The sequence below is a fragment of the Miniopterus natalensis genome, chromosome 21, assembly GCF_054644295.1.
Source record: "Miniopterus natalensis isolate mMinNat1 chromosome 21, mMinNat1.hap1, whole genome shotgun sequence".
In the NCBI taxonomy this organism is placed as follows: Eukaryota; Metazoa; Chordata; class Mammalia; order Chiroptera; family Miniopteridae; genus Miniopterus; species Miniopterus natalensis.
This window is the reverse complement of record NC_142101.1, coordinates 18,525,257-18,666,365: the sequence shown is the minus strand read 5'-3', so window position 1 is coordinate 18,666,365 and position 141,109 is coordinate 18,525,257. Positions and strand designations below refer to the sequence as shown.

The 141,109-nt window shown below is 50.6% G+C and overlaps 3 protein-coding genes across 7 annotated transcripts; 1 reads left to right on the top strand and 2 right to left on the bottom strand.

Annotated features, from left to right (window-relative positions):
- Positions 1-4,614: 4,614 nt before the first annotated feature.
- LHX9 (LIM homeobox 9) lies at positions 4,615-26,274 on the bottom strand. 5 transcript variants are annotated; one of them, XM_087828928.1, is made up of 8 exons: positions 26,132-26,274; positions 25,310-25,413; positions 25,019-25,095; positions 20,212-20,330; positions 18,203-18,405; positions 16,883-17,238; positions 10,410-10,612; positions 6,451-9,094 (listed from the first exon to the last, which is right to left on the bottom strand). In XM_087828928.1, exons 3-8 carry the CDS (start codon positions 25,044-25,046, stop codon positions 8,828-8,830), a joined length of 1,176 nt encoding a protein of 391 aa, XP_087685054.1. In that variant the 5' UTR covers positions 25,047-25,095; positions 25,310-25,413; positions 26,132-26,274; the 3' UTR covers positions 6,451-8,827. The 5 variants fall into 5 exon arrangements, with proteins under 5 accessions (XP_087685057.1, XP_087685054.1, XP_087685055.1 ...); XM_087828929.1 differs by lacking the exon at positions 26,132-26,274 and having other exon boundaries at positions 16,883-17,235; positions 25,310-25,580; XM_087828930.1 differs by lacking the exons at positions 25,019-25,095; positions 25,310-25,413; positions 26,132-26,274 and adding an exon at positions 20,656-21,016.
- A 3,645-nt stretch (positions 26,275-29,919) lies between these two features.
- C21H1orf53 (chromosome 21 C1orf53 homolog) lies at positions 29,920-34,248 on the bottom strand. Its single transcript, XM_087828963.1, has 3 exons — positions 33,985-34,248; positions 31,470-31,571; positions 29,920-30,301 (listed from the first exon to the last, which is right to left on the bottom strand). Exons 1-3 carry the CDS (start codon positions 34,246-34,248, stop codon positions 30,230-30,232), a joined length of 438 nt encoding a protein of 145 aa, XP_087685089.1. The 3' UTR covers positions 29,920-30,229.
- A 20,463-nt stretch (positions 34,249-54,711) lies between these two features.
- On the top strand, positions 54,712-140,887 carry DENND1B (DENN domain containing 1B). The gene is made up of 22 exons (XM_087828964.1): positions 54,712-54,793; positions 56,833-56,897; positions 75,301-75,344; positions 84,387-84,436; positions 85,634-85,753; positions 89,071-89,140; positions 89,663-89,743; positions 92,730-92,783; positions 94,522-94,632; positions 100,825-100,925; positions 102,749-102,794; positions 105,093-105,194; positions 112,999-113,124; positions 114,380-114,481; positions 120,584-120,674; positions 126,260-126,300; positions 126,997-127,065; positions 127,755-127,811; positions 128,647-128,754; positions 136,695-136,774; positions 137,881-138,097; positions 138,189-140,887. Exons 1-22 carry the CDS (start codon positions 54,777-54,779, stop codon positions 138,684-138,686), a joined length of 2,250 nt encoding a protein of 749 aa, XP_087685090.1. The 5' UTR covers positions 54,712-54,776; the 3' UTR covers positions 138,687-140,887.
- Positions 140,888-141,109: the final 222 nt, after the last annotated feature.

Sequence of the window (141,109 nt, the reverse complement as noted above, 5' to 3'; positions counted from 1 at the left end):
CTGCTTGCCCTCATTGCTCAAAGTCTCCCTCTCTTCTCTCCACTTCCTACCTAATTTACATTCTTTCTTTGCCTGAATCCTGGCCTCCAGTGAAATTAGTCTCTTCTTTTACCTCCAGTTGTGTGGTTGGCTTCCTCCCTCCTTTGCACAATTGCTCTCAGGGTCCCTTTTTCCTATATTCTTTCATCTTCCTCCCTGATCATTCAACCCCTCAATCCTTCTTAAATTTCCTTTAAGGATCCCTTTCGATCCTCTGAACTCTTTTTATAATCATTTCACCCTAAAATGACCTTTCTTCTCCATAAACACCAATAGCAACCATTGGCTATAAAATGGGAGTACCAATCATTCCACGTACCCATAACAGACCAAATCATGGCATATTTTTCTATGTCTGGCTTCTGGAATTTTTAAATACTATATATTTTTTACTACAATGTCTCTTACCTGCTATTTTCCCCTGAATGAAATGGTAAGTTTCTTGACCATAGTGACCCATGCATTTAATTTCCTGAAGCAGTGGGCCCCCCAACTGTGGTCCCTGGCCCTGCAACCTCAGCATTACCTTGGAATGTGTTAGGGATGTAAATTCTTGCATGACCCCCAAGACCCACTGAATGAGAAATTCCAGAGTCGAGGCCCTGGGATTGGTGCTCGAACAAGCCTCAGGTTATTTGGATGCTAAGGTTGAAGAACCAGCGCCTCGGAGCATCTAAGTCAATGCCCGGAACATCCTGTTATTTATTCAATAAATATTTATGGGGCCCCTACTACATGCTCAGGATGCAGGGCCAGAGCAGAGCCGGCTCTGCGGAGGCGAGGGAGGGAGACAGATGTTAATGAAGTTATCACCCCGATAAATATAAACTGGCAGCTGTCATGAGTTGTGTAAAAGGAGGTGGTGTGACACCTGAGAGGGAGAAATGATCTTGTCACAGGTGTGCTTCTGAGGCGGTGTCAACTGAGCCGGAAACCGGGGCTGAGCATGTGCTGTGAGCGGGTGCACATGGAACAGCGCATGCAAAGGCCTGTGTGGAGAGGCAGCGAGACCAGGGGGGTGCAGCACTGGGGTCGGGAGGAGCCCAGCGAACCAGGGACCTTCCACCCCACGTTAAAAGCTGGGCTCTTGTTTTCTAAATCGGCGGGAAGCGATGTAAGGAAAGCTTAGAGCGGGAGGGCCGGGCTGGGACTGGCCCGGCGAGGGGACGGAGCGCCCCGTATGGAAAAGGAACTGAACTTGGCAGGACGGGTGAAAAGCTTGCCCGGTCGTCCACAGGCGGGAAGATGCAAACTCGGACCCCGGGAGGGGCAGAGCGGGAGGTGGGTTTGAAAAATGGTCTGGGAGGTAAAAATTGCCAGAATGTGATGACGGATTTATATTAAAAAAGATAATTAAGTGTCTGCCCAGCCGGGGTGGCTCAGTGGTTGAGCGTCGACCTAGGAACCAGGAGTCTCGGTTCCGTGCCTGGTCGGGGCCCAGGCCCGGGTTGCGGGCTCCATCCCCAGTCGGGGGGGGGAAGGGGAGGTGCAGGAGGCGGCCGGACCATTTCTCTCTTGACATTGATGTTTTTCTCTCTCCCTCTCCCTTCCTCTCTCTGAAGTCAGTAAAAACATATCTAAAAAAAAAAAAAAAAAGGAACCATAACCAGGCCACATTACACGTGCTCTTGGGTCACAGCAACCCTACGTTCTAACCTTGCCTGAAGGCAGCTGTCGCCTAACTCCTCCAGCATCCGCTCAGGGTTTCGGCTGTCGCCTCCCCTCTTCCGACGGTCCCTCTGATGGGCCCAGATGGCAGTGAGCTTGACTCTACCGTCAGGGGCGACCCTGGGGAAAGGCCCCAGGATCTCGTTACTGGTGACCCGATTGGGAATGAAAGGGGCTGAGTCACGCCAAGGGCATCACAAAAGCCACCGCCTGGTGCCTGCATTCCAGCAGGGGGTGGGCCCAGCCTCTCCTGGGCGATGCACATCCTCACGGTGAGTAAGGGAAGGACAGGGACGTGGCCCTGGCAAAAAAGTTTAAAAAATATATATATATAGTGGGAAGGGGCAGGATGGGGACCTCCACAGGCCAGGGATCATCTGAAAGTGCACCCGGGAGTTAGTTACACGAAAGTACCTTGCAGGACATTTGGTCCTGTCCAAGATTGACATGAAAAAATCCAGAAATCCTGCTTTCCTGGAAGGAAAGTGGTGTTGGTCGATCGTGTGATGGGAACAGCACTGAGAGTTTTCACTATATTTTCCTTCTGGAAAAAAAAATGCTCTTTCTGTGGAATCCAGGTGCTTCATGTTTCAGAAAGGGCCCTTATTCTACAGGGTTGAAGTTCACTGAATGATAAATATAACTTTAAGGGATGCCACAGTGCAGGCGGGGAGCCCTTAGCGATGCTGCTTTGCAAACGGGAGAGGGAGAGGCCGGTTAAGTCACACCAGCCTCACCTTTGGGTTTCTTCATCTTTGTGTATTTGTCACAAATCACCGTTTAAATACCCCTTGAGGTTCGCATTTTCTGGCTCCCGGGAAAAAGTACAGAAAACAATATATTCATACATAATACGAGGCCATGGAGACTTGAGCGTCTTGTTTGTAGCAAATTTTATTTTCACATTAGCACAGAATTTACCCAGTCGCTCTTCAGATTAATTTATAAGATCATGCAAGATGTAAACACGAAGCTCCACAGGGGGGAAAAATGTTCCTGGCGATCCTAAACGCGAGGGGAAAGTGCGCAGAAACGCACGTCCGGAACTTTCCACATGATGGCAGATACCTGGACCTTTATTCTTGCCCAATGTCTGTTATTTCGGCACAAGATAAATGTAGTGCAAAGAAGCCAGAATGAATTCTCCCAGGGAAGAAAATGTGTGGCTGTGATGCAGGAGAAGGGGGGGATTTACTATGTTAATATTCACAAAGAAATGTTGGAAGGAGGGAGTGATGTTAGATAAAAATATCCATCTTTCATACAGTTAAAAAAGAAATTCAATTGTGGTTACCTTGCTCCTTGCATCATATATCATCGATGTTTCCTTGACTACCATGCACAGGTCTGAGCCTGTGTGGTTTTTGCTATGCAAACAGTTGGGGGGGGAGGAAATGTCCCCACAGGGCCCCTATTCAAAATAGTATAGTGACTTAGAATTAGAATTTATTTTGAAAATTAGGTCTGTAGTAATATTCTGAGAAACAGCACTCTAAGGGCAGAATAGGTAGGTGAAAAATGTTTCCAAGTCAATGGCACCCCCCCCAAAAAATAAGTAAATAACTTCCTATTTTGACTTTGGCCGTCGAGCCAAGAACTGTGGTTTTTGCATCGGAGGGTTTTTATTTACTTAAATATTCAGAGTCGGTTCCCAATTACTAAAAATATAAACTGGATCCAAAAGGCCAATCCAGAGTTTATCCAGACGTGTGGTTTCAAGGAAAATACCTCGTTTCTTCAATTGGGACTAAGTCCCAGTGTCCTCATTTAACCCCGGGCGTCTGGGACCAGGGAAAGTTCACAAACTCTGCATATAGAGCTTCCTCTGTTCCCAGCATAGTGACAATTAAATAAGCAAACTCCGCACACAGTGAGGTGTTTATATGGATCTTTCATAATAGCGGGATCACCCACAGGCGTTTCCTTCAGAGCCCAGGATGCCCGACGGCTCGTTTCCATCCCAGGGTGTCCCCCTCTGACACCTCCCACGGGACACCCTGCCAGCCACCGGGACCGGGAGCGAGATGGCACTTCCATGTGGCTTGGGGACGGCTGGGACCCCAAGGAGAGGCTATGGCGAAGGCTCCCCGGGGTGTTGTCACGGAAAGCCACCTTTCCCTGGGTGACCAAGAACCACCGCGGTCTTAGAAGCGTTTGCTTTGGGCGCTTTATTGGGGAGTTTTATGCCTGTTTGGGGTCCGAGAAAACCCGCCTGCTCTGTACGTTGGTGTGAAGGTGGCTACGAAACCAAAGCGATTTCTTTTATTTTTTTGCCCAAGATCAATTTGCCAGAAGTTAGACTAAGCCGGGCCTCCGGGAGGCAGGAGCTGTGAAAACGCGGCGCCCCAATTTCTACCAAGGAGCCCCCCAGCCTTGGCCCGGGGACAAGGCCGAAGCAGGCAGCCTTGGGCTCTGCCACCTGCTCTGAGCTCTTGACACGCACACGATGAGCGCTGGGTCCTTTCGCTTTTTAAAAATGTGCCCATTTCGAATTCATATTTTTTTTTCAGGTGTCCACTTTTCAGGGAGGTCCTTTCCCTTCGGTCGCTTCCCGCATGTCACACACCAGACAAATACCCGACGGTCTGTGGGACCAAGCGAGGTTCCAAAATATGTCTAAACAAAACTGCCACCGGCGACAGAAGCCCGGGGAGTCCAACCCGCTGGCTGGGAACGTGCTGGAAAATCTATTTGAGTTGCTAACACCACGGCCGGACTTCCGATGAGGCATAAACTTTGGGGTAACCGGCAGAGCGGCACGCTTCGGGGTCACTCAGAGCAGCCAGCTTGCCGTGGCGTGTTTCCCGTGGCTGTTGTTTTGTTATCAGTGACTTGCTCTCTCATTTTTTTTCTTCTTGGGTTTTTTGACTATTCGGGAAGTGAAAGCATTTAAGAAAACATTCCAAGTTCTGAGAGTACATGTCAGTGAAATATTTAATGTCTGTCATTCATAAAAGTTACATCATTTACATAGGGTTCATTTGTATATAATAAAAATTCATCATCATGAAAAACCTTCTGGCAAGTTATATGCTAACTCGTGTAACATCTGCTTTGGATACACAGCTAAATAGGAATCGTTAAAAAATCCTTTCTTGAAATATTCCCTTTAACAATTAAAAACACAAAACACCTCGTTCCTAAAGACGTGTTTCTCTTTCCACTTGCTCTTTTATTCGTAAAGTCATCGGTCATTGGAACCCGGCAAAGCGCGGGCCTTGGCAGAGTTCAGGATATATTTGTGTCCTTGGGTCAATTTGCTCATTGCATAGCGAACGTGTAAACTTACAGAGGGTCTGTGACTTTCCCCCTAATCATCTAAAAAAAGTTGCATAACTTTTACGCGGTTTATTCTAAGTTTATTTTTGTTGTAATTAGGGTTCTCCTTGTTTTTATTACTTTTATTTTTATTTGTAATACATTTCAACGGATACAATAAGAAGTCGTGAAAAGTTCAAAACCAAGGAAGCAACTGTATCCCGGAATCCAACCTCCTACGGCCAACAAGCCGGAAAAGCATCGCGCTGGCCCTCAAGGCCGCGTCCAAAATCAACTTCAACGGTGTGTCTTTAACATAAAGTTAACTATGCTTGCATCGAACGAAATGTTTATTCATGAAAGCTATTTATCATACAAGGAACAGCAAAGAGGAGTCGTCACACAGAGATGCACACTGGGAGTGACAGGCGCGGAGGTGCATGCAGAGTCCTGTTGCGAAAGGAAGGAAGAAAACATGATACTAAAATCACGGGGGTCTGATCCCTATGCTCTCCGGGGGGCCGCGGCTTGGCTCTGAATTTACAACTGGAAGATGCCACGAACGGGGAGGACCAATAATACACATTAGCAAGCAGGTGAGATGAAGGTTTGGGACGTAACGACTACTGTGCTTGATAAATGTGTGGGCTTCGTTTTTTTTTCCAGTAATAATTTTGCTTTGAATGTGGGGTGGGCACATTGCGGCCCGGTTGCTCTGTCTAGACACGGTTTATCTCGTTTGGTTTTAAGCCACATAATGTTAAGCCTCCGTTTGTGTGAGACGCCATAAAGAACAGAGTTGTTGCCAACGATCAGTAAATGACATTTAAGTCTCTCTCGCTCGCTCTTTTTTTGTGTCTTTTTTGGCTCAATGGATTTTAAGATTGTGTGGTTATCATGACCTAATATTGTCTTTGTCTTCACTGCTGTGGATATCCGATCAAACTTTCCCCTTCTTTTAATACTTTAGGGAATTTTCAAACGTCGGGATGTTTGGCTGTAATGCCCCAAGATTTGTTCTCCCTGAAAAAAATCATAGTGACAATTTATTAACTACAGAGCAACTCGGCTTGCAGGGGTCTGCAATCTCTATTTAGGTTTACAAATATCCACTGGTGCTCAAGAGACCTCACATTAAATCTTAATCATACTTAAGGTTTCTTTTCATGCAAATACTTTATCTGTTCTCTCTCTCTCTTTTTTTTTTTTTTTAAATTCTAAAATTTGGGCTGAGTCAAATCCATGGGGCATTACTTTTATTCTAAGAAAATAGACCTAAAGGCAACTCTAGGTTGAATTACATAGCCTAGGCGATGGTGTGGACATTTCAAATGAATCAGAAGTTTGGAAATCTCAAAGCTATCTGTATGTTTGAATATTTAAAAATTTTTTTGTATTACCCTTTTAATAGCTTTTACATATAGATAATTGGAAGCACACTGGTCCAGTTAAACCTTAAATAAAACTGCTGGGAAATAAAACTCCTTAGATTCAAAATGGTTTATTCACACAAATTTAATAGGATAAATCACAATTGTTTGGTCCATAAATATTTAGGGGGAAATAGTTTCTATACAATGCATTTATCAATAAACAAAGAAACATGGACAGTTTTGCTAGACCACTTACTGTACTATAATCACGAAGCTCAATATATAAGATTATTGAATTTATCAACTATATTTGAAAGAGTGCACACCGCTTTCTATGACAGGTTCGTCCCTCTAACAGGATACACCATAAAAAGAGTTTCAGAAATAAGAGGTAAAACAGTACAAAACTAGTGAGGTGTCAAAGGGCTTAAAACAGTTAATTTAACAAACAACACGTATTATATCCTGATTTTTTCACAAACTTACTTCCAAGTTAGATCATAAGGCACGTAGGAGAACTGAGTTATAATCCGTCTACTTAATAAAGTAGATCTATATAGTACCATATATTGTTCTGTCAAAGAACAAAATTTATAAGTATCAATATTTTACCTGTATAAGTGTATTAGTAAGATCTCAGCCTTATCAAGGTTTGGTCTGGTTAGTGGTAAATGCCCAAAATGTAAGAGAAATATGAAAAGTCGAGATTGGAGCTCCATAGAAGATGATAACTACACTTGCTAAATATATAATGTCGATCACACTTTTCTTCTGTTACAGTGTTAACTTCTCTTCCATCATCATTTCTTTATTTTTTTAAAAAATAAGCTACTTTCTGTGCTAATTTTCTAAAGACCCTGAGCAAAAAGTTACAATAATGCACTTTAATATGGGCAGTGAACCGTTAATACGCAACCACACGTCTATACAGCCAGAAGGACACCTTGAAAATCGATTAAATAGCCACTTTGACCACCAGCGGAGATCTTAGGGGTCCGGAGAGTAAAGAATATGTGCAAAGTTATTCTTAACCATCCACTAAAGCAAGACATAGATCTTGACTTCTTTATTTTATTTTTGTTAGGAAATCCACGTTCTAATTGGTAGTTAACTACAAACGGAAGCATAGGGATGAACATTCACCACTGCCCAGACCGTTACGATTTCAGCTTAAATTAAAAGGGGGAGAAAAATGCTACTGTAAACTAGGAAATATATTCAGATCAGCATCCACGAGGCCTCTGAGTTTATCTACGTGAAGACGAATGACTTTGAATCTCTAATGTCAGAAAAGGGGTTTTTTCTGATAAATAAATCAACCTGTGCCAAAGCAAAAAAAAAAAATTAAAAAAAAAAGGCAAACCCAAACCAAAAGAATTCTCATTGTTGGTATTTGTCCACTAAGTTGTTTTGTGGGTTTTTAAAAAACATTATTGATGTAAAATGCCAGACACAACATCATGGTACTGCGGAAGCCAATCAATAAATTATGCTGATTTTTTCAACTTCTTAAAAAATTACATTTTGCTTACTTCCACATTCCCTGGGGGGGGAAAAATAATTTAGAAAGAATGGTTTTACAAGTACCATTTTGAAGGTTAAATGTGTAGGATTTCAAATCCTATCTGGAGTTTCCTGGCTGCGCGGGGGGTTAAGCATTGCTCAAATGCGGAGAAGCCAGCGATGCGGGTTCCGCGGGGACGTCCATCCCTAAGAATGGAGGATGACAGTCCTGGGACAGACGGCTGACCTCATAAATAGTCAATCTTCCGTGTTGGAGCTGCTACAGTGAGTGCGTCTGTTTAATCATATTTCTCATTTGTAAAAAAAAAAAAAAAAAAAAGGGAACCACCAAAACATTTTTTCAGTTAAAAAATTTTTTAAATATGAAGTTTCCAAATTCCATACGCATACATACAGTTGCAAGATTGAATAACGAGCTTTACTTGACTCTCTGGTCCTTTACTAACCTCATCATTTAAGTGGGACTATGATTATTTGCCCATCAGAAAACCACTCTCTTCCCCCCCCTTTTCGAGATTCCGGAAATAAGTAACATACAATTTTAAGAGGCACTTAGATGAGTCAAAAACTCCCCTTGACCGACTGAAATCTCTAATTTTTTCCCAAAAAAATAAAAATAATAATAATAATAAAAATCCAAATGCACTTTGTAGACCAAAAAAAAATAATAGTAATAAAAAAAAAACCACACTTTGTAAAGGAGACCATACTGTAAACCCATTCGCCAAGTGGCTGCAGATGCTACACACCAAGCTGTTTTTATTTCCCAAATATCTTGCAGGTTAGGAGGGGACGGTAAAAAAAAAAAAAAAAAAACACAAAAAAAAACAAAAACAAAAAACCACACAAAAAAAAAACAAAAAACAGGGGGAGGGGGGTGTCTTGTAAATAATAAAATAATAATAATTAGAGTAGGAGGAAGCATTCATTGTGTATATAAAAAAAAAAAAAACACCCCACCAATGTTAGAAAAGGTTCGTTAAGGTCGTTTGCGAGGGGCTCGCGGGCTCGCGGCTGTCCACGTTAGCGGCCACGGCGGCCACGGCGGCCACCACGGCCCCCGAGGGGTTGGTCAGGTCTGTGAGGGTGGTCGGCGCGCCGGGCGGGGAGCGTGCGCCGCTGTCCGCCGAGGGCGCGGCTGCGAGCGACGGGCCTTCAGCTTTATCCATACCCCCCGTCTCCTGCCGCAAAAGGTTCCTTCTGAATTTGGCTCGTGCGTTTTGGAACCAAACCTGCAAACCAATCCCAATGGATCTCTTTACCGATGCTTAGTGGGGTGCATACGTCCCTCTTTTCTAAATACGGGGCGTCTCCAAAAACAATGTACGCGCACACTCGCGCCGGCAGCCGGCCAGCTCCCCGCGGGCAGCGAAAGGCGTTGGCAGAAACTCTGCCTTTCTTGAGAGTGTGTGCGTACATGTGGGGGGACACCCTATATAATTAGGATTAGATCATTATAATTATAGAATTTTTCGTGGGAGAGAAGGGCCTTTCCTTTTTTGCTGTTTGGTTGTATGTGGGGTTTTGTTTGTTTGTTTGTTTGCTTTTTTTAACAGACTCGTTCAAGCAATACTATAGGTATTCTATCAACTGCACATATTCCCCCCCCCCCCCAATAAACAGGAGCCAACCAGGACACATGACACCATGGAGACCAAGGCACGGCGAGAAAGGCCGGAAAATACACCCTGATTCATCAACCCCCGTCTTTTGAGAATGAGAAGAGGGGGCCCCTGAAAGTCTCTCTACTCACGCCTACGAAATGAGCATCATTCGTACAGATTTCAGGCCGTTCCTGAGTCTGACCCATGGTAGGTGCACTCTTGGCGCAGGAAATACGTCCCTGGGCCACCAGACCCCACACAGCCCAGCGCTGGTCGGTGGGATTTCAAACGCCTGCCCTTTGTCCCTGAGGAGCGCAGGAGGGCCGCAGGGCAGTCCCCTCAGCCCCGTCCTTGCACTAGGTGGACGGTCTCACCAGGCTGAGTTCGGGGAAGCAGCTGGACAAGCCAGCCGGCCTGAGCCCCCCAGTGCTGGGTTTCTAAATGGGGTGGCTTCAGATGGGAAAAGACCTGCTCCAGCTGGTTGCTGAGACCCTCGCCATACTGGGGGTGTTGGGAAAAAAAAAAAAAAAGGGTGGCCCTGAACCTGGAAGGTCACAGCAGGTGAGTGAGCTGCCAAGAGTTTGCTGCCAAGACAGCCGGGCAGGTCTCCCACAGGACTGTGCAGGGCGCCCGACGGGAAAGGAGCCCCCGAAAGGCACAGCTGGTGCAGAAAACGCCCCGAAGGCCTGCAGACCAGGGAGGCAGCTGCGCTCCCCGGCTCGGAGGACCCCTCTCCCCGTCTCTGGGGAGAGGGGTGGCTGCATTTTTTTTAAAAGATCCTGGCTGTCTCTTGGGGCCCCTTCCCGGGAGCATCACCAAGGTGAGCCCCTGAGCGGCCCAGGAGCCGTGGGCATCGTGGGCATGGCCCCAGCAGGGGAGAGAGCTCCTTTCCCTGGCGAGGGGGAGGGAGGCGTGTGCGCGGCGACCGGCGGAACCTTCTTACCTGCAAGACTCTCTTGGTGAGGCCGGTCTTCTGAGCGAGCTGCTTGAGGTCCTTGGCGTCGGGGTTGTGGTTGATGGCGAAGTAGGACTTCATGGTCCGCAGCTGGTGGTGCTTGAAGGAGGTGCGCATGCGCTTGGTCTTCTGGGAGGGCGGGTAGGGCTGCTGGTCGCGGTCCAGGTGGTCCGCCTCGTTCTCGTTGCAACCTGGAGGGGGGACAGGCCGAGGGCCAGGCTCAGTGGGGACCCCCGAGCGGGCCGGGGGGCGCTGCTGATCGGCAGCTGCACTGGGCGGGGCTGGCTACCCTCCAGGCCACAGGAGGGGGGTCCCTCGCCAAAGTCAGCCCGAGTGGCCGGTTAAGGTGGGCGCAACCGAAGTTTCCGTCCCAGGAAAATATCACGTGCGTCTCCCCTCTTGCTCAGCGGTTGCTAGGAAAGCGAGAGGAGTAGCAGCCAGTATGGAAGAGAGAGAAATCTCCAAAAGAGAAATGTGTTTTCTAATGTGTTTACGTGCATCAGCAACCACCCCTCCCCACGTTTTGTCTGTATTTGTGCCATGAGACCCACTCTCAGAAGCGATCTTTTTGTCACGAGGGCTCAGCAAGCCGCTCCTTTCAACTCTCTCCAGTCTGAGGGCTTCCGAGAGCTCACCAGCTAAGTCCTGTTCCACTTGCAGCCTTTTCTGAACTTCCTACAACCATCTCCATCAGGGCAAAGTTAGAAAGTGCCCGGAGAAGGGGGGGGGGGGGGAGTTACACAATAAAAATGCGTAGGTCTCTTATGTAATCAGAAGAATATTATTTTTGACGCCTTCTTGCTATAAGTGGTTAACATACAGAGCTATGCCAGGCAGCGAACAGTTTTTTCCTTGGAGTTGTTTTAAGAGGTATTTCTGGGAGGGAATGAGCCCAGGCTTGTCTCCTCTGGGCCCATGCCTGCAGGCAGCAAAGCTCACAGCCATGGAGGGCGCTCATTTCTAGACTCAGATCTTGGCCCCCGTTGCTCTGGATGGTGTGAGAGGGACTTGAGCTGTGCCCCGACTGGCCTGGCACCAAGTGGGTGGCATCTCCCCTCTCCTGGCAAAGCCCTCCTGAGGGCCAAACAGCCCAGCCTCTGAAACCAGCCTGAAAGCCATTACCTCTGGGATATAAAGCCGTGGATTTAAAAGATCATTTCCAATAACCTACTAGCTCCACACAGTAAATATGATTACAGAACGCAAATATCTTGCTAAATATTTACTGGTTCGGCCAACTTTGCAACTTAAAGGGCATGGCAACTGTTTTTTCTGTAAACCTTATTTCAGATATTTGTCTGATGTATATTCTGATCAGCCCGAATTTTAGTGCATTCTAATAGAATATTTAAAATCAACCCAATCGCCCAGGCGGGTGTGGCTCAGCGGTTGAGTATCGGCCTAGGATCCAGGAGATTGAGGTTCGATTCCAGGTCAGGGCACATACCCGGGTTACAGGCTCGATCCCCAGTCGGGGGCGTGCAGGAGGCAGCCGATCAGTGACGACTCTCTCATCGTGGATGTTTCTCTCTCCCTCTCCCTTCCTCTCTCTGAAATCAATAAAGATATTTTTTTTTAAAAAAATAAAATCAACCTGATATGTCACTGGGGGTTGAGGGGAGGGAAGAAACTTGAATGTTGAAGGAAGTGAGGCATCTCTTAATATTAACCCTTCCATTCTGCTCGGTAAAATATTATTGCCTTCTATGCTCTGGTTAGAATTACTTTGTAAAAAATATTTTCAGTAAATCTGCATATATAGGGTGTCGAAAAAAACGTATACATACTTTGAAGAAATATTAATTCCAATGGTTACATCTGAAAAGAAAGAAACATCAATTGAGCTATCAGTGTTTAGGCGTGTACACATTTTTTTGGTTCACCTGCGTACAGAAACACAGTAGTTTAGTAGAATCCCATCAAAGGGTCAGTCACATCACGAAATGCATTTAACAAGAAATTCTTCCTGATGCAACAAGACTGGGCCTGACCTAATGTCTCCTTTGTTTATATTTCCATAAGAAACATAAATAGGAGGGTACTCCTGGCTCACTGACCTTTGAAAGGTGAGTTCACCTTTGAGGCTCCAGAGCAGGTGAATTCATTGACCTTTGAAAGGTGAGTTCACCTTTGAGGCTCCAGAGCAGGTGAATTCATTGCCCTTTGACAGGTGAATTCACCGTTGAGGCTCCAGAGCAGGTGAATTCACTGACCTTTGAAAGGTGAGTTCACCCTTGAGGCGCCTAAGTCAAGCACACCACCACCAGGAGCTCAACAAGCCTGCAATGAAGACTTTGCATGTTTAATCGTCAATAAAACTATCTGTGACTATTAATGCAAAACCAAGTCAACCTGAAATGCAATCTTAGATACGTACATCCAAATGTTGAGCACAGGCCCTTTAAGCCCCACCAACAAGGGTAACGTACGCCCAGAGAGAAGACAGAGAAGATACTTTGAATTTTACCCTATTTCAGCCCAGTGGGGATATGTCAAGTTCAAATATCCAACCGAATTGCACTTTTATACCCTCCAGTGGATGAAACAGCATCTTATGACCCACCATAAAGCCGTGCTTATCTCCAGTTAACTGAGCTATATTTCACAGCCAGATTATAAATGTACCCACAGCGAAATGGCCAAAGAGGCACACCTTGCTCACTGCAGGCTTCTTCCAGTAAGATCTCCTCCCCAGCACAGACACCGCGTCTCTTTTCCTGAACAGCACGTTAAATGGAATATCACGCTTGGGATAGTAGACTTGTGTTTAACGATCCCCTCAGCCATCCCCCTCCCCAAAGTCCTATTTCTTAGAAATGAGTTTGATTCCTAACCTAGCTGCACGCTCATTAGCCTTTAAAATGAAGTCTGTGAGAAAAAAAAAAAATAATTATAGGAAGTTTTGATAAAATTGCTCCCCCGAATATGCATTCTATTTCCATTATCGGTGAGTTTTTAATCGGCCGGGAATTTCAGTGCATTGAACAAAGCGGCAGGGCTTGTCTGCACGCAGAATACAATCCCGCGTGTAAGGGGACGGTGGGCACGTCGCTGAACAGATAGGACCGTACGTGATTCTCCGCAGCTGCGCTGTCACTTGCGTTGCTCAGCTTAATAGAGCGATCTAGTTCACCCGCGGAGCAACGCGCCCCGTCACCCTAAATGACTAGTGTGTAACTGCAGACGCATTATGTAAACTTGCCGGTGATTGTGTGTCCCCTGGGTCCCCTTCTAAAGCCGCAGGGCTTCCCCCCTCTGATTTATGAGATGAAATGATAACTCTCTTAAAACTGTCTTAACCGTACGCCTCCAAGTACGCGTCCGGCGCCACGCCGTTCATGGGAAGATCGAACCATTTCATTTTGCAGGCGCTTAGGAAACGGTCACCGAGACTTGCAGCGAGTTTTGAAGGAACCTCTCTGAGACGTAACCGATCCCTGAGAGGCCACTAGGGGTCAGTGCCCGGCTGAGCGAACAGCTACCAGGAGCTTCCGAAACTGGGAAGCAAAGAAAGAACCTAAAGAAAGGAGATTTTTTCAGAGGTGGCAACAATTTCGTCTCTCGGTTAACGCTAAAGTACCCAAACAAGGGCTGCCTGACCACATCGTTTCACCCCTGGGTGTTTTTTTTTTATTTCAATCCGGCATTCCAAATACATTGTCCGTTTCTCTTTCTAAAACACCTTTCTATTTGCACAGAAACAGAACTAAATTGGGAACGTTCTCGCTAAAAGGCACTTGCCCTATGTCAAGCTCTGACTGATCTTTGCCGAGTTCCACATCTTCCCTGGAAGTCCTCGGGTCATAAACATATTTCGGGCACATGTTTTTGAAAATGGGTCAACGCACAGATTATATTCGTTTGGTATCGACGTTACCCTTCCCAAGACTAGCTCGCGTTGAAGCGGAGGGGGCAACGGAAGGCCCGAGGAAAACCAAAGAAAATGAGCTCAGACCGCGGGGCCATTTTATGTCCTGCCTTTTAACGTTTTTTTTTTAATTGGCCGAAGCCATTTCTTTTGTGAGTTTTATAACAAACAGACATTAGGCTCACAAACATTGTTTTATCGGTGGGTTGATTTTAAGTCAGGCATCTCTTGATAATTTTCACCTGATATTAAAGAAATATGTACTATTCGCTCGTATCTCTGGGGAAAGTCCGGGAAGGAGGGGACGGGTGAGTCAGGAGGCGTCTGGTCTAGTGATGTACCGACTCCTGGGGGTCAGGGAGGCCTCAGCAACTCCTTCCTCCTCACTGGCAAGGAAGCATCGGCTCTCCCAATAGTCTCCTAGCAGCACCAGTTTGCAAACTAAAGACCAACATGAAAGGAAATCGTCATTCTTTTAAAGAAATAAATTTGTACTCGCCGGTTCTCCTCGGAGCAGTAGGAGAAACAAAATTCCACTGTTCTTGGAGCTCCTCGGATATTTCTAACATAAAGTCAGATCCAAAGCAAAATCAGATTTAGCTAATTAGGTTATAATGAACAAGCGGAACGCCAGGCTCGCCTCCGCTTGGCAAGAAATACCCTTCACCCCTCTGGACTGTCCGGGAGCTCAGGGATTCCCTCCCTCCAAAGGGCTGTGGGTGACGCCTCTCCCCCTCTCCCTGTCTCTCCGTCTCCGTCTCCGTGTCTCTCTCTCTCTCTCTCTAATTAGGGCACTAGAGCCTCGGTGAGTGGCTCTGGATTCCGATGTCATCTTCTATTAAAGAACAGTTACTGCCCAGCCGGCCTTGCCCCGGAACTACGCATCTAAGGAGACCAAGTGAGCGCGCTGGGCAAAGTGGCCCCGAACCGGAGCCCTGGCCATAGCGCAGCGGGAAGGGCGCGAGGGCCCCGACCCTCCGGCGGGGGGTTGCAAAACCGGGGGCACCGGCCGCCCCGACACAAACCCGTGGGGGAGGGGGGGGCCTTGGCAAGCCGGGCGGCCCTTTTCCCTTCGCCCAGTGACCCTGGCGTGAAACCCCAGGGGCAACTGCAACTGCGCTGGGCTCCCCGATCCCCGCTCTCCTTGGAACGCGGCGCGCGGCCCAAATGGATGGGTTCCCTTCGGTTAAGTCAGAGAAGAGCCCGGAGAGAGTCGAGCAGGGGGCTGGGGGGAACCCCGTGCTCAGCGGGTCGAGCCCTGAAAACTCTGGGCTCCTCGGAGCAGGACTCTCGTCCCCACTCGCTCACTCTGCCGCGTGACCTTGAACGAACCACTTCTCTGGCCTGACACTGCTGGGCCAGAACTAAGATCAGGTGCCCCACCAGGCGCTCGGGGACTGCGAGAGAAAACGAGCGGGATCTGCCTGTGCCCTGGGATGTCCAAGCTCCCGCTGGCAGCTGGGTGCTCATGGGAACAGAGCAGGGTTGCCACAGTGAGGTCCCCAAGGTCCCTTCCAATAGAGTGGACCCCCCTAGCCTGAGTGTCCCTCGGCTGAGGTTCTGGGCAGGGAAGTCACATCCACAGGGCCAGTCCTTAGGTTCCCCCAAAGTCGTCTGGAACCCCTCTTCCCGGTGGCCGGGACTCACAAGAAGAGCTCCCATCCTTCTCAGAGTTAAGACTCTGGTCCTCCGGCCTGTCACCAACCTCACCTGGGGGTGGAGGGTGCGGCTGGCTACCAACAATAGGAGGTGGGTCAGGGAGAGAGGCTGATTCGGAGAGGTGTGTCCCTGAACAGCAGGAAAGAGAGAGGCTCTGTGACCCGGGCCTACGTTTTGTTTGTAATTAAAAGAGAAGGTTGGTACAGGATCCAAGGGCACCCTCGGGCACCACTAGGCCTCCTGAGTGGGCCTGAGCTGCAGGCTCGGTCCACCTCCCGGGGCCTGGACGTCTGTCCGGCTGGCGTATCACAAGGGAATGGGCTGGAAGGCCAGTGCCCTGACTCACAGAGGGGCAGCCCAGCCCGGCTCAACTGCAGACACCCATCGCCACCCCTCCCGCGGCTTTTCACCAACACCGGGGATTGGGTTTTTCAACACTCTTGCCAACTGTTTCCCTGATTAACTCTGGGCTGGTGACCACAGCCTCTGCCCCTCCAGGCAGACTGGGGTTAGGCCCTGAAGATTTTTTTTTTTTCCCCCTCTGTATTTAGAAAAACCGTCTCTCCGGGATCTATAATGTGGCCTCCACACAGTAATCGCCCTGGGGCTGTTTGGCTCCGAGTGGGAGCCAGAAACTAATGGGCTCGTTAACTAATGGGCAACCAGAGCTCGTGGACTTCGCCTGCTGGGGGACGTCACTGCAGCCCCCTGGTTATGAGTGTGTTTTTTGCCACAACCTCAATAAAGGTTCCTCTCCCCCCTCCCTCTCCCTCTAACGCCCCCTCCTCTCCCACTCTCCTTCCTTCTGTCCATCCGAGTGAGAGGAACCAGCAGCGAGAAGGGCCTCTTGCAACCAGACCTTGGACTGGACAGAGCCTGCCGATCCTCCCAGGGCGGCGGGGCCTGGGGGTGAAGGGTGGCCGTGGGGACCCACCTGAGCTGTAATTGACGATGTCCACTCCCAGCGCCGGGCTCTTTCGCTTCCGGGGCCGCCCCTTCTGCACGGTGCCGGTGCCGTTGAAATAAGGCAGGGCCAGGCCGCCGCCCTTGGCCGCCAGCTCCGTGTAGCTCAGCGGCGCTGGGTACTCTCCTTGCAAGAGCGTCTCGAAGTGGGCCCGACAGTACACCAGGCTGTCCTTCATGCCGAAATGGTCGCCCGTGGTCAGGGTCTTGTTGCAGGTGGAGCAGGTGAAGCAGCTCAGGTGGTAGACGGAGTCCCGCGCGCGCATGACCATCTCGGAGGCGGAGATGCCAAGGTGGCAGCGGGCACATCTCTGCACAGAGAACCTTCTGGAAGGAAACAGTGGAGTCAGGGCGCTGGCATCTCCCACGCGCGGGACACCCGGGGCTTGGTCGGCAGTGGCCCTGGCCTGAGATGGGAGGGCTCCGGGCGGAGAGGACGGGGCCCATTGGGCCATTAATCCTATTTGCTATTTGTCCTGTTCTGATGAACAGGTCGGAGAACCCTTACTTTAAAATCAGAAGAATCGGGCAACCGATCCCCGGCTTTCTTCTCTGTAAAATGGAAATATCTTTAGAAAATAATAACAAAAACCTCTGCTCTGGCTAACTCACAGCGTATGGAAAGAATATTAAATTGCAACGCGAGTCAAAACGTTTCGTCGATTGCAAAGCGGGTTCTTTTCTAACGGCCTCTCCGGCTGGGCTGGCCGAGCGGGGGTCCCCCTGCCCACCGCCTAGCTTCCCAGTCCGTGCGACGAGCCCCAAAAACTCGCCCGCCCGGCCGTCTGGAGCCTGGCGGCGGGTCCCCCCCAGCGGGGAACGGAACAGGGGACCGAGTGGCCTGGCTTTCGCCAAGGCAGTCCCTCCTTTTCGTGGTCATTTACACGGTCTCCCGCGCGCCCCTCGCCAAAACGCAACACCCCGCGGTCGCTGTCGGGGCCGCCCGTTCAGGTCTGAGGCACGGACCTGGCCCAGTTCGTAGCACACGGAAAAAAATCCGCCTTCGCCTCGAAGGACGGCGTCGCCTTCATTTCCTCTCCCGGATTTCCCCGGCTCCCTCCCCGGGCTGCGAGGCGCACGCTGGGGGTCCCCGAGGCTGCCGCAGACCCCGGGGTCCCCACCCACCCACCCTCACTGTCCGTCTCTGGGGGCTGCAGATTGAAGGCGTCCGCCGCGGACTTCCCTGGTCTCGGACCCATAACCGTTCCCCGAAGGGGCGAAGGTGGGGAGCCGAGCGGGCGCTCCCGGGTCGCCAGGTGTGCCGAGGCGCAGGGGACAGGGCCAGGAGTACCTGTAGTAATCCTCCTTGCAGTAAATGCTGCCGTCCTTGGCGAAGCAGGTGAGCTCGGACTCCAGGGCCAGTTTACATTCACAGCATTTCAGGCACCTCAGGTGCCACTGCTTGTCCACGGCCAGCAGGTAGTACCTGTCGGAGATCTTGCCCCCGCAGCCGGCGCACAGGGCGGGCTTCTCGGGGCTCAGCGGGGGCATGCCCTGCAAAGCAAGCAGGAGCGCGCTGACCAGGGCGCGGGCCACGGGACGCGGGATCCGGGCGGCCCAAGCCCCGCGCGCTCGGGGCGCAAGGCCAAGGGCGGAGGCCGCCCCGCCCGGCCGACGTCGCGGGGAGCCTTGGCTAAGGTCCCTTTGCGGGTCGCTCCCTTTCTGCGCTGCTCGCCTGAACTCCCCGGCGTCCTCCCGGGACTGGCCGGGCACCTCGAGCCTCGCTCATTTAAAAGGCCTAAAAGCGCCTGGGTTACAGTTCGGTGCCTGTTTCCAAACCCGAGCAATCACAGGATTAAACGTGTGGCTTTCAACCCACACAAGATAAAGCCACGGGAATTGTTAGTGGGGAGCGGAGAGGAGGTCTGAGTCAGCACCAGTTGTTTTTAAACGACCCTTACGACTCTGTTTCTCTAAATTCCTGTAAGCATGACTCGGAGCCGAGAGGCTTTTATACCTGAGCTCACAGTTCGGTCGACACTGTTCTGATGGAGGTATTTTGGGCAGAACTCGCTCCCCTGACAGGGTCCGGTTCCTGGTCAGGGTGGAAAGTGCCTGTTCCCGGGGAGGGCCCTGGGCCTGGTCCCCTCTGCACAGTCCGCCTGGCACACACGGACCCAGGACCGGAGACCTTTTGTCCTGAGAATCAATCCGTTTAGTGCCCAAAGCCAGCTTCCCGCCTGCGTCCCCGCTGAGGCCGGGGAAGCGGCCGCCGGATGAACCCAGCTCAGGGAAATTCGCGGGGCTGCTTTTGGTTTTGAAACAGGGTGACCGTTAACATTGGGGAGCAAAGGCTAACCTCTGGGCATATCCTTCAAGACCAGCAGAAACGGGTGGGGCTTTTCCGCGAAACCTGAGCGGGCCTGGAAAAGCAAAGTTTCGCCTTCCACTCGGACCAGGGGCGGGTGCTGAGTTCGTGTTTTCCGCATAGAAACACCCACCCACTCGGCTCCTCGGTGGACCCCAAAGAGGCTGCCCGGCCCAGGGCCCCTCTAAGCTACAGCGCTCAGCGGTTCGGTGCCTGAGGACCTAGCAGCTGGGCCGGCCAGTGGTCATTCCCTGACTTTGGTAGTTTTCTCCCCTCCGGTTCCTAAGCGGGAAGGAGCAGCTCAGAGATTATTTAACCGGTTTTCTTTAGGGAGCAGAGGAGCCTGCTGGTGTTATGAATGGTAGTGACCCTGACGCTGGGTCCCCCCGTTTCAGGTTAGCAGGTTCTCGCTGGGGCTAAGGGCCCGCTCCCCCCGGCTTTTTATTAGGTTTCCCTGAACACCCCAAGCGTCTGGCCGGGGAGCCCAGCGCAGCCCTGGCTCGCTTGAGCCGCCAGAGACCCCGAAAATCGCTGGGTTTGAGGGTGCGGGGCTCCGAGTGTCCAGGGAAGCAGAGGCGGCCCAGTCATCTCTAACGCGCCCCAAGGTCCCGTCCGCAGACCCGAGACCAGGGCTCCCCGGCTCCGCGTGGCCCTGGCGCGTGGGCCGCGCGCGCGGTCAGCCCACCGGCCACGGTCCTGTCCGGGGAGGCGCCCGGGGCCAGCGGGCACCCGAGCCTGCGGTCTGCAGCCCGGGACGTGCCCATCCTCTCGCGCCCCGAGCCCCTGCGCTCCCGGGGACAGCGGCGGCCGGCCGAGGGCGGCGGGCGCGCGGTAGAAGCATCTCAAGGCGGAGAAAGGCGGGCGCCGGGCCCCCCGACAGGCTGACCGCAGAAAGCCCACCCGCCAGCCGGGGCGGTCTCCGCACGACCCGCCGCGCTTCCCGGGCCGCGGGCACCGGGCTCCGGAGCGCGCAGGGCGCGGGGCCTCCTTACCGCGTCGCGGCCGTTGAGCTGCGCGCCTTTGGCCAGGCGGGCCTCGGTCTTGGATCTGCGCTCCATCTCCTCCATGATGCCTTGGATGTGGCCTCCGGAGATCCCGTGGAAGAGCATGGCTGGGGGGCGGAAGGGACACGCGTTGTCTTCTGCTCGGCACCCCACTATTTCCATATACGCGCGCCCGGGGCTCTCCGCTCATCCGAGGGAAGGCGCGGCGGGGACCGCGGAGGCTGCGGGCGCAGGAGCGCAGAGCCGCTCGGGGACCCAGGGCAGGAGGGACGGAGGGACGGAAGAGGCGGACGGAGCGGAAAGGGGGCTGCTCGGTGAGGAAAGCGGGGGTGGGGGGGAGAGGAAAGGAAAAGCCGCGGCGGCCCCCCCTCGAAGATGTGCTGAAAACAAACACACTCGGGCGGAGGGGAGGGAGGCGGAGGCGATTCTTACGGCTCCGAGAGATCGAGTTACTGATGAGAAACAACTGCGAGCGAGGAAAACAAAGTCTGGTGCGGAAAGAAAACAGTTTTGAGCCGAGGGAAAGAAGCGCTCCGTTCAGCGGGCCCTGGCGGCCCGCGCGCGCCCGGTGCCGGTGGGTCGGGTTGGGGACTGCGCCCGCCTGACGGTGTCCAATTTGTTAAGAGACTAAAGCCAGCCCATTTCTGATAATTTAGTAGGAGGAGTTCTCTCCCCGGAGCTGCCACGGATTTTTATTCAGACAACAAAGACCTGTCATACTCCTCTCAACCCCCTGGTGATGGGCGAGCGGGGACAAACACGACCGAGGGGGGCCTGGGGGAGGCCGTGGGAGGGGGCAGTTACCTCCCCAGCGCGCGCGCGCGCCCTCACCCCCCCCCCCCACACACACCCCCTCCCAAGAGTTCCCGGCAATCGCGCTTTTAAGGAGCCCTCATGGCCCCTGCCCGGGCGCAGGGCGCAGGGCGCAGGGCGCAGAGCCGGCCTCCGCGGTCCAAGTCCGGGATCAGACCTCGGCTCAGGGCAAACAGAACACGGGCTCCAAACTTTGGGTTCCCTCCCGTGGACTTTCTGGTCCTCAGCTTTCTGGTCCCCAAAGAAGTAAAACATTGGAGAGCTAACCCTGTCCTCTGCGCCCCCCTTCCTCCTCTCACCCTTTTTAAGCAGGTCGCCTTACCTCCCAGAGGGGACCCTACAGCTACCGGGCGCTGGAGGGGCTGCCCCCTCACCCCCCAAGTGAGGAGTGGGATAGGAGAGGCTATGTTTCTAGAATTTACTTTTGGCAGAAAGATTTTCTGGGACAAATTAGCGTGGAAGATGGGAGCCGATCTGAGGGCAGGAGTGTGCGACTGGCCGCGTCCACGGAGTGGCTGGCGTCCCATCTCTTACCCAGCTCGGGTCTGAGGGACTACGGCTGGGGACTCTATAGTGTCCCCTTTGGAACTTGTCAATGTGGACAGCCACTCGGGACCCCCCTGAGCTGGGCGCAGGCCCTGCTGCTCGCCGTCCCCGCAGCCCTGGCCGGACAGGGGACCTGGGAAACCAGACACCTGGGCATTTAGGAGGGTGTGAAGGGGGGTCCTCGCTGTGGAGGAGGGGGAGGTGAGAGCTGACCGGGGGATCCAGGCCTGCTCCCCACAAGGGGCCCCACTGTTCTGTCTCCCCCTGGTCCCGGTAGTGGGGGCCCCTCCTCGGCCCTATTAAAAAGTGTCCACGGTCCTGGGAGACTGTCAATTCATCCAAACCAGCAGAAGTCCCCTGGCGGCTGGAAACTGGAGCAGCAGCGGGAACCAGCCCAGCCTGACCCAGAGAGGAGGGAGCGGGGGGCTCCCTGGCCCCCGCCTCCCTCTCGCCTGCCTGCGTCCCACTGGTCCCCACAGCCATCCTGGGAGCAAAGGGCTGTGCCCTCACACATCCTGGGCACCTCGGGGAGTCCCCTGATGGCAGACTCGCTTCCCTCTGCGGGAACAGCAGGGAACTGTGGCCAAATGTAGGAAATTGGGGGGACACAGAGGGAGGGAGGGAGGGAGGGAGGGAGGGAAGGAAGGAAGGAAGGAAGGAAGGAAGGAAGGAAGGAAGGAAGGAAGGAAGGAAGGAAGGAAGGAAGGAAGGAAGGAAGGAAGGGAGGGAGGAAGGGAGGAAGGGAGGAAGGGAGGAAGGGAGAAAGGAAGGAGGGAACCTTTGGTGCCGACAGAGCCTGACTTCCCATGGTAAACCATCACACTGGAGTCACCTCGACCATGACACCCAAGACCCCACGCTCCCCCTCGGTCTTTTCTCAGGGTCAGAAATCATGTCACATGCAGACTGGATGCTGTTGGGGTCCTGGGGGTGCCAGAATGCAGCTTATAAAACACAATTTCACACAAAAATGAAGCCAATTAAGGGGACCAGGCTGGAGACGGCCCCCCTTACTCACCCTGGCAGCTAAGGGACAGCAGGGCTGCTACCTGCTGTAAGTAATGTAATTAACCCCTTTGGACAGAAATCAATGCACTTTGCAAAGCCCCCTGCACCCGCCAAGGGCCCTGAGGAGGGGCCGGGGCAGCCCCCCTTTCAGGGACAGCAGGTCCCCTCCCAGAGGGGCCACCACCTCCCACAAGTCAGCGGCCAGATGGACTCAGGCCAAAGAGAGGAAAGTGGAAGGGTCTTGGAGAAGAGCATCGGTCCCTTCACCCGGGGCTCCAAGGACAGTCAGTGTGGGAGCTCAATCCAGGGCCCGCTTTCCCCCGTGTCTGGGCTGAACTCTTGCCCCGGCCTGGGCCAAATGGGGGTTTGGAATTCGGTTGGGCTGTTCTTGGATTTGGGGTTCTGCTCAGCAAACATAACCAAGATCCCCAAGAACACCGCTCTCCTCGGGTAGGAGATGAAAGCCTGGGGAGCCCGGGAAGGGCAAGTTTAACAAACAACTCCAGAGCGGGGGAGGGAAAAAAAGACTCCTTCAGGGATTCCTGGTTCCACACCTATTTGGAAATCCTCTATAGGGGTCTGGGCAGGGCAGGGCGCCTCCTGCACAGTCTCCGGCTTGATCCCAGCCACGCCAGCTTCTCCTCGTAAAAGTCGGTCATAATTTCCTGCCCCCCGTGGGGGTTGCTACTTCCCGTAAGGCAGCGGGGGGCCCGGGCCCCCGCAGCCGGCGCGGGAAGTGCGCCCAGGGCGAGGGGTGGGGCAGGGGCTGCGGGACCCTGGGAGGCCCTGGCGAGGTCTGCGGACATTGCGCCCCGATTCCTCCTCGCGCCCCCGGTTTAGAGGACGCCTCGAGCACCGTTGCGCGGCCTGGGCCGTCCTGACCTTCCGCCTGGGAGCCCCGGGACCTTCCCCAAGGGGGCTCCTCCCGCCGCCCCGCGCGCTAGTCTTCGTGGGGCTGCCTTCTCTCGCCTTTCACGCAATGGCCCCGAGTGCGCCCTAAAAGTCGTCTGCCCCGCCCGCGGCCCAGAAGATGAGCTCGAGTCCCCTCTCGGAACCCCAAACTCCATTCAGAGCAAAGGGGCCGACCCCTGGCCGAGCGCTGCGCTCCGCGCTGCTGGGCACACGCAACCCGCCCTTCGTTCGACTCCACCGGCCACGCACCCGGCTGCCGTGCGCGCGGCGGGACGGACTCCGCCGGGGCCCAGGAGCTGGACTGTGGGTTCAAGGCCCTCGATTCTCCGCCAGGACGACGGCGGCAACCTTGTCCCAGACTCGGCCCGAACCCCCCACAGGGAAGGAGAGGGGACGCGTGGCTTTACCCAGGGGCAGCGACCTGCATCTCTGGAGAGCGTACGCGGCTCAGGGTCTCCTGAGATCTGAGTTTTGGAGGCCAAGATCCTGGGCCTACGGGTTTGCCCTTAAAGGGCAGAGGTCACCTTTCCTCCTGACCCTATTAAGCTGGTCGAGAAGCCCCCTTGGTCTGTAAGGTTCAGTGTCCGGCTTTGGGCACTGTGGAGAGCGCCCCAGGGCTCAAGGACTCAGCGTCTTCCTGGGGGTGGGGGCGGCGCTCGGAGCGCGGCACCACCCAGCCCTGAGCTTGGGGCTGCGTTGGGCGGGTGACGGGGGCTGGGGGTGCGGGGGTGTCGTCGGGCCTTTTTCCAGTCTGTGGACAGAAGGATCTCTCTGTGCCCAACCTTCCCCACCAGGGAGGGTGGCACGTCCAGACTGGCGCGCCTCTGCCAGTCCCACGAGGAGGGACTCTCTCAGGACCGGATGGGATTAGGCCGGGGGCTCGGCTGTGGGGAGGGGAGCCCGGGCCACTAGCTCCGTGCGCCGCTGTCCACGCACCCTCTCTAGGGCCACAAAGCCCCGCCGGCCACCTGCTCCCTTCACACCACTTCCCTCTAGGGCCCCGGGTTCTGCTGCAAGGGCGCGGCCGCCAAGTCCAGGACAGCGCTTCTGACATCTGCGCCCCTGTACCTGACACCTCCGGCCGCTCCGGGAATAACGGGGCGGCCCGGCTGCGCGGGGACGCAGTGGACAAAAGTGATGCGGGGGAAGCCGGCTTCCACGGAGGCCCTGCTCCGGGGGAGAGCCTTCCTCCCGTCCCCCCACCCTTTTCCCGGACGACCCAGACGCAGCCCTCGCGCCACCCTGTGCGCTGCGCGCCGAGACCTCCGCGCGCACCTCCATCCCGCGGAGAGCCGGGCGTTCCGGAGAAAGGCCGAAGCGGGGAGAGTCCAGCCGAGGCTGTTTTAGAGCGTGCGCAGCGCCGGGTAATCTCTAAGACAAACACACACCCCTCTCCCCGCCACCCAGAGAAAGCGCGCACACGCGCCTGCCCACATGCACACTCACACACACGGTGTGCACGCCGGCCCGTCGAAAAGGACATTGGAAGCGAGCAGGACCCTGGCACGTCGCTCACCTGCCTCCAGAGCAGCGCCGTTCAGCATCCTGGAGCCAAAGGCGCGGATCGGCCGGGATGGAGGGACGGAGGCTGCCCTGCCGGGAAGAGCCGGGCGTCAGCGGGGCGCTGCGCTGGGTGGGGCGCGCGGCGGGCGCCTCCTCCCACCCGAGGTCGTTTGAACCTCTGCCCAGGGGGGACCTCAGGTGCCCAGCGGTCTGGCGTAGAGATGGGAGATGCCCGAGACCCCACCGTGCGTCCGGCCCTCCGCGCAAGCCCAGGGAAGGAAACTGCACCCCCACCGGGTCTCACCTTGGGGTCCAGACGTTCTCCCGAGCACCCGGTCCTCGGCGAGGGAGGGCGGGAGGCGGCGGCTGGAGGTGCTGGCCGGTCCCCAGGTCTCGCCGAGCGTCCCTCTGTTAATCCAAATAAATAAACCGTTGGATGGGAACCCCCCCCCCCCTCTCGCCTCACCTCCGGCCGCAGCTCCTCCACCTGTCTTTTATTTTCTGTTTATGCGTCCAGCTCGGGCGGGGGAGGAAGGGGGGTGGGCAGAGAGTCCCCCGGGCGGGCGCCCGGAGCCGCACTCCGAGGCTGCGTCCCGCCCTTCCAGCCTCTCGGCGATCCCGGGAGGTGTTAATGGGGGGCTCGCCGCTGCGGAACCTCATAAAACCCCAGCATCTTGAGGCTTGGGCGCCGCGGGGGGCCGGAGTCGGGCGGCGCGCCCTGGGCTCGCGTCCCCGGCCGGCCTCGGCCTTCAGCGAGCCTCCGCCCAGCAGATGCGCCCGGCGGGCGGCGCGGCCGGCGAGGGGCGGTGGCCGGAGCGCGGAGCTGGGCCGAGCCCCCGATCGCTCACCGCCATCCCCCGCCCCTCGGGCCCTTCCCTGCTCTCGGCGCTCCGGGCGGGGCGCGGGGACCCAGCACTTGGGGGTGCGCTCTGGGCTCTAGGGGGGCGTAGTCGGCGGGTCAGCTCGAGGACCGGAGTCTCTCTCCAGCGCGCCCTGGCCAGGAGGTGGGGATGGGTGCAGCCGACTCAAACTCTGGGAGACGAGCCTTGGGCGCGGCGGGGCGTGGGGAGGGAAGGGGGGCGGCGCAGACAGACTTACAGACCCAGGACCGGCGGGCTCCTGTTACCTGATCTCAGGTCCCCGAGGGGCCGCGTCGCCCCAGCAGCCCCGCGCGCAGTCGGGCCGCAGGGAAGCGGTCGGAACGCCGGGAAGCTGGGCCTCTGGCTGACGATTGAACTCACTCCGCAACCCGGAGCGCCCCGCGCGGCGGGAGATGTGGGGCGAGGGGTGGCCGGGAGGCCCCCGCGCCGCCGGGGCAGGGGGTGCGCGCGGCGAGATTGGCCGCTCCTGGACGCGGGCCCCGTGACGATGCCACACGCCCTTCCCGCCCCTCCCGGTGTCCCCACAGCCGCTCCTCCAGGGAGCCGTGGACTGGGGGCGCCTGCGAGCCGCGCGCGAAAACAGCGTGGGATGCGGGCCACGTGGGGCTGAGCGGCTCAGCAACACGGTTTAGGGGCGGGAGGGGACCCCGCAGGAGCCCCGAAGCCGAGCCTTCAGGCGCACTCTTCCCGCTTCCAATCCCCAGCGTAGCTCGAGGCACCCGGCCGGAGCGCTTCTCCCTCCCCTAGTTCACCTTCCAAGGCGCCCTCACCCCGACTTTCCCTTCCCACCCCGGCCTCTTGAGCTCTTTCTCTTCTCGGGAAGCCGCCACCCCCCCCCCCCCCCCCCATCTCTCTCCGCCTCGCGCCCAGGGAGGGAACAGCCCGGCTGCTCAGTTTCTGCGCTGCCTGGAGAGGCCATCGGGTGGACGGATGGGAGGGATGGACGCACCCACCCACCCGAAAGCGCTTAGCTGCTCTCGCTGGTCCCTGCCCAAAGCAGCACTTCTTATCCACTTTTGGGAGACGCATCATTTGAGGGATTTGGTAAATCCAGGCATTCTGCGCGAACACGCACGGACGCCGGCGCAGAGGCGCTCGCCCTGAGCCGCACGCCGCGCGCACGTGGGAACACACATCGCGGGTGAGAGGCTGAGGGGCCGGAACCTCCCGGTGCCCCTGGAGCCAGGATTCCGGGCTGACACCCCGAGTCTCGGAAGGGTGCTCCGGCAGTCTGGCAGTTTTGGGGTCTTGAGCCCTAACCCTTGAAACCCTTAGTGGGTCTAGGGGTCTGCGCTCCCGCAGGAGCAGGGCATCCAGAGGGCACCCCAGGGACCACCCCACCCCTAACTAAGACAGCCGCGGGTTCTCCCACAGCCTTTTCTAGAAATCAGGCGATCCACGGAGGAGTTGGGGTGCTGACCGCCCCTACTCACCCCCCCACACTGAAACACGCCTCCCCCCCCCCCCCCCAGCAGAGGGTTTTGGGTAGAAGTACCTTTTAATTGTTGCGGGGAAGTGAAAAAAATTGCACCGAGTTTTAGGTCCCCCACGCGGGCAGGCGTCCAGGCCCCACAGAAGATGGCGTGGCAGGTGCTGGCATGGAGTGGGGATGGAGGGGGAGCGCTGGGCTAGGCAGGGGCGGGAGGTCTCCAAGGGCTCACAGGAGCGCGTGGGAAATGCTGCCAGCCTGGGGGAGCCCCTGCCCTAGCCTGGCTGCCGCCTGCCCTGGAACCGCGTGTGCTGGACAGACCTCGGAGCGCCTTAGGATCAGGGACACTGAGGTGGAACAAAGGCCGCCCGGGCCCATGGGGCATGTGCCCTTCTCCAGGCCCCTTGTGTTCCAGACGCACCGGGTTTGGAGCCCAAAGTTTCACTGCGGGGCGGTGGGGGAGTGGGGATTTAAAAGAAAGTCCTTCCTTTCCTGGCTCCCAAAAGAGAGGCGGCCAGTGTGGCTTCTAGGGGAGGGGGTGCCTGTCATCCACCTGCTGGGAGGCCTGCGGAGGGCAGCCCCTTCCCCAGGAAGGGAAGAGCCAGCGCTGGGAATGCATCCACACCCTCCACCCCGTAAACCCCACAGCAAGGTCCCCCAGCTCCCTCTTGGTCCTTCCTGTTGGAAACAGTCTAGACATCAATCCCCCTGATTTATGGCGCCTGGCGGCGGGCGTCTCCAGGAACCTTGAAAGTGTAGCGGCCGGGAGTCCGTGTAGGCGGGGAAGTCTGTCTCTCCCCGCATCCACATGTGTTTGCAGACACACACACACACCCAGTAAGCAGCCTGCGTTTTTTACTTTACAACGTGCGAATACAATATAGCTCACCCTCTGCGGGCGAGGCCCGTTCATGCCGCCGAATTGTGTTTACTGTGGGAGCCCCCACCCGCGCCACCCCCGGCCTGCGGTTCACAGGCATCTCCCCAGAACCACAGAGAACTTCAGACCTTGGCTCCTGGCTGGTTGCAGGAGCTGGAAAGAGTCAGGTCGCCCCCCACCCCCACCCCCATCACCCCCAGCAGCCTAGGAGGCTCCTTGCTGCGTTGCCGGGAAGGCTCTGCCAGGAAGAGCCACAAGCATCCCACATAAGGGTCGTCCTTGATGGACATCCACACTGCCTGCGCCTTGGGCCGGTCCCGCTGCAGGAAGTGCCCTGGGAGAGACCTCTCTAGGAGGGAGGCATCCTTCTAAGTTACTTCCATCTGCCAAGGGGCTTTCCCAAGACTCTTAGGTAGGGGCTCCTTTTCAAAATGCATGCCCTTTCCTCCTTCTCGTTTCTCCATAAAAATGCCCCTTTTGGACTCTGTTTCTCTCTCTTCCCGGTCTTGGGACTGAGGAAGGAAGCGCCAACCACCCTGACCGGACAGTGGTTGCTCCTTGACCCAGGAATGGGAACGAGACAGGCTCCCAGGAGTTTACAAACCTTTCTGGAGAGACAGCTGCTGCCTCCATCAGGATGCTGACCCCCTTCTCCTGTTCTCCTCACCATAATTTCTGGAGAGGGTGACGCCTGGCCACGGAGACCTCACAGGGCATCAGGGTTACAGCACCAGCAGACTCTGGGGCACTGAGACGCCGACAAGTTTGGGAAACAATTTCATATTTGACATGAAGTGAACCACAGAAGTCACGATGGGTGGGAATAGTAGGACCTCACTGGGCTTCTTTGCACTTATTTTACAGCTTAGCGGGGCTTTTCTTTTGAGCTGAACACGAGAGAAGGCACAAACCCTTTCTGGTTCCTTCACGTCTGTAAAACGCTTACTGGGGCCACGGGCAGAGACCAAGGTGGACCCCTGGATGCTCGAGGACCTTTCAGATTCTGCTGGGAGAAAAGGCTGAGGGTCTGCTCTGGGTGACTTCAGCCTTCCAGAGACAAGAAAGGGCTCCCTGGGGGCCAGGTCCTCAGAGGGAGGCAGAGGAGGTGTGCGGAGAATAGTCCTGTGAGCTCCTAACCCAGGTTGGAGACATGCCCAGGGGCTTCCCAGCAGTGGGTGGAATGGGTGTAAAGAGAGATTCACCTAGAAAGGGAAACGCATGAGAAATAGGAGTCGGCCCGGCAGGTGTGGCTCAGTGCTTGAGCCTTGTCTTGTGCACCAGGAGGTCGCTGGTTCAATTCCAGGTCAGGGCACAGGCCCGGGTTGCGGGCTCCATCCCCAGCAGGGGGCGTGCAGGAGGCAGCCGATCAATGACTCTCATCATTGATGTTTCTCTCTCTCTCCCTCTCCTGTTCTCTCTCTCTCAAAAAAAAATTAATAAAAACATATTTAAAAAACCCCAAAAACAGAGGAGTGAAATGTGGGGGACAGAAGGAAGAATGGTTTAATCAAGGCATCTAAAGTGGCCTGACCCCCAAGTCAGAGCGATTTAAAATCATCGTGGAGACGACAAATGGAAGACGAGAGCCTTCTCCTGGCGGATGGCACTTCTTGGCCACTCAGATGCTGCGCACACAGCCCTGTGTCAGCCCCCGCGCAGCTCGAGATATAAATAAAATGACGAATGTCGTGAAGCCCTCCCTTTGCCAGCCCCCTCCACTGGGCTGCCGACCCCGAGGAGGAAACTGGGGAGTATGGAGGCTACAAGAAACCTCAAGAGGTACCGATGTCACCCAATCGCTGCCATTTATTTAATGGAACAGTCATTATTTTCTTTCTTCAGCACATGCATCTGATAATGAGGGAGGCAAAGAGACAAACCACTGTCGATGGGCCACCAGAAACACACCAACAGCCACTAGCTTTTCTCATTTTATTGATGTTCTTCTGTATTTACGATGAGTCAAGTCTGGGTTGAGGTGCTGTTTTTTTTAAATAACTTCTGATTAAACGGAGAACAGAGATGAAACTGTCGTCAAACATAGAAATAGGAATTGAATCGCTTCTTTTTAGCTGGATCTTTAACACCGACTTGACCATATGGACACTGCAGAAGTAGAAGGAACAGATGCTTAATGAATTGCTCGGCACCCACCTTGACAATGTACCGCGCTTCTCGTGGAAAACGGGGACCGCCCACCACGTTAGAGATCCTCTGACCTACCGGGTCCTGCAGACCAAGGGGAACGTAGTGGCAACTCTGACCAATAATCGTAATCAGGGCCCAAGAACCACGTCCTGAAAGCTTCCTTCGGGTTTTAAGGTTTTAGTGTCAAAAACTCACCCTTAGAAAATCCTCGGGCTTCAATTTATGCAGAGCCCCGATGCACCTCATTAGAAACCGATATAAACACACACCAAAGTGAAGGCTTAATTTCCCAGTGTTGGCCGCAGTCAAAACATGGGCTTGGTGTCTACTCCTTAGTTACAAAGCGGGCCAGTTAAAGGAAATAATACCTTCTTGCTCTAAAACACAGAGTGGTCTGTGGACAGAGGTTCATAGTCCTATCCCTGCAATAATTTACCCGACTAGCATGCTTTTGAAAGGCTATGGTGGAGAGCCCACCCCCACTTATTTTTTGCTCAAAATAGGGATGGAGTCGTTAGTTCATCTGAATCCGGGCACATAAAGAGAGAGAGATTCACTGAAATAGACGTTTTAGGAAATGTGCGGTTTTGGGGCAGCTAGTTTCATGGTTAAAGACAGTAGAAAACTGCCACAGAAAGAGAGAGAGAGAGGAGGGGGGGAGGGAGGGAGAAAAAGGAACATACAGAAAATCATCATTTAAAGAAAACCCACCTCTCAGTGCTGGCAAGTTTCTATTTATTCAGCTAATAATGGGGGGAAAAAAAAGCTTTCTGGGGCCTAGTCTGCAATATTCTAGCTCCCCTTTCCTGCCCCCTTTGTACTTACCTAGTGAACATGGCTTGTTTAAAACCTCGTGAAAAGTTTCCTGGTAATAAAGAGCTCCCACGGATTTCCAATCGCGGCCTTTCAAGGGCCCGATGGCCACGGTGACATGTTACCAAATTCCATTAAGTTTAAAGGCCCTCCGTTGGTCCTCAGGACGTCACTGTCCTTGGCTGAAGGAGCTTGTGAAAAGCGCGCTCCAGGTCTAGTGAGCGTTTTTATTTGACTTGTTTAAATAATAGGTATTTATGAACTTACAGGGGCCCCGCGAGCGGCTGCTGTAAGGCGAGAATTTGCTACTCACGTGCCTGCAGGCCGAGCCGCAGCACTGGCCCCTCTGCCAGTGGGCGAGCTGGGTGAGCACCACGTAGCCCGTGGCCGGGTCCGAGTAGCTCAGCTGGCCGGCCTGCAGAGCCCGGGAGCAGAGCGACCCGTTAGCCTCAGTACCCGTCCTGTCTCCTCGCCCCAAGCTCTACGCACAGGATACTGCCCAATGTCCTTGAAAACAGCATGAACCGTCTCCTGGAAATTTCGGCCGCCCCTTGCCATCAAAGAGCGAACGCATTCCAGCAGGACACGCAGCCCCACTTCACGTGGCAGGAGGGGGAAATGTACAGCTTGAGAGAACCGGGGAGCCGATGGGAAAACAAGAAGCCCTCTATGCCCCCTAACGAAGCAGCCACCGGCAGGTATTTTTCATCCAGTTCCTAGGTAACGAGTTTAATAGCAGGTGCTCTCGACGACTTGAAGGGCTTAAGAGGCTGAGAACGAACTTTCACTCAGAAGTCGCGCTTGTGAGTTCAGTGCTTAAAATATGTGGACGGTGATTTAAACTTACGGGAAAGGCGCTAATGGAAACCAACAGTCCACAGAAAAGGGCCGCCTTCGCCGTGATTGAACACGGCTGTACCCCCGCGACGTGGGGCCGAGTTGAATATTTTACACTGTTTTCTTTTCTTTTTAAAGAGTGTTGTTAGTTCTGTTTTTACGCACAAAAAATCAAGTATTGTTTTACCATATTAACACTCACTGCTTTCATGAGTTTTGACCAAAAGCAACTTTTACAGCGGCCCTTCGGAAGTTGAATGCACTCTACCTACATTCGAACAGGGTTTTCAAAACCGTCCCCTGCACTGGGGCAAAGGCGATGTTGACACTTCGACCCCCTCCTTGGGCCTTGACCATGTGGCTGATGTCCTTTAGCCTGAGGTCTTGCAGAGGAACTTGCTCCTGTTCTCAGAGAGAGTGGGAGGAAGAGAGGCTCTGAGAGAGACACATGGATCGGTTGCCTCCCGCACGTGCCCCAGTCGGGGTCACGGATTGAGCCTGCAACCGAGGTGTGTGCCCTTGGCTGGAATCGAACCCAGAACCCTCCAGCCTGCAGGGCCATGCTCTAACCACTGAGCCACACCAGCCAGGGCCCTGCTGAGACTGTATGTAGAAGTTTCAACATTTGCATGAGTCAGGCAGGATTCTCAGGGCCTCCTACCAGCAGTTAGGGGATGAAAGTCAACGTTAGGCAACTACCCAGGTTTCTGTCCACTCCTGTGGCTCAGGCCACACCAGACATCAGCCCTGTCAAGCACGGGCCACACACACACGGGGTATTAAAAAGACTGTGTCTCTATCGTAGACTTGCTCTCTCGTGATGAAAAGCATGTATATAAACACGCTACCTTTAGACTCATGTAGCCTGAGGAGTCAGGAAGCCGAGGGAGATGCTAAGTTTAGGTGTCAGCACCCACAGGCGACTGTCCGGTCCCCCAACAGAAGAAAATAGAAGAAAACAGCTCAAGGTGGTCCAGTAGGAACCGATGGGCCCAGTGAGTTCCCTTGAAACTGTGCCCCGCGGGGGTGGAGGGAGGGACGGAAGGACGCCAGCAAAGCGTAGAACAGATCAAAAATAAGCTCAGGTTTTATTTTTCATTATCAAAATCACGGGATGGCAGGGTGTTCAGCTGACCGTGCGGATGAAACGCACGGCTTTTCCCCGGGACTTCTCAGCAACTCTGCCCCATCCATCAGTGCCTTCACCCGTGTCCCCAACACACGCAGAAACACAGACACGGAAACACAGACACGGAAACACAGACACAGAAACACACAGACAGACACGGAAACACAGACATGGAAACACAGACACAGAAACACAGACAGACACGGAAACACAGACACAGAAACACAGACACGGAAACACAGACAGACACGGAAACACAGAAACAGAAAAGCACACACACAGAGACACACACACAGACACACACAGACACAGACACACACAGACACACAGACACACACAGACACAGACACACACACACACAGACACAGACACACACAGACACACAGACACACAGACACACACACACAGACACACACACACAGACACACACACACACAGACACACAGACACACACAGACACACACACACACAGACACACACAGACACACACACACACAGACACACACACAGACACACAGACACACACACACACACACACACGCAGGAGCGACGGCCCCGCCCCGCCCGCGGTCAGCTGTCAGCGGTCAGACGCGGGTCGCGCTCGTGCTCAGGGCAGACGCGCGTGGGCGCCCCACCGGGAGCGGCGTGGGCAGCGCGAGCGGTCAGCGGCCGCAGGCTGGACACCCCGGGTCCCCCCTCCCCGCGCCGGGACGCGCAGGCGCATGGACGCCGGGGTCCCGAGGGCCACACCGGAGAGCTCTCACCGCGCAGGCGCCCGGACGCCCGGGGGGGGGGGGGGGGAGCGGGCAGAAGGGGCCTCACTGCGCAGGCGCACGAGGCGGCGCAGGGGGCGGGGCCTCACCGCGCATGCGGCCGCGTGCAGGTCGGCGATCCGTCGCTCCGCCGCCGTTAGCGCGTCGCTCTCCGGGCGCCCGTCTGTCCCCACCGGCCCGTCCTGCGAGCGGAGCCCGGCGCCGCCGCGCTGTCCCTCCGAAGCGGAGCAGAGGGTGGCGCGGGGGGGCCGGCGGGACCCTGGTGCGACCCCGAGGGGCCGTGGCGGCCGGGCGGCGGGGGGCCGGGCCCCGAACGCGGCGGCCACCAGTGTCCGGACGCGCTCGGCCACCATGGCCGCGGGGCCGTCCTGCCCCGCCCCGCGCTCGCCCCGCCCGTCTGCAGCATATGCCCCGCCCATGTCGAGCTCGCCCCGCCCCGCCCGCAGCATATGCCCCGCCCCCGAGCCAGCCCCGCCCACCAGCAGCATGTGCCCCGCCCACGTCGAGCTCGCCCCGCCCACACCTGCAACGTTGCCCCGCCCCCGAGCTCGCCCCGCCCACGCCCCGCCCGTCGAGGAGGACTCGGGGACCCCGAGCGCGCGCACCTTCCGCCCCCTGATCCTCAGGCTCCTGCTCTCCCCGCGAGGCACAGCCGCCAGGGTCCCAGGAAGCGAGGGAGTGGCCCGGGCTTGCTGGCGTCCAGAAGGGCCTGGGAGGCGCAGGGGCAGGGCCGAGGGACCGCGGGGGACCCAGCGTGCCATCAGCCACCAAAAAGGGGGGTGACTTGTGCCCGAAAGGGGAGAGCTAGCGATCCCGACACCCCCGCAAATTGAATTTGAGGGAATTAGCAGGAGCCCAGGAGGTAGTCCCAGGTGCGAGAATTAAATTAACACCCCTCTGCGGCCCCGCACCCCCACCCTCAGCCAGGGCTTCAGGGAAAGGGGGGTTGAAGAGCAGCCTTTTATAGGGGTTTGGTTGGCAAGAACCGAGAACAAGGGTAGGTTTTCGAGGGGTGCAGGAGGACGGCTGCGCCACCCGCCCTCTGGGCATCCGCGCGCACCGCGCGACCCTCACCGCACCGGGGCGTCGTCGTGGGTGCTGACCGACGCCACCCTGTTGGTCCCTGATGAACCTCGTGGTGAGTTCATAAGCTGGAGGCCTATTTTGCAAATCTGTTTCCTTAGTGTTGGAATAACAGGAGAGTTTGGAACCTGGAAGGCTTGAGGAGGGACCCTGGGGGGGGGGGCATGGAAAGGTGGGACCGAACTTGAGGTCACCCCAAGCAGGAAACTGCCATTAGAAAAGGGAATTCACCAAGGGGGGGGGTGTCTCCCCAAACCAAAATCTCAAACAAAGGAGCTGCATCTGGAAGTTCAGGTGGAGCGCACTGCTTTTAAAATCGAGGATGGGAACCTGTTAATAGATCATGAAATTGATTCCAGGGGTGGGGACACTTTTACAGAAATGCCACTAGGCCAGGTTCCCACAGAAAATAAAAAGTCATCTCATCCGGGAGGAGTATTTCTAAGTGAAACTTGTATGGGTGGGCGAGGGGTGGGCGTGAACGTAAAGTATTAATATTTAATCGCTTATCGTTTCAGACATTTTCGCTGATGTCCTTCCTCTAACCTCCCACAAGCATTTGCCCCATGTTACCTTTTTCTATGTGTGTAATAATTTTTTTTGCAGGGTTTTCCCCAACGGATCCTAAACAAGACCATAGGGAACATGTCATTTTCATCTTGGTATCTCCACAGCCCATCTTGTATTTTTATGCCTAGAACTGTGACTCTTAGTAATAAATAATGAATTTTAATGGGCAGACGACTCAGCGAGTCTCCATTCTCGTTACGTATTAACTACATTCCATATGAAAATTTAAACTTAACATTCTGTACATAATCATGCAGATTTGAAAGTATTTACTATATATTAATTGTTGCGAATGAATACTTTTTAAAAAGTAGGTGATAAAATATACCAACTCTGAAATCCTATTACATTTTATCTATGAAATCACATTGGGCCCTTTAACTGATAAACTGGATGCAGACATTATCAAATTATTGGGTCCACGCCCCTGAAATCCGCCTCTAATTGACTTTCAGCGTCGTCTCCTAATGAATCGAGAATGGACTGCACTGTCAGTGGACAGATGGGTGCCGGAAGCTCAGAGCCACACCCAGGTTCTTGTCCGCAGGCCACCCGCCCGGCCCAGTCCTTGTGGACACTGATCTATGTATCCGACGTTTTTTGAATCGCCAGATGCTGAGCTACGACATGTCACGCTCCACCCAGTGCCCTTTCACTCTCCATTCTTATGATTGAGAGCAAGTGATAACACGCCCCTGGGGTTGCCTGTAGGGAATCTTTGTTGCATTTCATGGGACACCCAGTGGCACACTCTGTTTCACCGAGCTGGTCTTAGGAAATCCTCGCGGGAACCATCAACTGGAGAGCCCAGCGAATCCCGGCCGCCTCCTCGGGGGAGCCTAACCCGCTGACGCTGCAGCCCAGGGCCTAGGCCCCGGCTCTCGGCTCTCGTCTTTCCCTTTGCTTCTGGTTCCCTCGGGGGGCCTAGGGACCGGCTGCACGCATGGCGTTACCTCGCTGCTTCATCTCCTCTCCAGCCCTCTCAATCACTGACCAGTACTGTGTTTTGGAAACGAGGCCTGCAGCCACCGCCTTGTAGGGCTTCTCCTGTCCCGACACGGTTGTACAGAGATCTCGGTCAAGGCCATACACACCACAAGCAAATGAGAGTGTTGTTCTTGGCAATCTCGCCGCCTGAGGGAGAAGGCATGGCCACTGTTCCATGACCGGAATGAAAGGCACACTCAGCTTCGGGTCAAGGATCCATGACACTGACGCGTCTGCCGTGTCTGCCGAGTGCGATACATGTTAATATCTTCCCCGTGGCTGGCGCGAGCGATGCGCCTCAGTGATCGGCGCAGCTCACCCTGCCCACGAGCTTTGCTGCAGGTGCAGCGCCGGGGCCCCTTTCAAATCCCGTGCCGCACGCACCTGCCACGAGCGTGGCCACACTGATACAGGTCTGAGAGGACGTCCTCAACACCGGTTGCCCCGTCCGACATCTGCCGACGGCACGTTTTGGATAGCATGGTGTGTTCTACCTGCCACTTTATCCCACAGTTAGGAACAGCGCCTGCCCCGTAGTTCAGCGAGTGAATAAATCCTAACGGTTGTGGGTCAGGTGGAAAGATCATTGTCCCCGAAGCCACACGGGCCTGGACGTGCACCTTCGCCCACCCACCCTCTCATTCTGCGCCTCTGGGGTGACGTCTCCCCTAAGCCTGGCATTCACAGTTGCACCGGCCTGCCTCTGGGGGGCAGTAGGGTGCAGGGCTTGAGGGTGGCTTCCCATTGACCTAAGTCAACCACCTCCACCTGCTGAATGAGTCATCCCTGCCCCAGTTCATCCTGTGAGATAGGCGTAATGGTAACGCCTCCCCCATGGGGTGTTTGTAGGATTAAATGAGATGCTTCCTGCCAGGCACTTTGACTCGTGTCTGGCACAGATTAAATGTCGAATAATAAAGTTAGCTTTGTTATTATCGAACTGGCTGCCTGGTTCTGTAGGTTCCCCGTCATTATTTGAGGAATTTAAGCAGAGGCGGAATAAATTGGTAGCAGTTTCACAGGTAAGATGTAAGCATTGGCCAGCCCCTCCAACCCTGGGATGTTCTGTTTCTATCACGTTGTTTCCAACAAATATCAAGGTATCTTTCATTTGCCACAATGGTGGCGCTAACCCGTGTATCGTGCTTTTTTTCCTGGTAGCACAATAGTCTCCTGGACAGTCTATGACCACAGGGTGGGGCCAAGACCACCACCACTTAAGTCCAGTCTACGTGTCCAGCTCATGGAGCAAACCAACTATAGACCCCAGAGACCTAGACAGACCATCGACTCGGTTCAGGGAAAACACTAAGGAGCGGTTCTTTTGATAAGCGTCTTCCATATCGGTTAACGCATTGTTTTACATATTAATTTCAGAATAAAAGAAACTAAAAAGAAACTGTTCTAAAAGAAGAGCTTAATAACTGCAAAAATGTACCTACTGTTGGCACAATGCACATTTCTCGAGAAAAATACTGCTCTCCCTCCCTGCCCTTATTTTTTATTCCTGCCTCCTTCTGTCTACCCCCTCCCCCCACTTCTTCCTACTCCCTTTTCCACGTTCCATTTCCCCTCAAAAAACAAAGGTGTTTTTGTGGAAATGGGAACATATTACAAGTCAAGTGTTTAGACTAGAAGCATATAAAGAAACAGTTCATTTTTTTCCCCCCCTTTTCATCTCAAGCACAAAACATATATTGTAAAAATTATTTTTAAGCAGAATAATAGAGCGCCCCCCCATGGTGGGGCCCGGCCATTTCCAGTGAAATGAAACTTCCTAAGCCAGTCTGGTCAGAGAGAGAACACAAAAACAATATGCCCCCCCTTTTTTTTTCTTTTTATAAATACGAAGACCGGCAGCTGCACTTTTTCTTACGGTCGGCAAGCATGGCTCTCAAAAAAAAAAAAAAAACACAAATGTTTTCACTCTGACTTTATGCAGACAAGAGCGAAAAAGAATGAACTAGCTGAACGAGTCAAAATACAGGGGCAAATCAAGGAAAATTACTACATTTTTCTCAGGTAGGAGTAACAATGAGCTATTAATAAACGCTTGTGCTCATAAACTATTTGAAATTTCTCTTCCTAAAATGGTATCTCTTTAAAGTTTGCAGTGAGTTATGTGAGCTATGTGGTTGGACAAAGTTTATCTCTATTTGTGAAGGACCAGAGCCCTGGCTGAACGCCTCCTAGGGTCGCTGTGGTCCAGCGTCAACTTTCCTTAGAGTTCTAGTTTTATCTTTTTTTAAAAAATTATTATTATTACCTTAAAATCTTTATGGCAGAAGACATGAAACAAGTACAAAAAATAGAGAAAAAGCGTGATGGGTGCCCATGCCCCCCTCACCCAGCTTCAGCACTCACGTGCCCACGGCAACGATAATTTGGCCTACGGCTCCTCTAATCACACTGTTTTATAACAAACGACAGCTACCGTGAATATTTTAATACCTATGTCCAAGGGATGTAATCGCTTTCAAATGTAACCACAATACTATTAACACACCAGAAAGAAGAGGGATGTTTTCTTACTCTCAGCAAATACAGAGTGACGGTTAGGATTTCTAATTGTCTCTTACAGGGGACGCTTTCGTCGTTTTTCATCTCTAGGTTCTTCCCCAGTATATTTTTCCCCCTTTGAAATGTATTTGCTGAAGTGGGTTGTTTTTACTTCTTACACATGGGGCATTGGATTTAGAGACTTGATCAGATTTAGGTGTGTGTGGTTTTTCTTGCCGAGACACCTTCTAGGAACGGCTGTGTTCAATTAGGAGGCACAGAAGGTTTGATTATATTTCTTTTGGTGAGGTTAGTGTTGGTAATGCTTAGTATCTAGCTCCACTCATGTATTAGAAGCTGCAAAATGGTGATATTCTAATAGAATATCATTCCTTCTTTATTTGCTGGAATATTTCTCTAAATGGAAAATTCCACTTACCCATCCTTTTAGTGACCTGGCATTGCGGTTCCTCCCGAGAATGCCGCCTGGGCTACCACCGGGCCTTGGGAGGGAACCGCCGCCTTTCCGAGGCTCCTGCAGACTTTGAATGTCAGAGGTATTTAATGCAAATTGGTGTTTTATACCCAGGTGGGGGGAGGGGCAGGCACCAATCAAACAAAAGACGCTGTTCTACCTCCCCAAGGCCAGGCCTCTCGCCTTCCCGGTGCTTAACTGAACGGATTACTCAAACAGAGGTGTGACGTCAGCTCCCAGGCAGCTTTTCTGGGCCTATATTACAGGTGCTTTAATGAGCAAACTTCAGCTGCTTCTTTCCGTCTGGAAAAGGGACGGATAGAAGGGAGGGGGGGTGGAGAAAAGAAAGAAAGGAACGGTCTTGAGTGAGTGAGTGTGTGCTGCGAGGACACACTCAGCATGGGGAATGCTTCCATCACTGTCAAGACTTTGAGAGGGTTCAGCAACCATCATGTGGCCCGAGAACACCCTCAAGAACCTGGAAATCCGGTCTTCACCGCCCAGAAGGAGGCCTGTGGTGCTGGAGGCCTCAAACGCCCTCTTGGCTGAACTCATCTTGTGACTCACACATTCCCCAGGGAGCAGAGGCTGAGCGAGCGAAGGACCGTCAACAGCGGGGCCCTCGGGCCTGCTTGGGTACGGGCCGGGAAGGGTTAACGTGGGGCCCCCGCCCTAGAGGAGTGTGGTCCGCTATCTGCAGAGGGGCCCGCGGGTGGGAGGGCGGCTCAGGAGCGTCTGGCAGTCCCGGCAGCCCAGGAGCCGCAGTCTCGCGGCTGATAAGGTATCTCTCCCCTCCCACTGCAGCGGGATCCTCGTGTTTAAAATACAGTCAGCCAGAATATATTTTATGTTTGCTTCCCTGCTTTTCTTCCCCCCTCCTGCTCCTCTAAAGAAATGTATTTATATCAAATTTCAAGCACATAAATAGATCTCCTTCCTCTCTTTTAATCTGACATTTCTCATCCCTCTCTGGTGTCTTTCTTGGAATTTGCTTGGTGAAAAACCCACATTTGAGATTTGGCTTCTTGCATCCCAGTGGCTCCACTTAACATACTAACTTGCCCCCTGTGTTTCGTGCCTTGGGAGTTGGATCTAGAAGCTGAAGCAGATATAAGGTCTCTTCTTTTAGCAGGAGTATTGAACAGGTATCCCGCATACATCTATCGGGGCACACGATGTGGGATCGTCTCGCCTTTACAGTTAGTGCTCAGGTTATCATCTCCTTAAAGAAAAATTGTTACAGACACAGTTAAAGTCCCTCCCATCCCACCCCTAGGCCCCTACCCGAAGTAACTACCACCCTGAATTTTGTGACCCATTTTCATACATATTTTCGCAGCTTAATTATACATGCATGTTTTTATCAACTAGATTTAAAATGTATCTGTAGGTTTAAGTTCTTACACAATTAGCTTCAAACTGGATGACTGTGTTGGCAGCTTCCTTTGTGACTTGGTCTATATCGACCTATGAGAATCTAATTCATGGTATTTTTAACCACAACTTGATATCTCATGATATGAATGGCTCCCCAGTTATTTATCCCTGTGTCTACTGACGGACGGCTGTTCCTTGCATTTTCCAGTCATGAATGGACCTGCAATGAGTATTCTTGTACCTGAGTCCTGTGCACAGGTACTTGGGCCCCCAGGGTAGGTACTGGAAGAGAAATGTCCAGCTTTACTGGACTGGATTGTGTGGGCTCATGAGCACCTATCGTTGGTACATTTCCAACAATTTTGCAAACTGGTTTTCAAACACAGACATTATTAAAAAAAAATTACACAAACTTACAATTCAATAAATTATATGAAAAACAAAAGTAATAAATGCCCCAAGTTCACCCCTTGCTAATTAGTTTGCTATAATTTACTGGGCTCTCATTGTACAAGCTACAGTTATCTGAGCTCCTGCGGTTATTTATACCTATTTTATCTCCATGGGGGAAACGAGATGTAAGAATGGGACCCTCTTATCTCCTCTCAGCTCTGCACCGAGCGGCACCGCGTTGGCAGCTCGCAGCCAGCACAGGGGGAGTGCTCCCGCCACAGAAACTGGACACGACCACAAATCAGGGCTAGATTTATCGTTTGGTTCACGGTCTCGACTTCAGAAAGCGAGGGGAAAGAGTGTTGATAACGCAGAATAAACTGAAAAGTGTATCATGTCTGCAGCCCCCGAAGTGAGGAAACATCCAACATTCAAAAACTATTATCCAATAATACATCCAATGTCACATTAAACGGTCGCGTGAAAATTCTCGGGAAGTGATGGACTTGCTCAGTGAGGGGTGGAACCATTCAGAGGCCGAACTCACACCGCACTCAAAAGCAAATCCATCGTGGGATCAAGCTCTCAATACACAAAGCAATTTGCTTTTAAAAACACAAACGTAAGAGGACACCTTTGTGGCAAGAGGAGTCACCAACCAGGTCCGTTTTCAGGAAAGGCCGGTTGGCTAGCTACAAACAGGATGCGTAGCGAGTGGTCAGCCTCCAGCTGTCAGCTCTGTCTGCATCCAACTCCGCTTTTAGTCCAGTGTTGTCGGGAGGCGGCCAGCCAGTGATTGAGCCAGGTGGTAATTCAAGGTTCAAGCCATCGCCTCTCAAGGCGGGACTCCTTGGATGGGCAATCTTAGCTCTGCGATTCCCGCGGCCGTGGTGAAGGCCTTGTCTGATCTACCTTGTGACCCGAGAGGCCCTGTCCGGTCCCACGTTTCCTTTTTTCCTTTCTTAGGCGTTACACCCCAATAAAACGTTTGTGCACCTGACTTATCTCCGGGCCTACCTCTTCTTGGGGACCCCACCTGCAACACTCTTTCAGTAGCGGCAGGAAGATGCGCGCCGTAGGGTTAGAACTGGGAGTAAGAAGGACATTGCGGGGTCGCTTGGCAATAAAACAGGATACAAATTCTAAACAGCTACTTGGATGGACGCTGGCGGGATGACCACCGCGCAGGAGTGAAGAGGAAACTGTCCTTTTCTAAGGCTTTCAAAGCAGAGGGCCCCAAATCCCTTATGACAGGGAGAAATATGTGTCTGACGAGGCGGGTGGCACTAGACTAAACTCCGTGATAGCGATGATTGAGCAGCTGGCGTCGCCGAGTGCGCAGCTCTGTGTGTAAATTGTTACACCCCCACATCCACGGGGCCCGAAGCGGAAAAGACGGCCTCGCTCGCTGGTCTCAGGCCACCTTCAAAGGGGAGCTGGTCAGAAGCGGGGCCGGGGGGGGGGGGGGGGGGGGGGGGCGGGCTGGTTTTACGGGTCTCTGAGTGCCGTCTTCCCAAACAGAAAGCGCCCCTGGCTGTTTCCCCCAACGGCCCATCCCACGTCTGGCCATGTCCCAGAAACTGGACTTATTCTCTCGGGCCCTAGAACCAGAGAAAAGACAACGCGGAGAACTTTTCTCATGACCACTCACAGGAAATAGAGTAAAAATCTTGGCAGCTGCAGTTAAAAAGAAAACAACAACAAAGTCCCTTGAAGGCCCAGAAGATGATGCAATTTGCGTTTGGGCTGGTTTCAAATCTGAAGGGCGGCAGCCCGAGGAGAGGCGGATGGTAAAAATATTTCACAGACACTCTAGTTGAAACCGGCGTGGCCAGATTGTTTGGGGAAGAAAGCGGAAACTGCAGAGTCCCCAGCAGCTTCTGTGCTCATGGGAATGAACGGGATTCGCTCTCACACGCCCAGGCCTGGGATCTCACAATCCAGGCCTCAAACCCCGGCCAGCCGAGGGCCCGCCCTCCAGACCCTCTCCACTCGCTCGCCACCTCCCCGACCACGGGCCTCCACGGGACGTGAGTGATTTCGTGATCTCCCACTTAGCAAAACGAGTGTTTTCCATCTATTTTAAGCAACACTTGTTTCACCTCTTGATCTGAAAATGGAATACATCTGAGGGTGACGGCCCACCATTTTGCAGTTGGCCGTATTTCTTTCTTACTCGGGGGCAAGTAAAATAATAGTCCAGCCCGGCCGGGCATGGCTCAGTGGTTGAGCATCGACCTAGGATCCAGGCGATCGGGGTTCGATTCCCGGTCAGGGCACATGCCTGGGTTGCAGGCTTGATCAATGACTCTGTCATCATTGATGTTTCTCTCTCCCTCCCCTTTCCTCTCTCTGAAATCAATAAAGATATATTAAAATAAATAAATAAATAACAGTCCTTTTCAGGCAAGATTATGTCAAATGCCGTCGTAATAATATCAGCTCTATTTTGAAGGACCTCCTGTGTACTAGTCACTGTGTTAGGGCTTTGCAATTGGTATTTACTGTAACCTTTGTGAAAATGTAGGAGGATTAGCTTCCTGGGATATGTGAGAAAACAGACCGGGAGACGTGAACCTGGGAGCGGTAAGGCCTTCCCCGTGCGGGTCTAGCTGGATTCCAACTCTGTTCTCTTTCCGCTCTGTGACGTTGCCTCTCAGGAAAACCACAGCTGCCTCTTTTTACCCAACTCTAATAATAATGATAATAGTAATAATAACACTATAATGGTAACAGTAGCAAACACGGCAGTTACACACTCAGTGTGTGTTCACCTATTTAATACAACCCGCCCAGAAAACAGGCACCGGTTACCGTTCTTACCCTGATTTCACAGCGGAGGGGACTGAAGCGGACGTGTTGCCCAAGGGCCTCAGCTCCCGGTGGCAGAGCCAGCCTGGCCCTAGGCACGCAGTGTGGCCGCAGAGTCCTGACAAAGCCATCTGGCTCCCACACCAGGACTAACGTTGAACAGTAGGGACCCCCGCTCCCAGCAAGAGCTCTCGGCCCAGTGTCTGCAGGCCGGGCCCACAGTTCATTCATCGGCTTGCAGGCAGCAGATCTATTTATATCGCAGTTTAGATGTTTTCCCTCAGGTCCTATACGCCTCAGTACAGAGCACACTTTTTGTAGGTTGCAAAAAGAAATATATACTCTGCTCCTCCCTCAGGGGGGTTTGTTGAAGTATCAGGATTTAGCCACATGAAACATGAAATGATGGGGTCGCAGGGAAGGGAAGGATCACATTTTGTGCTTAACACGAGCTCAGCATTTCCTCATGTCCACAGAATCCTCGTAGCATCGATTACTGTTCTCACTTTACTGATGAAGATGCTGAGCGACGGCGAGGTATGGACTAACGTGCCCAAAGTCACGTCAGCGGTGACAGAACAGGTGGGTCTGCCTGCGGCCAGCGCACAATTTGCGGCCATAGCTTCAGGGGTAAGGGAAGGGTGGGCAGAGAGGGAGGGCTGAGCTGGAACAGAATAAAGGCCTGGTCTCTGGCGCCTGGCCTGGTCCAGAGAAGGGAGGCAGGAACCAGGACAAAAGCATGTGAGCGCCTGTGGCCACACTGAGGACAGCGGCCCTGAAGGGAGAAAGATATTTTGCAGGAGCCGGAGCAGAGCGTGGCTGAGATTTCACTTCACAACGTCAGCTCTCAAAGACCATCTAAAACCTCTGACCCTGCTGGGGAGTCGGCGGGAGGCCCTGGTAGGTCCCCAATGTCATCATTAGTGAAATGAAATTATTCAGTGACAGTGAGATGGCGCATCCGTGACACTCCTCAGATGAACGGACATTCGACCGTTAAAATTCAAAACCTGGCGAAGGATCTGGAACATTCGGTCCAGCCTTCTAGCCAGGAATCTGCTTTTTTAAAAACATAGCCAATGAGCTTCCCAGGAACGCCCGGGTGCTGGAAGCGGCAGCCGGCGTGTGGTTTACAAGACGCGCTGAGTTCGAGGAGCTCTGGAAGGGGGCTTACCTCGGCCCCGTGAAGACAATGATTTAGGGCGTGGGGTGCAGCCACCCGCGTGGGCAGGAGACAGAGGGGTTACTGCAAAAACAGCCTGTCTTCTCTCGCATGGAAACAAAACAGAGGCAGGGAGGGCCTGGAGTCAACCAGCTTGTCTCAGGGACTATGTCAGCCTGAAAAATGCAGGTCGGCGCTGGGCTTCTCAAAGTTAAGATGGATTTCAGCTCCCTGCCTGCTCCCTCCCGGGCCCCCCGGGACCCACACCCCACCCCTGCAGGCCAGGACAGACCCCGCAGGCCAGGAGCTAAATCTGCGAGTGGGAACAGAGCGCTGTGAAATCAATCCACCAGCTGGAGCAGAAAGTCCCAGAAACACACATTTCCTGGAAAATGACCCTCTCCTTTGGCCACGATTAACAGCGAACAAGACGCTTCAGAATCTCAACCGCGAGCAAAGCAGCAGGATTTTTTTTCTCTCCCTCTCTCCAAACCCCTGTCCAGTTTGTTTTACTCTCGGCGTTTATCTCTGACTCCCAGTAAAAGTCCCTTGTTAAAAAAAAATATTAATTTCCCCGTTACTGGGGCAAGTTGCTAGGGAACGGAGGCACCCGTGTTGGTGGGCGGGCTGAGGTGTGGTTTCCTCTGTGTGGTTTGTCACCTCCGTCGGCAAGGAGTCCCCTCACCAGACAGGAGCTAATGCCCCAAGGGTCTTCGATGGGTTTTTCCGGTTAGCAAAGCATCTCAACGACACCCTTGAATGGTCCTCGCAGGCTCAGTGTTCACCGTCTAAATGTCCCCTGGCCAGAGTCGCCGCTCCCATGTCCTTCTGGACGAGTTCCCACCCCCACCCCCAGGGGCCCTCAGTAGCTGGGCTGCTGGCTGCTAACCCGGGACACCTGATGACAACGACAGGTCCTCCCGCAACCCACTTCCTACTTTTCGGGGTGGGCGATAAACATTTTCACAATTTCAGTGGGAACCGAAGACCCACACTCGGATTCGCGCACACCCACCCCTGCCTGGGTACCCCCGGGACCCTTCCCATGTAGAGACGCTCGGCCCGGCTAGACCAGCTCTGTACTGAGACGCGTCAGCCCCGCGCCGTGGAGGCCTCTTAGTAGCTGCAGCCAGTTATCAGGACCCTGAACCCTTTGCACACACCGCTCGCCCTTCCCCACCCTGCTGTCTGGGAGGCTCTGGGAGGCTCGGCCTCAGCGGTTCATGTCCACAAGCGCCTCTGTCCTCTGGCTTTCCGATGGGAACCCCTTACGGGAGGCCGGAGGGGGAGCCGGGTGTTGATCACCCTGCCTCTTGGCCTGTGAGACGCCCGGAGCAGCCTGGGCCCCTCTTCTGATGGTCAGCGCTCTGTCCAGTCTCTCCCCCGAGTGCTGACAGCCCCGGTCGTTGGTCCTGTCCCCTCACCACATGGCGCGGCTCAAGTTGCTGAAACTGCTCAGGGTAGGATAGGTTTTTGTTTTGTTTTTTTAAATATGTCGTTTTATTGATTTTTAGAGAGAAAGGAAGGGAGAGGGAGAGAGAGAGAAACATGGATGAGATGGAAACGTCCGTCGGCTGCCTCCTGCACGCCCCCTACTGGGGATGGAGCCCCCGACCCCGGCATGTGCCCTGACCGGGGATCGAACCCGTGACCTCTCAGTGCATGAGACAGCCCTCAGCCAGCTGACCCGCACCGGCTGGGCCGGGCAGGAGAGTTATCTGTTGCACCTCCTGTTGAGCTGTTTTATCCTGTAATATTTACCTCGCTCTAAAAATTAGACATTTCTCGATTTGCTGTTTTTTTGGGGTTTTTTTGGCCTTCCTGACTGGGGGAGCTGGGATGAGCTGCTCCCTTAGGGATGAAGGACTTCGCCCTCTAGACCACCCGGGGGCGTGAGCGATGGTCAGGAGCTGCTGGAGGAAACGCCGGCATCGCGGTCTCGTCTCGCAGCCAGGAGAGGCGGGAGGGCCGCACCGCGCCACTGACTCAGACGAAGCGCGTGGGAGGTGGGGCTTCGGAAAGAGGAAGGACCTGTCCCCACGTCCCCACTGACCAGCCTGAGGCCTTGAAGGGGCTCGGTGTGAGTCAGCCCGCCAACAAGAAGCCTCTCCTTTTAATGTTTTCCCCTCCAGCCGTGCCGTGCCGTCGGGTGAAAAAGAGGGATGGGGCGACCGAAGTCAAGGCGGTGTCCCCCCTGCCCTGGCACACGCGTTGAGAAGTCAGGGCGGACCACTGCTCTGCTCCCAGACGGTCAGAGGTGGTTTACCACGTCCGAGAGCTCGCGCCGTGCCCGACGCAGAGGCAGGAGACAGATTTTCAAAGCAAACTGAACTGTTCTCTGCAAACAAACGCTAAGTCTACGCACTTCAATAAGTCTTTACGTACCGGAAACTAGGAAAGCAAACGCTGGAAGTGTTGGTTGAATAGATGAATGAATGAAGTAGTAAGTAAGCTTGATAGCACTGGGGGGCGAGCAGAAGAGTCCGGGAGCTACAGGACCTCCTGGGGGGGTTGTCATTTGCTGAGGGGAGCTCCGCCCCTCTCCCGCCCTTCCTCCGATTATTAGAGGAATTTCTTAAGCACTCACATGCTAAGCGATTGACATGTTTTCACATAAACCTTCTTGTCCGGTTAATATGAATTTTAGCTATACTTTTCATTTCCTCTTTCGAGCTTGATTTTATATATGGAGCCAAACATGTTTTCTCCATCAAAATCTTATGGAAACCATAACGTTTTACAGAGGAGCCCATCCTGAAAACAGTAAAATCCAGACCTGAGGGCTTCCAGGATCCCAGTAACAGACAGTTCACCTCCCCGCCTTTATCTGGAGGTGGTCCCCTCACTGTGTGCATCAATCAATAAAGTACTGAAAACCAAACGGCCCCCAAATCGTGGGATATCACGGAGGGCGCACGCACGTACAAAGAGCGGCGATTCTAGTTCTTGCCCTTAGGTACTTTATGGTTGGAAGTGCTTAAATTATTAAATGTGAAAATAGCAAAGAGCAGTTAAATATTAACCAGCTGGGAACTGGCTAAACACACCACCGAAACCCAAAGGAGAGACACTGTTGTGGACTGAAGCCAGGGGAAGGCGCTTTGATGGAGGAGGCGGGACCTGAGCTGGGCCTCCAAGGACCGGTAGGAGGGAGGGGAGGGTCTCCAGATGGGTGGGCCCCTGCCGGAGCCCAGGGCGCTGCTGGCATCCTGTGTTAGAGGCCCAGGAAGGCGGGACTCTCACCGCAAGTCCCAGGCTGCAAGTCCTGGGCTAATGCTACTGGAGAAGAGATGATGTCAGGACAGTGACAGGTGGCACTATTGTTTGGGACTTAATCGGAGTCTTTGTGTCCTGTGCCTGGAACAGGTGTGCTGAGGATGCTCCGAGCGATTGACGAGGCTCGTGGGGAGTAGATGGAAAATGGTTGTGAAATTTAGAGTGCTGGGTAGGTGGTAGGAGTTTAGGGAATTCACTGCTTAAGTTTTGCTTATTTAGTCTATTTCCTTATTTAGTCTGGGCTTTACCTAGTGAAATCCTGTGCTCTGCTGGCTGAGGGTCCAGGAAGATCTGCTTACACAACTTATCTCCATTGGCCTCTTTCCCCCCCCAGGTATCCATCTTTCCTATTAGTACATAATTTTCCCCTAATATGTAATTTTAATGTAATGGGTTAAAAATTATATGTTGAATGGAGGCTTATCCCACAAAGACACAGTAAGTAAAGTAACAAAGTAAACGGACAGAGGAGCATCGTACAAGGTCTACTTTCAATTTTTGCGAACGTGCACAGAGAACTGTACTTCGGTTTTGCCTTTTTAGAACCAGAAAATCCAGTTTCCAGACCTAGATTTTCCCTGAAGACACAGTTTGACAGCGGGCTAATTACACCGAGAAAGTCTCTTTCAGTGTGAGCTTTCATTGTCTGTAAAACGAGGGAGTGATAACAAGTCCTTTAGTTTCTTTCAGTTTCATATAACAACGCCTTTTAGTTTGTTATATGTCCATGTTTTCGTTTATCCCACTTGGACAAAGGAATTTAAAGAAAGGGATGGCTCCAAAAATATTGAACGCTATTGTAATTTGGATATTTAAACACATCTGTGACGGAGATGCCAGAGGGCAATAAATAATTTTGAATTGAAAGAGAGACCTGCTTGAGTCTAGCTCATATTTGTTGAGCAAGAGAGAGAAGACACGGACTTTAGGAAGTAAATGGCTTTTCCTCTCTCAGTAGAATTTCGCAGGCGGACCCTGTTTCCTGGGGCGTCTTGGCTAACAGGAGAAGGCGCGTTCTTCCACGTGCATTCTTGCAATAAGATGTCCCTAGAGAGTCAGCTTCCTGCTTCGCCAGGTACGGTATCTGTTCTACCTACTAATCCATACATCCCGGGCCTGCCGAGACCCAGCTAATAAAATGGGATCGTAAAGCGCTTGACACCATCGCAGCTGTAAAAGGGCTACACGCCAGCGTGGTGAGGCCGGTCTTTCTGGTACGTACCTGAGGCCTTCGAGCGTGAAACGACGGAGTGAGTCAAACGTTAAGACTTTATTTCTTTATGCTTTCACAGACTGGAAGTCGTTTTTGCCAGCTGGCTTGCCGGGGCCAGCGGTTTCTAACTCAGCAGCAAGCCGCTTGATTGAAAACCGGCCTCCTACCTGCACGAGTGGGCCTCTCCCCGTGAGCTCCTGCCTGCGTAACTTAAGGGCTCACGCCTGCTTATTTCAAAGGGCAGGACAACGTGTTTATGTTGAAAATCATCGAGGGAAACCAATGGCTCTTCCCACCAGCAGACTCTGGAGGCCCAAGGACAACACTTGGGGTTGTGCGCAGCGAAGGCAGACGGGTGGGGCCACCGAGTCCTCTCCACCAGGGAAACAATTCCTACCTTGACCAGCTTCCCGGCGCTGCTCTGTCCTTCCCAGAGAAGGTGACATGCAGAGGTGACCTCGCCAGACCCTTGCCGGCGTCCTGGGTCTGTGACACCAGAAACAAGGGCAGAGAAGAGAGGACGTCTCCACTTTGGAAGCCCAGGAGAACGTGCAGTACTTGCTTATTTAACTCAGCCCGTTTTGCAGTCGTAAGGGGGGGTTCGGTCAGACACGGCGGAACTCCAGGTCTCTGTTTACCCTTCCGAGCACCTCCTGCTGTGGGATTATACCTTTGGGCCTGGTATTTATTTGACTGAGTTGATTGGCTGTTAGGTAGCGTCGTTTCCAAACTCGAGTGGATTGGATACAAGGACATAAGTATTGTCCTGTATTTTAGGAATGTAGCACTCGGCACACCGGGATGTGGCTTGGTAATTTCTCTCGGGCGTCGGGTTGCTCAGACGGGTTACTGATTCAGCTGGACTGCGGATGTTCCATTAGATGCTCTGATGTTTCCCTCCGGAACATCCCAAGGTCACTGCTAATTGGATGTGATGACTCACCCTCCTGAGAGGACTGAATGGGTGTGAGCAGAGTTGCCATTCAATGGAGATGTTTTTTATTGTCAGGAGGATCTGGTGGGTGGGGTTAGGAGATTCTTTCCCAGGCAGTGACACAGGGTGACGCACACTCCGCCCTGTTTCGAGGGGACCAGGTGAGGCTCCTGAGAGAGTCCCTGAAGACAACTGGGCTTCACTTGGTAGTACTCGGCTTCTGGTCTTTTTTCTTAATTCCAAGGACTGTTTTAAGTTTTCCAATGTCTGGCAGATTGTGGGACCAAGAGAAAGGTGAGCCAGGGGAAGCTGCTCAGAGGTAAGAGCTTTGATTCTATAATTTGGGGCAAATCACCTATAAAGGTGGTGGTGGTTGGGGGACAGGATATCTTTGCTGTATTGTCTTAGAGAATTTTGCTATTTTTTTCACTAAAAGTTTAGCAGCAAAAGAAACAGGTATTTTCCCACTTGAATTTTATAAATATTTGGATGTATTCAGATCTGGTAATAAAGATGTTAAGAGTGATCTTGGCTCTTTTGTCTCCAAATTGGAAGACTACTTTTTGAAAAGGTTTTATTGATTTTTAGAGAGAGAGGAAGGGAGAGGGGGAGAGAGAGGAACATCAAGGTGAGAGGGAAACATTGATCAGCTGCCTCCTGCACGCCCCCTACTGGGGATCGAGCCCACAACCCGGGCCTGTGCCCTGACCTAGAATCAAACCAAACCTTCTCCATTTAAAAAGTCCTCTCTGTCATTTTGAAGGAGACCTTACCTTTAGATGAAAATCCACGATGGTGCTACCTCGGTTGACACTAAAAGGCAGGTGCTGCTAAAATATTTTCAAGATGGTTTTCTAAGGACTTCAGAAACTTTGACCTGTTAGGTACTTTCTATAAAGAGTATTTCTTCCGTAACAGATAAAGGTGGCGCTACCAATAATACATTTCACTTAAGAACAGTAACGGGCAATGCAGAGTCAGGTGCTGGGAAACGCCTGACTTGGATACGTGCCGACGACCACCCATGAAATAAATTCAAATGTACCAGCAACTCTAATGCACGCAAAGGCCTAAATTATCTAAGAGTCCACAGTTACCAGATGAGATTCAAAGTCAAACTTAATGTTTGGTAGATAAATCTAAACACAATAACTTAGGAAGTGCTAACGTGAAAAGAGATATTCGAATACTAGGCAACTACTAATCAGGAGAAGCCTGTTTAAATGCGAAGACAAAAGTACTCCTAGAGGTCAAGTCACAACCTAGTGGTACATCTACCAGGCAGACAGAACAGTGATAAACTGGTCTGTGTGTTATAACGCAGCCCCGGACTATATAAAGCAAAAGTGGACGGAATGAAAAGTTGAGATGGACAAACCCAGCCTCATAATTGGGACATTTTAACTCATCTCTCCCACTAATTGAATTGTGTCCGGCGAAGTCAGCAATAGAAAGAAGTCCACCACCCGATCAGGACACTTGATCCAGGTCATATTTTTAGAACATCTCACCCAAGAGCTGCAGAATATATATTCTCTACAAACACACACAAAAAGATCAAAAGCCCAAAACATTTAAAAAAGGTTAATTGCCTGTAGGCCTTGCCAACAGTGTAGTCCATGTTCTGGGACTACTGTGGTCCCGACGAGTGTGTCAGCTGTCAAGAAGGAAACACCATTGCTGAAACAGGATCTCGGGAAGGTCTAATACCAATACGGAGGTGTGCCGTCTTCTGACTCCTCATTAATCACGTTAGAAGCTCTGTATGAAACGAGCATCGCTGAAGCTATGCCACTGGTTTAAATAAACGTATCGCCAAGATCAGTGTCTACAAAATTCCCTTTTTCCAGTAACTTTCAACAAATCATGCAAATTATGTGCATGTGTGTTTGTATCCCTTTTGTCTTAGGAATATCAGGATAGATAAATGGGTCTCTTGATTATGGTCATCTCAAAAGCTGGTTTGGCCCTCGCCGGTTTGGCCCGGTGGTTAGGGTGTCCCTACCTCGGTTGCAGGCTCGGTCCCTGGCCCTGGTCAGGGCCTGTGCGGGAGGCAGCCACTGAATGTGTCTCTCTCACATCGAGGTTTCTCTCCCTCCCTCTCTCTCTCTCTCTCCCCCTTCCACTCTCCCTGAAAAGCAATGGAAAAAATATCCTCAGGTAAGAATTAAAAAAAAAAAAAAAAAGTGGGTTTAAAAAGATTTGCTTGGTGTGTGCATATGCAGTATTTTCCCTTCATATACTTAAAGTAAATTGAAAAAAACACAGACAATAATTTTATATTATGCAGGGGTACAGCTGTCGCTCATATCCCAAAAAATGACTGGGGAAAGCGCGTATATTAATATTCCCACACCGCAAATTAAAAACTCCTCCTGTGGGCGTCCGGGCAGGGTTCCTTTTTCATGGAGAAGAATTCATTATAGTGAAAGGAGAAGTTCTAGGCATTTAGTAACCCTTGGAGCAGAAGTGGTTTTCAGTTCACAGAATTTGTTTTTTAAGGTTTTGCTGTATGGTAACTCCTTGGGTAGAGACAAGTTTTATTTGCGGGGGGGGGGGGGGGGGAAATGTATGTGGTACACGGTTTGCCTAATTGCGAAACCGAAATCCACAGAATAATTTCTGAAGAGGTCAGACAGAACCTGTAGCCCCCCTAAACTTGAAACTCACGCCGTCCATGTGATGGACGAGTAATCATTCCCGTTCTGCAAATGCAGGAACCGAGAAACCGAAGTGAGGCGTCTCACCCGGAGCCAGGTTATGCTAAAAGTATATACATTTTTTCCCCTCCGCATTATGTCCTGTCCCCGTGGTGGACCGTGAGGTCCCTGGTCATACAACATACCTGTTTGTGTTGCCCGAGCAACACCCGCCTTTGGCAAGAACATTTAAGCCGGGTGGGACCGGGTTTCCTTGTAGGCCCTTGAGCCTAAATTCTGTACTGAACTCCTGAGTCCCCTCGTTCTGACTTGGACTTGTCATGACTCACTTTTCACACCACGATCGGTTTCCTGTCCTCCTACCTTTTTGTGAGAACCAAGCTGGAAGCAACCCGCCTGGGTGACAGACTGGGTGGCCGTGCGCCAGGGGTGGTGCCCCCAGAAGGTGTCTGTGCAGGTGCCCAGCCCTGGACAGCCCTCCGAAGGGTCTCCATGGGACTCTTCCCCCGCGTCTTCTCCGAGGGTCCTGGGTGGAGGGAACAGAACAGAGAGAAGGGGTGTGAGGGGTGCGCGACCCTCAGCGGCCTCAGGCGGACCCGCCCTGACCCCCTGGCCTAGCTCGAGGCCTCTCGGGCTGCAAAGCGCAGGTCAAAGGACCTGTCAGCTGGAGAGTTAGGACAAGTCCCCAGACCCTGCGCGCAACCTGCCGCCTCCTACCCTCGGCCCTGGACCTGGGGGCTATTTCTAGGGGCCCTGGCTTCAGGGGGCGCCCTGGGAGGCCTGGCCTGACCCCCCCCCCCGTGCATGCGTCCAAAACGCAGGCCTCGCGGTGCTGCGCGTGCAGGAGGGTCTGGGACGCGGCCTCGCGTGCAGGCGGGTGGCCCTGACCCCGGCCACCCGGGGGCCTACCTGGCAGGTGCAGGTGGGGCGAGCGCTCCTGAGCCGGGGTGGGGTGGGGTGGGGTGTGGGTGTGGGGGGGGTGTGGGGGGGTGTGGGGGGTGGGGGGGTGTGGGCGGGGGGGGGTGGGGCTGGGTTTCACACCGCGGGCCCCAGGCCCTGGCTGCAGGGGCAGGACGGGGCCCAGCTGCCAGGGCGCAGCCCCCCCTCTGGCAGAAGACGCCCCACGGGCGCGCGGGGGCGCGGCCCTGCGTGGAAGCGCCGCGGAGGGAGGCCGTTTTCGGGGCGGGGGCGCGGGGGACGCGTCCGGGCGGGGGGGGGGGGTCGCGGCGCGGTCGGGGGCCAGGTGCGCGCCCCGCCCCGCCCCGCCCTCGCCCCGCCCACTTCCTGGGCGGCGGCGGCGGCGCAGGAACCGGGGCCCCGGGCGGCGGGGACACGGGCGCGCCCGCTGCTGTCACAGAGGCCGGCGGGCGCGCGGCGACAGGGGCACCTGAGCGCGGCCGCGCCCGCCCCGCGCGCCCCCCGCGCGCCCGGACATGTGACCATGGACAGCAGGACGCGGTGAGTGCGGCTAGGCCGCGGGCCCGGCCGGTCCCCCGGGCGCCCTGTCGCCGCCGCCCCGCCCCGCGCCCCGGGGCCCCGCGCGCCCGGCCGCTGCGCCGCGGTCCCGAGTGGGGCCCCCCACGGCCTCCCCCCCCCCCCACCGCGGGACCTGCGCCTGGATCTGCGCGGGGAGCCCGCGAGCCCGATCCCCTTAGATAGTATGTTCACCGGCTAGATGGAGCCTGCAGCCCAGGTCCCTCGGGAGGCCCGGGGCGGTTTCCATGGGGGGGGGGCTTTGCGTCCTTGGTTGACCCCCTCCAACTAGTAACTTAACTTGGCAAAGAATTCCTCCTTTCTTCCCTTGCCCCCGTTTTCTCACTCCCTGCCCAACCCCCCACCCCCCCAGGCTTTAAAATAATGAATATTTTTTTACATACAAACGTGTATCTGTATGACTGCGAAAGGCTTCTTAAGTTTCACAGGGTCGCGTCGGCAGGACTTCATTTTTACACCTAAGAGACACGCTTAAGGAACACCGGGGCAGTTCTGTAGTTTAAAGTGCTTTTCTGCAGTGTCCTGACGGGGTGGGGGCGGGGGGCGAGCGGGTTAAAAAGCACCCTCTTGGAGGTTCCTTGGATTGTGAGAGGGGAGGCCCCCCGGGTCGGACCGCCGCCTTGGGAAACTGTTAGCAGCGGGAGGGCTGGGGAGCCGTGTATTTACTTGCAAATGAAATGATAGGGCTTGTGGTCACTTCCTGTTTCTAGATTCTTGCCTCGTAATAAAAATTCGAAAAAGACAGAGACTGTCTGTTTAGGAGCCAAGCGGCGTCTTGAAGGAAGTGGCCGCGGAGAACAGCCCGTGGGCTGGGACGCTCCACGGAGTGTCTCCTGGTCCCCTCGCCAGGAAAAACTGAAATAAATGAACACGTTGGTCACGTGGGCACCGTGGTATCAGACTCGAGAATCTCTTATCTTGGGCAGAAGGCGATTAAAACAGAAGTCTGTTTGGAAAGAGAGAGCGTCTCAGTAGATTTCGGTTCACCTTTTCAAACTAAGCCCACCCCTAGGCCCAAAGTAGGAGAGGCTGGTGAAGAAGTTGGTCATGTCTGAAGGGAGCAACCATTCCGTTCCTGGTGGGAGAGCGGGCATGGAGCAGATGTGGGACTTCCCTAAAGACCAGTGACCTAAAACTAGGCTTTTCCCCTTGCCCTGGGCGGCTGCGTGTAGCCTGCCGCTTGAAAGCCGCTGAAGCTGAGCAGTTACGTCTCAGGAAAAGTGGGTGGGAAGCATCCCATTTAAGGAGAATTATGAGCGTCTCAGGGTGGTCTCCACGGGGCAGGTGGAGCCAGGTTGCTCACGACCCACCCATACATCCCCAGCCCCCAGAGGGCAGTCTGGGCGGGAGAGGTGGAGGCGCTTGGGCACACCTTTCCATTCCATACGATGAAGACGGTGCTTTATATTTACACGTCACTTAATTCCCTTTTAAAAAATATGTCTTTATTGATTTCAGAGAGAGGAAGGGAGAGGGGGAGAGAGAAACATCAATGATGAGAGTCACGGACCGGCTGCCTCCTGCTCGCCGCCCGCTGGGGATGGAGCCCACAACCCAGGGCCTGTGCCCTGACCCGGAATCGAACCCGTGACCTCCTGGTTCATAGGTCTACGCTCAACCACTGGGCCACGCCGGCCGGGTCCTCGCTTAATTCTTTATAAAGTACTTCCAGATGTATTATCTAATTTATAATTCTCACTGAGGTTATTCTGTGATACGAACAGGGCCCTTTCTAGGAGAAAACACAGGCTCCGAGGTGAAATGTTTTGCCCCAAGTCTTGGAAACTCTTGAGCCGCAACTCTCTTACGTTGCTGAACTGGGCCGGGGGGACACCCAAAGGAAACCCACACCCGTGTCCCTGCCACATGGTGGTCGTAGAGTGACCAGGCATCTACTGAGGCAAGAACAAGGTTCATTCTGAGACGTGTTGAAAGTACGGGCTTCACAGAGATGCGTATTTATGTCACAGGAAGTAGATATAATGAAGTTCTTTCTCGTTTAGGGAAAACCCGGAAAGAACCTTCGACTTGGTATTGAAGGTGAAATGTCACGCCTCCGAAAACGAAGGTACGTGTGTGTCGTCTCAGTTCCTGAAACAATCACGTCTGTCACAACAGGTGGCCTGTGGTGTAGGCCCCCGGGGCAGGAGAGCGTCAGGGTCGGATTTCTGAGTGTGTGACGATCCTGCACCCCCGGCCTCAGGTGGCTGGGGGTGAAATAGGTGCCAGGCCTTGGCCCTGAGCTCGTAGAAATCACGAATGGTATCTGTGCGGCTTAAATTTCCGGGCTGTGTGAGGCGAACATTTACGGTGCAGCCTCACCGTGGGTCGATGGAGTTTTGGTGGAAGGGCTCACCTTTCATAGCCTTTCATCCGTCATTGGAAATTTAGCTCCTTTTTTTAAACATCAGTGAAAATTCTCCTCCGGTCCAGCGGGAGCCACACCAAGTCCCTTCTTTCTTTTTGAAAAAAATATGTTTTTATTGATTTTTTATAGAGAGAGAGAGATAGAAACATCCATAATAGGGAAACATGGATGGGCTGCCTCCTGCGCGCCCCCTGCTGGGGATCGAGCCTGAAACCCAGGCCTGTGCCCCGACCGGGAATCGAGCCAGCGACCTCCAGGTGCGTGAGTCGCTGCTCAACCACTGAGCCACGCCGGCCGGGCCCAATTCCCCCCTGATGTTTCCGGAATAGCCCCTTCTGTTGGAACCACACCACTAGCTTAGCACTTTCGGAGGGAGGTAAACAATCTCGTGGCGTTGCTGGGAAGGGTTTGAGCTGCCGGTTCTGTAAAACTTCCTGAAAAGACGATAGCCCTTCAGTAGGGGGACTTTTGTCAGTTTTCCCCACTTGTGTCACGTAGGCGTGTGTGTTGGGGGGAGAGGGCTGGGAGTGTCTTCCTGCTTCTTGCCTCTTCCGTGTGTCCTTGTGCGATGTCTTTCCCCAGGTGTCTCTGGGGTGATTTCCCTGGCGGCGTGCTCGGACCCTGGGTAGTGTGCTGAGTGCGGGCCTGTGGAGACGGGCCGTCCGTTCTTGGTGCAGAGTCAGCTGACACTCTCAGCTGCGGAAACTGGCTGGCAATTATATGCTTTATTTTTTTTTAAGCAATTATATGCTCTTAGGCCATTTGGAGCTGCGCACCTTAAAATAGAGGAGCCCAACCCGGGTGTGGCGACGTGGGCATGACTAATTTTAGGTAGGAAGTCACACGCACCCCTGGCTCCGCCAGCCCTGCCCGCTGCACCGCTGGCACCCAGGGGTGACTTGGTTGCTTTATTAAACAGCTTCCCGATACCGAAGCAGTGAGCCCAGACAAAGATGTTTCTGCTGCTCAGATGACTGCAGGAGGGGAAGTCGAACTGGAGCCCGAAGCCTGATATGACGAGGCTCTGGGGCTGAGCTCCCAGGACAACGGTGACAAACAGGAACCGATCCTGGGCAGTGGAGAGAAGCTGACTGAATAGAGGGGGCGAGGTGATGTGTCCTGAAGGGGTGAGGCCATCCGCCGCTCTGTCCCCAAGCGTCTCCGAGCAGCAGGGCTCCGTGGCATAGTCTACCTTCGCTCCTCTTTTCCCCTCACTCGGACTCGTAAACCAACTAAAGGCATCGCCCACCTCCCCCAGGACCACCTGGGGCACCAGGGGGTGAGTGGGCTGGAGGTTCAGAGACCCTGGCTTCAAGCACACATCCCAGGAGAGACGGGGACTGTCGCAGTTTTGCTCACAGCCTTCGAAGTTGGACAACAGGTGGCTCCAGCGTAAGAGGCCCTGGCTGGAGTCTAGGTTGGGGTAGGGGTCACGCAGGACGGGGGAGCACCGTGTAGGGACCCTGGGAGCCACCCCCGAGAGCGGAGTGCAGAACCCAGGACGGCCCCTTCCTCTCGGACGCAGGCTGAAGCAGGGTGATACAAGGACCAGCGGCCTTCGGGGCACCGTGCTGTGCCTGCGGCAGGGCGATTGTGACCTTTCTGTAGGGACTTTTCGGCGGTTTGCTCCTTTCTCACTCCCTCTGCCCTTTTCCGTCTTCTGGGAAAGAGTCTGTCCAGTTTTATTTTTTTTCCACTTTGGTCTTTTGTTATCTTCTTGCCCTTTGACTGCTCATGTTGAGACCACTACTTGTTAGAAACACATCCGTTGGTATCTTAACAGTTTATCCAGCCTGGTGAGGTTGCAGGTGCAATAAGTGGTTAAAATAAACAGGTTGGGCCTCTCTGGAGGTTGCGAGGTGTCCGGCCTACCCACGAATTCCATTAATGAGGCTGGTTGGCAGCAAACCCGAAAGGTCTTTTAAAAGCTAAACTTAACCGCGTAAAAAGCATTCACGACTTTTCTTCTCTTGATTGTGATTTAAATAGTATGAGCATGACTAGTACTTAGAAAACATGATAGTTGTATTTTTTGGTCCTTTAAAACGTAAATGCTACTATATAACTATACTTTTTCTTTTTTACTTTGATAAATATTCAAGGGACAGTGTTCAGGAATTATTAAAGTTATTAGAATATTCCTATTTAGCTGCGAATAAAACCTATTTATTTAGTTCTGGCCGGGTTGCTCAGTTGATTAGGGCATCCTCCCGATAGGCCAAGATTGTGGGTTCAATCCCAGGTCGGGGCACATATAAGAATCAACCAATGATGCATAGATAAGTGGAGCAACAAATAGATGTTTAAATCTCCCTCCCTCCCTCCCTCCCTCCCTCCCTCCCTCCCTCCCTGTCTCTCCCTTTCTCCCTCTCAAATCAATAAAAAAGTAAAATCAAACTATTTCAATTAGAGTCTGATATATGCATCAGTTTGTTTAAAGTAGGAGATATATATATATAGTAGGAAATATATATATAAAAAGGAGATTTTATATATATATATATAGACACACACACACATCTATATAATTTTCTACTGTTTAAAGGGACCTAGATGATTTCCTTATGTAGTAACAGGCCTGAAGAACAAAAATGTGTAAATTAGGATGCTTTTGGGTACAGATGTAAAGTCGGTTTGGATAATAAAAAAGTGTCTAGTTCACAGAAGAAGTCTAGAAGGAGGTCACAGGAGACCCAGGTTCGTTCTGCGTCTGGGCTCTGCCGCCGTGTCCCCCGGAGGCCCAGATCCCCGTGGCTCCGGGACGGCTGTCAGAGAAGCTGGCTCTGCTTCGTGGCCGGGAAGTTTCTTCCCCAGAATCCCCCAGAGCCTTGGATCCCAGGGACCCAAGTTGGACAGGGCCTGGCCGTTCTTAAAATAGTCGTTGGCTGTGTCTCGGGAGAGGGGTGAGTGGGAAGGTGACCAGGACTGATTTACTCAACACCTGGCAAGGGGTCGATGTTGGTAAATCTTTGCATTCCTCAGAATATTGGTTTATTCTTTGCTGACTGCCTGACCCAGCGGAAAATACGATGCTCGGGGTAAGCTTGGTGTATGCTGAGATCGGTAACACTCGGAGCGCTCCTCCTGTCCCCTTTTTCATAGGAACATTTTAAGTTCTTTCACTGATCCTGAGTAATTCAGGTCATCAACGCCTCCAGAGGCGAATGATTACTCACTGCGTTTTAGTGTGTGATTTGTCGCGGCGTTTGTGGTTGACATAGAACCCGATACAGCCGGCTCTTCTCAAGGCGACCGCCTTCGTGTGACCTACGTGGGCTTGTTTCAGAGACATGACGTGCAACGTCTGGAAAACAACACCGGGAAATGGTGCCCCGGAGGGCCCCACAATTTAAAAATCGCCCTGAGGGGGTTTGGCAGTTTCCCCAGCGTGTCTCCTGGTGGTAAAATCGGCTCCGGTGGTCTCCGGCGGGCCGGGGGGGACGTGGATGGTTCCCTGGCAGGACCACCTCCCGCCGCTTCCGTTCCAGCGGCCCCAGCGGACGTGCCAACGCTGAGGTCACAACGCTCCTCCTGGTGGCTTTCCAAGCTCGTGGCTGTTGTCACTCCTCTTCCCAGCAGCCCGGGGAGCGCAGCCGGCAGTGGGGCCTCGCCTGGATCCTAGTCGCAGAACCCGCTGTCCCCCGCGTCGCCCCGACTTTCCCCAAAGCCATTCAGGGTTTCAGAGAAACGAGAAGTGACTTTTCCTCCACGGGAGCCGGGACATGGTGGCTCCTCTTTTGGTTTCCCCCCAGGGCCGTGGCCCTGGCACCTGTCCGCTCCCTCCTCTGTGTTTTGGCGACGGCTTCTCCGGGGTCCCAGGAGCAGCAGCCGCCCTGGGGGTTTGAGAGAGGGCACGCCCGTCCCCAGCTTGCACGCGGAGAAGCCGAGAGACCTCCCCCAAGGCCTGGCTCCGGAGTCTGTGCTTTAATCAATTGCCTTGTAGAAGACTTAATCTATTTTTTAAAAATGTGCTGGCCTGTGGCCTCCTAACCTTGCGTGAGCTCAGTGTCGGCTGCTTCGTTATCACGCGAGGAAATAGGGAACACGCTGTATGGGGTACAGGTGTTTTATTTATTTTTTAATTTTTTTTTTTTAAATATCTTTATTGATTTCAGAGGGAGGAAAGAAAGGGGAGAGAGAGAGATAGAAACGTCAATGATGAGAGAGTCACTGATCGAGCCCGCAACCCGGGCCTGTGCCCTGACCGGGAATCGAACCCCGATCGCCTGGATCCCAGGTCGACGCTCAGCCGCTGAGCCACGCCCGGCCGGGCTTTTTTAAAAAAATTTTTTTTTCCAGGTGTTTTATTTTATTTAAAGGGATGCCGTGTCTCCCCTGAAATGAAGGGAGTATAATTCCACGTAAAATTACCCCTGAGCTGGCTCACGAGGGCCCTCCTACCCTTTTTTTAGGCTTTGTCTCTCCATATTTAGTGCATCTGCCATCTGACCGGTCTGGTTATTTATTAGTCGTTTTCAGCCCCTCTTTTCAGCCCCTCTTTTCTTCTCTCCTTTGGTCCTTCCTCTCCAGCCAGAATAATTTCTCCCAGGCACACGCTCCTCTTCGCTCCCCACGTTCCACGTCCGTCAGCCCCGTCCCGGCCGGCGTCAGAGAGGGCGTCCGTCTCTCAGATGGGTCGCTTGTGTCCGCAGTTCCACTGCCTCTCTCTCTGCTTAAATCAGAACCGTAGGCCAGCGAGTCCCGTCAGCCAGCGTCCCCAGGCCGGTGCACTTGGCCACGTCCCGTCGGTAGAGGCGCTGATGACAGAGGTCCCCTGTACTCGGCGCTGGCTGTGTTCGCGCAGAAACGTCTCGTGTTCAGCACGTAGACGTGGACCTGTGTGTGAGTGTCTGCCGGCCCTGCTTTGAGGACGCTCTTTCCAAACCTGCCCCGATTTGTTAATTTTTATCTTGAAGGGAAAGCTTAGCGCAGTGTCTTGAAAGTCTGGGGAACGGATGGAAAGAAGAAATTGGACCTAAGCGCGGCGCCGGGCCATTGAGCGCGTGAATGTCCATCAGATCACTTTTCAGGGTTGCAGAAGCGACCCTGAGCGTGTCTGTGTGGCCGCGGCCGGGACCTTAGACGTTCAGGCCCATGTGTGGCCCGGGCGGGGCTGTTTGGGGACGCCCTCCACTCCCACTTTCCCATTCGGGACCCGCATCTCGGCTCCCCTCTCACGAGATTCGCGGGGACAGTCACTGCCCATGTACGTGTTTTGGAGGCTGCCTTCAAACCTGCGTCCGCCCGTCCGCGTGTCCCCAAAGCCAGCGAAACCCTGACATTCAGAAGGTAGAGCTTTGGGGAATCACATGCGATGAAGTGGTTAAGGGCACTTTGCCTGTCGCCCAACCCGGGAAAAAAAACCTGTGAGTGAAACGTGGCCGCCGGGTTTGGGCTTTAGCTTTACGTTCACCTAAGAGCCCGTCCTGGCTCCCTGTCCGTCCACACGCATGGGGGTGAACTCGAGTCCCTGGGACAGAAAGTGTCCCCTGTGTACGTGGGCTGTCGAAGGAGAGAAAACGTCTGCTTTCTCACACCTGCCGGCCGGGCCCGGCACTGAGTGGTTTTGTAGAACCGTACCTTTGAGATGGGCTGTTTTTGTTTCACGTAGAAAATCTTGGAAGTCCAGCTGTACTTTCTGTTTGGCTTCGGACGGCACCCCCCCCCCCTTCATGGGGCCGCCTGCAGGTGGAAAAAGCAAACCCGGCCTCAGCGTTCGGGATCTGTCGATTGTGACTTTGATAGGGGTGCTTCGGAGTTTATGTTCTTTAATCACCCCATTATTGTCTCCGTAGGTACTTTTATGGGTCACGTGTGCTGGGATCCAAGGTGACCTTGGGGTTTTTCAGGCGAATGACTACCCCCCCGCTTCCCGTTACCTGGGGGAGGTGTGCCCGGCGGTTGCTTTCCCCGCAGTGCCCAGCCCAGCTGGAGCTGCCCGGGGAAGATTCTCGCCACAAGCGCCATACAGGCTGCTCCACCCAAGGACACGTGTTTTAAAATTACCCCCCTTCCTTCCCACCACTTTGCAAATAGCCATTTCTTTAAGTAGCTGGTGCTACGTCATGGATTTATCTGATGAAAGTTATTCAGAGTGATATGTGAAAACTGACCTCAGGGGAGCATTTTAATTTTAAAGAAAGCCTTGGAAACTTGAGTTAATTGTTAGGAAGTTCATCTCTTCTTCTTTATCTTTATTTTTTTATATCTTTATTGATTTCAGAGGGAGAAAAGGAGAGGGGGAGAGAGAAATAGAGACATCAATGATGAGAGAGTCATCGATCGAGCCCACACCCTGGGCCTGGGCCCTGACGGGGAACCGAACCCCGATCGCCTGGATCCCAGGTCCACGCTCAACCGCTGAGCCACGCCCGGCCGGGCTCATCTCTTCTTCTTTAAACCTTTAGCCACTTTCTTGAACAGGTGAAATCTGTGAAAGAGGCCATCCTTTGCTCTCTGCCTTGTGGCGGTTACACTGCACCTTGAACCTGGTCTCTGTCACCCTGACTTGTGCTCACCCCTGGATTTTAGGTTTTTGAGGACAAGCACCTCTTGGGATCTCCTGTAGGTTTTTGGAGGGTGTCCTCCATGTGCATGGTGTTCAATAATTATTTAACTTACACTCTCTTATTAAAGTGAAATTAATAACAAGTGGTGCTGTATCTCCATGGCCTATTTTAGATTTTTAAATATGTGTTCAAAAGATTTAATGTAACGAACTTAGGAAGGCTATAGATTTTTATCATCACAGCAATGGGTGGTTTATTTAAAAATTTTTTTTCTTTTTTTAAAAAGGACTGTTGGTAAACCACAGCCTCTGTCACTTAGTAGGCAAAGCTAGTGAAGATCAGATAGAGCTCTTTCCTCTTTCACTTCCTTCTTTCTGTCGTTTGAATCTGAAAATAAAAGCGTCAGGCTATCATTTGGGTACATCTGACGGTCTGCAGACATAGAAGTGTCCAGAAATTAGTCATTTCAGAAACCATTTCGTCTTGGTCTGGTAGCAGGCATGCACCACACTTCGGATGTGTTTCGTGTTCAAGCAGAACATGAATTAAAATTAAGCAGTCTTTTTTTTTTTTTAATTTTTTAAAAAATAGATCTTTATTGATTTCAGAGAGAGGAAAGGAGAGGGAGAGAGAGAGAAACGTTGATGAGAGAGTCACGGATCGGCTGCCTCCTGCTCGCCCCCAGCTGGGGGTCGAACCCCAATCTCCTGGATCCCAGGTCGATGCTCAACAGCTGAGCCACGCCGGCCAGGCTGAAATGCTCTCTTTTTGGGGAAAAGTTATGCTCTTTCCTGTTTTGATGGAGAGTTCCCTTCGAACCTTTTCTCTTCTAATAATTCAAAATTACTCACGTGTTAATTACTTGAAAATTTTATTTAGGCTCCGACAAAACCTGGACTGTGTGGGTAAGAGTGGGTCGTGACTACGAACGCTGTCTTTTAGATGCGTGGTGGTGGAAAAAATGGGAGAACCCCTGTGCTGTAGATTTAATTTCAGTCCAGCAATTAACCTGGAAGCAGGATTCTATCATTGACACAAGTCTCCTTTTTATAGGCAATTGTATAAAGTTTACATATTTTTTTCAAACACATTTAATTTATTTAAGAACTTACTCTACGCAAGTCCTCAGCGACAGTGTTTCTCAACTTTATTCAATCACGACAGACATAGAAAACGACATTATCCGTATGAGCATCTGGGCGAATGGGCTTCATGCTGCGGTGAGGCGGTGACCGGCCTGGGTGACCGTTATAGATTCTCACTGTTCTCACCCATTGGAGATCCCATCCATTCATTTTTCTTTTCTTAGCTCTTCTACCTGGTCTTTTTTTGTATTTATAATTTTATTCTGTTTTAAATTACACACTGGTTTCGGGTGTAGCGCTTAGTGGTGAGACAATCCTATACTTTATAGAGTGTTCCCCTCGATATTTTCGGTAACCCAGCTGGCACTATCCGTAGTTATCACAATATGGTCCACTGCATCTTTTACGCTTGACTTATTCCCCGTGACTGTTTTGTCACTCAATTTACATTCTCAATCCCTCCACCCCCTTTGTCCAGCGCCCCCACCCGCCCCTCTGGCCTCCAGCCCTTCTCTCTGTGTGTCCGGGAGTCTGTTTCTGGTTTGTTTGTTTATTTTAATCTTTAGAGCCCACCTATAGGTGAGGTCGGTGGTACCTGTCTTTCTGTGACTGGCTCACTTCACCGAGCACATACCTGGTCTCTGTGTCACCTCTCAGTGCCCGAGTCCTTCCTCCTTTCGGTCACCCTCCCTTCTGGGTCATTTCTACGTTCCCAGAACCCGTCTCTCCTAACCAGCTGGTTTCCCAAACATCCAAAGCGTTCTGCTGAGTTTTTCCGTCTCTGTGGTCACACATGTACTTGTTCCATGGCGTGTCTGTCTGTCCCATCCCTTCATCCACCCAGATGTACAAGACGTCCTTCCCGATGCTGAAAGGAATGCAGAGGTGACCCGGCCCAGACGTCAGGAGTTTTAGAATCTCACCGGAGGGGAGCAGCGTCTGTAGGGTTATGACATCTGGTAGCTTTGGGACACGTTCCAAGCCCCATCTGTAACTGCTCCTCTCGGTAAAAGATGAAATGCGGGATGATCTAGTCGTTATAACCAGATAGATAAAGTGTTCATTGGTTTTGACTTCTAGAAGGCCCTGGGTTGATATCCGCGCGGAATGCGACCACTTTAATTTGAAGGTTTGTTTATTAATCAGGAGGCAAGGAGAAAGGGCTGTTCTGAGCTGATGGAAAGTTTGGATCACAACTGGTCTTTGGCTTTACTAAGATTTTTTTAAAATTTTTTTTTGGTGTATGTGCAATTTTAGGAAGTTCTCCAGGCCCTTAAAAAATTACCCATTCAACCTTTTTTTTTTAAAACTTATTGCGTGGGTGAGCTGAGTGTCAGGCTGACAGGCAGCCCTCACTTCCTGAAGGTGCCCTTTTCCTGTCCCGTCAGCAGCATGTCAGGAGAGAACCAGCTGGGCCAGCTGGTGTCCTGAGCGACAACTTGCTCTGTTACTGCCAGCGAAGTAACATCTAGCGGCCCAGTGGCTCCAGCTCCCCGGCGGGATCCTGACCTGCAGCGGGAGGGGCTCCGCCCAGCTCCAGGCTGTGTTTTAGCCCCAGGTTACTCTTGCTGAGGCTCTGGGTGTGGCCACCAGCATCTCTCGTGCCCCCGGGTCATAGCTCCCTTCTCCCGCCCTTTGCCGGGAGTGTCCCAGTTCTTATCGTTGGGCCTACGTTTGCATGGGCTCCTTCCTTAAATAGTGTTTCAAAAGCAGGAAATAATATTGGGCATCTTCGAATTCCATGTGCCTAGTAGGGTGCCCTGGGATCCACACACGTGTAAATGAATGTATACGAATGGCTGAGTATATGGCTCTTTTTAGCTTTATAGGGTAGCCCTGCGGACATTGGACGGCAGGGGCCAAGCATCACATCCACCTTATTAAAGGCCGCACCTGCCAGCTCTGCTAATGCTTTTTGTCTTTAGATTTACTTTGAGGAATGGAGCTGCTCCACCTTTCTCATAGTTAGTGTTTGCATGAAGTTTTTCCCATTATTTCTTTTCAACTACCTCTATTTAGATCTAGATCTAATATCTTTATATTTGGGTTTTCTTTTTCTACCCAGTCTGACAATTGCTGCCTTTTATCAGAGTGTTTAGTACGTTAATTCCACTAGATGTAATTATTGATATGTTTCGTTTTTTTAAATAACAGCTTTACTGAAATAGAATGGATATGGCTAGGTTCAAACTATTGTGGAAAAACCTGTTCGGGATTGAACATTGCCACACTCGCATATGAGGCTTGTTCTAATGTCGATGACAGCAGTCAAACATTGGAATCTGCTTTAAATCATGTAAATAGTTTATTGATTTCAAAGAGAGGGAAGGAGAGGGGGAGAGAGAGAGAGAAACATCAGTGATGAGGGAGTCACTGATCGGCTGCCTCCTGCACACCCCCAACTGGGGATCGAGCCCGCAACCCGGGCCTGTGCCCTGACCGGGAATCGGACCCCGATCGCCTGGATCCTAGGCCGAAGCTCAACCGCTGAGCCACGCCCGGCCGGGCTAAAGGGCTTTAATGATTATTTGCTTTACGAGTAGGTGTACCTAAGGATGACATCATTGTGATCACATTCTGTGCTTATTTGGGTGACAGAGCCTTGGTCGGCTTGAGTTGGCAATGTCGGCTTTTGGAATATGTGCTGAATTACGTTGGTTACTGTCCTCAGGGTATTTCAGAAGTACTGCTCCTCCAGCCAGAGGACTTGTTGGCATGAGATGGTATTTTCCAGCTGCCCGTGGGGCGTGTACTTGACTTGAGAGAATCCAGCTCTATCAACACACAGAATAATGATTTACTTGCCTGTCCCTTTTCCTTGTAGCCTTGAGAAATTCCAGAAAACAGAGTCTCTTTGTCAGGGAGAAAATGCAGCCTTTCTGTGGAAAGCTTTGAATGGGTTTCCTATGAAAACACAGGAGGCTCCTTATCTTCCGATCCGTTGGATTTTCCTATCAACGTGGGCATCGGCTTCGATTTCCACGCCTTCCCTCGGAAACCCCGGGCAGGGCTGGGGCAGGCGAGCCGCCGGCTCCTTCGGAAGTCGTCGTCACGGCGGGCGAGGGGGACGAATGTCTGTGTTTTGCAGAAGCGCCGTGTCCAGGTGGCCTTTTCCTTCTGCTGTGTTCATACCAGTGCCCCGCCCGACTTTGGGTCTAAGAACCTACTTCTAGTTCTACTGGAAGCAGTGACCCGGTATAGAGCATTTTATGTGTGATATGCAATCACGTGGAATAGAATTTTTACTCGGTATTTTTCGATCTCGGTTGGTGCCCGTGGATGTGACTTATAAGATTATGTGTATTTTAAACACCGCAGTCCTCCCCGGCCGTCGTAAATATTCATGAGCTCACCCGTAACTTAACATGCTTGAGAGGATGCTTTTATCGCCATGGTATGGCCAAGTACTAGTTTGTCTGATGTGTTTCATATTTACAGGCTTAAAAAAATTCACAGATAATTTTCATACCTATGGTTTGGTTCGTTCCGTTCCTAAATTTCAGCCAGCTGCATGCGTTGTGGTTTGTTGTGTCTCGTTTGTTCAACATGAAAAGAACTCGCACGGTAAACGAATATTATGAAATGCGAAGAGATGATTTCTGTTCACTTACCCCGTTCTGCCCAGGTCCTTCAGTGATAAGTACAGGAGTAAAGTTTCTAATGAGAAATTGCTAGTATAAAAGTTGCAAACGAAAAATAACCTATTGTGATTTTTTTTTTTGAGTATCCTTTCGATGGGGGGATTTCAAAAGAATGTCCCAAATAAACCTGTGAATTGTTTACGAGACTGGATGGAGGGTGGGTTCCTATGCTAGTCAAGTGCATTCACCGACCCACCTGTTACCTGGTGGCCAAGGTTGGTAAGCGCCGAGTTCCCCAAGTTTCTCTTTTGTCTTGCGTTAAACAATGGAAACTTCTGCCGTATGGTCCCATCGCTTCTTCATCAGGTCCCCCCCAGGATACCTTAGTGAGTTTTCAGCCCAGTGCCTGATCGGATTTTGTCTCGGGCGAGCTGGTTGGCCGAGAGTGTAGACCCCGGAGGCCAGGCCTCGGTGGGGCCCCCCAGTGTTGTCATTGTGCCTGTTGAGTGGGGGCAGCTTCCTCTGACGGGGGGCCCGGGGCCCAGACAAAGACACGGCTTTTGTCTTCTGGGAGAGGCTAATCCCGCCGCCGAGCTCTGGGAAAAACCTTTCATGGGAGAGCAAGAAAGCTCGCCTCGGAGGTGAAGGGTTAGCAGTTTAACCTCTGGCTGGAAAATAAAAAGCCGGTTGGGGGGCGGGGGGAGTGTTGGGAGGGGCCCAGGTGGAAGAGCTGGGGGGGAAACAGCCACGGGCTCTACGCTGTGCTCGCCCAGCCGGGTCAGCGAGGGGCACTGGCGTCCAGCGGCCCACGCCTGCTCCAAAGGGGTCTTCTGACTTAATTTTCTGAAACACGGGTGTTTATCTTCTTTGTCTGAAGACTGAATCTTGCAGACCACAGCGTAATGCAGGAAACATTGGAGGCGTCGTATCTTTCTCCGGCTCTGTCTCCCCAAATCACGAAGCCCCAGAAACACAGATCTCTGCCACGTTCTGAATGTTTATTTTCCTGCTCTAGGAGGACGTGAGTCTGTCCATCCCTTTTTCCCAGTCGTTCACCCCCAGTTCCCTTACTTCACCCAGGAAAGGGGGTAGTGCACGTCCCTTGTACACATTAAGACCCCCTTCTGCTCGGCTGGGCATTTGGGTTGGCACCTGTTTTGCTGAAACACGGACCTTTGGGTGGTCACTGTTTTTATCCAACCCCAGGGAGGAGCTGGTTGCAACTGTCATGTAAAAGGCAGCTGGTGACATCTGTCCCAACAATACATAAGATCTAAGTTCTCTTTCCAGGAGGTTCATTTTATTTTATTGTTTTATATTTTCAATACGTTTTTATTGATTTCAGAGAGAGGAAGGGAGAGGGAGAGAGAAGCGTCAGTGATGAGAGAGAGTCATGGATGAGCTGCCTCCTGCCCACCCCCTTCTGGGATCCTGCCTGACCCCCGGGGCCTGTGCCCTGACCCGGAATCGAACCACGACCTCCTGGATCCTAGGTCGACGCTCAACCGCTGAGCCACACCGGCTGGGCCCGGGGGTTCATTTTATATGTTATATGTTATTTGGATAATTGCAGTAGCCTGGTAGCTGACCTCATTACGTTGCTGGTTTTCAGTTTCCTCAACATAGCGGCCAGGTGATCCTGTTAAAATACGTCAGAGTTCGTCGCGTCCCTACCCCAGCGCTCGGGGCAGGTGTGCTCGCCTCGGTCACGTGCAGAGGGTGGCGTCTGTCTGGGATCACAGACCCCAGCCCTGGGCTCTAAATCAGTTATTGCATTTACAGTAAAGCCTCTCAGTGAATTTATATGAGTTTTAAATTGCATTTCTTCTACGTTTAATTTTATTGCGACTTGAAAGTATTCCGAACAAAACACGATGCGTGGCTTAATTTGGTTCTTTAGTATTTTGTTTCGTAGTTGCGTTTTTTCATTTTAAAATTAGCTTTAGTAGTTATTCTTTATTTGGCTCACACAGATGTTCCTTTTAGCAACTCTGAGTCCTTTTTGAAGATAGGACATTCCGTTCGCCAACTCCGGCTTATTCCAAAACGATTGAGACTGTGTTTGTTACACCCCAGACTGCCAGGAGTCTACTCGACTTCAAACTGTATACAAAACAAGAAAAGCTTCCACCCGGTTTGCTCTCCTGCTTGCAATTATTTCTTGGTGTAAAAGGAAAATTGCTTTAAATACTATAAATAAAATGAGCCTGTTTAATGGGGTTCGATTAATCGTACATTTCTGAGGTTTCATGTTAATGCTGTATGTCTTAAAAATGTATTTTAGTTCAAAGAGTTAAGTACATTGAGCACGGTGACCGTAAGCACAGTACTTTTTATTTAATCAAGAATATATAGAGAAGACAGTCTCAAATGCTAGCCCGAGAGTTAACGTCTAAAGCAAGGCCTCTTGTCTCTCCTTCTTTTTAGGGGAAACATAATAAAAGCTGTTGCTTCAGGATATGATGAGCAGCTCAGTTGACCAGAAAGTATTTCAGATTTCACATGAAAGACCATCTTTCTCTAAGCAGCCCATTGACTCCCCCCTCCCCGTGTTCTTACAAAAACTTCTGTGTTGGCTTTGAATGATTGGTATCTGAAAAACGTCAAAACATTGATTCTCAGTTGTAAATTTCTTGTCCTAGATTAATCAAGATTGAACATCTGCGGTGCAGCATTGCTTTCCCTTTTTTTGTTGTTAATTTAAAAAACACACACACAACTCTCATGAAGGGCCCTTGGGACAGATGGCCCCTCACGGTTGATGGTTCGATGACCGAGATCACCCACAGCTTCAGAGGAGTGCGAAGGAAAGAGATTGCTTTCTTTGTCAAGGTGTCTCCAATTCAATTCTCACCCATTAGCCCTGTTTGGTTAAGTTTGGAATTACCCTATATGTTCGGAATTACTCTATCAGGTGATTGATGAGGGTTTTCATGTTATGATAATAGGTCTTGTTTAAGAGGAATGAAAGACGCAAAATGATAAATATATATATATATATATATGGCCAACCTGCTACCAATCGTATTGTCGAGTTCTTTGAAGGCCTGTTTTCATTGCCTTTGCTAGAATTCACTTAGCTCTGAGCAGAAAGAGCTTCACTGTTTTGAGTAGTGAAGCGGATTTGAGTTAATTCTGGGGAGAAACATCTAGAAAGGCTAGAATTATCCGTTAAATTGCTGCTATGGTTTGAGTTTCCAAAGCACAGGAATGACTTTGCAGTAGGAGCTGTTGGGTTTATCTGAGCGAGTCTTCCCGGGGCAGATCATCACAGCGGGGTGATTATATTAGTTGTTTTTGCACCCGCTGCTTGTATATATTTTTAAGAGGTGAAACAAACTGACAGATTTCCCCAATTGCCTGCTTTTTATTTTATTAAAAGTTTTTTGTTTTTTTAAAAATATATTTTCATTGATTTCAGAGAGAGAGGGAGAGAGAGCCATCGATTGGCTGCCTCCTGCACGCCCCCTACTAGGGTCGAGCCCACAACCAGGGCCTGTGCCTCCACCAGGAATCGAACCCTGACCTCCTGGTTCCGAGGTCGATGCTCAACCGCTGAGTCACGCCGGCAGGGCGCCTGCTTTTTATTTTAAATATGTACATTACGTCAAGCAATAAGTAGAAGCGTGACCTCTGCCATTTTGCAACTGGTTATAAAAGAAAACATCTTAACATACTCATTTCACTTCCCGATAAAGTTTTTGTGTATTTAAGTCACACTCAAATAAGAATTATTTTAGGTCTAGAATGAGAGGGTATTGATTTGAATCTGTGAGCGATTAATATATGTCTCTAGGTTTCTTCACATACAAATTTCCAAGTATCGTTCAGAGCGAGTCTGTAGGGTTTAGGCCAGTATTGGCTAAAAAAAAAAATTTAAATATGTTGTAATTCATCGATACCAGAGCAGAACTTGAGCTGCCGGATTTCATAATTCCAAGTGCTCCATTTACTTAATCGTGTCTTATTTCTCAGTCCTACAGCCTAAAAAAATATGCAGTCGGTTTTCTACGGAACATACAGTTCTAAAACGCATTAGCACGATTTGGCGTAACGTCGAATCGGAATGTTACGGGAAAATGTCCCTGTTCACGGGAAGAAACCCCACTTCCCTTTCTCTCAGCTTTTGATCAGCAAATCATATCTAAAACCACATTTCTGTTCAAATTCTCCTTCCGCTGTCGCCCAGGACTGACAGAAACCTCAAGCCCCGGCTGAGTCTGCCCGTGATTTCTCGCACCTCGGCGGCTGCCCGCGGATGGGAAATACCGCTGGGCTGGAGATCTGCCGAATTTCAGTGCCTGAAACAGCTATTATATCTCCTTACGCCCGCCAACAACCCCGTCTTAGCAGAGAGCTAGCTTGGCTCCTAGAAAATAACTAGCAATTTACCCAAAACTCTCATCTGTGCACCACAAATTCTAACACCGTGGGTTCGGAGCTTCTCTCTTCTTTTTTTTAATTTTTCCAAACCATCCTCCAGCCTCTGTCCAAGGCTCCCTCGGTATCTTGATGACGACCCCGGTGCCCTTCACGCCTCCTCGGGGCCAGTGCGCCCCCTCTTTCCTGGCTCCCTGCTGGCCCGTCGGCTCTCATTTCAACACGTTCGAGTCTGCCCCCCCGCTTCCCAGCCCTACCGGCCGCTCGGGCCCTCGGGCCTCGCGCTCCACACGCAGCGGCCGGGGCCGGCCAGCACCTTGCTCAGTGTTTTGCCACATTTGCTTAAGATTTTTTATTTCTATTTTTCAGACACGCTCTCGTCCCGTGCCTTTCCTAATAACACACCCTCCGGCAGTATTTTTGTTCCTTTCTGGTTATTTTTCCCCCTCCTTCGGTTGAGGTCGCCGTCTGCGTGGCGGTTTTCCCTGTGATACCTCGGGGGACATTGTTGGACCCCGTAGCCCGGTCCCTGCCTCTCCAGCTTTCCTTCCTGACGCTCTCTCTCTCCCCTACCCTACGCTCTAGGTATATGGCTTTTTTTCAGTGTATTCTGCTGTTTTCTGACCTCCGGGACGCCATGCGCATTGTTTCTCCAGCCTGGACTGTTCCCTCCTGCGAAGGCCCCAGCCCCAGCCACCCTTAGACTGGCCGAAGTGTTCGTGTCCGTGGACTTTCCTTCCTGCGTGGTTTAGGACTCTCCAGATTAGATTAGATTCCCTTATGCTGGCCGCTGGTGTCCTGTCCTGTTAATAGAACGTCATTAAGTTTTATTGCCTTGTGTGTTCTAGATCCCTCTTCTCTAGTGGTGGGACCCTATTTTGTTTGGTTCACTGTTATCCCCCCCACAGGTGGAAAGAATAAAAATTCCACATTTTCCTTAATGACTCTGGCTCATTTGTACTCGAGAGACACCCCCCTTCCCTCGTTAGGAACGTTTGTGAAGTTAGCAAGCCAGTGAATTTTCAAGTTGGCTCCAAGTCTCCTCGCCTTGTTTAAAAAACGGTGCTTTGCACAAACATGAGATAGTCCTGGCATCTTCCTTCGCGGATGCCGCGGGCGTTGGCCGGGAGGGACTGACCTTTAGCCTGGCCTTGCGTGGATGCTTTTGAGTGACACTGATTGAGCACAAGTTAAATGGGACAAAAAATGTACTGGTTATGGAAAGGATTGTATTGAAGAGAGTTGCTCCTTAGATCTCAACTAAGAAAGTTCCAGCCTCCGACGTTAACAGGCTTATGCCTGAGACAAACACCTCATCGGTTTAGCCTTAATTTCTCATTCGTAGGATTCTGATCCCACAGTGTGGGCGAGCCGAGCACCGAAAGCTGTAGTCAAACAAAATAAATACTAACACTATACATCCTGCCTTTTCAAAGGTATAAAGTCTTCGTATTTTTTAAATAGCGTAGTTGAATCACACTGACATTTTAAGTTATTTAAATTTTTGTTTTCAGTTAAGGGCCGGAAAATATGAAAGGCCTGATTACAAAGGAAAATAGAATATTACTGCCTTTATCTCACTTTACCTCTTAAAAAGCCTCGACCGGGAATTTGGAACACCTGCGCTGGCGATGCGCAAAGGCTTCCTGAACCTGTCTCCTTCCAAATGGAACGATTTAATAAAAATTCGTACGTTTTTCTTACCACCCTGTGACAGTGTCTCATGAACGCAAGAGAGTGACCACGTTTATGTAAAATCCAAGAGTGTCTTCTTTCTTTCATATTTATTTGGCGTCTAGATTGTTGGTGGCAAAGTTTCTTTCTAAAGCGAGGCCCGGCGGGTCCTCCGAGCCCCCCGTAGACGTGAGAGAGGAGACACCCAGTGCTCGCCCGCGTCGCCGGCTCCGATGACTCCCGCCGGCCTTCGCATCCCGTCGCCCCTAAAGCCGGCCTCAGATCTGGTATCTGGGCAGCGACCCTCCTGGAACAGAAAATCCAGCCTCTGTGCATTACTTTGAGAGTCAGATTATTTTTTCAGGGCCCCCTGGTTTCTTCCCTCGCAGAACCTGGGAACAGCGGCCGCCGAGATGCGCCCGAGCCGGTGGAGCTCCGGCCTCGGGCAGTGGCCGGGTTGGTCCATTTCACACCGTGGGTGCGCGCGATCCTGCCGCCCACGGTTATGTTTTACTTTTCCGATAAAACCAACGTGGGAACATCCGTAACTCTGAAAGTTTCCATTTCGGAATCTTAAAAATCTAAAGCACACGAATAAAGTACTGAGTTCTACAGGTAGTGATTTTTATAAGCATCTCACCGAGTTATTAATTTTACTTCTTCCTATTCCAAAGGTCACGAAAGGTCTTAAAAGATAAAAATATTTCATTTTAATCGCCATCCGCTGTAAATGTTTCAAGGAAAACCTGAAGATTATTTGAAAAGTATCTTTGGCGATGTTAAGAGTATTTTAACAACTGTTGCTGTGAAAGTGTTTTTGTCGTTGTTTCTGTTCATCTGCCTCTGTTTAATGCCCTGTATCGATTATTTACAGATCCCGTGGTCTTGTGGAAGTTCCCAGAGGACTTTGGAGACCAGGTTAGAATCACTTCCTTTTATGAAAAACATTTGAAATTAGAGTATTATGATTATTACTACTGTTACTGCTACTGCTGTACCTGAATTGCTGTCTGTATTTTCTCCTGACCAACCCAGAGAACAAAGGCCACGTGTGTGGGACGTACGTGGAAAATCTTGTAAAATTACCCTGCAGGTGGGCGATGACCAGGCCTCATCATGAAACCGATAGGAACTGAATATTCAGGTGGTTTTTTTTTAAAAGTATGTTTTTATTGATTTCAGAGAGGGAGGAAGGGGGAGAGAGAGAAACATCAATAGTGAGAGAGTCATTGATCGGCTGCCTCCTGCAGCCCCCGACGGGGGATCGAGCCCGCAACCCGGGCCTGTGCCCCGACCGGGAACTCCTGACCTCCTGGTTCCTGGGCCGACGCTCAACCACTGAGCCACACCAGCCAGGCCGAGTCTCGGTTTTAAGCAGTTCATTCAGAAACCATTCTACAAATACGAGATTTTGAGGTCAGTGTGTAAGACCAGGAAATCACACCGAAAATGCCGTTTCAGGGACACGGTGACCGTCAGTCGGGTCCTGGGGCAACCCGGGAGCGCTCTTTCACCAAACTAGAGGGTGTGCTCTTAACCCGTGTCAGCCCTTTAGAGAAAGAGTAGGTTTATAAACATCTCAAGTATATAAAAGAAGTCCCTGCCGTGGGGACGTGGTTTTGGACACGTGAAGCTTCATCGGGTTTGTCCCCAAGCCATGTGCAGTTAGGTTAGAGCCTTAATGACTCAGTTTACCCTTTTGAAATACTGGTTTTCTCTCTGTCTTCTCAATGCTCCCTTGTCCACTGAGCCAAGAGCAAACGCCCTGTCCACCCCGAGAATTCCTAGGGGATCTGAAGACTCCTCCTTTCGGTTCCCACGGGGGCGACAGTGCCCTTGTCGCGTCCAGCCGCAGTGGATTTCCCAGGGAGACCCACTCCGCCGCTCCTCTCGGTGACCCACCGACTGGCGACAGGACTGACTTTCTCAGTCGGGCCTGAATTGCTGCCTTGTTTTCCGGGTCTGTGGGGGTCAGTGGGACATTAATAAGCCCTCACATACTTAGCAAAATGCTAACGCAATTCACCATGTGATGGAGATGAACCTCGGTCACCCCAGGGTTCCAGGTCCTGGCAGATCTTACGGATGGACCGGCAGAGGGTGGAGCTGGAGGAAGCTATAGACGCGGCTGTGCCCAGTGACTGACTCGATGGCTGCAGAAATCAGACTTACGTGGGAAACTAGCCAGGGGCCGTGGAGGGTGGCTTTGCTATGTGCCGCTTGCGTAAGGGAAGAGCTAAAATATTTGAAAATCATTTCTTAAATCTTAACACTTCCGAAAAAATATTTAAACAGTTGTGTGTATGTGTTTTTAAAAAGTGAGTTTTTGGGGTTTTTTTGGCCTGTTTGGACTTGATTCTGTCATTTTTAACTACAAGTTGATCGCGTCATACACAGGAAAAAAATAATTCCATTGCGTCCTATACCAACTTTCGTTTTTCTAAATGAAAAGCATTAAAAGCCTTGAAGCGATTTTTGAGGTGTGGTGGTTAATCTTTGTTTCACTACCCCTGTGAGTATAAACATTATGTAAAAACACGTATTTCTGAGACAAATCGATCTTTAATTTTTAATGAAATAAGAGAATTATAATCTTGTCATTACTGCCTACTGTTTCCTATTAAAATATTTTATCAGTGATCTATCTTAATAACCCTAAAATATCCATTATTTCCTGTCAGTTTGTTTTGGATACACAGTGTCATCTTTTTTTGTACATTCTTGAGTCTGCAAACGAAGAATCAGAATAAAACGTTATAAGCGCAGGCCTGTGGGAAGGCGCTTGAAATTCTATCTATGATTATCGTTCTAATTATATTTTTCTCTCTGTCCATCTTCCTTTATGTGGACAAGACGTGTTTCTTTTGTAGATGCCGTATTAGGAAGCTCAAGGCAAAATCTGACTGCTTTCTGGTTTTACCTGCCTGCTGTCTTATCCTGACTACTTTAAAAATTTTAAAATTTTACTGCAAACAGGGGAGCTCATTGGGAAAAGCAGTGATGTTCCAGAAAGCTTGCTTTATTTTAGAAATTTTACTGGAAACCAGAACTGTGTAGTCGATCAAAACCCCTCCTGAAAAGAATATTTTCACATAGATTTTAGGTAGTAAAATTGGAAAGCCCCTGAAAAATTGGCCCTGTTTTTCTGCTGAAGGGGTGAACAGGTTTCACTTGAACAAGCTCTTAGAAGGGAGGTTTTTATTTGTTTTTATGGCAGTGGGATTATAATAACCATGCGAATGATTCCCATCAATCCTGGCAGGGCTGACATTACTCAGGAGCCTATAGAAATGAAATAATAACAGACGATACAGATTTAAAGAGATAAACACGGTTTCACGAAAACTTACTTTTTTATTGAGCAGTCAACACCTGGCAGGTGAATTTGGAATTTAGCCCTAGAAAGAGTTCTGGATCTTCGAGACAGAAAAGTTGAAAAATATATATTTTTTTCAAGATGACATCGCAAAGGCCGAAGTATCAGAAGCGAATTTCACCAAGTCAGGAGAGAAACAGTGAAACACAGTATTAGGGCATGAACGTCTCTAAAATAGGAAGTTAAAACGAGTAAACTACGAACCGGGACGGACGCAAGAATGACGCCTTCAGATGTCACTGGACGAACATTTTTGAAATCTTTAAAAATTGACCTGAAGTCGCGTCTCATGAAATGTGTTACTCTGAGATCACTTTGCTTGTTCTAACCGTATTGTGCTTTGAAAAATGCCTTGTAGGGGAGATTTCTTTCCAGGAACAGGCGTAAAGTCGAGTGAGGCCTGCGCCCCACCCGAATTGCCACCTTTTACGTTTTGCTCTGTTCCCCCCCCCCACTTTCTCCCCCCTCTGGGGCATTATTCGTGGATACGTCCTTTTCAAGGAATATTGCCGGTTTGTTTACTAACGTTTACCGTGAAAACCTGAAGGGCAATTGGGCAGAACAGGTAGATGGGACGGTGTCGCACTGTTAACCTCTTGAAGTTTTAAAAACACCCTCTCATGAGCTGAAAATGTTGAACTTGGTCAACATATGGTCCCAGCCGGCCTCGTCCCCACCCGCTCTTTTGTTACCTCGCGATTGTTACCAGGCTTAATGGCAGTTGTGAGCCCCAGCCCTGGAGGAGGGGGTGGGCCCACCCTGGGGAGGCGAGGTGGAAACCGCAGCATGGATTATGGAAATATGGATGGATCTCAAAAGAGACCCCTTGTCAAAGGACGGAGCTCAAAGGGGAGCCGGGAAACCCGATGAAAAGATGATGGAGTATCCTGCGAAAGTGATCATTCGCAATCGTCGCTTTCATGCCCAGCTGCCGCGTCGTGGAGGGAAGGGGGGGCGCGTTTGTGTGCTACGGGGGAGCTAAAGGCGGCCAGATTAACAGTATTATTTATTAGACTTATTTTCATTTTCAGGGAGATAAAATATGTGCATTTTTAATAGGCCTCGCCTGTGTGAGACTTGCTAAACCTTAAAGACGTACTGTTGGCTACGATGCGCCGTGGAAATATTTCCATTAGCCCACGCGACTGGATGCAAGCGCAACCCGTAAACAGACGTAATTTCAAAAATTAGCTTCGGGTTGGGTACCTGCGAAGTATTTTAACTCATAGCGACGGCGAATGCTACCTTTGAAATACGGATTATTGTCTGTTACTTTTACAGCCCAGCTATTCACATGCAGAGCTACATGTTTATTCATGTGTGTTTTTCTAGACAAGTGGGAACTGCGGCCTCCCCGGCAGGCCCGCGAGGGTGACCTGCGTCTCTCCCCCGGGCCTGTTGGGCCAGAAGGGGCGGCGGCCGGCGCAGGCCCAGCTGCACGTGCACTTGACCCGCTTCTGATGGGCTGTGGGCAAGGAAAGGAGAGTCCTCGCCCGGCTCTGAAGCCGGGAAGCAGAGCTAAGGCCTTGGGGTGGAGGATCGGAATTGAGGGGGGATGATGTTTTCAGTTTTGCAGGTGCCGGGATTCTGGTGGGGACGTCTTCCAGGTGGTAGGAAGCCTCAGGAGAAGATGGGATGTGGGTCCATCCAGAAAGAAGGAGCGGAAACGGCCCTGAACCTCGCATCTGGCCGCAGAGCCAGGCCTTGGTCCCTTGCGGGCAGCGGTGAGATTAGATCCCCCCTCGGAGCCGAGGGCCTGAAGCCAGATCTCAAGGACACCAGGGGAGAAGGCTTATGGGGAAGGACCCGGAGGTGGCGTAGCCCGAAAAGAAAGGACAGAGGCAGGGCAGCCAGGGAAAGTGGACGCAGACATCTCGGGGAGATGCTCGTAAGCGGGGACCTGGGCTTCCCGGGTCAGGGGACAGACCACTCTCAGTTTTCATCCCGAGTGTTTCCTACGCGATAGTGCCGAACAAACACAGACGAACGAGTGAATGAAGGGTTACAGCATGCCGGCGAGTCAAACACGACGGAGGCCGGGGAAGTGCAGCAGTTGGAGCCCTGGCTGGTGTGGCTCAGTTGGTTGGGTGTCATTCGTGCGCCCAGAGGCCGCTGGTTCGGTTCCGGGTGTTGCCGGCTCAGTCCCCAGTAGGGGGCGCACAGGAGGCCGCCGATGGATGTTTCTCTCGTCCACTTTTCTCTCCCTTCCCCCCTCTCTAAAATCAATAAAAACATATATATTTCTTAAAATGTACAAATTAGAAATCCCTGCAGACTGAGAAGACTCAACAGCAAGAAGTAAGAGGCTTGTCGGTCCTACATCCGCTCAAGAAAACATTCAACGAAAGGACGGACTAGTCTGGTTTTACTTTTTCGCTGACCAAGGGTTGCCTCTACGTTTCCCAGGGTTTCCCTTGGTCTGCTTTGACAAAGAAGTCGCCGATCTTTTGTTTTGTTTTTAATTACTCCTGATTTTTCCATATATCCCAATAAAATAATATAAAGGATGACCAGAAGGTAGGAGATAATTTATTCAGGAGGGTTATCAGCGCTTCACTGGGGAAGTTTATCAGATAACTGTATATTCATAATTTCTGGTTTTGGAGCAGGGATCCTTACGAGAGGCCGCTCAGGGAGCTGTGGTTTCTCTTTAAGGTCATTGAGGCCAAAGTGGACCAGATGAGGCGTGAGAAACACGCTGCGATTTGGCGAGACCTGTTTGGCGGCTTTCTGCGGGTGAAAAGAGCCAGTGTCCAGGTCCTCAGAGAGGGAGTTGGGCATTACAAGAACTGAGACCTGAAGCGGCACCTTTGTTTATAGTCCCAGCCAGAGGCCCGGGGTGACCTCAGCGAGGGGGGGGGGTGCGCCCTCCGGCGCTTCTCCAGCAGGTGGATGCTCTAACGGGCGGGCAGATTCGCTTGCACAATAGTCGCTCACCGTATTTCTATTTAGAATCTCAAGACACATTCATTAAAATAAACACTTAGGACTTCAAATTTAATTGTAGTTCGACCTATTAGAAATAATGGGCCTGGACATTTTTTATATAAAAGAAAAGTCTGGTGTAATTTACGATAACCTAAAAAAAAAAAAATCAGAGTTCCTGGATTCTTGGCTTCTTAGTCCAGCCTGCTGACTGGATCCGAGGAATGCTTTATTTTAATTACTAAGTACTGAGCTCCTGCTTTAATCCGAAGGGTCCGAAAATGCCGAGTGAACTTCACGGATTGTTATTGGTAAAGGTAAAGCTGACCTCAGGCGGTTTGCCGTCCGAGCTACAGCTTTCCCGTGTCTTTGACCAGCGAATACAGCTTTGACCTAATTCCCACTCTGGCCCAGGACAATCAGGTTCCCTCTCAGCCCGGAGCCCCTCGATTACTGTGAACTTTGGGTGACACCGTCCTGCCAGTGTCCCTCTACTATCATTTACTTGCTCTGGCTGGACCCTCTTTTTGATATGGGACGTAGGACTTTGTTACTGATTTTCAATAATGTGCTTCCAAATTTAATCACTTGGTAGTTTGCTTACCTGTGAGAAAGAATCCCCTTATAAGCCCTTATTTTTAAGTCTGTTACTTGAAAGGAGTTAATTTATGTTTTTACAGTAAATCTGATATTCTCAGGAGTAAACGACAAGCATAAACATAAAGGAACATTGGAGTTTTTAGTTGTTGTTGTTGGTTTGTTTGCTTTTTGCCCCAGGACTTAATTTCAAGGGACTCAACCACCTAGGGCGGGTAGGACTCACAAGGGCGATTCCATAGGGCCCCACCCCGTCTTCCCCGAGTCTTCTCGTCCCGGCCTCTTTGAATTTTCTGGACGCCCGGTTGAACTTTGGTTCTGAAGCGTTCATTGTATAATCTTCACTTTCCACGTAGAGGGACAGTGTTCACCAGGGAGAGACCAAGTAGGCCTCTGATTCAGGCGTCTGCCAATTAGATACTGGGACCCACGTGAAAACAAAGTAAAAATAAAATACATAGTGGGGGGGAATAACGGTTAGAATATTTCAGAGAATTGAGAGGATTTTGAAAACCCAAAGAATTTTTCTCAGCTAAGGAAATTAGGTGTCTTGTAAAAACAAAAGCCTGTAGAAAACGGGGGGAAATAACGTTTGAAATGTATTTTCTTAAACCTTTTACATAATCTATGGGTGCCAGCCTAGAAGTGTGTGTGTGTGATCAAAAACACTGTCTGGTGGAAATATCAGACTTAATGAACTCTCCCAATAAATACAGAAGTACCCCTTTTAATTAACATTATTGCTAAAAGCATCCCCCCGACACTAATTGCATGTATCTTATCCCTCTGTCTCCCTCTCTCTCTCCCTCCCTGTCTCTCCCTCTTTCCTTCTCTCTCTCTCTCCTTTTTTAACTCCACTTTGAACAGCACCTGTAATTAAGGAAGGACTCGGAGCCGGGGGAGCTAGGTAGGACTTGCATCTATTGATCTGTGTAAACCCAGCTTCCACTGTCAGGAGAGAAACAGTCAACTGCTGAGCTGCTTTGTCACTGACATAAGCTGAGAGAGGATTTTTTTGTCTATACTGTTTATACGCCAGTCTATAGACCTGCTGGCTGGCTGAATTTTAAAGAGCGCGGAGGTTTAAAGACTTGTCCCCCGAGGGGCGCCTCTGCCAGTTGGGAAGCGAGCTGAGGCTGTCTTGCAGGAGCGTGTGCATGTGTGTGCTGGTGGGAGGAGGGGTGGGTGTGAAAGCTGGAGCCACTAAGGGAAAACCTTCTTAATTTGAAGCTTAAAATCTGTGTGAAATAGATTGCTAATTTTTGGTATATTTAGAAGCAGACAATAAATTTTGTATCTATCTGTCTATCTTTGCATCTATGTATCTGTGTATCTGTGTATCTGTGTGTATGTATCTGTGTATCTATGTATCTATGTATCTGTGTATCTGTGTGTTTATGTATCTGTATCTATGTATCTATGTATCTGTGTATCTATGTATCTATGTGTCTGTGTATCTATGTATCTATGTATCTATCATCTATCTATTGTTACAGAAATGCTATGAACACTTTTGCAGGCAGTTATCTAGATAGTGTTCCTTATGTGTACTAAGTGTGGCTAATGGTCTCACTTCCCCAGCACATAAGGATTTAGCGATGGTCCCATGAACTGTTCTCATTTGTAATGAACCCATTTTCATCTTCAGTCATTTAAATTATTTCAAGGTTAGCCGGGCCTTTCGTTACATTTAGGGAAATATCGTCAGTAGGGAAACAAACAGCTTTTCCTAAATCTGGGGTCTTACTTTTAAGGTCCACGTTCCTGAGCAAACGGGGCTCCCCACCCTAAAGACAGAAGGTTGCTGTTTTACGGGATGCTTCCCTCGCTGCCTTGGCGACATGTGGCGCTTGAAAGTTTCTTGGGTGCCAGCACTGGAATTCACAGTGATTTATTTTTCATTGAAACTGTGCTGCTCTCTATGTTTTAAAAGAGAGTGAGAGATTTTCCTTTAAAACACTCACTCCCGTGTTTCTGTATAGCGTTTAAATATTTAGATGTTGGTCATTTCTCTGGGTGTAAGTTTTATTGGTAAAGAGGTAATAGGTAAGGTATTTTTCTTTGGGGGGTTGGAACTGCATTGAGATATGAGCTCTTTTCTTTTTAACAGAAAAAGGCTCATCCATTTCTGCTTTGTCTTATTCCATCACCTGGCTTTGAACTCGTCTGCTATCATCTTCAGTTCTAAAGTTTAACCTAAGCATCAGAGTTCACCTGAAGTTGTTTTTCATATAGAAAAAAATAGATCTTTTTCTATTTGGGGCCAAACGGCTGGTAATGATTTGCATGTTGTTATAACTGTGAGTACGCGTACGATTTCTGAAAGCTTTAAAAAATTATTTTAGGATGAACGGAACATCGCGGCAGGTTTCAGAATCAATAAGGTCATTTTCTACGCTTAATTAAAACATGGGTCTTCATATTGGGCAGTTTTTAAGCGAAAGGCCGCAGAATGCGACGCTGCGTTGCTTTCAATGTAAGAGCTCGTGTTTAGACGGACGTGTAAGGGTTTCATCCGAGATACAAGTCGGCGTTCCTGTCGCTGAATTTGCCCAGTCGCAGGGCCGTGCTCCTGTGGCTACAGAAGCCTCCCTCTAAACCCTTCTCCTGTGGGACGCGTGGAGTTTCCTACCTCCCAGTAATTCATTCTGCCGCGAGCTTCATTCCCTTTAATTGAAACAACATTTCTTTCTCCGAGCCAGGATCTGTCAGAAGTCCCCGTGGCTAGTCTGTGGGACCAGTAGCCTCCCCATATGGTGCGGGCGCTTCTCGTAAAACCCATATGGCCTTGTTGAGGGGACCCCAGCGGGGATGTGAAGGGTGTTAATACCCTTCAGGCCAGGCCTCAGCCTCCTGGGGCCCCCGGGCATTGTCTCTGCAATCTGCCCACGCACACCCTGGGCTCCTTTTTAATAATCAATTATTGTGGTCGGGGGACCTGTGCTATTTTCCTTAAGAAACACCCCCCTCCTTGTTTTTCCCTCTAGAAGATGTCTCGGGTTTTAACGGCGTCCTTATAAACAGCCTAAAGCTTTCTTTTTTCTTTCTTTTTGCCTTTCCAGGAAGTTCTCCGGAGTGTGCCGAAGTTCTGTTTCCCCTTTGATGTTGAAAGGTACAGAAAGTCACCGTTCGAGCCCCTTTCCCCGTCTCACCGAGCACTTAACAATGATTGTGCTTTTTAAAAAATGAAATGTCCTTTCTCTTTATTGCTCCCAACAACAAAAAAAGACTGGAGGCTCCAAATTAAATCCTGTTTGGGACTCGGAAGTCTTTCAAATCATGAGATCTTTAGTTTTCTCCGCTGTGGCCCGGTTAGGACACGTCTTAAGGCTCCAGTTCTTCTTTTTTGGGCTTCAGGTACATATTCTAAGCACTAGCAGAAAAAATCGTGTTAATCTGTCCTCAATTAGAGCCTCAGAATTGTGTCTCTTAGAATCAGATGTATATGTCCCGGCTTCTGTCTCACTTGTCCCCTTAGTCTGTGTGATGCTATAAACCCGACGGGCCAGTGTCTCCCCAGAAGAGCTTTGGGGAGACTGCGCCCCATTCCGGAGGCCGCAGGGAAGCGCTCTGGGCAGTTCTGGAAATCTCGTTACGCTTGTATTTTACGGAATAAATACCGGAGGGGCAGCATATTACCTGGGTGCAGCTGGAATTTCACAGAATATCTAGCCTTTTGAACATAATTGTTTTTCGTGGGATGTTCACACCCTATTATCAGTGGATTTTTTTTGTGTGTTTTTTTTTTAAAGAAGGCGGCAGGAGGGGATGCTAAAAGAAAATATATTTTAGGGAAATATCCCGCTCAAGATGAGGAAACACCTAAACTTTTACAATGCTAAAGACGCTGCTCAGAACGATGGGCTGGCTGGCGGGTGCTAGTGAGTGTTGCTGGTGGGTGGCAGCCTTGTTTTTACCTCCTTTGGGGGAGCCAGTTGTACCTGCCAGTGTCGAGGTTTTCAAGGTAATAACGAAGACGAAATAGAGGAAGGAAAGCTGGGAAAGGGCGCTGTGAGTGTTGGACACCAGAGGGCCCAGAGGCACCAGGCCTGCGACCCCCTGGGCCGGTGCTCGCCGCTGAGCCACGCCGGCCGGGCCAGGTGTTGCCGCTCACGGTGGCACCTGACTCACGATTGAGTTCAGGCTCAGGCACGGCGCCCGCCTTTTGGTTTTAGAACCTCGCCCTCGTGGGGAGAACCGGCCGATTGGAAGGAGAAACCAGCGCCTCCCGCAAACGAACCCTCGCATTTGCTTTTCTCTGCGCACGGTCTCCCGCGAGGCTCTGTGTTTTCCCGTCACTGTTTTCCAGGGCGTCGCAGAATCAAGTGGGACAGCACTTTGCCTTCGTCCTGACGGACATCGACAGCAAGCAGCGGTTTGGGTTCTGCAGACTCACGGCCGGCGGCAGAATCTGCTTGTGCATCCTGAGGTGGGTGCTGGTACTAAGAAAATAAAGTCGGGTGCGCGGAGATTAACTCTCTTTCTTTTGCACTTTGGTTACTTACGCTTGGGATGCTTAAAAAAAAAGCATATCATTGTTTTCTTATTTGTTTTCTCAAAATCTGAGTTGTAAAAGAATTTCCTTTACTTTCTCTATGTAGCATCTATTAGGGTTAAAGATTTACCAGTAACCAGCAGAATTTTTGTTGAAAGAGTTGGCTCTTTAAAGACTTGTTTTTCTGGATTCACTTCTGAAAAATTAAGTAATAAGATAGGAGTCCGGATAATACATGTTTCATGGGTTAAATAGGGTACAAAACTCTTTATTTAAAAAAAGGAATAGTTTATTGATTTTCAGAGAGAGGAAGGGAGAGGGAGAGAAACATCGATGTGAGAGCAGCATCGATCAGCTTACGTCTTGCACGCCCCCTGCTGGGGGTCAAACCCGTGACCTGGGTGTGTGCCCTTGACCTTGAATTGAACTGGTGACCTCTTGGTTCTCTGGATGAAGCCCACCCAACAGAGCCACACCGGCCAGGGCCGGTGCAAAACTCTTGAATTCATGTGTTCATTTCTCTCACTGACCCAGAGCTTGACTTTCTGGAAGTGACTTTACTGCTTTAAGGCACAATTTGCAAACTGGTGACCCTGGAGAGAAGGCTTTAGAGGTGTCTGATTTGGCCCCGTGGTGTGTTAAAAATCTTAGAAGATGTTTCTGACCTTATGCATGTTAGTGAAATTTCGCATAGAATTCATGTTATTCATGTTTCCAATTCCTTTCGCTAAACGGGAGCATGTAGCAGAATAGAAGCTGTTCCCAAGGGCAGCAAGAAGCCGGACCTGGGCCGCAGGTGTTTAGCTGCGACACGGGTCTGCCTGTTAGCCACCAAGCCCGACCGGCCGCCCTGCCATCGCTTGCGGCGTCCGACGAGCGGATGGTTAGGAGCGTGGCCCCGCCTGTGCCCCAGAGTCTGAGTTGCTGGCTGTCGAGAAGAAGGGGTCCCGAGGGCTAGCTCTCCCTTCATAAGCCCTGATGAACCAGAAATCCAAGTTCTGTGAAGTATTCTATAAAAACGGGACTCTCTACTGTGATTATAAGGTGGATGTTGGCCGACCTAGATCCTACGGAAATATTTATAGAAAAAGAAATAACAAGAACCATTGCAGAGAAAACGTGGGTACGGGATTGATGTCCACGCCGTGAATTGGCTATTTAGCTGCAGTCACGTCATTCTTGGAGGGTTAGGGTGTAACGTTTACTCCGAACGGTTGTTCGAGGTGGAGAAATGTTCAATCTTTTTTTTTTTTTAAATATATCTTTATTGATTTCAGAGAGAGGAAAGGAGAGGGAGAGAGAGAGAGACAGAAACATCAGTGATGAGACTCATTGATCGAGCCCGCAGCCCGGGCATGTGCCCTGACCGGGAATCGAACCCCGACCGCCTGGATCCTAGGTCGACGCTCAACCGCTGAGCCACGCCCGGCCGGGCATCCTTACAGTTTTGAGCTAGAAAACGTGCACGGCATGTGTTAAAGCCGCTTTTCTGCGTTCCTGGATGATGCTGTTCCAAGGCTTAAAAGTAATTTAAATTTGCCTTAGATTCCCCAGCTACGAAATTTGCACACAATGCTATAAAAACCAGGTGTGTGTTTTTTCTCCTGCTGGGTTTTATATTGTTCTATGACTTGAGAGTAAATATATTTGATTTCTATGTGTTTCGCTCGCTTTTTAGAAGAAATATTAGGACTTCGGCGTATTTAGTATAAACGTTGATACTGAATTTTGAATTTCCAGCTCCAGTTCTGCCCTCGAGCTCTTTCTAAGACGCGCCTATCCCAGTTTAGCGAGATTTCAAAAATACCCTAAGATGTTAGGACCAGTTTAAATCTTATTTGTTGTTTGTATTCGAACTGCTTTCACAGGCTAGCAAACACGCAAGCAATAACGTCTTTTCCTGATTGGATTAACGTGATTTTACAGCTATAAAATTGTCGCCAGGGTTCAGAAGGAAATACCTTAACAGGAAGATGGATGCCGAGGCCCTTTGTAGTGTCCCCGCTCCGGCCCCGTAACTCATACCACACCCGAAGCCTTCACACCGTTCCTTTGGGCAGATCCCTTGGAAGCAGAATGTTTCCATTTTACACATTTTGTGTCAATTTTCCAGACAGAAAAACAGCCTCTAGACATGAGAGGTTATGCTGCGGAAAAGCCGTTTCCTCGGTTTTATTTGATGACTCTTAAGCTAGGTTCCTGCTGGCCCCTTGGATTCTTGGTAGTTACCTGACTGTTTGACAAAAGCCATTTCCTTTCCTTTATTTAACCTTTGACTTGGGAATGTAAAAGTTTTATCAGCTCTGGGGTGGAAGCGCAGGCCTGGGGGAGGCCTTCTGACCGCCGCGGAAGGGACCCAGGGTTTCCTACGTGCCTCTGCCTCTGGCCTGCGTCTCTGTGAGCAGTTGAAATAATCTTATAATGAACCTTCGGAGGCTCTCCTGCCTTTTGTTTTAAAATAACTTGCCCTAACGCGTTTGTTTTTGTATTTGTATACGTTCCAAGACCAGGAGAGTCATGGGTGATCTTTGTTAAAGAAATCACATTTTCAGTTTATGAAAAACTTAAGTGAAATAGCTTATTTGTTGAATACATTTTTTGGTAAACCTGCGAGGATTTCTGTGGTTGGCCGTAAGAGAGAAATTTTGACCGTCTCTGGGATTAAAACTGAGCGAGTGAAAAGGTGTTTTAACTTACCGATCATCAGTTTAAGAGCTTATCCGTTCGTTAAAAATCAATTGCGTTGGACATAGATTGTTTGAAAATTACCTAAGACGCTGTAAAAATAAAAACATGAGCATAATATTTCTTACCCCAGCCAGGCGAGCGTAAATGATTTATATCATATGCACGTTTACGTCTTTGTCTTAAAAGCTTTTTAAAATTAGTTTTCATGTCCTATTACATCGTAGCACAGTGGGTAATTTTTGTCCTAGGTTTGCTCGTGGTGCACTTGTGCCACGTGTGCCTCGCCGCCCGCCCGAGTCATTTTAGGTCCTGCCGACGTGAGACAGGAGCGAGGAGCGAACACGCTTTGTAACAGAACTTTGGGTTCCGGGCCTGTCATGAAAACGAGCCACGTGTAATAGCAACGTTTCACTGTAACAGTAAAGAGAACACAGGCTTTCCGCCTTCCGGGGCCAAACCGCTTGAAAGATACAAACCTAAATGTTTATTTTGTCATCTTGTTTCTTGATTCTAAGTAACACATATATACGTTTCCGGTTACTATTATTATTTTTTTTTTACAGTTACCTGCCATGGTTTGAAGTGTATTACAAACTTCTAAACACGCTGGCGGATTACCTGGCTAAGGAACAGGTGAGCTGTGTCCTTCCACCCCCCCCCTTTTTATAAAATTGAGGTAAAGGGCCTATAACATAAAATCCACCATTTTAAACCACTTTTAAGTGCGCCGTCCTGCGCCGTGAAGGACACTCCCACCGCTCGGCCGCCGTCAGCCCGTGGTCTCTGGAATTCCTCGTGTTCCCCGATCTGACGCCGTATCCGTTCAGCATTAGCTCCCCATTGCCCCTGTGTGAAGGTGACTGCGCACCTCCTAGAAGCAGATCGCACAGCGCTGCTCCCTCTGTGACGGGCTTACTCGCCGAGCACGGTTTCAGGGTTCAGCCCACGGTCAGCCTGCGTCAGAATTTCTTCCCTTTCAGTGCTGCGTCCTCGTCCGCTGCGCGCCCGGCCACGGTTCCCTTGTCCGTTCACCTGCGGGCGAGCTCTTGGGTGGCTTCCACCCCTTGGGCGTGGTGACCGATGCCGCTATGAGCGTGGCTGTGCATTTGTTTAATACCTATTTTATTTATACAGTTTATTTCTTTTTTACTGTAGGAAAATGATTTGAATGTCACCCTCCAAGCTCTCTATAACCACCCGGTACCGAAGGCGAACAGCCCTGTCAATTTGAACGTGGTAAGGATCCCGTCAGTAGTTGATTTCTTGGGGTCGTCGCTGTTTCTCGTTTAAGAACACACTGCGTCTTAAAGTCACCTCCGCCCCCGGGGAAACGCTGGTGCCAGAGCAAACGTCACCAGCTGGTGACGTTGAGACTTTTGGACATGCTTTAACTGTCCTAACCTGATACGTGGGGGGGGGGGGAGGGGTGTTTTGGTAGTTGTTAAATCAGATAGTTTTTTTTATTATACACTAAAAGTAACCGAATCTGCGAGAATATATTTTTTTAAAATATCAGTTTTTATTGGTTTCAGAGAGAGGAAGGGAGAGGGAGAGAGAGATAGAAACATCAGCGGTGAGCCCGGCGGGTGTGGCTCGGCGGTTGAGCATCACTCTAGGACCCAGGAGATCGGGGTTCGATTCCCGGTCGGGGCACATGCCCGGGTTGCGGGCTCCATCCCCAGTCGGGGGCGTGCAGGAGGCAGCCGATCCATGACTCTCTCATCATTGATGTTTCTCTCTTTCTCTCTCCCTTTCTCTCTCTGAAATCAATAAAGATAAAAATAAAAAAAAGGAACATCAATGATGAGAGAGTCATTGACTGGCTGCCCCCTGCACGTCCCCGACTGGGGATCAAGCCCCCAACCCTGGCACGCCCTCTGCCTGGGCATCGAACCACGGCCTCCTGGTTCATAGGTCGATGCTCAGCCACTGAGCTAGGCCGGCCGGGCTGTGAGAATATTTTGATTGTGAGGAACATTGATTTTCAAGTGGAATCTATCCATAATAAAGAAATACACACACACACACATATACATGTATATAAACACCCCCCAAACCATTAAAAATACTCTTCATAAAATAAAAGAAATACATAGTAAGAATTGAAAACATAGCATATAACGCATCACTAACTATATGATAAAAGTTTGGGGTGAAAAGCGTCCCCTTTCCCCGTACTTCGGTGCATGTCCTAGTGTAATCGCCAAGCGCTGGAAATGTGACTGAAGTCACGCGTAAGTTTGCGACCAGCAGCCTCGGCCGGCTTTCAGAGCTCGCGCACCTGTCCCCAATACAGCACCTGGGCGCAGCTGGCGAGGGCGGTGTTGCCTCAACGCTGTTCAAGTCCGAGGAGCCCTTTCATTTGATTTCAAAAGCAGATGACCGGGGCCCTGTGCTGTTAACGCGTGGCCAAAGTTGTGATTAAATCATTTATTTTTCACCACCAGTAGCAATTCTCGTTTTTTCTGTTACGAAATTTGTTCCACCTCAAGTGGAAAGAAATTTTTCTTTGTTTGCAGAATTTCCATTCGATAAATGGGACAAATCTTGAGAAACGACCGTGATTTTTTACAATCGCCTCTCTTTCGTGAATGGTCCGGCTCTTGGGTTTTTCGAGACTGGACGTTCCGGCCAGTAGCATATCACAGCGATGCTGCGAACATTTAATACCTTACGTCACGATGATTTCGAAACCGTCTTTCAGAATCTTTTTCCCGCAGCATGCTCTGCTCTCAGTCGAGAATGAAGATAGTCCCTATCAGGTTTTTCTAACACAAAATGAGCAGATCTGCATTGAAAATGCCATTTACGATCAATGTCATTCAAATCCCTTTGGTGGACAACGTGGCTACGTGGGTTCGTCCCAGCCACACAGCAAATGGTTGTGTCGACTTCCCCCTTGCAAGTAAAATATTCGTTTTCTCTCTCATATATTATAAGAACCAAGAGATATTTATTGCCAGTGAGCGAGTTCTGAAAGACCAGCCCTCCCTGGTACCGGTGAGTTCAAAGGGCACTGGCTTCTCAAAATCACTCTTCAATTGGGAAATGATCGCGCCTCTCACGGCGTCTTTTAAGATTCACGCCGCGCCTCCGGGAGATGGGGAGCGGGTCTGCTGGAAGGAAATCAATCACTTGGGGTCTATTTTCTGTTTGTACGATCTTTCAAAGCCTGGTTCTGCGAGATTGGGTACCACCGGAAAACCCTCCGAGTAACGCAGCGAACAGAGACCAAACCCACCCACATTCTGCATTGTCGGAAGTGATGCCGAAGCGTGAGCTCTGTCACGTTTTCCGTCCCAAGGCCCCTGGAGACCGTGGGGTCCCTCTCACAGTCTCCCCCTACCCCGGGGGGTTACACGTCACGGCCGTGGGAACCTGCCTGGTTCTGACTAGTTCCCCTGAGCTCAATATTGGCCCGAATGTTCCTTTTTTGTCTCCACCCTTAATCCTAAAATAAGACGAAACATGTCCTTATGCGATTAAGGTGGTGAAACGGTTTTGGAGATTAATATGAACAGAAAATAAAACGATCGTGGTGATTCGCTCACACTGTGATTCGGGGGTGGGTAGAGTTTGGGCACGGGAATGGGAAGTCTCACCCGACACGGCGTTTCTACAGATATATGTGGCCTGTCGTAGTGCTTCGAAGGCTACAGAAGCTAATTGGTGTTTGTTTAGGGCGCATATGACAGTCGTGTTGTGAAATGAGTCGATATATTTTTAGGAAGTTTTAAATACTTAAAAATTATGTCTTTATTGCTGCTTTTTAAATAATACAGCAGCCGATACGTGCAAGAGACATTTGTTGTGACGCACATAGGAAATATCTTAATAGGTTTTGATACATTCTTGGTAAGCAGCCTGTTTCTCCAGTCTCCCTAAACTAAATGTGTTTAAAAAACATATAAGTATATATGAAAATAAAGCTATATATGCCTTTTGTCTTAACTTTCCCCAGGACTGTTATTTTCATTTTAAAACTCAATATTTTTAACCAACACTTACTTCTTTGTATGAGAACGTTCTTGTGAAATCTCATCTGAATCTGCCACCTCATTTAAAAATCTCTCGCATTCAGCAAATCCTGAGCATTGATTGGTCCTCGGTATTTATAAACTTCGTTTGCTATGTGTGTGTTTTTTTTCTTCCATCTATCCCAGATTTTATGCAATTAATCCCGTTGTAATTCTCCTTTCCTTGCTTCCCTTTCGTGGATCAGCATTCCTACTTCATCGCCCCCGACGTCACCGGGCTCCCGACCATCCCTGAGAGTGTGAGTTTTCTGCTTTCTCTGTTTTTTATTCCCTCCATAGTGCGGGTTTTATTTATTTTGGTCTCAGTGCCTACGGATTCCTGTAGAGAGAGAGAGAACACATAGTAACTATCTGTGTGAGAGAAACATTAGGAAACAGGCGGTAACAGTGTTACCCCTTCACGCACCTGCCACGTCCCGGGCCCTGAGCGCCAGGTGGCAGACGGGAAGCGACAGGAGAGCCGCCTGCCGTCACCTGCGGCAGCGCAGGACGACCGCGAAGCCAGCGGGTCGGGGCGGAGGACGCGTCTCGGGAGGCGGCGGGGAGCGAGGGCTGGAAGGGGGACCGTTTTCACCCCGATGGTCACTGCAGCGAACCCACCCTGGAGTTTCAGAGTCCCGCCTCTGTCCCCGTTCCAGCCTTAGGCGTCCTGTGCCGCATTCTGGATTCTCATTTTAAGTCACAGCGTATTTTGTGCGGCTTGGGGGGGGGGGGTCTCAGGAGAAATTTATAAAAAGCCCAAGTTGCTCCCTCCTGGTCTCTGCTCTGCGTTCGAGGCGCCTTGGGTAGGAAGCGTTGGGCTGGACGGCGGGTGGGGTTCCACCGAGAGGACAGGGAGGGGCCCCTCCACCCAGCGTGGCCCCCACGCACCCACGGTTAGCCACACGTCCTGCTTATTTGCCCCGCCTGTCCCGGGAAGGCCTCTGCCTGCCGGAAATCAAAGAAATCGCTGGATTCCCTGTTTTCTTGCCCAGCGAAAGATTTTCGGCTGCCGGGTCGTAGGTCACCGGCGCGGCAGGTCCAGCTCTTCAGCGCCTTTTACCGTCTCTCCGCCCCTTTGAGGGCAGAACGTGTTTAAAAGGCAGGAAGGAGGAGACGCTCCCAGAGGCAAATCATTGTCCTGTATCCCAATTTCGTTCTTACGTGGGAAAAATAGTTTAAAGCGGCAGGTCAAGGAATCGGATGTGACTACCAGCAGATCGTGTCTGGTTATAGCAGAATAAGGCAGGCCTGCTAGGGGCATAAGCCGGGCGTTTTCCTTAATAAAGTGCCAAAGAGCCGCTTCGTAAACCCATCTCCTCCTGGGTGCCCGGGCGTGGTGCCTGGTGTCGGACGAGCGATTGGCAGACACAGGCGGACTCGGGTGTACTCCCCGGAGAGGTCCCTGTGCAGAACAGTCTCCAGGAGCATTTGCTTAAAAAAACAGACCCTTGGGGCATCCTCTGGAGGTGACAGTTCAGCGGGTCCAGGTTGGGGCCCCGGACGTCGGCTTCTTTTACAAGTCCTTGGGGATGGTGGCAGGTACCTGATTCCCTGCTGGGCCTCTGGGAAACAGTTTCGAAGCGTGGGACTACGTTTCAGATAATGCTAGAGGGCCCCCTTGCTTCGTGTCCCGCAGAACACTATTAAATGTAATTATTTTATTTAAAAAAATATATTTTTATTGATTTTAGAGAGAGAGGTAGAAAGATCCATGATGAGAGAGTCGCTGATCGGCTGCCTCCTGCGCGCCCCCGACTGGGGATGGAGCCTGCAACCGGGCCTGTGCCCTGACCGGGAATCGAACCCGGGACCTCTTGGTTCGTAGGTTGACGCCCAACCACTGGGCCACGCCGGGCCTGTTAAATATAGTTATTTGAATGGACACCTTGGTAACAGCAGCATCCCAGGGACGCTAAGCCTTTGGTAAGCGTGTCAGTCGTTGCCCTCGGTCATCCCCGCGAGCTGTAACGCGCACCGTGGTTTCTCCCCGCGCAGAGGAACCTGACGGAGTACTTCGTGGCCGTGGACGTGAGCAACATGCTGCAGCTGTTCGCGAGCATGCTCCACGAGCGGCGCATCATCATCTCCTGCAGCAAGCTGAGCACTGTGAGTACCCCGGGCCCGGCCCGGCCCCCGAGGCCCCCTCCCAGCGGCTCCCGAAGAGGCCCCCGCGCCCCCCGGGCCCGACATGCGCGCTGTGCTCCGGGAAGACAATATCCACATACTTTTTTTTTTGATAAATGGTTGTCATCCGGCTCTTGAAGGACAAAAGTCTGATTTATGGGAGGCCCTCTCCGATGCATTAAGTCGGGTTAATTATTTTTTCTTATCGGGAGATGAGAGTTTTTTTGTGTGTGTGTGTGTCCCCCTCCCCATTTTAACACTCCCGAGTTCATTTGACTGCCTCCTGCCGTAGAAAGAATTCTTAAGGGCTATTATGAAATCTTTATTATTCCCTCGTGGCTGTGCCGCGGGCACCCGTGAATGGAGCCCGGGCCGGGACAATAGCCGCCGCGCTCACCTGGTAATAGGTGGCTCCCTCTTTGTTGCCGAGGATGGGCTGGTCGGAGATTCTATAGCGGCTGTGACTTGGAGGAGCTCTTCAGACGCATAATAACTTAAAGTCAAAGTAGCGGTTTTTGTTAATCACACGCTTGGCGCCGCGGGCTGGCATGTTCTTCGGAGGCTCTTCATCGCCATGGTAAAGGCAGGGAGAACAGGCGTTCCCTCGGGCCGCAGGAAAACATCCCAGGGTCTTTTGCTGGGTGTCCTAACTCTTGTCTGCTTTAGACATTACAGTTTTTAAGATTTTTTTTGACTGGCTTAACATTTTTAAATATACATTTAAGCAGAGTTTAGAGTAATAGGTGAGGTATTTATTAAAAACCATTAGTTACGACTGCATGGATTTGCTGTCTTACACATTCGGTTCATTGATTAAAATAAGATGATAGATGCATGTTCTGTTCTGTAGTAGAAATAAAAACTCCATGAAGTTTTAGTATTTCAAAGCAGAAGGGGTTTCTGGATCTTCCTAGGCTGTCTGTTTAGTATTTAATGACGAGGAAGGTATTTTCAGGGGGGTTAAGCGCCCACCCAGAGACTCGAGAGCTCATTGGAGACAGGCAACGGGATGCTGGGTCCTCTGATTCTAATTCTGGGTTATTTCCATTACTCCACAATTGAAAAAAAAATACAGTTTTTATTTTGAATTGCTATATCGATATGCCACTGGGTCCTCTGATTTAATTCTGGGTTATTTCCATTACTCCACAATTGAAAAAAAAATACAGTTTTTATTTTGAATTGCAGTATCGATATGCCCGCCTTTCCAAAAAAAAAACAAAAAGAAAACATATTCTCTTACATATATAGACACATGTAATACACGTAATAGCATCTGCATAAGATTCATGATTCTTCAGTGATTGTCGGCTAAGATTTTCCAGTGGACAGGATAATGCAGTTGAGAGTAAAAAGCAACACCCCCCCCCTTAACCTTATTTGAATTAAAAAATAAATCACTTTCAAAGAGGCTTGGTATCACTCGGGGAGGTGTTTCCTGTGTTCGAAGTAAATAATACCAGTCGCTTATGGCCGATCGTGAAAACTCCGTGGCGACGTCACCTCTGCGCCACCGGCTTCGTTTGGGTCGCTGTCGGGGACAGTCCCGTGAATCCGCCCCACAGTCAGGATCGCGGGGGAGCTGCTTCCCCTGAGTCTGTCCTGAAAAATTCATGTGTCCCGTCGGCCGGGAACCCTACACCTGGTGACACTAAAGGCCAAAGGCTAGTGCCCGACGTAAATTAGGGACGAATTATTTTTAGAAAGAATTTAGCGAAACCCTGAAACATCCCAGGAAGGAGCAGCTGGCGTGGCAGGGAGCTGACTCGCTATCGAGTTTTCCGTAAGAAAGAAGTCGTTGCGCTCATTTTAAAAATCCACGGCCAAAATTTTAATTGTGGAAACAACACGTATGAATAGAGGTGCACTTGCATTCATTATTTTATTGCAGTTTTAGGAATTTCGTTTGGGTTTTTACTCTTTGACGTCCATGACTTTACGTGAATCGCGTTTGCCCGCCTCATAGCTCGCTGGGGGTTTAGCGGCGATGCCGGTTAGAGAACTCAGGCGCTTGAGATTGTCTTTCTTTACATACTGTTTCTAGTTAAAATTGTTCTTTTTAATGACCTCAATAGACATAAACTTTAAAATAAAAAAACGCTATTTTTTTTGAGGTACGTTAGCAAAAATATTAGGTGTTATGCTAACATTTTAACGGGTTCCCCCACCCCGAATACTCAAGTGAGTTTTGTTATATTTTTATGTGTTTGAGTTCGTGGGCTGGGACCTAAGGCACCTTTGCGTTTGCCCTGTTGCTGCACCCGCGGCGGGTCCACGCTCGCGGGCTCGCAGATCCTCAGGCCCGAGCCTCCGTGCCGAAAGCCCGGGAGCACATCGCGACGTTACCCGGGTCTGTCGGTTCACTCGGTGCTGTTCCGTGCCCGGAGCGGGGGACGTTGCTGTTGGAAGTCAGGTCATCCCTCCTCAAGTCAGCCGGGCATGACGTCCGGTCACCCGCCTCCACGACCGTCCCTCGGGCCTTCCCGCACCCGTCAGCCGCGCCTGACAGGAGACGCGCCGTCGGTAATATGTTAACGGGGGTGGCGCTGGGTGGCCCGGAGCAGCCGGAGCCCGAGACGCCCCCCACGGAAGCAGACGTTTAAACCCGGGCTGCTGTTCTGACCAGCGCCGAGTGGGTGAACGTCACCCCCGACGTCTGTAAGCGCGTTAGTTCCAGAGATTCGACCGCGGGCGCGTGTTCTTTCTGGAACGTCCCCAGCGAGCAGCACGCCGGGGGGGGGGGGGGGGGGCCGGACTTATGTTAATAAACTGCAATTTCTTCCTTTGTGGCGGTTGCCCCCGGGCACCCAGGCGTATGCTTTTCCCTCCTCGCGTTAATTCCACCGAGGGCACAGGCGGAAAGAAACCTTTGGGATCCCCGGAAAATCGGCCATTAACACGGAGCTTTTACGGGTTCGGTTAGACGGAAGGGGAATCCGGAGGATTTCAACGCCTCCGTCTGGGCTGTGCATGTCCTTGGTTGTCTCTTACGGGCGTCGCCTGTGTCGGCCGCTGACTCTGAAGCCTGAAGCCCGGGCGTCTTTCTGGAGGTTGTGCGCTGAACGGTTGGCGAGGGGACAGAGGCGACCCAGGCCCGCTTCCCAGCTAAGATCATGGGAGTGCGTGTCGTGTCCCCCCCCCCCCCCCCGTGTTTGCAAAGCTGCAGTTAAACATCATCATCAAGGCCTCTCGGGGGGAGAGAGTCTGCGAACAACTGTTAGGTTTTTCCCAATTCTTCCCAAAGCCCGTAGCAGCCGGTATGTCAGCCCAACGGGCGGCTGTAACCCCTCCCGGGGTGTTGTCTGGTGTGTATTTCCCCTCAGCGCCGAGCGAAAGGGACGGGGGCGCGGAAACGGGACCGCGAGGGGGGCCCGAGGCGCTTTGTCGGGAGGTGAGGAAACCTCTCAGGCGGGACCACGGGCGGTGCTTGTATCTCCCAGGCCTGGGGGTGGCAAGGGCCCTGTTTTCCGTGGAACCGAGCCCCCGTTTCTGCTTTGTGGTTCCGTCCCCTGGTCTCCTTCCTGTGCGTCTGTTCGGCCCTGAGACTCGCCCTCCGTTGTCTGATTAGGAGAGAATGTGTTTGGTGCGTGGACGTGATTTTCAGTCTCATCAGGGTGGCGGTTCTGCATCTCTGTGCATGAAAAGGCCGCCCGGGAGAAAGGTCATCGATGGCACGGCCCAGGTCGGGATCCTGGCTTTGCCACTTGCTAGGGGCGTGACCTCGGGCAGCGGGCCTGCCTTTGCCACCGGGCCCGATCCGTCCGTGGAACAGCGATGAGCGATCTGAGTGTATCGAGTTCTCAGAATAGCGCTGGCCCGTCCTGGGCATTCTGTCCGCGTCGGTGCTCTGCTGTCCTCGGGGACATTGGCCCCGGGGGGCCTCGGGACTGGACGTCCAGGGGCCTTCACCCTTCTTTCCTGGGGGACCTCGATCAGCAGGGGTCACCCCGCCACACGCTGACCATTGTAAAGGGCCCTGACCGCTCATCAGCGTGAACCCGCCCTCTAAGGAGCCGAACGCGAGAGCTCCCGTTGCGCCTTCGCGGCGAGTCGTCCCTAACGTCCACTCGGGATGACCCCGGAGGACCCACGTAGGCTTCAGCGGAGCACTTGGGACGCGGGTGTGCCCGGGAGAACACGCCACCTTATTCCCGCCCTCACCTGGGCCCCTCTGTGACGCTGTTCATTACTTTTCTCGACAGAAGGCACTTGGCTTTTTTCTTTTTTTAAGGTTAAAAGCGAGAGTTTAAAAAGTCATCCGTGTAGAAAGGGGGCCGGCGAGCTGGCTGTCGGGGCCACATGGGTGCCTTCAGCCCGTCGGGCTGTGCGGAGGGCGTGGAGGGAGTTCACGCGGCTTGGCCGACCCCTCGAACCCGGGGGGTGTCCCGAAGCTCCCGGAGAGTGTGACCCCGCTTAGACCAACCCCGTTCTATGTCCCTCTGGTCCAGACGCGGGAGGTAGCCGGGCGAGGCCCGCGATTGTTAAACAGCGGCGTTGGGATGCCTCCTGGTGGTGCCGCGAGTGCTCTGATTCAGGGATTTAACGCCCGTGTTGACTGCGAGGACTTACCCTGGACGAACCACTGAAGCCCGTGTGACGCACGGAAACCCCTCGAGGCGAGCCTCCTACGTGGAGTAAAAATCTGCTGCTTTTCACATGCAGTGGATTAAAAATCTGACTGGAAACCTATATAATACACACGATAAAGACGAATATACTTCTCATAAAAATGTTTATGTTTTTGGTTCGGGTTAGATTATTTTAATTAATTTTTAAAATTCGGTAGAACTTTTTGCACTTGAATATGGACAGTGTTGCTGTTAAGATTGAATTGAGAGGGAAACGGGGTCGGGGCAGGTAGGAGAATGGGACCCGGAGACCTTGGGGTGGGGAACACTCGGCACCACATACAGATGACGCGTCGCAGAGTCCTGCCCCTGAAACCTGTGTAATCTCATTAACCAGTGTTACCCCGATAAAGTCAATAATAAAGACTGAATTGCTTTGTATACGTTTATTTTTAAAAATTAACTTGATTACGATGTGTACATTTAATTTCTTATATAATGAGACAGAGGTGATGGTTGATAGGAAGCCTGTGGTTCATTTCCACGTGGTTTGATTTCTCAATTCTGATCTCCAGGGTGGATAAAGTGATTTAATTAGTAACCTTGAAATGCAGACGGTAGCAACACCTTACGAGGGTGAGCGATGCGGGTTCAGTTACCGCTCTAAACGCTAAAATAATAACATTACGCCTACAGAAATGTAATTTAAAACGTATAGAAAATCACCTGCAAAGAATTCTGATACGGGTCCTTGGGATGGAAGGGGGGGGGGGCGGAGAAAAAAAAGGGATACGTTTTTACGGGGCATTCCAACTATTTAATTAACCGCTTGCCCAATCAAAATAATTAAAATGGCAATTACCTTTAAAACAGCAACAGCGTCATTGCAGCTGTTGGGATCTACAGCTGGGAGACGAAATGCTAATCTGGGATGAAGAGCCGAGACGGGAAATGATGATATACTTGGCTTCCCGCAGCCCAGCTGTCAGGCCCCGGCGGCTGCTGGTCAACGGTGACATCCTCTGTGTCAGCGAACAGAGTCTCCCGGCACCGGCACCCGCGGCTCGCGCGCGCCGAGGCTCCAACTGTCGAGCCGCCGGGTCCCCCGGCGCCCGCGCAGCTCGCGGCCTCTCCTGTCTGACTCGTGTTTCGTTCTCTGGCAATTTGCCCTAATGATATCCCCCAGGAGCTCCCCGCCTCCCTTCCTTTCCATATTTAATCGCGGCGTGTTAATCGGAGCGGTGCCCAAGCCGAGCCGCCCGAACTCACATTTCCTACCGTCCCCGTCCCCCCCCACGCGCGGTGCTCGCCCGATCGGCCGGCCTTGGTTCTCTTGACCTTCGAGGTTTCGGCCCCAGACACTGTTTTCAGGGAACTGTCCACCCGAGGCGCCCAATAAACCACTCTAGCTGTATTTTTTTTTTTTTTTTGGGGGGGGCCTTCCGAGACACAGGACTTGCGGCGGGCGGAATCGGTAAAGGTCGCAAGGCGCAGGGCCCCGCGTCGGTCGGTTTGCGCGCGTCCCGCGTCTCGGGTGAGCGGACCCGGCCGCTGTGTCCGGAGGGCCCGCGCCCGCTGACCGTTGCTGTCCTTTCCCGCCTTGCAGCTCACCGCCTGCCTGCACGGATCGGCCGCCCTGCTCTACCCCATGTTCTGGCAACACATATACATCCCGGTGCTGCCCCCCCACCTGCTGGACTACTGCTGGTAAGCGCGGCCCGGCCCCGGCCCCGGCCCCGCACCGGCCTCGGCGGCGGGGGAGAGCCGTTTCTCCGCGGGCCGGGTGAGCTCTCCGGAACCTGCCTTGGGGATCAGTGTTAAAACGTGCTTTGAGGAGGGGGCCGAGGGGTCACCCTGTTCCTTTCGAAGCCTGCCGCCGGGGCCCTCCGGCGGCTCCCGCTCAGGCGAAGGACGCGTGGGTCACGGTTCAGCATCTGGAGTTTCCTTACTGGTTGCCAGCTTTTGGGAGAAAATCTAACAACCTCCACGCCAGACACTTCCCGGGCCCGGGAGCACAGCTGATCAAAACCTCCGAGCCTCAGGTCACCAAGAGGGGCTCAGCTTCTATCAGGGGGATTGGGCAGGACGAGAGATATATATATATATATATATATAAGTATATATATGTATTTATATATATGTAGCTAAGAGTCCAGCTCTCTTCCAGTGTCAGGAAAGTCTATGGCTCCAACTCTTCCCCGGGGGATGGCTTTCTTCCCTTTGACCCTTGCAGATGACGCGGGTCATGCCGGTCTGCGAGCAGAGGGGGGTTTGCTGGAGGCCTCGCCTTCGGCTCCGTGGCTTAGGTTCCAGTCCGGCAACGGCACCGGGCAGGTGGCGGGACCCACTCCCGGGAGACCTGATAACCAGCAACACGTGTCCGATGCATTTTTATGTCTCCTCCCAGAAGGACTTCCAGACACGAGAACTGGCGCTGGGGAAGGAACCCGCCTTCCCGCTGTTAAGCAAAAGTGGAACAGTCCACATTTATTGATCCTGTTTCCTTTATTTAAAAAAGTTTATCTTTATTGTTGAAAGTATTGCAGCTGTCCCCCCTCCCTTCCTTTCGAAAGCTGCTTGAGTATGAGACCCCCAGGGGAGTGTTTCCATCCATAGTGTTTATTATTGGATCCAAGCCCCTAGACCGGGGCACCTGGTGGGCTCTCGATATTTTAATTCCATTTAATATTATTCTTAAACTTACTTGAATATTTTCTAATATATTAAAGCTATTCTGTTAATAAAAGGGAACCTGGGGTAAATATGAATGTATAATCTTTGAATTAAAAGGCAAGATACGTGAGCAGAAAGACAGCTCAGGAACAGGGTGGCGACCGTCCGGGCGGGACTTGCACCTCAGGTTCCCAAACTGCCTGGCGCACAGTAGGTCTCAATAGATATTTGGTACTGACTGAATCGGAAAACTTCGGTGATGTAGTAGGTATGAAATATGATGTATTCGGGTGGTGGGGGTGTAGGGGGGAGGTGGAGAGATTGAGCAGAAAGAAAGAGAAAGTGAGAGAGAAAGAGAGAGAATTCACGGACCTGGACATCGGTCTGGTGATTGCGGAGGTGGAGGCATCGGAGGACAAATGGCGATGGAAAAATAAAATAAAATAATAGAAATAAGAACCTCACTGAATAAAAATGTGTACAAAGGGAGTGTGAATAAATTTGGTGATTCCTTAGGATATATTTGGTGTGAAGTATATGGAAAAGATGGGCCTCAGATTATGGCCTAGACCCTAATATTCTTAATCAGTAAAGTTTTTTAAGGCATTAATTACATCTCTTGATTTAATTATAAATGGTTTTGTGATTTTTTTTTTAATATACATCAACCCTAACTTGAATCTATTAATGGCCTTTAAGATTAAATTGCAATTTTATATAGAGCGTAATTTAAAATACCTATAACATGCTGCGCTAGAACTGTGGGTTCAGTACATTTATTTTCTAAGCATACGGAATTACTTAGATTGTTGTTTCCGTTTTAATGAACTGTGAGTGTGTTTGTGTTTTTAACTCAGTGCTCCAATGCCCTACCTGATCGGGATACACTCCAGCCTCATAGAGGTGAGTATCTCTCAGACCTAAGATAGCGATTCATTCATAAAAGTAACAGTTAAAACTGTTGTGCTTTGAAAGAATATCAGTCAACTAATACAAAGCAGTAACTAGTTTTCCATAATGTACATTATGCTCACATGGTCATTTTAAAAAAGGTAATATTGAATTAATTTCATTTTAATTCGTATCCTAAGTGACCATCCTCAGTGCCATACAACCCATGGAAATGGGTTATGTTTGGTTAAATCATATGGTTAAGTTTTAAATCCGCAAAGCAAAGCTTTAGCTCTCAGTGAACCACTCAGTGGTACCTGTGATCTATCCATATATTTCAGATTTGTATTTTGAAAGTCAGAACTCAGGTAATTATGAGTCATAAAGGCAAAATGTTTTCTTTTGCAAACTTCATTATGATTTAGTTTATCAGTGTGCTTTTTTCAAATGTGGTTTTATTGCACTAATAAAACTTTTAATTAGAAGATAGCTTAATTTTTTTTAAAAAGTTTTCAGTCTCCTTGGGGATTTAAGGTGTAGTGGTTTTTCTGCACCGTCATCACCTCATTCCCCACTGATTTACATCACCTGAGTCCTCTCTGTAGTGAATCACCTTGACCTTTAATCACCTTGACCTTTAATCACCTTGACCCTTAATCACCTTGACATTTCCAGAGAGGACTTCTTATAAGATTAGCATTGAAAACAAAGGACTTGGGTCAGAACTCGATAGCATTATGCTGGCTGATTCCAGTTTTATTTAAATAATTTTTTTTTTTTTTTTTTTTTTGCTGGTTGTGCATGTTGAACTTTGACCCAGCTCCTAACCTAGGTGAATTGGATTTGGTTTTCTTATTAGTGGTTGTACAGTGCCAACAACTTTTCTGATGAAGGGAGATCCTGTTGATAATTTTGAAACTGAGGATCGTGTATGGAGAGAGTCGTGTTCCTCTCGGGGTCCTGACCCAATGGGATTTCACATGTGCTCTGGTTCCAGTCATTTTTTTTCTTTTTGCAAAATGCTGGGGCAACGTTTTTTATTTGTTTCACCTTTAATAAAGAATATATTCTAATGAGTTTCCTTAGGAGGTTTAATTTGTTTTTAATGTTGGAGTCTGGGTTGGGTGACATTATGACTCTTTATATTTTGTTATTTTTAGAAAGCTTGTTCTTACATGCCAAGGCACCTGCAGCGAAAGGACAGATTGTATCTAATAAAACATGAATGAATAGTTATTAATCTGTTATTAGACTGTGGAATATGTGACTGGCATTTTATCTATCAGGAGTTTGACTTGTGCAAAATCTAACCCTGCTTGGTTGATATGGTTTCCAAAAAGTCATCAAATTGATTTTGACATTAGCGTACATGTCTCTCTGTGTGTAATGTATCTAACAGAATACATAATTTTTACAATATATTCATTTATACAGGTTTTATACAGATAAAAGATATTTAAAGTTGTTGATTATACCCATCATATTGTTTTTTGCATAATTATTCTATATCAACTTTTAAAACACATGATTCAGCTTTTCCAAAATATTGTAGACAGAGCTACATGTTTTAAATATTCAATTAAATTTATCACATACTTATTGGACACCTGCAGGAAAAAAATAGTACCTTTTAATATATATATATCTTTATTGATTTCAGGGAGAGGAAGGGAGAGGGAGAGAGAGAAACATCAATGATGAGTCATTGATCGGCTGCCTCCTGCACGCCCCCTGCTGGGCATCGAGCCCGAAACCCGGGCCTGTGTCCTGACCGGGAATCGACCCTCGATCTCCTGGATCCTAGGTTGATGCTCAACCACTGAGCCACACCAGCCGGGCAAAAATAGTACCTTTTTAAAAGAGCGATTTAAGAATTATTTATTCCTCATAGTATTGTCTGGGGAAACAGTTTATTCTAACTTGAAATTGGCTGCTATCATAGAATTGAAATTCAGCTGATCAGATTTGAAGAGTGTAAGTCTCCAGTTTCATGTAGCCACGCCTATTTTGTAAGTCTTTGTTGTGATATCCCTGTAGTGGTTGTTATATGCATTATCTCCAAACTAAATCGGTATGTTTATAGGAGCAAACATTTTATTTTAAGCATTTTTACCCCATTTTTCCGAATGGTTGTATAGGAGTTATTTTTCTCATAGAGCAAAATAGTTTATATTCTTTCATAGTGTAGGATTTTCCTTTTTCCTTCCCCCAAGACGAACGCATCGCGAGGATTTTCTCTACATTCCTAAGCTCCTTAGACTTTGGAAGGACAGTATACTAAGATGTTTGTAATTGTGTGTTTTTAAACAGAGAGTGAGAAGTAAATCACTGGAGGATGTGGTTATGTTAAATGTCGACACGAACACTTTAGAATCGCCGTTCAATGACCTGAGCAACCTGCCGAGCGACGTGGTAAGTCTGGGGGGTACTTTGCGGCGGACATAGACCCCCATAGACGGTTTCTCCTGCCCCCTTGACTTTCCAAGGCGGATGCCCCCCACTTGAAACCCCCCGACACAGAGGGGCTGAGCGTGTGCGAGCGTCCGCGTGGCCTCTCGTTTCCCGTTTTTACCTTTTGGCAGTTGGGGCGCTGGGGGGAGCACCCCCCCCCGCCTGCAGAAGCGGGCCCGTAATTAAAAAGCTGGCTGCCTTCATTAGGCAGGGTTTCTTTAAACGCACGTCTCCCGGTCTCATCTTAATCATTATATTACAAAGTAGGCGCTTCTGTCTGCCTGGTGGCATGTCTTGCAAAAGAACGAGAGTTTTTGAAGGAGAAAGAAGGGAGCCAATTATCGGCTCTGCTTCCCCGCCACCTGCCAGCGCCATTCCTTTTAATTAATGATCTGATGCCACTGGTCAATGCGATGCGAAATGCTGGTACAGTCGGGGTCAGCGAATGCCGCCTTTGATCTCCCTCAACTTTCTTGAAACATTTATTTGTTTTCTCTAAATTATTTCAGTTTTATTTTTTAATCTTCTCCCTCCCGCTGCGGGGCCGCGAGAGTGAAAACCGACGCGGGCCTGTCGCTGGCCCGGGCCGAGCGGAGCGCTGCTTACTTAGGATTCTATTTGTAAATTAAACTGCGGGCCCGGTTTGTCATAAAAGACATCTGATCCTTTTGAAGTGACGAAAACTGTCTTTTGTCTGTAAAGGCTGATAAATTAAGTGCCAGTTCTCTCCTGGTCTTTGATCTCGAAGAGGGTGTGTGTGTGTGTGTGTGTGTGTCACGCACGCGTGTGTGCCTGCAGCTCATAATAGGATATATTCCGTATTTCATGTTAAATAATCTCCAAAAGTGCATTTTGTGGCTTTGTGTTCCTGACAACAGGGCAAGAAATGCAGACGGGTATTGCTTCTGTATATATTTTAATGGTTCTTGAGAAATATCTTTACAACACAGTTCTAAGTTAAAATAACACTCCCCCCTTCCTTTAAAAAAATCCATTCTTCTCAGGGATATTAAAATTGAGGGATTAAAAAAAATACACAAAACCTTCCAGAATATATTTTTCTGTAATATGGCAAGTAGTTTGAAACCATTATTAGGGAGTTTGAAAAATGGAATTAAAAAAATCTCCGACTCAAAAAAATACAGTCAAACTAAACTTGACTGTTTAATGGCTAGGGATTGGAAAATAGGATTTTAAAGTGCAAATCAGGTTATTTATGCTTATAAATAAATAACCTCGGATGCTTGCTGACCTTGAAGCAGATTAAATCGAACCCCTTTAACTAGAGCGAAATGAATGCTACGTATGAACAAATCCAGACCCTCTCAGCGAAGAAATATATTCTGTTTTTAGCTCATTATAACTGGATTGCCTCGTTATAAAAATTTTGCAGAAGCTGCTATAAATGATTATTCATTTGGAAGTCCATCAAAGTACCTTTTATTGGATAGAGAAATAATTATGAAAATAAAGTCCCAACTTTTAAGAGTGTTTTCCTTATGTGCATGTATTTTTCACTATTAATACCCTAAAGAGAAAGGATTATTATTTTTTTTTTAAAAAAAGGGAAGAAAACAGAAAGAAATCAGCGTTTTTCGTGCCCTAATAAAATTTTTATAGGCACTTGAATGATAGCTCATTCTGTCTTTGAGAAAAAGAATCTTCACGGTAATTGTTTTGATGGGTGATTTTTTTTTTTTTAATGAAGAAGTGGTGCTTTCCTAGTAGAATTAGTTTTGATGTTAAAACATTTAGTTAAATATGTAAAGGAGTTAAACAATAGTCACACAGTATAAAAGCCTAAATATATACAATGACTCGAGGGACTGTCTTACAGCAACAGTTAACTAGACAAAACTGAAACAGTAAAAAATATTCATAAGAAGGGACGTTGTGAGGCGGTGTCGACAGAACTGTGTGTGTGTAAAGCTAAGGGCCATGGGCTTAAAATACGAAGACTGAAGTAGCTCTCAGGTAGCACCAGGAGTATTGACTGCAAGTCCGAGATGTTTTAAGTCGCACTCATTTTCTTAAAAATGTTGTAGACGCTAGTTGGACCATCTCGCCTACATTTAGCTTTCCCACCCGTCGCCCAGACGCCGCCTCTCACGGTTCTGTGGGAAACGGGATCAGGCCTCAAGCTCTATTTTCTATCATTGTAAATGTTCTCGGTGATGTGGGAAATCATCAGCGATTTCCCCGAATTTTGTGTGTGTATGTGATCGGGGTTCATAAAATATCTCCCCGAAGCCTGAAAAAATAGGACTGTTGGCGTTGTTTGGTTATTTAATAAATGGACTGATGTTTCAACGGGGGCCTTTTAAAACCGTTCAGCCGGGCGCTTAAATCACGCTCGCCAGCCGGATGGCCCTGCGCGCATGTGCTCCCTGTTACTGTGTCAGCCCGGCCAGTGGCCGCGCCTGGTCCAAGGTCAGTGGTCACAGTTGTCCTGAATTACTTGTCTTTTTTCCCGGGGACCCTCTGCTGTGTTGCATGCTGTAATCTTCTTAATGGCTTCATTCCAATATTCACACATAATATTTTAGATTTATTGACTGTTAGAAATACGACCCTGCCAGTAGCAGTTCCGTTACTCAAGGAATTTAAAATTGGAAAAATAAATCAGGGCCAAGCGTCCAGGAATCCTTTGTTTTCCTTAAGGGAGGGAGGGGAAAAAAACCTCCCTTCCTGTCTTCTGACAAGAACACTTGTTTTTCGATTTCATCATTTCACTATACATTTGGATCATTAAAAGAAAACGAAATGCGAATTTTATTGGGAGTGATTTTAACGATATTGATTATTACATGGAATAACTTTTAAAAGCAGGAGATCCATTAAAATAGACGGCTGTAGTTTTTGTCTATGAGAACATTGTGAGTTTATTTTTTATTGGCTGTGCCAAATATGGAGACTTTCAAGCAGATGTAGTTTGAGTGTTTTGAAATTAAAAAAGTAAATTTTAGGACTATAAACAATACCAATTGAAGTTAGTGTTACTGTGCTCTGTTTTTAAGTGGGGGGGGAAAGAACCAATTTGATTAAATATAACATGTGAAATCTGAAATGAGGTCATTTTAATTTAAGAAAATGCACAATTGAGGCTCCCCTCCATTCCAAATATATGCACAAATTCAGTTTCAATTGCATGCTAATTTAAAACGCTGTATTTCTAAACTCTTACTGCTCATTTTAATTTTTATCATCACTGACATTTTAAAAAGTAATTTGGACGATTGTTATTATATCAAAAATAAATAGGGCACCCCATTCGTTGGGAAATTAAGCGAATTAGGATTATAACGAGATTTAGGAAATCTGTCTTCATGCGACTATTAAGTTTAAACTAAATGATAAACTACGTCTTACAGATGAAAGCAGGTTAGAACTGACACCTGACAGGCCTACGCATTCGAATGCTCTTTCCTAGGAACGTGGATTTTGATCTATATTGCTTAATAATTTTAACTCACCAAATGGTAAAAAATAAGACACTCTGAGCCAGGTCGGCAGACTTCCTGTTTTGAAAGTGAAGCGCAGAGAGGGGCCGGCTGTTAATGGGGTTTCTAGAGCTTTAGGTCGCATGGGTTGTGATCCCCAGACTGACGCTGCAGACACTAGACCAGGGTCCCTCTCGAATGAATGTCATTCGCGTGCAGGGAGTGACTCTCTTAAGATTTAACATACACGCTAACCCTCCTTTCTGATCTTGTTGAGGATCTATCATTAGGGTTTGATGTAAATTAGGATTTTCTGCACCGTTGCAATCACTCATTCTCATCTACGATACTATTGGGAACCCATTTTCTATTTTCTATGATGAGGGCGTGTAGAAAACATAGTAACTGAAGAGTCATTGTCCGATTCACTGGGAACCGCATGCCGGCTACGATTGTATCAAGCCTGTGTCATTACTGAAACACTGTAACGTCATAAAGCGAGTCATTTAAAATACCACGCATCCTCCGGTGAACGTCCCGGGAAGGAATAGGTTGATGTTTTTATTGTGATGTAAAAAAGAAAGACAGATGGTTCTGAATTACCAGGAATCACGAAAAGCCTAAAGAACTAGAGAGAAAAAAACAACACCCACAAAACTCTGCCTTTAAGTATATTTTTAGATATCTGCATTCAAGGGAGTTAATTAATTTGGGAATACGTTTGGAAAAGAATTGGCCTTTGCAGAGATTTTTTTAAAAATGAGCTTTTAAAAAATTTAAATAAATTTAACTCGCACAGCTCTATAGATAGTCAATAGACGCGTCTAACTCATTGGCTCTTTTCCTCTAACATGACGGTTTAATATGTCAAATTGTCATAATGCGTGTTACCAAGAAAAGAAAAAAAAAAGGCCCCAGAGAATATCCCATTAGCTCAGGTTTGCTCCAGCCCGGCTGTAATCCTCATTGTGTCTAACAGTAGCTGCAGGCCCCCGAAGTTTCTGCAGTGTCCAGGTGAGCAAGAGAACATGTTGCTCCGGTTCTAGGTGGTTTAGGGAATATTTTGTTAGCCGACGAGCGTCGACTTCGGGAGACGGACGCGGCTTCCCGCTGTCCCCGGGAGGCGTGCGCTGTGCTGTTGGAGGTCGGGCCTCCAGCTCGGGGACTGGCCGTCTCCGTGCCCAGAGGCCGCCACTAAACACTTGGTGGAGGGAGACGGGCCCGCGTCTCTTGCATCCTTTGCGATGGGAGTTTGTAGTTGTTCAGGACCTTGGACTTGACTGGAAATTCACTGGAGGTTTTGATCTGAGGAAGAGAGGGGCCCACTTTGAGTTCTAATCACGTCCTTACGAGTCCCTGGGCATCCGACGTGAAGCCGGGACGTCGGTTAGGAGACCGTCTGCCATCGTCTAGGGAAGAGACGGTCATTGCGTGAACTTGACAGCGGCAGGAATTTAGAGAAAAGGGGGCAGACTTGGAATCTCTGTCCGAGGCCGGGCCGGCAGGGCTTGGTCGTGGGTGTGTTGTGGACGGGAGAGGAGACGGGGCGAAGGCCAGAAGGGGACCCACGAGGTGCCCTTAGGGCCGCTGGGCGAGCGGGAGCCGCATGGATATTGGAGACGCTGGCCTGGTCCTGGGCCTGAGGTGGGGGTGAGAGCATCCTGGTCGTCTTGACTGTTCAGGTGCCTCTGAGAGGAAACAGTCGTAGGTGACACCGTATTTGTTAGGCCTTGAGAGGCAATTTAGACCCGCGCAGAAGCAAGGTGACCGTTCCCTCGGGGAGGGGATCGTGTGCTTTTCACTTGATACAAGTTAAAGGTGGCTGGTTTCATCCTTAAATGGAAGCCTGTGAGAGAAGTGCAGGAAGAGGGGATGGTTCGTTTTGTTTCTTAAAAAAAAACCACAGAGCGTTAGAGGATTTGGGAAGTGTAGGGATTTAATGTGGGATTCATAAGAGAACAGAACATGTTTCGGGGAAAAGGGAAAGATTTTAACTTTGTACCTTTTTTTTCCGGAAAGCAGATGGTCCTTAGAAGCTCGGACTTTCTAAATATACACAGTTTCTTAGTTACGCAAAAGGACACGTTGAAAAACATCGAAGGGGTGCGTGAGGTGGTGTGGGTTACCTAAATGTTGTTTCTGAACATTCATTTGTATCTTCTGTTCTTTCTTTAAAATTGATTTCAGAGGGAGGAAGGGAGAGGGAGAGAGAAACACCCATGATGAGAGAGTCATTGATCAGCAGCCTCCTCACGCCCCCAACTGGGGGTCCAGCCCACCACCCGGGCCTGTGCCCCGGCCGGGAATCGAACCCCGACCGCCTGGGTCCCAGGTCGACGCTCAACCACATTTAGTCTGAAGGTTTGTTTCTCACCCTTGAGCTGTATTTGTTGTTGAAATGGATGGACTGCCTAAAAATGTGCATTTTCTGAGATTAGATTTTAATAACGGAAACTGCCTGTCGTATGGGCTCTGGCGTGTGCACGTTGCGGGCGACGTGAATTAGGCTCTAGACTTTCATCCGAGTCTGTGGAGCTGGGATCGAGATCGAAAAGATCTCAGCTGATGGGAGAAGACCCCTCCTGCAGAGCCCCCTCTGCACGGATGATGAATATCCCAGCTCAGTAATTCCCTCAAAACGACGGCCGTAATTGGACCCGATGGGGGGTCTCTTCCTTTGATCAGATCAGAGTTGCTGTGACTTTTCCCTGGAAAATGTCACTCCTGTGAAGGTTTGTCACCTGTAGAGCTGGTCTCTCCTCGGATGCTGTGTGCGTTTCTCATTAGCATTATTCAAAGTTTAGTTGTTAATTAGGCTGACACCTCAATTACAGCCGCCACGGACGAGAGTAGTCAGGGCCCCTCGCGTAAGGAAATAAAAACCTGCCTTCTTTGCATGTCTGTGAAGAGGAGAGAGGACTCCCTGGTGATACCTGGTGGTCTCCTGGGGGGAAGACCACGCCCCGCGAAGGGAACCGTCCAGCCAGAACTTCCTCTCTTAGGGAACCAGGAACTTGACACGACTCCGTGTTCCCACGTAAAACGTCGATCTATTTAAGGGCGGGGAGTGTTCCTGTTGTGTGTGAAACGAATGACCGGCTGAATGGGCGGCCTAGCACATCGCATCCCCTCCCCCTCAGGAAATAAGAGGGTAGCCCGGCCGGCGTGGCTCAGCGGCTGAGCGTCCACCTGGGATCCAGGCGGTCGGGGTTCGATTCCCGGTCAGGGCACAGGCCCGGGTTGGGGGCTCGACCCCCCGTCGGGGGCGTGCAGGGGGCAGCCGATCGATGACTCTCATCATTGATGTTTCTTTCTCTCTCCCTCTCCCTTCCTCTCTAAAATCAATAAAAACATTTAAAACTAAGAGTATATGTCAGCAGTGTGACCACACTTAGAAAATATTCATCTACGGTAAGGGCCGTTTGTAAATATGATGCCTTCCTTAAAATACACAGAACTAGAAATTAAAGGATGGGAAGGTAGGAAAAATTATAACAAATTAGGTGCCTTTTAAAGTTTTGCCGGTTGCTAGATCTAGATAGAAATTGCCCTAATTTAAACACATTCGTTAATCTGATTACAAGTTCACGGGGCAGTGACCCTGGGCTCAAACTCCACACGTGGCGGGGGAAGCTGGGCGGAACTGGGTTCGAATCTCAGCCTTGCCGCGTGCTGGCACCTGGCGGGGGGACCTTTCCCGTCGGGGGGACCTTTCCCGTCGCCGAGCCCGCGTCTTCATTCGTAAAGGGCGCCGTCCGCGCTTCCTCGGGAGGCCGGGAAGATTAACCGGGACCGTCTGATATTCGCAGGACACAATTCTCCGCTCACAGTAGGTTCTCCGTCACCTCACCTTCATTTCCCTCTTTATCTCGGAAGGGTCCAAACTGTTCAGCAAATGACTGGAAAATCACACATGCGAGTGAGGCTTCCAAAAATAAAATTCAATAGTCAGTGACCCCAGAGGACCTTACAGAGCAGGAAGGAACGCTGCCCACCCGGCTTCGCCTCGGGACGTAGACACGCGTTGTAATCGCGAAGACTCTGCAGTTTACCGTAAAATAATTAAAGCTTATTTATGTCAAGAGGCCTTGGGGAAAAAAGAGAGCAGAAAGCGATTTGCATTAGCACGTTTCCGGGGGGTTCCTGCCTTCCTGTCAATTAAGGGACCAGCAGGCGCTCCCCGCGGTTGCAGAGATAAGCGGCCGGCGCAGAGGCCGGGCCCGGGCCGACCTGCAGACGCGGGGGTTCGCCTGCCGGCCGGGGGCTCGGACCTCGCTGGACCAATTTCCGAGGTGTTAATGTAACGGTTCCTCTCCGCCCTGCAGGTCTCGGCCCTGAAGAGTAAGCTGAAGAAACAGTCCACGGCCACGGGGGACGGGGTGGCCCGGGCCTTCCTCCGGGCGCAGGCGGCTTTGTTCGGATCCTACAGGGACGCGCTGAGATACAAGCCCGTAAGCCTGTCTTCCCTCGCGAGATCTTAATTTGCTTTTCTTTTTCTCAAATCCTCGCCCGAGGATATTTTTTTTCCATTGGTTTTGTTTTTTAGAGACCATGGAAAGGAAGGAAGGTGGAAGGGAAGGGGGGAGAGAGGGAGAGAGACACACACATCGATTGGGTGCCTCCCACGTGCCCCCCGGCCGAGCCCGGGCATCAAACCTGCAGCTGAGGTAATGCCCTTGGCGGGGAATCGAACCCGAGACCCTTTGGTCTGGGCGCCGACGCTCTAACCACTGAGCCAGGGCTTAATTGGCTTCTTAGCAGTTCTTTGAAATGGGGCAAAAAAAAAAAAAATCGAACATTCTAACATCACACCTTCAAAAGGTGTCATAAAGTTCTTTCAAAATCTAAAATAATGTTTTAAATGTTGCGTTCCCTCTCCGGTTTCTTGACTTTTTGGTTTTAGTTCTTTTGCGAACCTCGAGTTAGTATTTCCCACATTCTTTTGCATATCCCCTCACCTATCTTACTTCTCCTTCTAAAATTTGAGTATTTACCTCTGAACGAATGAACGGTGTTAATGCATTTTTTTTAAAACCCCCCAATCTTGTTAAGATCATTAAGAAATTAACCAGACAGATTTATTGCATTAACGAGTTTAGAAATAACAAGTACAAAATGAAAGTTTGAAACTACTAGAACTTGAAAAATTTACAGTATTTGGAGATTTATTGTCTCCCTGATTGATAACACTTCCCTCAGTGCTCTCGTCCTGGCTCATCCTAAAACGATCTCTTTTTGGATACTGACATAATCAGCGTGTATCTTTAATATATTTTTCTGATTGATGTAAAAAAGAAAGAGCCCCGTTTAGAAGTTACAGTCATTTCATGGTTCTGTGTCTTTTCCTAAATATATTTCATTAGCATTCGATTGGAGAAAGGGGAAAAAAGTTACAAAGTAGCATTAACTGGATATGAATTCTTTACCTGGAAACTACTTTTCAAAATTTCAGGGTTGTTTATACACATCTAAAATCCATTGTTTCCCTTACATTTGACGAAAGTCGAGCTGCAGAGCAGGCCCTTGGCTGACCAGTCTCGTGGGCCTCACCGGGCGTTCGAGGTCCTCCCGACGGACCGGCCTGTGTCTTCCTCTGTGAAGCACCCGGACGTTGGCCTGTGTCTTACACCGTCTCTGTGACCTTCTTTGGAGGGGCTGCTTCTCCCTGACTTTCCACGGACGCCCCGACGCTCTTTCTCTCCCCAGGGCGAGCCCGTCACGTTCTGCGAGGAGAGTTTCGTGAAGCATCGCTCGAGTCTGATGAAACAGTTCTTGGAAACCGCAGTGAACCTCCAGCTTTTCAAGCAGGTGAGGGGGGGGCCCCTGCTGTATTCTTGCCTGTAAAGAATCACCTCTCAATGTCAAAAGTGAGTTGTGAAGGTCAAATTATTGGGGGGGGGCAAAGATTGAGTGGGGGGTAGAACATCGTAACTTATCCCTTCCCTTTGACCACCTGACTCCTATCATTAGAATTCAGACACAGTAAGTTTTTTTTTTATATAGTTACAAAAAGCACATATTTTTCAAGAGTCAAGTAGAGTTGGGTGAAATCTTGCCTTTCTCACGTAATAGCTTTTTTGTTCATAAGTATCTGCTGCTTTTTTCAAAAAAGAGAAATGTTACCGCTTACGTCCCACGGTTGTGATAGGTTTTCGTGTCTTCACGAGCTTGCGCCAAAACCACGTGAGCGAATTAAATTGAAGGAACAAATCACCGAAGAATTAACATGACGAATCCTTTTGTGTCGCGTTCCACAGCGAGAAAACTTAAACAACACGTTATTTAGGGGAAACGTTTAGGAGACAGGACCGTAAAGACGGACACGGGATAAGGGAGGGGATCGTGGTCTTCCCTGTGGGCGCAGGGAGGGGCCTTCTAAGGAAGAGAATGTTGGTTTTATCATCATTTAAATGATTAATGTAAGTTACTGTGACTTAAATGATTCAGGCATTGTATAAAATCCTATTTTTGAACGTTTCCAGCCGACTCCTTGGCCTCTTGGGGCCTCGGTGTCGCGTCTGCAGCCTACTTGGCCTAAAAGGTGGCAGACACCTGCGGGCTCTCGCGCTCGGCGATGCCGCGGAGTAAACAGACCTCAGGCGGCCGATAGCCGGTTCCATTTGGAGACACGGCTCTTTAGATAGTGGATTTGGAAGCGATCCCAGAAACAGCTCCCTAAGCCCACGGCCCCGACAGCCCCATCTTTCTTCGGCCCGCGGCCTCGCGAGGACGCAGCCTTTCTTTCCAGGCCTCTCGCCTGCCGCCCGAGTGTCGTCTGCGGGTAACGCGGCGGCATTGCACCTGCGTCGGTTTCTTGCTTTTTGACAGAGGCCCCGTGGGCCGTGTAAGACGCTGTTATCACTGGGGGACGTTGGATGAAGGTCAGTGGGAGCTTTCTTGGATTTTTGCAACATTTCCATACACCTGAAGTTATTTCGAGATAAAACGTTTAAACAGATTGCCCGCAAAATACCAGTAGAACATTCGTATTAAAGCATCCTCCTGTCTGGCCAGCGGAGTCCCTTCCGTGCCCGTTAGGACCTTCGTCCCGTGGTTCCTCCCGGAAGGTGGCTTTTGCAGGGGCTTCGAATAGCAGGAGGAGGCTCGCTCTGTCCTTCTAAACCACACCTCGTGCACCTGTTTATTGGTGTAGCCACGACTAACGCTTCTTGGGATACTCTTGTTTCTATTTTATCTGCGTTGCAACTTTATAACTCTTCCCGCAGTTGTCTCGGTGTCCTGAGCGTAGCCACACTTACCTGTCCCCCGGACGTTGCAGGCCCCTGGCCTCTGGTCCGAACGCCGTCCGTTTGACACCCGCCAGCTCCGCCACCCTGGAAGACACAGCCCGAGCCTCCCCTTTCCAGGCCCCGGCCCCCCCGATCCTCTATAAGCTCCCGTCCTTTTAGCCCTTTCGGATTCACCCCGCCTCATGCTCGTGGTTCCTTAGGCTCTCTCTTGAGTCGTGGGCTCTGTTAAAGGCCGGGATTGTTTTTAAAGTATTTTTTGTACCTTCGTAACTACGTACGTGATAGTCGCTAAATAGTGTTAAGCAGAGAAATCAAATAAAAACTGCTGAGCGGCTCCCGGGGGGATGACACGCTTATAAAATCGAACAGAGTGGAACTCACTTAGGGATGGTCCAAAACCCGCCGGGGTCAGGTGCCGCCGGGCGTAGATGGAGCCGTGTCTGTCATTTTAAACCTGGCGGCGGTCACCTACCGGCGCCTTGTGCAGAGCGGGAACTCTGCCATCCGCGCCTTCTGTATTCTGTGCCCTGACCCACTTTCTCCGACTGAGATACCTGATCAAAGCAGCCGGTCAGAAGCCGAACGTTTCCCTTTCATGTCAGCTAGAGATTTGGGGAGATTTTAGAAAGCTTTTAACATAAACAATAAATTCTTATAAATTTCTACCTGTCCCTCTTAATCTTTTTTTTTTTTTTTTTTAAAGAAAGACAGTTATTTATGGTCCGTAATTTATAGCCCAGATCAACGCGCGCATTAGCCGTGCTAAAGATTCGGGAGTTTGGGAGTGTTAGGAAACATTTGCCTCGTGCCTGGGCGCGAGATGGCAACCGCAGCAGACACGCGTTCACGGCGGGGAGAAGTGTAAACGTGAGATGTAACACGGGGGAGAGCCACCGGCTGCCCCGGGGAGACAGCGTCTTCCCAGGCACCCCGTCAGCTAATTTCAGGCGGCGGCCCCGGCAGCGTTTCTCCGAGTGTTGTCTGAAGCCGCTCGGAGGCCTTTTGTGTTTCGCTGTGAAGAGGCGCAAAGCCGTGGACGCGGCCGGGGACGTAGGTGAGGTCAGGGGGAGACGTGCCACCTTCGCAGGCCGCTGAAGCTCCGGCACAGAAATCAGACTGCCTTCAGGAGGAAGGAGGCACGTCGTTGGAGGAGCTGGGCGGAGCGCCTAACGGGAGCGAAGGCGGAGTCTGCGGGAGGGGATGCGGGCGGCGGGCCTAGAGCTTGCGGAATTTCTCTCTTAATTGCTTCAGGTCTTTTTAATTTAATTTAATTTTTTATTTTATTTTATTTTATTTATTTTATTATTTTATTTTATTTTATTTTATTTTATTTTATTTTATTTTATTTTATTTTATTTTATTTTATTTTATTTTATTTTATTTTATTTTATTTTATTTTATTTTATTTCCAGTGACATCAGGAAGCAGGGCCATCAGCTGAGAAAGCATGGGAGGTGGGTGGACGTTAAAGGAGAGAGGAGCTATGAGACGGATGCGAGAATGAACGGACGGGAGGGACAATGGGTCGGCTCGGCGCCACTCGGAGCGCGTGAGATGTTGCAGGAGGTGACCTGGAAGTGAGCGCGGGCGCCGTGGTCGGTGGCTGCTTGTCTGGTCCCCCGGGGCCTGGCGCAGGCCCCGAGCCCCTGCTCGCTCCCGCGCTCCTGCAGGACCGGCGCCGAGGCCCCCTCTCCCCGACTTCCCTTGTCCGTGAGCCCGTGGCACCTCACCGCCGGGGCGCCCTCTCCCCGACTCCCCTTGTCCGTGAGCCCCGTGGCACCTCACCGCCGGGGCGCCCTCTCCCCGACTCCCCTTGTCCGTGAGCCCCGTGGCACCTCACCGCCGGGGCGTCCTCCCTCGCCACCTGCTCCGGCCTCGCTGTTGAACGTTGGAAGTTCTTGCCCCGCGCTCCCCAGCCTCCCTTCCACAACGCCAGTTTATTTCCACCACTCGTCGCCTTCTCACATACTAAATAATTTATCACATTTCTTATTTCTTACTGCTTTCCCCCCACCCCCCCCTCGCTGTTGAAGCATCACAAGGGCTTGAATTTGGGTCTGTTTTACTCATTTACGTATTTCAGTCACCTAGAGAAGTGCCTGGCCTACGTAAAAAACATTCAATTACGTATTTATTGAACGACCGAATTAATTACTTCTTGGGCCCAGTGGTCATGAAGTTCAACAAACTCGGTCTAGAGGAAATTATTTAATGTCTGTCTGTTGGTATATCCTGGAAGGCACTGCTGTCCCACTGATGTTGTTTTAAATTATTAGTTCTAATAATAAATTGCGCTGAATGGGCTTCTTATACCATTCGAGGTGCTTTCTGTTCATTATCCCGTGGCCGTCCAAGTCCAATTTAGCATACTCAACAGTCATGTGATCACCTAATCTTTGAAATGAAATAAAAATAACAATATATTTCTACTCCTTCACGTACTTCATTCTCTTGATTTAAGCTCGAGGCCGACCTGGCTTATTCCCACTTGTTATAACAGTTCATGTTTATATATAGCTACTAACTGAGCACCTCGCGTTTAGCAGGTGTCCATAAATATCTGATGACTTAATTTATTGTAACACTTGAGCGCAGTTTTCACTAACCTGTCAAGGTTTACGGAGCATTTATAAGGTGAAATATTTAAATCAGACCACTTATTTTTTTTTTTTTAGCCCAAAGCGTTATATAGAAAGGACATTTTAAAGATTCCTAAGAAATTAATATATTTTAAAAGTGAAGTGCTTTTTTTTTTCTTTTTTACTGTATTTTAGTTATTTTTTTAATTGCTAATGATTTCTGATTCATTTAAAGTATAGTTTTCTCTAGCTCTCAAGACTTGAATTTTAGTAGATTAGTTGTCTTTGGGTCCACGAAAGGCTGCTGATAGGAGATCGTCTTTTGCAACATGGTGATTTTTCCTCAGAGCTGAAAAGGCATTTGCGTGTGCGCTGGTTTTCTGTGTTGCAACTTAATTTCCTGTTCTATCTGTGGCGCTTTTTTGTTTTGTTTTGTTATTAGCAGTGTTTCTTGTCATTACCTGCAAGACCAAGCTCATTTTCCAAAACCCATGTCTTCCACTTAATTACCTAAAGATACATGTTTACTAAATGATTCGGGTAACTATTAACCAAGGCTCAGGCCCAGTATAAAGCCAGCACTTTCCCAACAGATACTAGTTCTCAGTTCAGAGTTATTTCTGCGCAACAGTAGCCAAAAGTGCTCTTATCTCTTTTGCTTACGGTGCAGAGCCCGGGAGTGATTGGCCTGGTGCGTGACCATGAACCGGCTCCTCTTGGGGGGGGGGGGGGAGCTGTTATTGAGTCAAAAATAGAAACGGGAGTTGAGAGAACCGTTACCTTCAGCGTTCCCCCCCGTGAAGGCCGCTTCTCGGCGTCTCCCCGGGCGCCTGCGTGTGTGTATGTAACGTGTGTGTGCGTTCGTACAAATCCATCTTGGGTTTTCAGAGCAACCCTTTGCATGTTGCTAAGTGGCCGGTCGTCACCGGCGGGGTTGTTTGCACCGTCGGTGATAACACGTGGCGTTTAAGCAGGTGATTAATTTCCGTTGGCTCACGCCCCGGGTTGGGTAACACGCGGCACTTGCTCAACCTCAGAAACGCACAATCAGTGAATAGTTTGGGATTTATCTCTTCGGAGACTTGAACTGCTCCCCTCCAAGGAAAATGGATGGCTTATTTCCCGTAAACACAGAAACGAAAACCTTTTAAAAAGCCTTGTCGCCTTAATCTTTTAAAGCAAATTAAGTCCTTTAAAAGGATGTCTTCGTTGGTTCCCATTGTCAGGAATGTAGTGCTTTGCATTTATCACCCTGCCTCGCCTCATGTCTTCCAAAATGATACTCGGGCCATCACATTAGATCACTTTCGTTTGATTTATGAGGCCGAGTCGAAAACGTGGGCAGGTCGGATCTCGCAAGCGCCTTAAAGCGATTTACTTACAAGTTAACCATTTATTCTGTGCAGCAGGGATGCCAGCATCCGAAGCGACTGCCTTTGACCTCGGGTGGATGAAAGGAATAATTCTGTACATTGCGCTGTTCAGCTCTGAAACCTTAGCCTCTCCTCAGGGCACGTGCGTTTCCGTGACCGTTTCTTCGCGCCTGGCGTTTTCCCAGGCGCGGCAGGTGCTCTGGACTCCGGGGTCGGCCCGGGCCCGAGGGGAATGCGGGCTTTGGCGTTTAACGTTCGTCCTGGGCCCACAGTGGAGACACTTCCCGCTATTTAATTGACTCTCGCCAAACCCCGTGAGGCATTTATTATTCTTATTCTTACGGAAGGGAAACGGTCGCAGAGACGGCTGGTCGCCCACGATCATAAACTAATAAGGTGCAGAGTTGTGACAAGGGCCTGTCACACTCCAGACTCCCGCGTTCACGCTCGTTTGTACCATCAGAAGCTTCTGGAAGGCCAAGCACAGCAAGGATAGAAAAACGGGCGGCCTGTGCTTTCTGCCCTTAGAGTTCTGGTTTTCCTGAGAGCAACTCGCACACAGACACACAGACACACAGACACAGGCCCCGGCTGTATGCTTTTGGGCTGTGTCTATGAGTGTCTGGTATTAGTAGTGTCTTTGATATTAGTAAAAATTTAACCTGATGAAATACATGAAAATGACCCTGTTTGACTCTTACATTTCAGTTCATCGACGGTCGACTGGCAAAGCTCAACGAAGGGAAGGGCTTCTCTGATATCTTCGAAGAGGAGATCACGTCCGGTGGCTTTTCTGGAGGTAAAGACCACGTCCCGTGTGATTGTGCGTTTTCCAAATAGCAACGATCGTGACCTTTGCACCAGCGTCTGAGATAAGCCGCTTTAGGAACCACCGTTTTCTCCTAAACCCGTGATGTCTTAGAGACATCTTTTCGTCTTAGAAGGCCTGTGGGTTCACTTACGTTGCCTGTTTCTGTTGCTCGAGGCCTCGTGGGGACGGCCTCGCGAATGGGTGGCGGTTTGGATAGTCCCTGACTGTGACTGGGCGTGAGTGTCACAGAAATGCCGGAGTCGGCCTCTTCCGGCCTCGCCTCTGCTAGAGAACACCAGTGATGCTGCTGCTGAGAGCATGGGATAGAAATATTCGGTTGTCATATCCAAAAAGAAAGGTTCGGGCCCACACGGCTCGTGGACCGTTAGGAAGGTGTGTTTGTGGCCGTCTGTCCTCGCTGCGCAGACCGCCCGCCGCAGCGCCAGGGAGACCCTTCAGTCTTCCGTCCCTGCAGGTGGCGCTGGTGGCCACCTAAAACCGTGCAAGGAGTCATGCTGTTCTGTGCGTGTGAAACCCCGGTTTCACCCACGGTCATCAGCTCCAGTGTAATTAAACAGTTGCAGTGTCGGAAATGTAAATGTCCCAGCCCCGTCATAATCGGGCAGGCGCTCGGGGACGTTCGGCCTGACGCCTTGTCTGGGGCCGTCCCAGTCCTCGGTCCTGGCGCTGGCAGCAAATGTGGCTGGAGCCCTGGAAGGGCCCGTTCCTTCCGAGGCACCTGCGGGCTATCGGTTGTGGAGGAGGCGCGGCGCGGAACCCGCTGTGCTCACTTCCACCTGGCGTGATGAGTCATTTCCCACCCTCTGTAGGTTTCGTTTGGGGGGAAAATGCTCGAGTCTGTGTGTGAATAAACAGTTGCTGGAATTGAGAAATAAAACATCAAAAAACTAGTAGGCACGGCCGACGTGGCTCAGAGGTTGAGCATCGACCTGGGATCCGGGAGGTCACGGGTTCGATTCCGGGCCCGGCCCGGGTTTTGGGCTCGATCCCCAGCAGGGGGCGTGCAGGAGGCAGCCGATCCATGACTCAGCATTGATGTTTCTCTCTCTCTCTCCCTCTCCCTTCCTCTCTCTGAAATCAGTAAAGACATATCTAAAAAACAAAACAAAACGTGAAAAGACAAATAGGACTCACCTACGGAGGTCCCCAAATTTAATTTTATCCTTAAACGAGATTTATTGTTGCACCATGAAAATATAAAAACTGTTCCAGTCATCTGATTATTAAAAGACATACAAGGGAATTGAACTCGGTGGACCTCAGCCAGATGGAAGCGCAGAATTTCATGGAAAGAACTTAGTTTTGGGAAAAACTTCGTTGACCTGACTCCGAAGGTGCCGAGCAAGGAGTCACCCACCTCCCTGTTCCCCTCAGCTCACGGGGAAGAAATTGAGCTTCAATGGAACTTTTGTGTTAAAATAAGACTTTTTTTTTTTTTTACTTTTCACCTCAGACGAGCAAAATATTGTCAGTTCCTGGACAAATTGCTCGAGGCATCGATCGGGTATTTACATAACTGCTCTCATTATCTTTTGTGACCCGTGGGGCTGGTGTCTCCTGTGGAATTGAAGGTGACATCGGAGACAGTGATGGGGTGGAACTGGGACCCTTTCATGCGGCTCCACTCTAGTCCCAGGCGTGGGCCCGGACGCCGCTGGGATGGAGCCGGGCGAGGTGGCTTTTCCGGAGGGAGGGGCAGTCCCTGAATTACCCCTGTAGGTCTGATTGTCTGCAAAAGGCTGGGCGGACACCGGTCACCAGTGGGCGTCTGACTCAGGGGCTGCATTTTTCGGTACAACTTCATGCCAACCCCTTTGTTCCTTCTCAAAATGAAAAAAAAAGGTTTTGAATTCTTACCTTAATTTGGGGAAGCTCATTCTGATGGAAAAGGAAAGCTTAGTTCAACCAGGACTCATTTCAGCAGACACAGCGAGAACGCACATTAAGAAATGATGCCTGGCTGTCAGGCGTTATGTTTTAAATTATTATATTACAGGTAATTTTCTTACGGATACATAGATTATCCTTAGAAGAAAATACAGCAAAATTCATTCGGGTTTGAAATAAAAAGATGAACAATGTAATACAAATTGATGATGTGCTTATAAATGAGGGTGTAGATACAGTTCCAAAAATAGTTTCCGGAGGCCGGCTCCTGACATTTGTCACCTGGATGACATTGGCCAGAAGGGAGATGTCGCTGCCGTCATGCTGAACTGTGCTTCACAGCGTAAACCGTTACAATGTTGCCGTTGCTCTCGTAGTTACAGTCTTGGTTATGATAACTGTTCCCACTTCCTGAATATTAATGTGTCGCAGAAGTTCTTACAAGAGCTCTGCCAACATTATCTCATTTAATCCCCGCGGCGCCCTGGGAGGTACTTTGATTACCGACTTTTTTCCAGGGTGCTCGTCCCAGTCATTCGCTCAAGGTCACCCGGCTGGCGGTGCCAGCGCCTGGGCCGGCGCGGCTGCTCCCCTGCAAAGCTCTGCTCTAATAACCGTGATGTATTGCGTTCCTGGGATAAGGGAGCTTCTTAACGAGAAGGCACGCAGTCAGCGAGAGCGGCGCCCAGCCTTCCCGCTCTGCCTGGGTAAAAGGATTCCCGTCGCTCTTGAATGTCAGTTGAAGATTTTTATTATTATTATTATTCTTTTAACACAGAAAGCCCTCAGGAAGATCACTTATAGGAGCAATCACCACTCATCAATACAGAAGGAAAAAAACTCGGCCCCTTTAAGCAAAAATAGCTCGGAAATGTCAGGAAAGCGTCGAAGGACGTCCCTTTTCTCTGTCCTGGAGTGGCCGTTCGGACGCGGCTCTGTCTGTGGGGGACACGGGTGGTTGTGATAGAATAACCGTGACCGTGGGGAAGCCTTAACTGTGGGTAACAGCCCTGTGAGTGCGTGCGGATTTTCCACAACTGCTTTCTGCCTTGTGAGGCCCTGTGGCCGGGCCCGTTAGAGAATCCCATGTTTTGCCCTGGCCGGTGTGGCTCAGTTGGTTGAGCCCATGCCCAGGCCGTGGGCTCCATCCCCGGCAGGGCCCGGTCGGCGTTTCCCTCTCATCATCGATGTTTCTCTCTCTCCCTCTCCCTTCCTCTGTCTCTCTCTCGAGTCAATTTAAAAAACACCTATACAAGTATTTTAAGAATTCCATGTGTCTCCTGATTCCATTTACAGAACCTCTGTAGAGTGTTCAACCTGATCAGGAAACGTGCCGAGGGAAGGGTGTCCCTGGGGCTAAAAGGCAGTACAAGGAGGGAGGAGTAGATCTCGGGCCCCATACAAATATCGGTCTAGGAGGGAACGGAGGGGATATTGAGGAGCTAAGAAATTTTTTCATATATATATATATATATATATATATATATATATATATATATATTTTTTCATTTCAAATAAAACTGGGGTCTTAAATTCACTTCCAGTGACCTAAACTTTAAAAAGGAGGGACATGTTCAGGTCGACGTTCTACAAAGTATGTGACTACTCTCCGCAAATGTCACTCCTTCCTTCATTAATTTTCTGATATAATCCGATCAGCCTTGTATTTATTTAATTCTTTTTCTTCTTTTACCAACTAAGGCAGCAAAGGAATTTGAAGGGATGTTAGGTGGTCATCCGTTCTAGTGTCATCTTTTTTGGCCTCACGGAACAATTTAGACCAGTTTACGTTTTTCAGGATCGGTGACTGCTGATCGCTGGGATTTAAACAGGTGCATGAGGGACGGAAAGTCTTGGCGCGAATGAGGACGGGCTCTCTGTCCTTCGTGTGAGGAAACTGGGGTTTGACGAACAAAAACGACGGCGAAGGATTTTCTCGATGATGCGTCTTATTACCGCGGCCCCGTTACTTTCCCAGAAGGCCTCAGGGATTTTTTTTTAATTTTTATTTTTGGCATTCAGATTCATTTTTAAGAAGAAAAACAGCCTTTAAATATTTGGGTTTTTTTTCCCCCCGAAAGAATGCGTCTGTCTCATAAATTTTGTGCACACAGGAGTCTTCTGTCTTAAAAGCACTCACTTTAAAGAGACAAGCATCCTTTGGACATTTTTTTTTTTTTTTTAAATAGGAATCTACCTAAAACATACCACATGTCTCCCTGTCACCGTGAGCACTTTACTCGGGGGCTCCCCGTTTGCCTGGGCCGGGGACTCTGGGCTCTTACCGGCGCTTGTCCCTCCGCTGTTCCTTCCCCAGGTGTCCCCCCTGAGCAGCCCCATTTTCTCTCCTAATTGCTTCGCAGGGGTTCAGAGGGACTCTCTCAGTAACTCAAATTTCATCATCTTTTGTTCCGCAGTCTTCGGAGGGCGTGTTTCAGGGTGGAAGGACCAACGAGCCAAGAATTAAAATAATTAAAATCCCTAGATTTCTTGTCTCTGTGAACTTGGGCCAGTAAGGGACCCCCCCCCAGAACCCCCGTTTTCTCATTCACCAAGTTATTTATGATGATAACCACCACGTAGCGGCCGCCAGGTTAAGGACCTGTCCTCAGGGCCCCTGGTTCCCAAGGACAGACTGAGCCTGACCGCTCAGGCCCACTCACTCCAAAGCCGCCTCTGTCTCCTTGGACTACGCTGGCCCTGATTTTACCCATTTTAGAACCGAAAAGTACAACTCAGAAAATGTAATTTAGGTTAAAAAAAAAATTTTTTTTCTTGAGAACTGTGAGCCTCAAAGGAATCCTTTGTACTGGATGCTTCCTGCGTAGCCATTGGGACTTTGCTTTTTTAAGCATTTAAACAACCAAAGAAGGCAGGTGAAATCTACCCGGTTGCTGTAGACCTTCAGGTTAGCTGTGGGCTTCCGATGTCACCTTAGGGACTGATTTCTCAGGTTTGGAGCCGGATATGTGATCACTGGTTTCATGAGAACTGGACTTGCCGGCCTCCGAGCTTTTCTAGTAACCACGACGCCCAGGGGCCTGGAAGCAGCGTCGGCTCCACCTTCCCTCGGGTGGCATCTTCCACATCGGGGTCCCCAGCTAGAGGATATTTTCAAACTGTGACTGCCGTTGAGTTGCAGTGAAATCAAGTTAAGTGATGTGGATATCGGACAGCCACAGGGAACCCTTTTCGTCCTCAAGGTTCTTTGCGTTTCTAAATTTCCTTCTAGTTTTTCTTCCCCCTACTCGAAATGTTATCTTAAAATGAATCTAACTGCATAAAAGATGGCAAAAGAGGTGAGAGAGACGTAAAACGCCGAAAAATCCGTGTAAAAGACGCGGGAATTTTGGCTTTCCAAAGAGAGGTTGTGTTTTCCCCTCCGATGATAATATTAAAAATGAAAGACGAGAGAGTATTTTAACATATTAGCTTTAACATATTAGAGAAGGTGTCTGTGCTTAAAAACGGCAGTTACCGCGCGCCTAAGAATTCGAGCAACTCATTGGTTCTCACACCCAGTCCATTGGCTTCTCTTGCAACGTTGCAGAAAAATAAAATTGGCTTGTAAATTCCTGGAAATCCTAGCTCTTGATAAACTTTGGTTTACGGATTTATTTTTATGGCATCAGCTATTCCTGACATCTCCTTTTTACGTGTTGCAGGGAGCCCGAGGTCCTATCAGCAGTGGGTCCATACGGTCAAGGTAACAGCAACCTTTTAAAATATCTTCCCTCGCCCTTCGGCCTGCGGATTGTGTCCCGTGAAAGTACGCTGTTTACTGGCAGTATTTTAAGTGTTTGTCTGTTTCCTCGCTTTTAAAAATCTTCGTTCTATGCCTGCAATTTGCTGGTACTTATGAATGTGATTTTCAATGGAAAGCTTTTATCTGGAGATAAACGGTTTGTTTTGAAAAGTAAGATTTCACTGTCACCGTGAATTATATCCCCAGACGAGGAATTCGTTGGAATAGTAGGATTCTGCGGGAGGTTTATCATTTCTGGTACTGCTTTTGTTAATATGAGTGTTTAAAATACAAAACTTCTGTCCACAGATTGAGATTTTCTTGCCTAACGTTAAACACCGTTGATAAACAGCTGCATTTCTTTTTTTTAATGAAGCTTTAACTATATGCCTATTACTGGTCGTGTTGCCAGTAAAAGTGAAGTGATTTTGAAATGATGTATTATACCGACTAAAAAAACAGAGTAGAATGTTTACATTTTGTCTGAACTTGCCGTAGTGTATAAAAAGCTTGAACACACGACACGTGAAATAATTTCTGCAGGTCTTTGCTTCGCTGGGGGCTCAAGCTCTTTTTCTGCACTGTTAGTAATGCTTTGTTTTCGGGACAGTCTGGCCGGGAACTGTCGGAAATAAGCGCCTTGCTTCTCCTTTGCAGAAAGGGGGCGCCCTGTTCAACTCGGCGATGACCAAAGCCAGCCCCGCCGTGCGGACCGCGTATAAATTTGTAAGTTTTCTTCTGATGTTTAATTTTTGCCTGAAAAAACCCCTTAGGACAGAGGCTGATGAAAACCGCGCCTGTCTGTCCAAGCGCTTCGATGACGTTTGGTGACATTGCCGTGTTTCCCGAAATCCAGACACTTGCCCGGCCTCCCCGGGCTGTGACCCACTCGCCCGCTTTCTCCCGCATTTAGTCACAGTTTCACATGAAGACTTTGCGTTGATCTAGTTTAGGAGGCAGAACAGGCCCCAGGCTCGCCGGCGTGCGAGACGCGCCCACGGAGACTGTGCTCGCACCGACCGACTCGGGGAGCAGGGAGCCGTGGGGTGTCCCTGGAAATAGAGTTGATAGTCCAGGCCCTTCCTTTGCTAAATAATGTGAGGAGTCAGCGATTTTCATCCGACCAGATCGCATGGGCTCGCTCGCTTCCGTTTGTTAGTTCTGTTAACGGGCACCGAGGATGCTTTTTCCATTGACTTTTCGAGGGAGGGAGGTAGGGAGAGAGGGAGAGAGAGAGAAACATCGACGTGAGAGAGACACATGGACGGTCGCCTCCCAGGCCCAGGCCCTTGACCGGGAATCGAACCTTCGACCCTGCGGCCCGTGGGCGGAGGCTCTGAGCCCCGCCGCCAGGGGCCGGTGTCTCTGTTTTTCGAGGGTAACAGGAGCCCGACCCTTGTGCTGTCGTTTTCCAGGCGAAGAGCCACGCAAAGCAGGGGATAAAGGACGTGAAGAGCAAACTGAAACACAAGGTACGCCCGCCCCGCACTCTGCTTGCTTCTTGCCGAAGCCGGGCGCTTGCACCCCACCCCGCAGGTCACGCGATTCCGAAGCTGGCACGTCCCTGTGCCCGGGGTCGTCTTTCTCCTAACAAGCCCTCTGGCCCCTGCCCGCCACGCTCTGCGCGTCCACGCAGCGGTCTCTCTGCTGTTTGCGTTTTACCCCAGAACTACCCAGGTCTCCAAAGACGTTTCAGCAGGACCCGCGTCTCCAGAGAGTCCATCGTTTGATGCCACCCTCGAAATTATTCTTGCCTCAGGCTGATAATTTTTTATTTTTTTAAAGATGATTTTGGGTGCAGAATTAAGCCACGAACGCCATCGTTTGGTTTTACAGGACCTTTCCAACAGCAGCCCCTTTAAACCAAGCGTGTTCTTCGTTGACAAAAGCTTGCGTTGGAGGGTGTGTGTTGGGGTCTGTGAACGCCGCGTGCGTAGGCGTGTGGGCGCGTGTTTGATTTGGTCACATGTTACATCTCGGGGCAGGTTTTATCGGTCGTCACGTTTTGAAATCTTACCTTTGGAGGAAAAGTACTGGAAACTTCCATTATAGGATGGGGGGCGAATGAGCCTCCTGTACATTTTATTCAAATTATTCGAAATAGAGGTTATTTCGGAAATCATTAATTCCTAATACAGAAAAATGCTGGGAAACCGGTTTTTCCGAGTAGGTTCTTTACGCTTACACCTGAAGCGTTATTTTATTATTTACGTCTGTATCAGACACTCTGCTGGTTAACCGAAGAACTTGAGTAACCAAAGGAGCATTTTGAGATAATTCCCTGTGCGTCTGTCTCCTCACGGGCAGGAAAACGAGGAAGACTGTGGGACCTGCTCGGGTTTTGTGCAATACGCCCCGGTTTACACGCTGCACAACCACCAGGGAGGAAGCCTGGAGAAGCGCAAGCTCACCCGGGTAAGGCTGCCCACCCCCCGTCTCCAAATTCATCCAATCCCAGTCCTCCAGGAGCAATTTCGGTCCCGTTCATGTTTGTTTCTTTGTTTGTCAAATACGTTTTTATTGATTTTTAAAGAGAGGGAGGGAGAGAGAGAAACGCCGCCCGGCTGCCTCCTGCACGGCCCCTGCCGACGACGACTGTTGACTGGAAAACGTCCGTCCACTTGCCAGCTCCCGATGGCTCTGAGCTCTCAGTGCTTCTTCCATCACCAGCATGTTCAGTTCCTACCCGTCTCAAGCTTTAACGCCTTAAAAGCTTTTGCAGAAGGTTTGCTGCCCTAACGGGGCGAGCGTTCAGGTTACAGTTACCGTGGGGCAGAGATTTTTAGGCGAAGAAACTGCTCTCTTACCCGTAATGATACCAGGGTCTGAGCACATTGAGGTTTCCAATGAAACGTGTATTTCCAGGAGGATTAGACCTCTAAAGGCCGAATCTGGATATCAGTAAGTGGGTCTGTTTACGCAGGGGAGCAGAGGGAGTCTGAAATGGGCCCACGTTTCTGCAGGTGACAAACAGAGCAGCAGGGAGGGGACACAGGACAGACTGACTCTGGAACCAGGTGCCCAGGCCGCTGGGCGGAGTCAGGAGGGGCAGCTGGAGACCAGGGTGTGGGGCTCGGAGCCAGGCGCACTGGGCTTTGAGAAGGTCCCAGCCGTCGGCGCCGAGCGAAACCCGGCATCCCTGGGCCTTGCGTCCCGCGTCTGTGGGACGTGACGACGGCTCCCGTCGGCTCCTAGACCGCTGCAGGCGTCAGAGGCGACACATGGGAGGGGGCGGCCACACAGTAGGCACGCGTGATCGGCGGCTGCCTCTTCGCACACAGACACGCGTGTCTAGCTTCCGGCCTTACACGGATCCCCCCCCCCCCATGCCCTCTCTCTGGTATCGCTTCCCAGTCGTTACAGTCACACGGACCCTAAAATTGCCTGTTTCCGTTTAAGTCGGAATGACTTCAAGATCCCAGTTTATGATTTGAAAAGAAACACACAGCTCTCGTACCAAGAAAGGTCTGGGCGTGTAAGGCCTCGAGCATGTCGTTTTATGGCCGATGAAATGACCCACGTAAAGAACCCGGGCTCGCCCGTCCGCCTCTCCTCGTGAGAACGCGATCTCGGCTCCGCAGAGAGCTTTTCCTGTTCGGCCTCCGGCTAGACTGGGGCAAAGGAAACGCTTTATTTTCATACGTTTTCCAAAAGAGATAATAAACGAGAGGATGGCCGTGGACAGTCCCAGGATGCGTTTGAAAGTGAAAAAAGCCAAGCGCGGCCGCCTGAGGACTGTGCACGAGAGCGGACGCCTGGGTTGTGGGTGGCTCGCGGCCCGTGTCCCCCGACAGCGTGGGGCTCCCCTGTGCGTGTCCTGCCGCTGGCCAGCAAACAGGACTCGTGCGGGGGGCTGCTAATTAGGATGGTTACTCCCCGTTTCGTTGATGAGCTTAAATGAATGTCGAGGGGACGGCCGAGAAGAACCCCCAATTAGGCCTCCCGTTCGTAAGGCCCGGCCCTTGTCCCTCGGGGGCGGAGATGAGAGCAGCCCCAGCCTAACGGGGCTCTGGGGAGCGGGGCCTCCGGTTTCTCCTGAAAACACGGCCAGTTGGGTCCAGCGAGGTTCCTGCCGCAGAGCAGTTTTCATCCCGACGACACACACACCTCCCCTCATCGATTTTTATTTCAGAACAAGATGCATAGACCCAGCGAGCGATGCATAGACTAAGTCTCCCGTCTGCGGTGACGCCTTAAAATATTTACCTGGAGAGACTGAGCGGCCTTTCCTAAGGATGAGAAATTCCTTTAAATAATGCGTTGAATCGATACGAACCCAAGAGGCCGCCCCATTTTTAATCACATCAGCCATTCTTAGTCTGATAATAGTGTGTGTCTGTGTGTCTGCATCGCTCTCGCTCACATCAGCCGGAGGACGGGTGAGCCGTAGGCAGGAGCTTAGCTGTTTCCACGTCAACATTAACAGATGGATGGCCCTAAGCAAGCAAAACACGCATCCCGATCTGGTGCGAGCGAGTGAGGGGATCCGCTCTTTGTTGTTAAGCCCGAGCCAAACCCTGGCAGGCTTCGCCCTTAACTATTTCACGCCTGGGCCAAAAGCAATCCGCTCGGATTCCCTTTCAACCTACCCGGTTAATTATGTCAGCGCCGCGCAGAAAATATGAATGAAAAGCTTATTTTTCCATTTGTAATGTGACAGAAAGCGGCGTGTCCCTGTTGGGAAATTTTACTCACACTTGGAATGCAGTCAGGACTTTCACCCAGACACAGTGTTTACAAATAGAAGTGTGTTTAATAGTCGTATTTTCTGCTAATAGCACCAAATGCTATTACACACGTGGCCATTTATTCCATTTTTTAAGTGTGTTTGTGTAGAGACGTGTGGACTGAGATGTGACGAAGGACAATGTGTCCCTATAAAATATCACCTGCGTGGCGCTCACCTCAAAGGAGACTTGGCCACCTTTTTGAGTCCTTACGTATTTGTTGGTTTATCAACCATCCTAATGGGTGGAACGTAGCACAACAAGCTCATTTGATCATCTCATCTTTAAGGAACGTACTTAGACGTCGTATGTGCCTTTTGGGCATGTAAACAGTGGCAAGCCAGGCATTTCAAAGCCACCTCTTGGTCGAATGGGGACCTGGAAGAAAGCCCAGGATCTCAGCACGTTTTTAAAAATAGAAGCAATCAGCTGGCTTCTATTTTACAGATAGTGAATCTCGTATTTGAAAATGCTACAGATGAAATCAACTTTCTGTGAAATGTCTAAGAAAAGACAAGCACTTGCATTGTCTGAGTTACCTGGCTCCCAAGCGCCGCAAAAGGCGGCCTGTTTATAAACCCCGCGGGGCTGTGGGTTACAGTGTCGCACACGTGGCTTCCTCGCAATCCCGCGGACGCTGGGAGTAAAGCGAATGCAGTTAGAGAGCGTTTCCTGCTCGGGCGACGGGATGGGTTTCAGAAAATGGCCCACAGTCCACTGAAGAGCTTTGCTTTACAGGCCAGGAAAGAAATGGCTTGGTCATCGGTTTGCAGAGGACCCAGCCAGTCGCTCTTCTGACCCAGGGAAAGGGACCGTCAGTGACCTTGAGAAAGAGCATCGTGACCCGAGGGGAGGGGTGGTGTGTGTGTGAAGGAGGCGCCCCAGATAATTGGAAAGAGTACTTAACATGCATGTTTGCAAAATAGTAAAAATAAGTTTAAATCACGAGAAGCAATAAAACCCATTCCTTCGAGTGTTTAGCGCTTTGTTTCATTTGGGCTCAGTACTGAGAGTACTATTGTTACGATCAAGCTGAAATGTTGAATTAAAGTGATAGGGAAATCTATCAGAAAGTTTTAAGTGATAAAAAATTTTTAAAAATGTTTTAAGGGAGTATGTTCCCACTTTTAAAAGCCCATGAAAAATATTGTCTAAGTGAAAACCCATTTTAGCATCGCTCTTTCCCATAACATATATTTTGTCTAATTTATACGAATGTCACTGATTTTTAAAATTCATCGCTTAAGCCCAGTTTGAAAAGTATAGGTACCATATTGTTAATTTTAAAAGAGGTTATTTCCCCCCCCCTTTTTTTTTTGTTGTTGTTAAAATACTATTAATTTCCACCATGTCAAATACGATTATAGTTCAATTTGTGCCCCTCCTCCCCCCTCCCCCTGAATTCGGTTGTGGATTACAAGGCTGCCCCCTGGTGGCATTCTATAATACTTTCTTTCCTTGAAAGAAGACAAAAATCGTAATGATAAAATTTACCCTTCGGAGCAGCCGTTTTTAGAAACAATAGAGCACACGTTCAGGCATTTGCATTGTCACAAAATTGTCTGCGGACATTATTCTTTCAAAGAAAGAGTCAGAACCAACTCTTTTCGGTGACCGGCTGGGACTCGGATTTTACAACGTTGAGCGCAGCTGAATGCCATCCAGTATGTTAAAAAGACGTCATGGAAGGTAGTCCCCCTTATGTGGACATGTTCTGTATATAAAATGGGATATTTTTAGGTTGAAATGTGCCCTTTTAATGTTATAATTTTACTCTTCAAATTTATTGCCACGAACGGCCATGCCATTTATTACAAAGTCTTGCAACAAAAACAAAGGTGTTTCAGTTTTTCCATTTGGTAAATATAATGGATATCGCCCTTCTAGACTTTACATCAGCGCCCACGTCACCAGGGTTTTCCCTCGCCGTGTTCCGTCCCGTTTAACCTTGGGAGACTTTCCCCCGTTACCTCTTTAATTATCTTAGGGGCTTTGGGTGAAATTAAAAACAGGCGTCTCTTCCAAAAGTACCCAGTTTTTAGAGACAACTTCTTGTTTTCTCCCGGGCATCTCAGGATACAGAAACGAAGCTTTTCCCGTCAGGTTTTGTGTATGGAGCTGCTCTGAAGTTGGCTAGAGAGCAGTGTTAGTGTTGACGGAAGGAGAAGCCAGTCTTCTCTCCGCTGTGGTCGCCGCTGTGGCCGCCTGGGGGCCCTCAGGAGAGGGACGTGGCCGGGGGCGTCGGGAGACACAGCCCCTCCGAGTGTAACAGGATCTAACTATACTCCGAACACACGCCGTGGCCCCCACCCGCAAACATGACGACACGCTTGCTGTCCCGGCTCTTCTCCTGTTGTGAGCTGCGGGCGTTTTGAAGCATCGCCGTTGTAATTCTGTATCGTAGGCTTTTTTTTTTTTTTTTAAATATATCTTTATTGATTTCAGAGAGAGGAAAGGAGAGGGGGGAGAGAGAGAGATAGAAACATCAATGATGAGAGAGTCATTGATCGAGCCCGCAACCAGGCATGTGCCCTGACTGGGAATCGAACCCCGATTGCCTGGATCCTAGGTTGACGCTCAACCGCTGAGCCACGCCCGGCTGGGCTGTATCGTAGGCTTTTAACATTTATTCTCATGTTATTTCGTGCGAGCACCCTGCTGCTGGCCCTAGCCTGCAAAACGCGTACGCCCGGAGGTAGGCCGCAGGCTTCGGGTAAGCCAGGCAAGAGCGCTGGGCCTCAGTTACTCCAGCTCGAAAATGGGGACAGTCGCAGAGAGTACCTGCTTTCAGAAACTGCCTATATGACGGGCATCTTAAATTTATGAAGTTTAAAAAATGATATTTCCCCATTCCTCGGTCTAAATCCCTTGCCCCCCCCTTATGAATTTAAATTTACCCAGCACTTTGCCTTACTAGGGTCTGTCTGCCATCTAGTGACAAACATGGTAACTGCAGGATCGTGCCCTGGAGGGGGCTGGGGGGGGTGGGGGGTGGGGCTGGGGGTGGGGGGTGGGGGGCATCCTGACACTGAGTTGGTGGCTTTTACCAGCTCTTCTTCTTGATTCCATTCGATGCCCGGCTGTAGGTTACGCTTCTCTCCTGCATTTCATTCCACGCCGACAACCTTTTCTTTCCCGTCCGTTTGCTGTTTTTCACGTGTTTTGTAAGCACCTCCTGCCTTCCAGCGGCTCGCTTCCAAAACTAAGGGAATTCGCTCGCCAGCGAGCGTTGCGTTTTGTGTGTCCCCGTGAGCTGCGTTTTAGTTTCCAAATCTCTGGGCTCCGGGCCTCGGAGGGCCCGCCCGCGGTGAACTCCGACGGGAACGAACGCGTCCTTTTCTGGGGCTAATGTCGTGAGCGGCGGCCACTGGACGTCAGAGGGACAGGAGATCGAAGCGGAAAGGTGGCTCCTGACCACGGCTGGGTGGGAGTGTCCTGGACGCCGAGCACGTTGACCTTTATCTTGAAGGAAAGTAATGCTTTTAATCAACCGAGGGAGTAAAATTACCAAAGGGACAGAAGGAGGCATGTTCTGACCCGTGTGCATTTAGGTAAAATCGCAAGGCAGTGGTCGGAAGGATGGAGAGACGTCCCCTCGGTTAATTTTAGTTGGCTCTCTTATTTCATGTGTGTTGTGAGATATTTTGATGGTCGAGATGGTGGTGTTTCGTTGTGAGTATTATTGATCTGGATAAGATGTTACTTAAATGCATTACTAGTCTCCAAGTTGCCCTTGACTACTTGTCGGTGTCCATCCAACAGACCAAAGGATTCTGCCTGAGATCATGAAAATCACGGTGACACCAGGGACCAAAATATGTAACTTTTTCCCCCCTGTGACTTCATTCCTAACTGTATGACCTCCTTTCCTAAAATGTTCATCGTGTGTTACGATATCAGACCTTGACAGGCTTGCGTTTTATTATTAAAAGAGGCTGTCGGCTAACTTTATGGACACCCAGGAGTGTCCTTCACGGCCTGTCAGCGCTTCCCAGACGTGGGAGGTAGCAAAGGACAGTGTTACCGCCTTGCGTCCGGTGGCCATACGGTAAAGAAAGCCGGCTGCTGTTAGTTCCTGATCGGGAAGAAAAGAAAAAGTCCCCCCCGCCCCCCGCCTTTTCGTAAAAATTTATGGGAAAAGCTGCATACATTTCAAAATACAGAAAAAAGCTATGTCAGCAGCGAAAGGCAAATGAACACACAGGCAGTGGGAGGCGGGCTTACCCGGGACGTCCACTCATTTCCCAGGTGTGGGGACTCTGTCGCGTCATTTAACAGAACTTCGAAAAAATATTTATAGCCCGGCCGGCATGGCCCAGGGGTCGAGCGCCCCACGAACCGGGGGCCACTGTTTAGATTCCCGGTCGGGGCCCAAGCGGCGCCTCGATCCCCCGTCGGGGGATGTTTCTCTCTCTCCCCCCCCTTCCTGTCGCTGAAATCAATAAAGACATATTTAAAATATATACTTATAGGCTTTATTTTTCTGGAAACCAACTTATTTTTTTCTGTCTCAATTTCTTCATCACATTGTCTGCCTGTAGCTGTGTCTCTTCATCTGTTTCATAATCACTCTTTACAAAAAGGGCCTCGGTTCCCAAATACAGGCCGCGTGACGGTCCTCTGGGTGCTCGTTTCAGGGAGTCGTGGCTCATAATCCCCTTTGAAGGTGTTTAGGGACGCTCGGAAGCGTTCCCATTGTGTGCTTATTGCCGCGGGTTTCTATCCGGACCTGAAATGGAATAATACCTTCCTCTGAACGCTTACAACCCGCCCCGTCCATTCCCCCAGCGCCTGCTCCGTTTATCATCTTTGCCGTTACGGAGATAAAACGATCGGCGCCCCTTCCCAAAAGCTACAGTCAGTTGCGTTAAAAGATGTGTCTGTTTTTCGTTTCTATTGGACGTATCGAGATTGCTCTTCTCCTTCGCAGTCCTTGGTAGTTCGGTTCCTGCCTCGTTGCGTGTGCAGGTTTCCGATAACTGCGCGTCTGTGATTTATGGAGCCAGGTGGAGAGGGGCTCGGCTGGCCGCGTGTCACCACCAAGGAGCACACGCTGTATTTCCTGCAGTCTAAGCGTATTTGGGTACAGAACTGGGACCAGGCCTTTTGCCCTGTGTTGTATGTTCCGGGCGTGGTGGGAGCAATTCCTTTATTCCCCCCAAAAGCATTGCCCCCCAGTCCCGGTCCATCGGAAACAGCAACGTGGACAAGATCTGGGCTCCTTGGAGCTCGGAGGCCTGTGGTGCTTCCGTTAAACAAGCTGCCGTTTGTCCCGAGTGTCGATCGAACCCGTTGTAAGTCAAGTGTTCCCAAAACAGAGGCTGACCTGGGTACGTCCACGGTCGGTCCTCCGACTTGTCTTTTAAATTTACCTTTATTGTTGAAAATATTACAGAGGGTCCCCTTTTTTCCCCCTCCGTTGACTGATTTGTTTGGGGTTTATTAGTGTGCGGTGGAGGGAGTGTTGAGAAGAATCGCCCCTGGTTGCCCCGCGCCTTCCCGCCCGGCTGGTCAGGCGCCAACAGCCCCGAGTGCGCGTCGCTTTTAAAAGAGCCCCTGTCGGGCCTAACGTGACGAAGGAGACTCGCTCGCCTGCTGACGCCACCTGTCGTCTGTCCCTCTCCCCAGGCACGACAGAACAGGCCTCTTAAGAGCCTCGATGGCGCCCTGGACGATGGCAATGACGATGACGTGGACCGAGCCAGCAAGTCAGTCCTGGATTTTCATGTCCTCCTGGGCCGCGTGGCTTAACGCAGAGGTCGTAGGTCGCGAGAGACGCTGCAGAGCGAGCGCACTCCCGGGGGTCAGGTTTTACCCCCGGGTCATGTTCTGCGCCCAGAGGAACCCGGGCCGGTCGGAGGCTCGTGGGGGACAGACCTTGAGATGGGAGCGCAAAGGGGACGTGAGCCGTCTGGTTCTTGGGGCGCAGTAATGCCCGTGGAGGCCTCTGCGGCCCGGAGACAGGGGAGCCGGGAAGCCACCCACGTTAGGCCCCTGCCCTGCCTGGAGGAGGGCGGATGCAGGGTCGGGGGCAGTGATAACCGTCCATGGAGACAGACGAGCTGGGGATTGGAGAGACTCACGTCCATGATGCAGAAGGGGGACGTTTAGTGGAAAGTGTTAAAAACGAATCGTGTTATCAAATAAGGGAACTGACAATAGTGTATGTCTAACTTCTTAACTACTTTAAGACACAAGGGGATGACACATAGACATCCTTTATTCACTATATGCCTTCTCTGAGGCAGGCAAAGAAATACAGGGAAAACCACATAAAAATACCGAAAGTGAGCTCGACCCTAGCCCATGCTCTAGGTGTTCGGTCCACTATTTCCAAGGCGAATGTCCCGAGTCCCACAGAATTAGGCTGTGTGACGCCCCGGCTCGTGCTTCCTCACTCAGGTGCCGTAGACTTTTTTGTTTTTTGTTTTTATTGATTTTGGAGGGATTGAGAGAGAGAGAAACATCAATGATGAGAGTCATGGATCGGCCGCCTCCTGCGAACCCCCGACTGGGGATTGAGCCACAACCCGGGCCTGTGCCCCGGCCGGGAATCGAACCCCGACCTCCTGGTTGATGGGTCGATGCTCAGCGGCCAGGCCCCGGGGACTTTCCTTCCGCTTGTTCCTCCTGCACGTGTCAGAACCTCCGCTATCAGCTGGTCTAGACGCCCCTGGGAAGAACTTGGCCACGAACCCATCCTCTGTTTTATTCCCTCACTTCCCTGAACCGGCTCCCTAACAGGCGTGGGGGGGTCGGGTGCACACGGCCTGCTGGTCGCAGGACCCCCAGAGCATGTCTGGCTTTCCGTCAGGTTGTCGTCTGAAGACGGCGAAGAGGCCGCCGCTTATTTTTACGAGAGCGATGACTCGGCGGAGACGACGGGGAAGGCCCCGTGCTCCGGCGAAATGGACCTGCTGGGGGAGATCCTGGACACGCTGAGCACCCACAGCTCCGACCAGGGCAAGCTGGCGGCGGCCAGGAGCTTGGACTTCTTCCGATCCATGGACAACATTGATTACAAGCCCGCGGTGAGTGACTCACGTTCTTACCGTGGCCGCGACGCCCGGTGTTAGTGTCACCTGTGTGTAGAGTGTTTGACTCGGTTGTCTCTCCTTCCAGAATAAATCCAGCGCCCCGAGCGAGGACAACCTTGCCGTCCTCGGCAGTGGGTCTGGGGACCACGCCGACTGGCACTGCGGCCAGGACGACAGCGCCCTGCATGGCAAACACCTCCCTCCGTCCCCCAGGAAGCGGGCCTGCTCCAGCGGCGTGGCCGACTCCCTGTTTATCCTGAGGGAGGAAAACAGCGAGAGGCCCCTCGGCGCCGCCCCCTCGGGCCTGGACGTCCCGCCCGCTCCTCCCGAAGTTGCCCAGACCCGAGAAGGCGAAACAGAAACGGAGGAAACACTAAGCCAGGCTTCAGACGACCTGCCCATACCCGGCCTCGAGCGACGTCCGTCCAGTTCGGTCCCTTGGGAGAAAGGAGGGAAAGACGCCAAAGAGACTGCGGGAGACGCCGGACTGCTCCGCGAGGTGGCGTCCTTAGGTCCCGCGACGCCCGCCTCCCAGCGAGACGCCAGCATGTCAGCAGGAAGCCCAGCTCCCCTCAGCGATTAAGAGCCTGCCTCTGGCCCCCGAGCTGCTCTGGAGACACTTGAGGATCCCCCGGGACCCACCCAGTAAACGGTTACTCGGAGGAGTCACAGCTCTCGCTACTGTCTAGAAATTACTTTGCATTCGGAGCATCCCTCGTTGATCGCGGGGGAATAGGTTCCCCGTTGATTTTTTTTTTTTTTTTTTAGGCGTAAAGCCGATGAGTCCTTCTGCTGTGCTCTTAAATCAGGTTCTAGTTCGTACATCCGTTGAGAGTATTTACCGGACCTCGGGCCTCCGGTCCTGGTGCTTAACGCTGTTCATCTTAGTAAGCTGAGGGCGCGTGTGGAACCCCGCTCAGCACCAGTGGCTACTCCTCGAGTCCGGCTGAGCGCGAACCGACCAGGGTATCGAGGGGAACCCAGCCGCCCGTGAGCTGCGGGGACCGCGGGCCCGAGCGTCGCCTTAACTGTCCGCCTGCCTGCGACGCGAACGTAGCTAATTGCTGGAATGGCCTGTAGCGTCCCCAGGATCAGCTGTGAGTGTTCTGCAGAGCAATACGCCTCTTCTCGTCACCGACGCGAGGACAGGATTGTTTTTCTCTTTTTCAGTTAAAAAGCTCTGGCGGACCCCGCAGTGTTTTCCATAAAAAGTAGGCCGGTCGGTCCGCTCCTTCCCCTCCGTGAGACCCGCGAGCGACAGTGGGAAGGTAACGGCCCCGGTTGACGCCCGAGACGCTCTCGCCGGGTCCCCGGCCCTCCGTGTGCCTCTGCTTCCTGGGAGCCACCCGCCTGTGCCCCAAATGCCACGTCGCCCGTCCTGATGTAAAAAAAAAAAGTTCTAACCTTTTTCTTTTTCCCCCCCTTAACTAATCCTTATCTAAACTGTTTATATCGCCTCAAATTTACTGTATAATTTGGACGTTTTGGACGTACGGGGAAATTCTAAGAATACCGAGTTCCCATACGTCCCTGCCCGCAATTTCCCTGCGCTCGTGTCTCGCGTCTGCACGGTCCCTCGTCGCCATCAGTGAATCAGGACTGACGGCCCATCGTTTTTAAAAAGCAGCCTTTTAGAGTGAGCATTGGGACGCGGTGTTTTTTCCCTTCAACACTCACAGTCTGAAGAAGATCCGCCCGTGAGGGCTGCGGAGGCAGATGTGGGTTCTAGTTCACTCGCTCAGTTAAACATCGTGGCCTCGGAAGTGTCGGCTCCTTTCTTGCCTCCGTCGCCTCACGGGCGTTTGACCGGAATCCTGTGTCGTTTTGGGGGCGCTCGGCCCCCCTCCGGTGACATTTCTGTCAAGGTCTTTTAAACTAGAACTGTGCCTTACTCGACAGACAGAGTCAGCGGCTGTGGTTCCACGTTACGAACAAAAGCCAGAGCCTCCGAAGGACTAAGCAGCAAGTAGGAGTATTTTAAACCCTTAAAATCTTGAGGGTTCAAAGTCTGCTCTTGGACGAGACTTCCCGGCGTTCTGGTGGATGGAGGGAGACTGAGGTGACGCTCAGGCGAGGTCCGCGGGAAACAGGAGTGTTATTTATTTTTTCCTAGGCCCCTATCCTCTAGTCCAGTGAAGCCAGATATTTGCAAGTTTCCCTGCCCTTTGAATTTTAGTGAGTGAGACGTTGGCTCTGGTACGTGGTCTTTCCGTGGCCTCCAAGCGGAGCTGGGGCCCTCCCTGAACCCCGCCCCCGTGCATCTCCCGTGCCCTGAGATGTGGCCCCCGTGGTGTTTCGGGGGATAGGAGAGCAGTGTGTGAACTTGGGAGCTGTTGTGCTGTTAGGTAGCATATTTGGATGGTTACCTACATTAGCATATTTTAGGGAGGCACCAAATGATAGCGTGATCATTTTTTTTCTGATTAAAAATGAATAACTCATTCATTTAGGAAAGAGTAATTGGCATATGCAAGGTATAGTGTAATGTAATTGACAGTCCCCACTGTGAAGGAGCCCGTTAAAAGGAAACAAAATTGCAAATCTCAATAATAATAATAATAATAATAACATTCATCTTAGACGTTATTAACCCAAGATTCTAACACCAAAAACGTCTTTCAAAGCTGCTTTATCTAAAACATGCTCTAAGTTTGGAGCCGCAGTGCCATTTCTAATTTCATTAACTTTCTGTGTAATTCTATGAAGAATCTATAATCATGCTGCTACCCAAGAAACCTACCTTTTAAAAAAAAAATATATATATATATATATATATATGTTTTTATTGATTTCAGAGAGAGGAAAGGAGAGGGAGAGAGAGAAACATCAATGATGAGAGTCATTGATCGGCTGCCTCCTGCCCGCCCCCTGCTGGGGATTGAGGAGCCTGCAACCCGGGCCTGGGCCCTGACCGGGAATCGAACCAGCAACCTCGTGGTTCGTGGGTTGACGCTCAACCACTGAGCAACACCAGCCAGGCAAGAAACCTCCTTTTAAAGGCCAGAT

What these genes read in the sequence shown, in the direction of transcription:
- LHX9 (XM_087828927.1), bottom strand. Translation starts at nt 20,385, where the DNA reads ATGGAAATAGTGGGGTGCCGAGCAGAAGACAACGCGTGTCCCTTCCGC. An exon ending in AGCTCAACGGCCGCGACGCG is followed by an intron (nt 18,406 to 20,211) that starts GTAAGGAGGCCC and finishes CTTGCTTTGCAG; the next exon opens with GGCATGCCCCCGCTGAGCCC. An exon ending in CATCGTCAATTACAGCTCAG is followed by an intron (nt 10,613 to 16,882) that starts GTGGGTCCCCAC and finishes TCCCCCCTCCAG; the next exon opens with GTTGCAACGAGAACGAGGCG.
- C21H1orf53 (XM_087828963.1), bottom strand. Translation starts at nt 34,248, where the DNA reads ATGGTGGCCGAGCGCGTCCGGACACTGGTGGCCGCCGCGTTCGGGGCC. An exon ending in TGCACGCGGCCGCATGCGCG is followed by an intron (nt 31,572 to 33,984) that starts GTGAGGCCCCGC and finishes CGGGCTCTGCAG; the next exon opens with GCCGGCCAGCTGAGCTACTC. An exon ending in GCGGCTCGGCCTGCAGGCAC is followed by an intron (nt 30,302 to 31,469) that starts GTGAGTAGCAAA and finishes CTACTTCTGCAG; the next exon opens with TGTCCATATGGTCAAGTCGG.
- DENND1B (XM_087828964.1), top strand. An exon ending in CACCTGCTGGACTACTGCTG is followed by an intron (nt 100,926 to 102,748) that starts GTAAGCGCGGCC and finishes TTTTTAACTCAG; the next exon opens with TGCTCCAATGCCCTACCTGA. An exon ending in AGTGGGTCCATACGGTCAAG is followed by an intron (nt 126,301 to 126,996) that starts GTAACAGCAACC and finishes TCTCCTTTGCAG; the next exon opens with AAAGGGGGCGCCCTGTTCAA.